Below are 103232 nucleotides of genomic sequence, written 5' to 3'. Positions count from 1 at the left end.
GGGGTATCTTAGTACGTGCAGCTGCTTGTGACCCACACACATTTATTGCCTACACTTCTGGAGCTCAGAAGTCCAAGATCAAGGTGCTGGCAGTCTCTGGTGAGGGCGCGTGGGGGAGGGGGAGGGTGCTTCCTGGAGTCCCATCCTGAGGGCTCCACCGCCATCACCTCCCTGAGGCCTTAGGCCACCATCACAGCGGGGGTCTAGTTTTTACATCCAGACCGCAGCAAGGGAGACGGGATCGAGGGAGGCGGCCCAGGAGCTCTGCTGCACCCGAGCGCCGACTTCCGAGCTCAGGGGTCCCACAGTGAGATGTCTCAGATGTGGCCCTCCCTGGGGGTGACCTGCCTGCCCCGGAGGTGGCCAAGCAGGCGCCTCTGGGGGTGCCGGGGGAAGGTTCCTTAGAAAACCTCCTCCCAAAATCCTACTAAATCCACAACGTGGGTCCTGGATTCAGTGCTACAACAGCATCCGGGGCCTGGAAACGCTGCTGGGTGCCCGTGGTCAGAAGACCCTCTCAGTATCAGGAAAGCACGGCTATTTTTACTTCCTCGGAATCCTCCGAGATAAACTGGGTGTTTCCTGGGTCCAATGTGACCGAAGGAATTACCAGTTATTGCTGAATAGGACCCAGTGGATGGGGAGGCAGGGAGACAGGTCGTGCACCACCACCTACAGGGTGCCCTGGGCCCCGGCGTCTTCAATGTGTCTCCAATGTTCTCAGTCTACCCTGAGTGGAACTGGTGATCCCAACAGACGTGGACCATCCCAGCCACAGGGGTTGGCTGATCCTCTTACTACTGAGAAGAGCTATTTGGGCCTGGTCTGTGCATGTCATCACTAAAAAGCCAGTGTAAGGGATCTGAGCAGACGCCATCTTTGAATACATTTTCTTTAAACAAAAAAAGTACAAGAATTCAAAAGCACCCCATCAAACCAAGAGCTGCCTCCCAGCTCAGAAGTCTGTGGCTGCGGCTGCCAGTGGGGGTAACGTGTCCAGGGGAGGGGCCCGGAGGGTCTCCCCCAACTCCAGTGTAGGTGCAAAGCTATGGGCTTCCCAGGGATCCCCACACTTTCTCTGCTTGCAGAAATCAGGCCAAACCAAAGCCCTAACTTCTTTGCATTAAGTCATTCGTTGCAAACAACAGAAGTATTTCTGTCCCATGTTGGAAGCTGTCATTATCACCTTTTGGGAAAAAAGCCCACATACATGGAGAGAACAGTTTCACTTTTCATCACAATGAATGGTTTACAAATGAGGCGAGCGTGCCTCCTGGGTACCGGCGGCGCAACACCCCCACGCGTGGTTCATGTAGACTTTCTCCTGTAACTCATTTTCCTTTTAATTTTGAAATCCATACATAGTCCTTTAAAAAAATGTTTTTGAGGCTGTGCTGCCTGGCATTCTCTGTGCAGGCCCTAAAGCTCCTTGTGACTGCCCAGAGAGCTGAAGGTCAGGAATGGGACTACCCTTTGGCCCGCTAAGAAGCACACGCGGGAGACCACAGCCGCCCCCGTGAGTGCACGTGTGTTCCTGATTCATCAGATGCCTCTCCTCACCAGTGTTTCTCAATGTCTGGCCCACAAACGCCTGCGTCCATCTCCTCCAGGGCTCGCACCTGCGGACTTCGGGACCCCACAGCTCCTGAACCAGGATCCGCAAGTGGGGCCGGTGCCTTCAGGGTCCGAAAACCAGGGCCTGTGGATTTCCTGCCCACTGTCACCCTGAAGGGCCGACCTCTTGCATTGCTTGTTTGTGATGAAGCATTGACGCCTTCGAGCGGGGCACTCTCACCCGCAGAGATGGGAGGCTTCTGAGAACACCCAGCCTGTAATTCTTCTGTTTTCCTCAGAGTGGCTAGCTGACAGCCTCGGGTGGCACTCCTCTCTTCCCTACAATGTGCCCCGTCCCTCTGGGAGCACCCCCACCCCCAGGGGCGGAATTCTGGGGAGCAGGTAGGGCTCAGGAAAAGGGAAGGAGCTGGGTACACTCTGCGGAGAGAGCTGGCATTTCCAGAAGGCAAAAGGAAACCGACTGTTACCACCGTGTTTCCTCACGCGCTCTTTGGTATCTGGTAAACAGCCCTGGAAGACGCCAGGTGTGCCAGGAGGAATGGAACCCGCGTGCAGCGCTGGCCACCAGGAACCTCCTGCCTCTTCTCCCCACCCCGGCTGTAGGCGATCCAGGCAAGGGGCAGAGACGCGGGGCAGGAATCTGGGAGCACGGGTGACACCGGAGACAGCTGTGTCCCCAGCGGCCTCTCCTGCTCTGTCACCTCAGACCTTGCTACTTTGGTAACCTTGGGGCCAGCACAGTGGCATAGAAGGTTAAGCTTCTGCCCGCAGTGTCGGCATCCTACATGGGCTGCTCACTTCCGATCCAGCTCTCTGCTATGGCCTGGGAAAGCAGCAGAAGATGGCCCAAGTCCTTGGGCCCCTGCACCCGCATAGGAGACCCAGAAGAAGCTCCTGGCTCCTGGCTTCAGATCTGCCCAGCCCCAGCCATTGTGGCCATTTGGGGAGTGAACCAGTGGATGGAAGACCTCTCTTTATCTCTGTCTCTGGCTCTTCTTCTTTGTAACTCTTTCAAATAAATAAGTAAATATTAAAAAAAGAAAAAGAAACTTGTAATTGTTGGCATTTTATAAAGGACCGTGAAGGTTACCAGTAGCTCACAGGGGAGTTCCTTAAAAAGGGGATCTTTATGGTTTCCTTGTATGTTAGGGCTGACAGTGCAGCCCAGGTAACCGCCGGCCTCCTCTGACCACTGCCCGAGAGCCGCCTGGCCTCCCCCTGCCCAGACGCCTTTCTGTCGTCCTGCAGTTAGGGTCACTGTTTAACTTCTAGTCTCTCACGGGGGATACAGGACAAAAGTCCCTATTCTAAAACCGAGAACTTCTACCCTTTCTGGAAACCTCTTGAACAAACGAACATTGTAAAGGAATGGATAAAGTTAAAAGCAGCAAACCAAGGGTGTGTGTGTGTTGCGGATGAGAACCACTGAACATCAGGTTTCAAAGACTAACGTCAAGGTCATGGGTCTTGTCCACGTACGTTCCCCATTCATGGAAGGTGGCAACTGAGGCATGCAGGAACAAGACGGACCAGTTGATGCCCACACTAGAAGGCAGCTGTCATCCTCCTTCTGAGAAATCTCTTTCTTCCGGTCACGGGGGCAGGCTCAAGCCCCAGAAAGGAGGAGAGAGAAAAGCAATGCCATGCTAAAGACTGCAGGAATTTTTTAATTCATTTGTTTTAATTACAATCCGTAATAATAATATCAGTCTATTTTACAAGTTAAGTGTATGAGAATGTATGAAATAGAAATGGTAGGAAAAAACTAGGCGTGGGTCAGGAATACGAAGTTTTCCAAAACCAAGGGCCCAAGGAAGAGGCAGGGAGGCAGCAGGTAGGCATCTGCTCGTGGTAGGTCCTCCCTCGTGTCTGCACGGGAAGTAGTCGAGGCACGGCCCCTGCCTCGGTCTGGGGTTGGGTGTTTAGTCTGGTCAGTGAGAAAAAAGCCATCTGGTTACCTACACTGAGCTGGTCCCCTGGTGGCCGCAGGTGGGTTCTGCCATAGAGGGAATCAGGGGTGAAGTGCCAAAAATCAAAGGTGTGGAGGAAAAAAGAGTAGTTTCCTCCTCCCTCCCATGACCCCCAAATCTTGAAATGCACACACATTCTTCTCTCAGACGTAGAAAAGTCTCACTCTGGATGTGCTTACAAGAAGATCGTCGTCAAAAAACTTTGTTTCTATGATAACGTTCCCACTGGAAGCAGGGGGAGAAAAAGGGTGAGAGAGTGAGCACGTTAGGCACGAGATTCCACTCCCACACACCAGTCTCTCTCTGGCTGCGCTGGACCCGTATTCACCCAGAGCCTCAGCCTGGGGACACTGAACTCCCAAATCCTGGCCTAGATGGGGTTGGAAGCCTCACGTGATGTCTAACTTACGTGATGGTGCTAGCCCCTCAAGCCAGTGCGTGTCCCGGGGGTACTCTGAAGGCCTTGCTGGCAGGCCCTGCACGCAGGGAGCGCGAGGATCTGACTGCCTGACTTTTGGACACCGGCTCCGCGGACAGTGCCGGCTGGATTACGCACGGAAGCCTGCAGACCCTGGCGTGGTGCCTCCCCCTACCATGCCTGCTACAGTGGACAGCTGGGGTTTGGCGTGTCTGCTTCTCTTCTCCTGACTTTGGGTAACAGCACTCTGCTCTCCATTTGGGGGACACTCCCCATTCCTCCAGTCCAGGTATCAGCTGAGTGGCTCCTCCCTTCCTTGCCCGAGGGGTGGGCCCAGGACCAATCTGGGCCAGTCAGACTCTCTCCTTGAGCAGGGTCCTTCCCACGCCCGCTCCTCCAGGAAAGCGCCATGGATTCCTGCCCTGCATCTTCCAAGCTGTCCCAGGTTGTCCCCTTCCTCCTTCAACTAATAGTCAGAGCCTGTTTCTGTGGCTTGCAACGAAAGGGGCCAAAACAATGCACCTGCACTGTGATTCGTTTTCCTTGGGGGTTTCTCAGTGACCTCACCAAACCACTCTTGAGCTGAGTTAAGGGCAGCTGTTTTGTGGGCTTCTACAAACTATCATGTTTTAGGGGCTCTGAAAAGTGAGACGTGACTTAAAGACATTATCAAGGCTGGTGCTGTGGCATAGCAGTTAAGTCACCACTTGTGACGCCCGCATCCCAAATGGGTGCCTGTTGGAGTCCCAGCTGCTCTATTTCTGATTCGGCTCCTTGCTAATGCACCTGGGAAAGCAGTAGAAGATGGTCCAAGTGCTTGGGCCCCTGCATCCGTGTGGGAGACCCAGAAGAAGCTCCTGGCTCCTGCTTCCATCTGGCCCAGCTCTGGCTGTTGTGGCCATTTTGGGGGTAAACCAGCAGATGGAAGATCTCTGTCTCTCCCTCTCTCTTTCTATAACTCTGCCTTCAAATAAAATAAATCATAAGAAAAAAAGAAAGAAAAAAAAAAATCTACCTCACAACACCACCACATTAGTTTCAGGGGAAAAATGTATTCAAACCATAGCATAGCATACACATAGGTAAATACGTAGTTATAAAGACATTAAAACAATGTTATCACAGACTTCCTGGTTTTATTTCCTGAAAGAAATCAGGCCTGACCAAGAAGAAGTCTAATGAAGATTAATAAAATATAAACACAAATAAAATGCCCTTTTATACTACTCGGTACTTTTCCAGAATAGTTAATAACTAGTAGGTACATTTCTGCTTGTAATTAATTGTTAAACGGGTAAATAAGGTAATCAACATCTGACTGGCTGACAGAATATAAAAATATATTCTGCTGTAATTAAATCTACTAGGGTACGCATTTAGCCTAGCAGTTAAGATGCTGGTTAAGACCCTCGGATTCCACGTGGGAGAGGCTGGGTTCAAGTCCCCACTCCGGTCCCAGTTCCAGCTTCCTACTAATGCATATCCTGGGAGGCGTCAGGTGACGGCTCAAGCAGTTGGATCTTTGCTACGCATAAGGAAGATCTGGGTTGAATTACCAGCTCCAGCTTTGGCTTCGCTTAAACCCTGGCCATTGTGAGCAGCTGGGGAGTGAGTCTGCCTGCCTGCCAGCCAATCTCTATCACTCGAACAAAAACAAAAACAAACAAACTATGACCGGCATTGTGGCACAGTAGGTAAAGCCACCACCTGTGACACTAGCATCCCATATGGCGCTGATTAGAGACCTGGCTGCTCCATTTCCAATCCAACTCCCTGGTAATGTGCCTGGGAAAGCAGTGGAAGATGGCCTAAGTGCTTGGGCCCTGCACCAACGTGGGAGACCCAGAAGAAGCTCCTGGCTTCAGTCTGGCACAGCCTTGGCCACTGTGGCAATTTGGGGGGTAAACCAGTAGAGGGAAGATCTCTCAGAGTTACAGAAAGGCAGAGAGAGAGAGAGATCTTACATCTGCTGGTTCACTCCCAGCCATAGCTAGGCTGATTCAAAGCCAGAAGCTTCCTCCGGGTCTCTTAAACAGGTGCAGGGGCCCAGGGACTTGGGCCATCTTCCACTGCTTTCCCAGGCCACAGAGAGAGCTGGATTGGAAGAGGAGCAGCCGGGACTCAAACCAGCGCCCGTATGAGATGCTGGTACTGCAGGCTGGGCTCTAACCCGCTGCTCCACAGCGCTGGCCTCCTGTGTAACTCTTTCAAATAAATAAATAAATCTCCAAAAAAATCCATTAGAGAAAAAGCTATTAAAAAAAACACCCTATTTACAAATTCTATGTGGCTTTCACAAAGAGCCTCCTGAAAGAGATGATCCGATAGTACAGTCATCTGTGGGCTCCCTGTCAGGCCCCACCACTGAAGCACTAGAGGAAGACTAACATCAATTCCTGAGAGATGGCACGTGGGCAGTTACTATGCTTTCAGACATTTCTTTGAGCAGAAAGCACTACTATTAGATTATAATTTATTTTCTGAGAAACTGTACCCAAACAGTATCCTCTAAGCCAGAATTGGGACTTTAGCAGATTCCAGAAAAGGAAACCCAAGTCCAGAGACACCAAAAGCATGACAATCAGGAAAGGGAAGAAATTAGAATGAATTTGGTATATATAAGCTTTATTTTTCGATTTGTTTGAAAGGCAGAGTGACACAGCAATCGATCTTCCATCTGCTGGTTCACTCCCCAAAAGCCCACCAACATCCAAGGCTGGGTCAGGCCAAAGCCAGGAGCCATGGGGCTGGCGCTGTGGTGCAGGAGTTAACCTTCAGGCCCTGGCCAGAAGCGCTGGCATCCCATATGGGCGCCGGTTCTAGTCCCAGCTGCTCCACTTCTGATCCAGCTCTCTGCTGTGGCCTGGGAAAGCAGTAGAAGATGGCCCAAGTCCTTGGGCCCCTGCACCCACGTGGGAGACCCGGAAGAAGCTCCTGGCTCCTGGCTTCAGATTGGTGCAGTTCCGGCCGTTGTGGCCAACTAGGGAGTGAACCATTGGATGGAAGACCTCTCTCTCCCTCTCTCTGTGTAACTCTTTCAAATAAATAAAAAAATCTTAAAAAAAAAAAAGAAAAAAAAAAAAAAAAGCCAGGAGCCAGAAACTCCATCCTGGTCTCTCACATGGGTGGCGAGAACCCACGCCATCACCTGCTGCCTTCCCAGGTGCTTCAGCAGGAAGCTGGATCGGCGTGTGAAGCAGCCAGGACTCAAACAGGCACTCTGATGTGGGAATGGGGTCCCAAGCAGTGGCTTAACCTGCTGTGCCACCCACCTGCCCCGGATCTGGTGTCTATTAAACACCAGCTTCCTTCCATACCACGTCATTTTATGTTCACCACACCTCTGTGGGAGAGAAGTATTCACGCCGTGTGTGGAGATGGAAGACGAAGGCTCACAGAAGTGCAGTACATCCTGCCCAAGATGACTTAGCTGGTCAGGGTGAACCAGGACTTTACAACTAGGTCTAATCCAAAGTTTTGGACTCTTTCTCTCTGTCATGCTGTCTTTTTCATAAGACAAAGGTCAGTAACCAGTAAACTAGGATACCCTGGATACTCTCTTCCCATCACAGCTCAACCCAGTTCCCTGCTCACTGAACAGAACCAGGAGTCCCACCTGCCTGGGATGTCTGCTTCTAGACACACTTCACCGTTTCCTGAGACCTGCGCACTCACGTTAGGACGCTTGCTGGCATCATCTGGGACTCGGGTGCTGCCTCTATCAGGGACTGCCAGGTATTTGTGGAGTTGGGAATCACAAAGCCAAATTCGAAGAACCATTCTGAAGGAAGGAAAAGCTGGGGTGAGCAGGTGCCTCCACGTAAAACTTAGGGATCTTTGTCTCCTTCCTGTAAGATGAGCCTTTCCTGCCCCGAGAACCACCAGAGGAAGCTACCAGAAACCTCCCAGATCAGAGGCATAAAAAGGGACAGTAAGTGTGGGTTCTGATGCGCTGGCGTCTGCAGCCCAGGGCCAGCCAGCAGGATGCGAGGCTGGGTGTGAACACCAGAAGTAGCCTTCTCCCTTGGGATTTTAGCTTGCAGGTGCCTGGGTGCCCTCGTCTACGCCACGGGGAGGACTCAGCACAGGGTGGCAGAGCCAGGTCCACCTTAGGAGACTGTGTGCAGAGCACTGCATGCAGCCCTGCTCATGGCCACGGCCGCCATGACCACACGGCAACACCAGAGCAGTGCCGAACCATGCGCCCACAGCCAGGCTCCGAGCGCCAGACCCTGAAGCCCCTGGTGGTGGCCTGGTTTGGCTTGGCTTGACTGGGGGTCCCCAGTCTTGCAGGGTGTTGAAGTCCTACTACAAACTGACGTGAGAGGAGAGGTATGGAAGCCCTGCCTTGCCCGCTGGCCCTGCCGCCCACCGCCCTGCGCTCAGACATGCAGGGCCATACGCATGTATGCAATACCTTCTAGGCACTGCCCTTTGAAGTAAACTTTCTGCTCCAGGCGGAATTTCTCCATTTGCTCTGCTGAAGAGAAGTTCAGCTCTCGGGACACTGCTTTGCACTTGAGGATTTTCTTGGGGACACGGGCTGATAAGAGAAAAAGAAAGGTTGAAGCCATTCTACATAAAATCCACATGCCTACGATGCTTCTAGTTTCCGGGCGTCCCTTACAGCTCATGCAGGGACATATTCCGCATGTGCCATTTCTGACAGTGCCTTGGGAACTGCACTGCGCTTCTCAGTGGAAGGCAGAGGCCTCTGACTGGAAGATCTGGGGGAGCCCAGCTTAGTCACCCCAGGCCTCACCGCTGCTGCCCTCGGGCCCAGGGACGCTGGGCTATCTTTGTATTCCACTCTGTTGGTTTCAACCTCTTAGTTTTTCTTTTACTTCATGGAGATAAAAATGCAAGGTTTGGGGAAGAAAATTGAGGTCTTAGTTTATATATGGAGGTATTTTCTAATGCTAAAATTTCAGTACAAAATGGGTTTTGGGAAATGGATAAAAGAAATGTAAAAAGGAACAAAAATGGCAACAAAACGTGAACCAGCAGCTGTGTCCTGGGAGCTCACCCCCTGTTAGGTGAGCGCTGGCTTAGCTCCCCGTTGCCCAGGCTCTGTCCTGGTGTTGGTCACAGCCCTACACACACAAAGTACCTTCATGTTCCACCCCAGGGACGGACAGGTCTTCAGTTCCTTGCCAGAGTATCTTCCCTGTCTCTGCATCCCGCAGGTTCATCCAGTTTCTGATCAAGCCTGATTAAGGAAAACAAGCTCTGAGAACGATCCTATGCAGTACTCTGGTGTCTCATGTCTGCCCTTCCTCTCTCTCCGCAAGTCGGCCAAACTGCTAAGCAGACAGAATGGAGGAGTCCAGAAGATGTCTAAAGGCAGAAGCAGAGACCAGATGTTCTATTTACAACACACAAGGAAGGTACTTCAATAAGTTTGTGGAAAAAAGGAATTAAAATGTAAGTTTATTTCGATATACAAATTTTGAAATACATGTGTAGTTTTTTTCATGTTACACATTTTCTTTTCTTTCTTTCAGATTTGTTTATTTGAAAGGCAGAGTTACAGACAGAGAAGAGAGAAGAGAGCAGAGAGAGAGAGAGAGAGAGAGAGAGAGAGATCTTCCATCTGCTGGTTCACTCCCTAGATGGCTGCAATGGTCAGGACTGGGCCAGGCAGCAGCCAGGAACCAGGAGCAAGGAGCCACACCGTGTCCGGCTTTAACCCACTTCCAAAGGGGAGTGGTTAATTAACCCGATTGGCTGGTGGGCACCCAGGTGTGGCCAGGTAGGGGAATGAGGTCACACAGGGGCATGGCAAAGGCATCAGGTAGGGGCATGAGGTCACACAGGGGCGTGGTGAAGGCGTGGTCTTCCAGTTCACAAATCTAATCAATTTTAACCTGTATGCCTGCTTACTTCATAAGTACTTGGGCCCCTGCACCCAGGTGGGAGACCCGAATTAAACTCTGGGCTCCTGGCTTCAGTGTGGAACAGTCCCAGCCCTGGTCACTGAGGCCATCTGGGGAGTGAGCCAGAGGATGGGAGAGTTGTCTCTTTCTCTGTAACTCTGCCTTTTAAATTAATTAATTAAAAAAAATTCCCCACATTCAAAGTGTCCAGCAAATGCCCAAGTCATATTGCAGTAATCTGCAAAGCATCAAGGATAAAGAGAAGCTTCCTTCTGGAGGAAAACAAGTTACTAGATAACAGTCAAAGTCAGAATGGATTAAAAAAAATCAGAATGAGACTTTTTTTTTTAAAGAGAAATTGATGGAACAAAGACATAAGCCTTAAGCCGTTCTGGCTCATTGCCCAAAAGTCAGATAAACACTGGAATGTATTCCTTGCCCTTAAATCTCAATTGGGTCTCACACCCTATTGCCTTCATACCCACCCCTCAGGGCCACTTCAAAGACCAGTTCCAGGACTTCACCTCCGCCTGCTGCCCCCTACCCCCCACCCCCAGCCCTCCTAAAATATAAAAAGGCCCGACCCCTGTGGTCAGGGCCTTCTGCCACGTGTTCCATCAGTGTGCACATGGGCAGTTGGTCACCCACCTCTGCGCATTTATTTTCTCTGAATAAATGCAGTCTGGCTGTAAATTCATATACTGCCTCCTTTCTATTCTGAACCTGTTTTCCTAACAGATTCCTGGAAGATAGAAAATCGAGTAGTGCCTTTAAAATTCCCAGAGAAATGATTCCTGAAACAAACTAAAAAAAATTTTATTGTCTCAATAAACTAAGGATGATACACACTCCATCAACATGACTGGGAGAACCAAGGAAGACAGTATGGGAACCTAATACAAGAAGCTGGGGAAGGGAGACCCCAAGTGACAGTGGAGGAAGGTCCAAGACAACAGGTCGTTGCCTACTGGCCCCGTGTCCAGACGGGAGCAGGGCAGAAGCACAGGGAGAGGTTTGTTTCTAAGCTGAAGTTCACGGAATAGCTAACATGTTTATGTGGAAGGGATATTTATTTCATTAGGAGAGATTTGGGGGTCAAATTAAGTACAAAGTACAGAAAACCTCAGCAAATGAATTGAAACACAATATAATTATTGATATTTGGGAAAAACCAAAGCTAGTACTGGAAGAAAAAAGTAGTCACGGTACACTGCATGGCCTTACTGCAAAGTGTTGACGTAGCCATAATGAGAGAAATGCAGGCTATAGTTCCAGAACAATAATCTGGGTGTGCCGTGCTGGAAAACCAAATACCACATCTCACAGTGGGAAGCTGAGGACAGGGCCATAGTGCTCTTTGGGAATATCAAGATAGGGATGGGGGCCATTGCTGTGGTGTAGAAGGTTAAGCCTCCACCTCCAGTGCTGTCATCCCAGATGGGCGCCTGTTCGAGTCCCGGCTGCTCCACTTCCAATCTAGCTCCCTGCTAACGCGCCTGGGGAAGCAGCATATCCTGCACCCATGTGGAAAGACCCGAAAGACGCTCCTGGCTCCTGGCTTTGGCCTGGCCCAGCTCTGGCTGTTGCGGTCATGTGAGGAGTAAACCAGTGCATGGAAGATTTCTCTCCTCTCTATTTCTGCCTTTCAAGTAAATACATAAATAAAGCTTCACATACACACACACAAAAATCAAGATAAATTCCAATTAAATTGGCTAAACATAATTGAAAATACAGAGTCTTCAAACAACGCCCTGAGGAGTAGGTGGGCATTTGGTGTGGCAGTTAAGACGACCGCACTCTACCCTGGAGTGCCTAGGTTTGAAAACTAGTTCTGCTTTTATTATTTTTTTAATACATCTTCTATCTGCTGGTTCATGCCCCAGATGGCTGCAGTGGCTGGAGCTGAGCCAATCGGAAGCCAGGAGACAGGATATTCTTCTGGGTCTCCCACGTGTGTGCAGGGGCCCAAGCACCTGGGCCATCTTCCACTGCTTTCCCAGGCCATAGCAGAGAGCTGGATTAGAAAAGGAGCAGCAGGGACTCGAACCGGTGCTCATATGGGATGCCGGGGCTTACCCACTACACCACAGGTGCCGGTAAAGGGCATGCTGCCCTTTCCCTAACCCCTCCACCCCCTGGTTCCTCCCTCTTGTTGAGACCCTTGGTGCCAAACCAGACCCTTCCGGACTCCTTGCAAAGCAACTGGCAAAACAGATAAACTGCACAGGGCAGCTTGTGAACCAGACAAGAGGAAAGTTCCCTGAGGCTTCAAATACCTAACCCCACCCCCACCCCCGCACTGGCAAATTCCCTCCTTAACCAGATAAAAACAGCTCTACCTGCACCCTGTGCACAGTGTCTTTGAAGACTATCCCCACCTTTTTGCTTCAATAAAGCAACCTGTCTCTGTTGAGGTCGGTCTCCTTCTTCCGTCTCTCCTTTCTGGGGGTGTGAAAGGCCAGAACTATTCCAAACCTAACAGCAGTCCCTAGCTCTTCTCTTAATTCCAGCTTCTTGCTGGTGCAGACTTGGGAGGCAGCAGCGGTATCTCAAGTGGTTGGTTCATGCCACCCCCACGGAAGACCTGGACTGAGTTCCCTAGCTCCTGGCTTCAGCCCAGCCCAGTCCTGCTTGTGTGGCATCTAGGAACAAAGCAGTAGATGGGAGCACTCTCTCTCTGCCTCTCATGTAACGCTCATGGAAAATACATATTATGAAAAATCTATGCATGCCTTTCAAAAAATTTTGCACCAAAGTAAACAGCTCCAGGTCTCCCACATAGGTGCAGGGGCCCAAGGACTTGGGCCATCTTCTGCTGCCTTTCCCAGACCATTAGCAGGGAGCTGGATCAAAAGTGGGGCAGCTGGGACTTGAGTCAGAGCCCATCTGTGATGCTGGCACTGCAGGCAAAGGCTTAACTTACTATGCCACAGCACTGGCCCCAATACAAACATTTTAAAAAGTAAAAAGGTAGATACTGAGCTCTAGAATTAATATAATTAACATGTTGGTTTTTTTTTTTTTTTTTTTTTTTTTTGGCTGTCTGGCAACCAAACTCTCTTCCCAATGGCACCCTGTAACCCTGTAGCCTCAAAGATGGCCCAAGCACTTGGGCCCTGGAACCCACATGGGAGCCCCAGAAGGAGCTCCAGGCTCCTGGTTTTGTTTTTTTATTTTTTTTAAATTTTTTGACAGTCAGAGTGGACAGTGAGAGAGAGAGACAGAGAGAAAGGTCTTCCTTTGCCGTTGGTTCACCCTCCAATGGCCACCGTGGCTGGCGCACTGCGCTGATCCAATGGCAGGAGCCAGGTGCTTCTCCTGGTCTCCCATGGGGTGCAGGACCCAAGCACTTGGGCCATCCTCCACTGCACTCCTTGGCCACAGCAGAGAGCTGGCCTGGAAGAGGGGCAACCGGGACTAGAACCTGGTGTGCCGGCGCCGCAAGGGGGAGGATTAGCCTAGTGAGCCGCGGCGCCCGCCTCCTGGTTTTGGTCTGCCCCACCCCCAGCTGTTATGGCCATTTGGAGAGGGTATCAGTAGACGGAAGATCTCTCCCTCTCTCAGTGTCACTCTGCCTTTCAAATAAAGAAAAAAAATAAATGTTAGGAAAAAAAAAAGAATGGGGGGGCCAGCGCTGTGGTGCAGCAGGTTAATGCCCTGGGCTGAAGCGCCGGCATCCTATATGGGCACCAGTTCTGGTCTCAGCTGTTCTACTTCCAGCGGATGGAAGACCCCCCCCGCCCCCCCGTGTAATTCTGACTTTCAAATGAATAAATAAATCTTAAAAAAAAAAAAAAAAAAAAAAAGAATGGGTATCCAGTAAGGGATGCTGGCGATGTGAGTGGTGGCTTAACCCACTGAGCGGGTCCCATGTGCTACTATTTTATTGCTACAAATATGCCTGCCATCTCTATTCGTGAACAGAAAGCTTCCCTGGCTGTAGAAGGAAACAACACATAGGACTGCTCCCTCAGCCTCCCCTGAACTCGTGTCTACCTAGAACAGTCTGGACCTCCAAGCTCAGGGCTTTACTGTCTTCTTCCGCTTGCTCTGCACGGGCTTTCCATTCTCTTTACCCAATATGGCAATGCAGGGCGTCATTCTCAAACTAAACAAAACAAAGCTAACGCTACGTGTGCAGTTCCAGGCTCACAGGCAGGTGAGGCATTCTTGTTAGTCAAATGGCGCTGCCTTACTTGTGGTGCCACCTAACCCCAGACACCATCTTAGGCCCTGGCCCCTGTCGCCAGTTGCAGGATAGGCCTTGGCCCTAAACCTCATGGTCCAACCACTGGTGTCAAGCTGCACCCTCACCCTAATGGGATTTGCTACTCCAACTTCCCTATGCCCCCCTGGAAAATGGATATCAGGACCCGTTTCCCGGACACGTGTCCTTTTTATCCTTCTTCGCCCTTTCCCTCGGGTCTGTCGGTTTCCCCCAATAAACCCTTTCCCTTACTCCGGGGTTTGGTGTTTTGTGGGCCTTACAATTCTAGCACAGGTACTGCAAGAAACAGGAGTCCCCCAACAAAGCCACAGCTGGATCAGAACTAGCAACCTGCAGAAAAAGCAGTACTGCCACAGGCCCAGGTGAGCAAAGACAAAGCATGGGACCAGGGCTTACTCTTCAATTAAGTGATAAAATCAAGAAAGCTTTAGAGTCTTCTGATGCCTAGTAGACAGTGATTTTAGGATTCTTCCATTTTAGAGCAGGGGAGAGAAGCAGCTAAACATGTGATCACCACTACACACCTGTCTCTTTTCATAAACCATCAGCTTAAGGACGCAGCAAAATACATTTTATACAAATATCGCTGGCCAGTTTAATTATTCACTTCTCTTGCATGTACTAATCTTGGAAATTACCTGTCAATATTTATATTATGTGCTTCATTTTAAATCCTAACAAGACTTGTAAGATGTTATCCTCAATAAATAACACAAAATTAGAGAAATACAAAGATTCCCATCCACCGATGTTGGCTCCTACGGCCCCTCCAAGCTCTAATTTTAGGGGTGAAAAGGAAGGCTCTTTGTACCCTGTGGAGAAGCAACACCATTTGGGGAAACATAAAAATCATAAATCATAAAAATGCAAACCCTTAATAGCCCATTTGAATAAAGAAATACAAATGACTGAGCTAAGTGTCTGAAAGCAACAAAGCTGTCCTCAGAAGAGGAAACATTCAGCTGGGAATAGTTGAAAGGAAAGGCAAACTTTGGTGTCTCAAGGCCCTCTGGCTGAAAACATTTTTGTTCCAATAGCTTTTGGCTAGCTAGATTTTTCAGACAAAAGAAGCCCAAGTTTTAAGACTCAAAGGTCAAGTCACTTCCAATCCTGAGAGAGGAGGATTAGGTGGACAAGCTTTAAAGGGGAAAGGGGGGGCTGGGTACTATTTATAAATACCACCCTCTGGGTCAGCTAGGTCTTTTCTCATTTAAAAGCTCCCTGGTGATTTAGACCCGGGATGAGCACAAAGGAACACTCCTAGACAACAGGAAGCCTCCTGCTCAGCACAGGCTGTCCCTTGTCCCCTCTAATTTAGAACTGGGCTCACCTAAAGAAGCACTCGCATATGTAAAAGTAAGACAGCTTAAAAATAAGCTTGGGGCACAGCCAATAGTATGCAAAGTATTAAGCCCTAGGAAAGGTGGAAAAAGGAAGTGAACATTCCCTAGACATTTGGCAGAATGGGGGATCCTTACTTCAGCGTGGAAGGCTACTTGAATTCTCTTATATTTTATTTTTTAAAAAAGATTTATTGTTTATTTGAGAGAGTTACAAAGAGAGGGAGAGACAGAGAGAGAGGACTTCCATCCGCTAGTTCATTCTCCAAATGGCCACAATGGCAGGAGCTGGGCTTGATCTGAAGCCAGGAGCTTCTTCTGGGTCTCCCACGTGGATGCAAGGACCCAAACACTGGGGCCATCTTCCACTGCTTTCCCAGGCCTCCAGCAGGGAACTGGATGGGAAGAGGAGCCGCTGGGACATGAACCAGCACCGCATGGGATGCTGGCACTGCAGGCAGAGGCTGAACCTACTATGCCACAGCGCCAGCCCCTATATCTTACTTTTAAAAAGATTTATTTATTTGAAAGGCAGAGAGGCCAGCACTGCGGCTCAATAGGCTAATCATCTGCCTGCGGCACACTGGGTTCTAGTCCCGGTTGGGGCACCGGATTCTGTCCTGGTTGCCCCTCTTCCAGGCCAGCTCTCTGCTGTGGCCCGGGAGTACAGTGGAGGATGGCCCAAGTGCTTGGGCCCTGCACCCACATGGGAGACCAGGATAAGTATCTGGCTCCCGGCTTCGGATCAGCGCAACGCGCCGGCCGCAGCAGCCATTGGAGGGTGAACCAATGGAAAAGGAAGACCTTTCTCTCTGTCTCTCATTGTCCACTCTGCCTGTCAAAAAAAAAAAAAAAAAAAAAAAAAAAAAAAAAAAAAAAAAAGAAAAGAAAAGAAAAGGCAGAGAGAGAGAGAGAGGAGAGAGATTGATCTTCCGTCCACTGGTTCACTCTCGAATGGTTACCAGGAACTCCATTCAGGTCACTCACATGGGTGGCAGGGCCAAGCACTTGGGCCCTCTTCTGTTGCTTTCTAAGGCACATCAGCAGAAACACTGGATTGTTAGAGGAGCAGCCGGGCTTGAACTGGTGCTCTGATATGGGATGCCAGTGTCACGAGCAGTGGTTTAACTGCTGTAGCACAACGCTGGCCTCTCTCCTGTATCTCAAAGAATAGGTACGCTCAAATGCAGCCAGGGCAGGAGCTGGGGACAGAGCTGAGGTTGAGGAGGCAGTGAGGGGCGGGAGGAGTGTGGGAAGGGAAGGCCTGGGGACCGGAGACACCAGGTAGAGGAATGGGGTACTCCTTAAGACACGCTGTTGAAAGGGCGGCGAAGGGAAAGAGAGAAAAGGAGACTGTAAGAGAGAGACAGAGAGGAGAGAGAAGAGAGACGAGAGGAGGAGAGGAGCCAAGAGAGAAGAACCAAGAGAGCATGTGTTCAGGAACAGGCCCTTTTAAAACTTCGCCCGAGGGCGGGCAGGGAAGCAGGAGCCCGAATCCCATTAGGATGCGGGTGGAGCTTGACCACAGGTTGGGCCATGTGGCCACCTGGCTAAAACTGTGCCAGTTTCCTCACACACACAAATGTAGGAAAGGGGGTACAAGGATTTAAAGTATTTTGTAACAAGCCTCTAGAATTTTTGGAATCAGTATACTAGTTCTGGGAGTCTTAGTTAGTTTTAAATGGAAACAGTCAACATCTTTTTTTTTTTTTTTTGCTTTGCACCCTGTCCCCACCCGACTGCCCAACTTTTCGATAATGAACAGACCCACTGCCCATGCTGAAATTGGACATGACCTCCTAAAATTTACACAAAAATGTGGCCCCTTAAAGTTCCCCAGAAGCACCATCTGGAGTGCCACATGTGCTACCAGAATTTGGGGTGCCATACGATTTCACCTTATGCTTATTAATAAATCCCCAATGTTAATAAGCCCGAGAGGGTTCTTGCCTAATATTTAGAGAAGAATTCTAAATACCAGCACAGATAAACAAGGCAGCATGGTACAGTCTAAGCCTTTATTTAGTGAGAAAGGTGCATAGGAGAGTGAGGGCTTTATCTGAGAGAGAGGTAAATATGGGTTCATACCAAGCACCAGGAACCAGCCACGCGGAGGAGCATCTAGGCCAAGAAGCCTAGGGCAGATGGCCCAAAGGCCATGCGCCCTGGAGGCGCAGGGCTATAGCAAGCCCCCTCCTGGCAAGAGGCCAGGGCGGAAGCAAAGGGGCCGGACACACCGTGTCCCAGGCTTTTAACCCACTTCCAAAGGGGAGTGGTTAATTAACCTGATTGGCTAGTGGGCACCCAGATGTGGCTAGAAAGGGGGATGAAGTCACACAGGGGCGTGGTGAAGGTGTGGTCTTCCAGCTCACAAACCTAATTGATTTAACCTGTATGCCTGCCCACTTCAGGTGCCACTTACCAGGTGCTATTGAACATGACTACCTCCGTGAAATTAGGGTTAAATTTCTACCTCTTAAGTCTTCACAGGTGAATACGAAAGACATGCCTGACTGTTCCAATAAGCCAATCAGAAACCTTCAGTACTTCAAAGCAAAAAGGATAAGTAAAACTTTTGCCTTTGTCTTCTTAAGGCAAACATGCTGTACCTGCCTTTCTTGATTATCCCTGGGAACTGTTATTGATAATAAAGCTACCTAATGACTTCTTCTATTATAATTCTCTATACTCAAGCCAAATGGGTTTCTAATCTACATAAGGGTAGCCTATCACTACCCACTATCTGGGAATCTGTAAGATATGCTGTTTTCATCTAAAGGGGCACCCCACCTACAATTGGTTTTGCTCCAGTTTTGCCTTTGCTAATTAATTTATGTTTCAGAACCTGACTTCTGGGAGCAACTGACCATGCAGGGGACACAGACGTTGGCAGTGACTGAGACTGCTCCAGCTCACAGAGCAAATTTTTTGGAAAGGATAGGCAGAGACTTCCAGACCCTGGACAGGCAGGGCCTGCACTACACCCCTCATAAGCTGGAAGCAGTTACAGAAGAGATGATTCGACGTCCATCAACTCCCCTTAGGATTAAGGGGATGGAGTCTCTGAGGGGGGAATGAAGTGGGCAGGCATACAGGTTAAATCAATTAGGTTTGTGAGCTGGAAGACCACACCTTCACCACGCCCCTGTGTGACTTCATCCCCCTTCCTAGCCACATCTGGGTGCCCACTAGCCAATCAGGTTAATTAACCACTCCCCTTTGGAAGTGGGTTAAAAGCCTGGGACACGGTGTGTCCGGCCCCTTTGCTTCCGCCCTGGCCTCTTGCCAGGAGGGGGCTTGCTATAGCCCTGCGCCTCCAGGGCGCATGGCCTTTGGGCCATCTGCCCTAGGCTTCTTGGCCTAGATGCTCCTCCGCGTGGCTGGTTCCTGGTGCTTGGTATGAACCCATATTTACCTCTCTCTCAGATAAAGCCCTCACTCTCCTATGCACCTTTCTCACTAAATAAAGGCTTAGACTGTACCATGCTGCCTTGTTTATCTGTGCTGGTATTTAGAATTCTTCTCTAAATATTAGGCAAGAACCCTCTCGGGCTTATTAACATTGGGGATTTATTAATAAGCATAAGGTGAAATCGTATGGCACCCCAAATTCTGGTAGCACATGTGGCACTCCAGATGGTGCTTCTGGGGAACTTTAAGGGGCCACATTTTTGTATGAATTTTAGGGGGTCATGTCTGATTTCAATGCCAGCCCCTCACTGGCCAGCTGAAATTATGATAAAGGAAGAGAGTGGAGTGAGAGGGAATGGGGAAGGCAAAGAGAAGAGACAAACACGGGACAGGGACACACAGAGAGGGAGGAAAAGACACAGGCAGGGAGTGAAGCAAGGAAAAGACAACGAAAAAAAAAATACTCAGCTCCGGCTGTTGCAGCCATCTGGGGAGTGAACCAGAGGATGGAAGATCTCTCTCTCTGCCTCTGCCTCACTGTAACTCTGCCTTTTAAATAAATAAATAAATAAATAAATCTTTTTAAAAAAGAGATATAAATAGAAATGCTCCACCGGTGCTGCGGCTCACCAGGCTAATCCTCTGCCTGCAGCGCTGGCACTAGTCCTGGTTGAGGCGCCGGCTTCTGTCCCGGTTGCCCCTCTTCCAGGCCAGCTCTCTGCTGTGGCCCGGGAGTGCAGTGGAGGATGGCCCAAGTGCTTGGGCCCTGCACCCCATGGGAGACCAGGATAAGTACCTGGCTCCTGGCTTCAGATCGGCGTTGCGCACTGGCCATAGTGGCCATTTGGGGGGTGAACCAACAGAAGGACAACCTTTCTCTCTATCTAACTCTGCCTGTCAAAAAAAAAAAAAAAAAAAAAAAGGAAATGCTCACATACAACTCCACCAGGAGACAGGGCCAGGACAGGACGGAACAAAAGGGGCTCAGGAGATTTGGGGATGAGAGCCCACAGTCTTCTCTTTAATATTGACGGCTGCATTTGGTTGTGGCATTCATAGAATGGTATGAAACTGATGGGCAGAAGAGAAAGATGAAGGAGACTGAGCACTCCAACTATTAAGCTTCTTCCCTTTTCTTATTCACTCATCTACATGAGTCCAGTTAGTTTTATTATCAAATACCGATACCTGTGGGGAGCAACTGAGACTAAATTACTGGAATTAAGACTTATTCTATGCATCTGCTCTCCCACAATATGGCGCTGAGAGAGAGACCAAACAACCTCTACGCAGCTGCCTCTCGCCAGTTTGACTGATAAGCTGCAGGAGCTGATCCTGCTCCTGATTGGAGGAGAGCAGCGTGCTCGGCGTGTGGGTAGCAGAGTTGGGATTGGTGGAAGAGGACTATAAAGGAGGAGAGAGACAACATGCACCAGGAACATCTGAAGGAACATCTGAGCAGCCCCCGAGAGAGCCGGCGGTGTGCCGCTCCTCCGCAGAAGCGGGGAAAGTGGCAGGGGGAGCCGCCCCTCCATGGAGGTGGAGAGGTCGGCAGCCAACCCGGGAAGGACCAGCAGCAAACCAGGAAGGGTCGAGTGTGGGGAGCAGCTCGGACTAGACTAAGTTACTGGAATTAAGACTTATTCTATGCATCTGCTCTCCTCTGTGGGGAGCAGCTCAGACTAGACTAAGTTACTGGAATTAAGACTTATTCTATGCATCTGCTCTCCCACAATATGGCGCTGGGAGAGAAGTAAACAGCTTCCGCACAGCTGCCTCCAGTTCAACCAATTAACTGTAGGACTTGCTCCTGATTGGAGAGCAGCGTACTCGGCGTGTGGGCAGCCGAGTTGGGATTGGCGGAGGAGGACTATAAAGGAGGAGAGAAACGGCATGCACGGGGAACATCTATGGGGAACATCTAAGGGAACCTGTGCAGCCCCCCGAGAAAGCCGGCCGGCGGTGTGCCGCTCCCCTGCGGAAGTGGGGAATGCGGCCAGGGGGAACTGCCCTTCCACGGAGGTGGAAGGGATAGTAGCCAACCCGGGAAGAACCAGCAGCAAACCCGGGGAGGGCCGAGCAGACGAAAGAACAGCGCAGGGTCCTGTGTCGTTCCTCCACGAAGAGGGGGAGCGACATAATGGTGCCGTGACTCGGATATGAAGCCTAGGCAGGGTTTAGTGTCGTTCCTCCACGAAGAGGGGGAGCGACAGTCGAGCAGACAAAAGAACAGCACAGGGTCCAGTGTCGTTCCTCCGCGAATGGGGGAGCGACAGATACCCAAGTTTTTATCTCCAACATGAAAATATTTCAACACTAAGCAATAGCTTAAAAATACTTATTTGGTGAGTGAAGCTGAGAAAAAAATTTACTTGGGGGGCCCACATTGTGGTGCAGCAGGTTAAGCTGCCACCTGCAGGGCAGGCATCTGATATGAGCAGCTGGCTACTCCACTTCTGATCCAGCTCTCCGCTAAATATGTCTGGGAAAACTGGATGGCCCACGTCCTTGGGCCTCTACACTTGTGTGGGAGACCTGGATAGTTTCAGGCTCCTGGCTCTAGCCTGGACCAGCACTAGCATTGCAGTCATTTGGACACGACTCAGCAGATGGAAGATCTCTGTCTCTCTGTAACTCTGCCTTTCAAATAAATAAACCTTTTACAATTTTTTCTTGGGACCGCTACATAGGAGTCCTAGGAATTAATTTGGTTTGGGTGGGGCTGGGAGAGGAGACCAGAGGGCATGTTGATGCAAGGCAAAGCTGGGAGGGGCAAATACAATTGGCTTAGGGCAGAACAGACCTGCCGTGTAGTCCATGTTCTACTACCTGGCAGCTATGTATTGAGATAAAGTCATTTAACTTGCCTGGGTTCTGGTTCATAAATAACAAATAATATATGATTGTTATATGAAAAGCCCACAAATGATATCTCCTGAACTATTTCAAATTCTTTAATAAAAGCACATATCATCTTATTGTCTTTTTACGTAATCTTCAATAAGGGAAAAGTGACTGAAAATGAAGTTGTAATAATTAATGTTCGACTTTGGTTTTATTCATCTGAAACCAGTAATTCCCAGAAAATCTACTGCAGTTTTTGTGCTACTCATATAAGAGTACTTCACAATGCTCATGGGGGCCGGTATTGTGGCGTAGTGGTTAAATGGCTACCAATATGGGCACCAGTTTGTGTCTCAGCTGCTCCACTTCTGATCCAGCTCTCTGCTAACGTGCCTGGGAAAGCACCAGAAGACGGCCAAAGTGCTTGGGCCCCTGCCACCCAGGTGGATTAAGATCCTGGCTCCTGGTTTTGGTCTGGCCCAGCCCTAGCCATTGAGGCCATTTTGGGAGTGAACCAGTGGATGGGAGATCTCTCTCTCTCTCTGTAATTTTGCCTTTCAAATAAATAAACAAACCTTAAAAAAAAAAAAAAAAACAGTTCATGGAAAAGGAATTAAAAGATGAGCTTATTTTGGTGTAAAACACAATTGTGCCATAATACTGGCCCCAAGACCTCTACTTTTTTTTTTTTTAAAGATTTATTTTATTTATTTGAAAGACAGAGTTACAGAGAGAGGTAGAGCCAGAGAGAGAGAGGTCTTCCATCTGCTGGTTCATTCCTCAAATGACCGCAACAGCCAGAGCTGAGCTGATCCGAAGCCAGGAGCTTATTCTGGGATTCCCATGCAGGTACAGGGGCCCAAAGATTTGGGCCATCTTCTACTGCTTTCCTAGGGCGTAGCAGAGAGCTGGATGGGAAGTGGAGCAGCTGACTTGAATGGATGCTGGCACTGCAGGCCAGGGCTTTAACTCGCTGTGCCACAGTGCTGGCCCCAAGACCTCTACTTTTTTTTTTTTTTAAAGATTTATTTATTTGAAAGTCAGAATTACACAGAGAAGAGAGGGAGGGAGGGAGGGAGAGAGGGGGGGGAGAGAGAGAGAGAGAGAGAGAGAGAGAGAGAGAGGTCTTTCATCCACTGGTTCACTCTCCAGATGGCTGCAATGGCTGGAGCTGTGCTGATCCTAAGCAATGAGCCAGGAGCTTCCTCTGGATCTTCCATGTGGGTACAGGGGCCCAAGAACTGGGGCCATCTTCCACTGTTTTTCCAGGCCATAGCAGAGAGCTGGATCGGACGTGGAACAGCTGGGACTTGAACCAGCGCCCACATGGGATGCCAGCACTAAAGGCAGCGGCTTTACCCACTGCACCACAGTGCCGGCCCCAAGACCTCTACTTTGAAAAAAAAAAAATTTCTCTGATCTCTTCATACAATTAATTTTTTTTTCATTTTTTCCCTGTAAAGCCAAAGAATTTGTAATGCATCATGGTTGTTATCAAGGGCACTTCACAACAAACATAAATGTTCAATATTACCTCAAGCAAGGGTTAAGACCAAACTAACTGCATCTGAAACAACACAGCAGTACTAACTCCATACAACCAAGAGAGCATGAAATTCTATAACGGTAGCAAGAGTTGGCAGAGGTGGCTCTGTCAATTTGTTCCTGTCGACATTATTTCCCATGGTTTCAGTCAGCAGCCACAGGGGAGGGCCACAGGGTGTGTTCTGACTGGTAACAACAGCAGAGGCCATGGAGTCCCTCCCCGGCCTAACCTGGCTCTGTTCCTTCCCTGGAAACAGGGTAAAACTGGGGACACGCCAGACCAAACGGAACGAGTAATTAGCAGTGTCTTGACACTTTTGGTTGGCTACTTGGGGAGCATGGAACTGTCCATCACAAGAAGGAATAAAATGAAATTCTTTAGAGCTGCTGCTGGCAGGGAAGTCCACTAAGTGTCCCTGTTTTCTTTGCTTGGTTTCTCACTTTATTCTTTTTCTGCCTAAAGCTGGGCCTGGCTGGAGGTAAAAGCTAAATAGCAGCAGGCTCCTTGACACTCAGAATAATCATAGAGCATTTTATCCAGGTAAAACAGTGGCTAATGGTGCTGTGCCAATGTGGATCCCCTAGTTTTGATATTATACCATGGCTATGTAAGATGTTATCTATCATCATGGAACTCTGGACCAAGGTACATGCAGATTCACTCTGCTATTGTTGCAGCTTCTTATGTGTCTAAAATTATTTAAAAAATAAGTTTAAAAAGTTTCAGGGCTGGCACTGTGGCGCAGAGGGTTATGCTGCTGCTTGGGACACCTATATCCCATATCAGAGCTCCGGTTCAAGTCCCGCTTGCTGTGGACAACAGACCAAGTACTTGAGTTCTTGTCACTCATGTGGAAGACCTGGAAGGGGTTCTGGGCTCCAGACTTCAGCCTGGCCCAGCCTTGGCTGTTGAGGCCATTAGGAGAGTGAATCTGTAGATTTATTTGCCTTTCAAGCAAATAAATGGATATTTAAAAAAAAAATTAAAAAGTAGGGTGAGCATCGTGGCACAATGGGTTAAGCGGCAGCTTGGAGACACCTGCATCCTGCACTGGAGTGCCTGGGATGGAGCCCTGCTTCTCCTTCAGGTCCATCTTCCTACCAGTGTGCACCCTGGGAGGCAGCAGGTGATGGCCCACATACTTGAGTTCCTGCCTTGCATGTGGGAGACCTGGATGGAGTTCCTGGCTCCTGGCTTCTACCTGGCCCAGCCCTGGCTAATGCAGGCATTTGGGGAGTGAACCAGTGGAAGGAATCTCTCTCTCTCTGTCTCACTCTCTCTCTCTGTTGCTCTTTAAAATGAATAAATAAATAAATAAATCTTAAAAAAAAAAAAAAAGGCAGCCAAAGACACCCATAAGTACATCCATACCAGAGGGCCACTTGCTTTTCTTAAGGTTTATTAATTTATTTGAAAGTCAGAGAGAGGAGAGGCAGAGAGAGAGAGAGAAAGAGAGAGAGAGAGTGTCTCCCATCCGCTGGTTCACTCCCCCCCAGTTGGCCACAATGGCCGGAGCTGTGCCGATCTGAAACCAGGAGCCAGGAGCTTCTTCCAGGTCTCCCACGTGGATGCAGGGGCCCAAGGACCTGGGCCATCTTCTACTGCTTTCCCAGGCCATAGCAGAGAGCTGGACTGGAAGTGGAGCAGCCGGGTCTCGAACTGGCACCCACATAGGATGCCGGTGCTTCAGGGCAGAGTGTGAACCCACTTCGCCACAGCACCGGCCCCTGGCCACTCGCTTCTAAGACAACATTTCAAGACTCAGAGGATGCATTTTTCTTTATGGCCTTCACTTGTGCTTAAAACACAGTAGGTTAGGCTTTCACTTATGGTGCCGGCATCCCATGTGGGCGCCAGTTCGAGTCCCAGCTGCTCCACTTCCAATCCAGCTCTCTGCTAATGGCTTAGGAAAGCAATGGAAGATGGCCCAAGTTCTTGGGCCCCTACACCCACATGGGAGACCAGAAGAAACTCCTGGCTCCTGGCTTCGCATCAGCCCAGCTTTGGCCGTTGTGACTATTTGGGGAGTGAACCAGTGGATGGAAGACCTCTCTTTCCCTCTCTCTGTATAACTCTGCCTCTCAAATAAATAAATCTTAAAAAAAAAAAAAAAGCATTATCACTCAACTTTTTTCATTAATAATATCAGAAAAGTGACCAGTGCTGTGGCACAAGTGGGTTAAGCTGCTGCCTGCAGCACTAACAGCCCATATGAGCTCCAGTTCCAGTCCTGGCTATTCGACTTCCAATCCAGCTCCCTGCTAACGTGCCTGGGAAAGCAGTAGAAGATGGCTCAAGTCCCTGGATCCTTGCAATTCACCTGGGAGATCCAGAAGTTCTTGGTTCCTGGCTTCAGAGAAAATGATATTTCAGTACAAGGGTATTTCAAAAAGTTCATGAAAAAATACAATTAAAAGATAAATTTAGTCTTATCTTTTAAAAAAAGATTTATTTTGGCCGGCACCACAGCTCACTAGGCTAATCCTCTGCCTGTGGCGCCGGCACACCGGGTTCTGGTCCTGGTCGGGGCGCCAGATTCTGTCCCGGTTGCCCCTCTTCCAGGCCAGCTCTCTGCTGTGGCCCGGGAGTGCAGTGGAGGATGGCCCAAGTACTTGGGCCTTGCACCCCATGGGAGACCAGGAGAAGCACCTGGCTCCTGCCTTCGGATCAGCGCGGTGTGCTGGCCGTGGTGGCCATTGGAGGGTGAACCAACGGTAAAAGAAGACCTTTCTCTCTCTGTCTACTCTGCCTGTCAAAAAAAAAAAAAAAAAAAAAAAAGATTTATTTTATTTATTTGAAAGACAGTTACAGAGAGAGGTAGAGACAGAGAGAGAAATGTCTTCCATCTACTGGTTTATCCCCACTATGCCACAGCGCCAGCTCCTATTATCTTTTTAAAGATAAAATGAAATAAAATAAAAAAAGAAAAAGATAGGTTTATTTTTATCTTTTCAAAACATTGAAATTATATATACAGGGTCTTCAAAAAGTTCATGGAAAGTACATATTATGGGGGCCGGTGCTGTGGCATAGCGGGTTAAGCCATGGCCTGCAGTGTCAGCGTCCCATATAGACACCAGTCGAGTCCTGGCTGCTCCACTTCAGATCCAGCTCCCTGCTGGTGCTCTTGGGAAGGCAGTGGAGGATGGCCCGAGTGCTTGGGTCCCTGCACCCACATGGGAGACCTGGAGGAAGCTCCTGGTTCCTGGCTTTGGCTAGGCTCAGTCCCAGTTGTTGTGGCCATTTTGGGGGGGTGTGTGTGTGTGAAATAGTGGATGAAAGATCACTGTCTTTCCTCTCTCTACGACTCCACCTTTCAAATAAATAAATCTTTAAGAAAAATAACAAAAAAGTACGTATTATGAAAAACAAGACACATTTCAAAAGTTTTTGCACCCAAATAAAATTACTATCCAATTTTCCATGAATTTTTTGAAGTATCCTTGTAACATCATATTAAAGATTTCCATAAACAAGTGGAATTAAAGAGAAACTGCAGGAAGGGCCAGGAGAAGGAGTTTTTGGACTTCTTATTTCTTGTTCTCTGTTGTCAAGGGGATTATTCTCATCCTGAGAAATAAAAGTTTTGAGGTGGAGAAAAGTGCTGGGGGCTGGTGCTGTGGCACAGCAGGTTAAGCCTCTGCCTGCGGCGCTGGCATCCCACATGGGTACCGGTTCTAGTCCTGGACATTCCTCTTCTGACCCAGTTCCCTGCTAATGGCCTGGGAAAGCAGCAGGAGATGGCCTAAAATCTTGGGCCCCTGTACCCATGTGAGAGACCAGGAAGAATCTCCTGGCTCCTGGCTTTGGGTCAGCTCAGCTCCTACCATTGCAGCCATTTGGGGAGTGAATCAGCGATGGAAGACCACCTCTGTTTCTCCCTCTCTCTGTAATTCTACCTCTCAAATAAGTAAGTCTTAAAAAGTGCTGATGGTGGTGATTTTGAATCCAGGTAACTAGACAAGCAAAGGGATAAGGTCTCTAATATGTAAGGCGCTTCTAAGATGAGGACGAATGGATAAAGACCTCCAAAGAACAGCAGCTGAAGGAAACATGAGGGCAATGTAACTCTTCACCTGTCAAGCTGGCCCGAGCCTGGCCCTTAGACAAGGACAGCTATTCCCTAGGGGGTTCCTGGGCAGCTGCCTCCAAGGGGGAGTCAGGTTTCCCAGGGTGCAGGAGGCTCTGTGACAGCTCCCGGGCATACAGGTTTTTGTTAACAATGAAAAAGGGCTTTCTGCCAGGGCAGTGGAGGTGTTGGAGAGACCTGCCTGGGTGGAGGTCAAGGCAAGGACATGAGAGCCCAGAAAGGACTGACCCTCGAAGGACTCTGTTTTGGGAGGTGCACAACGTTTATGGGAAGAAGAGGCACGGAGTCAGAGGCAAGCCTTAAGGTTTCCAGCTGTTGAACAAAGCTATTCTGGCGCCGACACTGCCTGAGGAGGTTTTGGCTCTCTGGACGCTGCCTTTCCCGAGCTCTTTCCAGACAGCCCCCAGGTCCTAACGTTCTTCCACTCCGGGCACTGTGGGCACTGTCGGGTTCCCACTCCGGGCACTGTGGGCACTGTCGGGTTCCCACTCCGGGCACTGTGGGCACTGTCGGGTTCCCACTCCCGGCACTGTGGGCACTGTGGGGTTCCCACTCCGGGCACTGTGGGCACTGTTGGGTTCCCACTCCTGGCACTGTGGGCACTGTCGGGTTCCCACTCCGGGCACTGTGGGCACTGTCGGGTTCCCACTCCCGGCACTGTGGGCACTGTCGGGTTCCCACTCCCGGCACTGTGGGCACTGTCGGGTTCCCACTCCGGGCACTGTGGGCACTGTCGGGTTCCCACTCCGGGCACTGTGGGCACTGTCGGGTTCCCACTCCGGGCACTGTGGGCACTGTCGGGTTCCCACTCCCGGCACTGTGGGCACTGTCGGGTTCCCACTCCGGGCACTGTGGGCACTGTCGGGTTCCCACTCCCGGCACTGTGGGCACTGTCGGGTTCCCACTCCCGGGCACTGTGGGCACTGTGGGGTTCCCACTCCCGGCACTGTGGGCACTGTCGGGTTCCCACTCCCGGCACTGTGGGCACTGTCGGGTTCCCACATTGCCGGACTTCTGCAAGAACTTCCTGACTCCTTTGTCTCCCTTCCTACTTCCATGTCAGAGAAATCTTGCTTTTCTTTTTTCAAGATTTATTTATTTACTTGAAAGTCAGAGTTTTCCTTAAGTTGCACGTGGCTCACGTCACCTCCCTGAGCAGCACTTTTCAATGCTCTCCCTCGCCCTGGATCAGTTCCAAATCTCTTAACTCTGAGGTGGTCACTCCCCTCAGAAAGCATCTGCTCCAGCCACAGCAGGTCAGCGGCTGGCCTGTCCTGCTGGTGACAAACCCTCTCTATGCGCTTCTCAACCCTGACTTCCCACCTGAACATCTTTTCCCTTTCTCTTTCTTCCCCATTTCCCAGCATTCTTTCACGGTCTGTCTGTTCCATTCTCTCTCCTCCTATCAATCCACGATGTGGTTAGACTACAGGCATGGACTCTCCCAACCCTGGACATATCACGGCTCTGCCATTTAGCAGTTCTGTGACTTTGGGCTGAGTTTCTTAGGCTTAGTATGCCTCAACTCCAAAGTCTAATAAATATTTCCATGATTTTTGTGAAGATTCAGTGAGATTCAATGTATGTAAAACTAATAGAGCGCCTGGGACACAGCAAAGTCCTCACTAGCTTAGTATTTGTGTTATTGTTCACTGGCATCTCAGAGCATAAAGCCTTTCTCACTAGCCTGTGTGCACTGTTGTTTTCCCTTAAACTTTTTACATTTAGCTCTTGTTTCCTCACACATTATGTATTTCACATCTTAACAGGTGTGGGGGTTGGCACTATGGTGTAGTGGGTTAAGCCGTTGCCTGCATCTGGGCGCCGGTTCGAGTCCTGGCTGATCCACTTCTGATCCAGCTCTCTGCAAATGCTCTAGGGAAAGCAGCAGAAGATGGCCCAAGTGCTTGGGCCCCAAATCCATGTGGGAGACCCAGAGGAAGCTCCTGGCTTCAGCCTGGCCCAGCCCCAAATGTTTCAGTCATCTGGGGAGTGAACCAGCCGATGGAAGACCTCTCTCTAACTCTGCCTTTCAAATAAATAAACCATAAAGAAAGAAAGAATTTGATACATAAAAAAAAAAGTAGGTGTGCCAAGTCCTGTATTAGATGCTTTATATACACAGACCCTGCAGTGTTAGGTCTTCTGTCTCCATTACTTCACTATCTGGACGGGAAAACCCAGTTTTGGACATATTAAAAACTTGATCTAAAATTAAGCAGCTAGTGAATAGGGGGATGAAGATACAGGTGCTATTTATTTTTTATTTTTTTTATTTTTTGACAGGCAGAGTGGACAGTGAGAGAGAGAGACAGAGAGAAAGGTCTTCCTTTGCCGTTGGTTCACCCTCCAATGGCCGCCGCGGCCGGCGTGCTGCGGCCGGCGCACCGCGCTGATCCGATGGCAGGAGCCAGGAGCCAGGTGCTTTTCCTGGTCTCCCATGGGGTGCAGGGCCCAAGCACTTGGGCCATCCTCCACTGCACTCCCGGGCCACAGCAGAGAGCTGGCCTGGAAGAGGGGCAACCGGGACAGAATCCGGCGCCCCAACCGGGACTAGAACCCGGTGTGCCAGCGCCGCTAGGCGGAGGATTAGCCTAGTGAGCAGCGGCACCGGCCTACAGGTGCTATTTTTGATTGAGTGCTTTTAAATCTTAAACATCCCTCGGATTTCCTTGAGTTATCACTGGGCAGTACTAAGGAGTTCTATGGCTCCTCCCTCACCAGATGTCCCCCAGAACGGAGCTGGCGCTAGATCGGGTGTCAACATCTCTCCCCAGACGGCCAGAGCCTGTGCTCCCCACCAAGGATTGTCATTACTCTTTGGCTTTCAGAAAGAAGCTTCATGCTTTGTTGTAAGAAGAGAAAGATCCTTTCCAAAGTCAGAAATCATGCCATCAGGCATCAAGAATAAAACAAATTTCCACCACCAAAAAGCACCCTTTATCTTCTTGTAGTTTTCTGAGAGAAAAAAAGGGATAGGCTCTTAACAGAGAGCCAACCCTCCTGAGTACAGAAAAGGCCAACTTTTCCCAAAGGTAACACTTAAAAGAGTGTGATGTTAGGAGTCAGAAAGATAAAATCTTTTTGGGGCATGAGAGGACAAACCCCATTCTTATTTATTCTTTTGTCTGATCTATTAAATGATAATGCCATTGGACACAACTGAACTTTTTAAGTTGAGGGAATACATAAATAAACTGATATCATAATTATGTTTACAAGCTGATTTTCAGTTGAATCAACATAGTTTGGGCCTTTTTAGGAGCCTGTAGCTTCCAAACTGTGAAAATGCATGGCCTCTGAGCTAACATGGATTTACTAACTCTCAAACTGCTTTGGCTGACATAGTTTAAAGAATCCCTCCAAAACAGCCTAGCAAGGGAAGCCAACAACCATAAAAGAAAACAACAAAAAGTACAGGCTTAAAGGATATAAAAAACAACAGTTCTGCTACCTGCGAAATAAAGAAACACACTTTCCCTGTTATACTCTCTCTAACCATCTGGTATATTTCAGCAGTCAGAGAGTGGAATATACACCCCCAACAGTGGGGATGTCGGTCTTTGGAACACTCTGTGTGTGGATGCTCTGGTTAGTGTTTCTAACTCCCAGGGTTAGGAGACTGGGAGCGATGGCTATCAGGGGTATTGGGGTATCCCCATTTGTTCCTTCACTTATCATTTCCCTCAGAGGCTGTTTGTGGGGGAAGGGCAAATAACTTTACAATACCTCTCATTATTCTCTCCTGTAGGTTAAAAAAGATTTGCACCGTTGTGGTGCAGGGAGTTAGACTGCTGCTTGCCATGCTGTCATCCCATATCGGAAAGCAGGTTTGAGTCTTGGTTGCTTTGCTTGCAATCCAGCTTCCTGTTAATGTGCCTGGGAAGGCAGCAGAAGATGGGCCAAGTACTTGGGCCCTTGCCATTCACATGGGAGACCTGGGTGGAGTTTTTGGCTCCTGGCTTCATTCTGGCCTAACTCTGGTTGTTGCGGCCATTTGGAGAGTGAACCAGCAGATGGACGATCTCTCTGTGTCTCTCCCTCTGCCTTTCACATAAATAAATCTTAAAATCCTACCTGATTTCTTTGCAGAAATTGACAAACAGATCCTAAAATTTACATGAAAATCAAGGGACTCACAGATGCTAAACAATCTTGAAAAGGAGAACAAAGTTGAATGATTCACTCTTCTGGATTTCAAAACTTATTACAAAGCTACAGTAATCAAGATAGGGTGGTAGAGGTAAATGGGCGTATACATGCAGATCAATGGAATAGAATTGAGAGTCCATAAATCAATCTCACACTTCCACTCTATTGATTTTTGACAAAAGTGACAGCCAAGACAATTCAATCTGAGAAAGGATAGTCTTTTCAACAAATGATGCTGGGTCAATGGGACTGTTACATGAAATAATAAAGTTGGGCCCCTACTCTCACATCCTATATAAAGATTAACTTAAAATGGCTCATAGACTTCAATGTAAGAACTACAGTTATAAAACTCTTAGCTGAAGCTAAAGGAGTAAGTTTTTGTGACCCTGAACTAGGTAAAATTGTCTTAGATAGGAAAACAAACACAGGCCACAAAAGAGAAAAAGTTGGGGGCAGGCATGGTGGCGTAGTGGGTAAAGCCACTACCTGTAGTGCTGGCATCCCATATGGGTGTCAGTTCGAGACTGGGCTGCTCCACTTCCAATCCAGCTCTCTGCTATGCCCTGGGGAAGCAGAAGATGGCTCAACTCCTTGGGCCCCTGCACCCGCATGGGAGACCCGGAGCAGGCTCCTAGCTCCTGGCTTTGGATCAGCGCAGCTCCAGCCGTGCCAGCCATTTGGGGAATAAACCAGTGGATGGAAGATCTGTCTTTCTCTGCCTCTGCCTCTGCAACTCTAACTTTCAAATAAATAAATAAATCTTGAAAAAATAAAGTTGGACTTCATCAAAATTAAAATTCTTATGCTTCAAAGGATACTATCAAGAAAGTGAAAAGACAAGACAGAAAATGGGAGAAAATATTTGCAAATCATGTATCTGATACAAGGATCTATCCAAATTATACAAAGAGTTCTTAGAACTCAATAATAAAAAGGTAAATAATTAAAAATAAGCCAAGATTAGGGCCAGCACTGTGGCGCAGTGGATTAAAGCCCTGGCCTGAGGTGCTAGCATCCCATGTGGGCGCTGCTTCTGGTCCTAGCTGCTCCTCTTCCAGTCCAGCTCTCTGCTGTGGCCTGGGATAGCAGTGGAGGATGGCCCAGGTTCTTGGGCCCCGCACCCACGTGGGAGACCTGAAGGAGGCTCCTGGCTTTCGATTGGTGCAGCTCCGGCCGTTGCGGCCATCTTGCGGGGGCTGAACCAGCGGATGGAAGAACTCTCTCTCTCTCTACCTCTCTCTGTAACTCTTTCAAATAGATAAAAAATAAATCTTAAAAAAAAATAAGCCAAGGATCTGAATGAACATTACACACACACACACACATATAAATGCACACAAAATCTGATAAACACATGGACACATGCTCAACATCACTAACCAACAGGGAAACACAAATCAAGACCATAATGAGAGGGGCTGGCAATGCAGGTGGTGGCTTTACCAGCTATGTAACAATGCCAGCATCCCTTACGGGCACTGGTTCAAGACCTGGCTGCTCCACTTCCGAGCTAGCTCCCTGCTAATGTGCCTGGAAGAGCAGTGGAGGATGGCCCAAGTGCTTGGACCCCTGAACCCACAAGGGAGACCCAAAGGAAGCTCCAGGCTCCTGGCTTCAGCCTGGCCCAGTCCTGGACATTGTGGCCATTTGGGGAGTGAACCAGTGGATGGAAGATCTCTCTATCTCTCTGTTATTCTGCCTTGCAAATAAATAATAAATAAATCTTTAAAAAAAAACACAATGAGATATCCCTTTATATCTACTAGGATGGCTATTATCAAAAAGAAATAATAACAAGTGTTGATAAGGATGTAGGGATATTGGAACTTTCAAAATTGCTGGTGGCAATGTAAAGTAATACACCACTTTGAAAGACAATGCGTCAGTTCCTCAAGCGGTTAAACATAAACTTACCATTTGGCCTAGCAATCCCACTCTTAGGTATTTATATATCCATGAGAAATAAAAACATGTCCACGTAAAAATGTGCCCATGGGTGTACATACATAGCAGCCTTATTCATAATAGCCAAAAAGTGCAAACAACTCAAATATTCATCAGCTTATAAGAGGGTAAAATGAGGTATATCTACAAAACGGGCTTTTCAATCATAGAAAGGAATTAAGCACTGATACATGCTACAACAAAGATAAACCTTGAAAACATGCCAAGTGATTCTATGATTCCATTTATATATAATGTCCACACCAGGTAAATCTACAGATAGAAGACAGACAAATGATTTCTTTGGACAGATATGGGAACATAGGGAAGGTGGGAACTGATTGCTAATGGGTACATCTTCAGGGTGATGAAAATGCTCTAAAGTAACTGAGTGAATGGTTGGACAACATTGGGAATATATTGAAAAAAATCAATGAACTGGATACTCCAAATGGGTGAACTGTATAGAACATGGATTATATCGCAATAAAGCCTTTATATATTTTTTATTTAAAATTTTTTTAATTTGAGAGGCAAAGAGACAGTCAGAGCTCCCATCTGTGGTTCACTCCCTAAATGCCTGCAATGCTCTGGGTTGGGCCAGTTGCTGAAGCTGGGTACCCAACCTAGGTCTCCCACGTGGGTAGCAGGAACCCAATCACCTGAGCTGTCATTGCTGTCTCCCAGGGTCTGCATTAGCAGGAAGCTGGAGTCAGGAGCTGGGTACTGGATATCAAACCCAGCTGACACAACCACAAAGCATTTTTGACTAATGACTAAGAAGTATGTTTTAAGGCAGTAACTTTGCCAGGCATTCAAAACTCAAAAATGTGTTTCACTCATCCACCTAATATTTTACTATCAGTGGTCAGAGAAATCTTTCCTTAATTTGTATTTTCATATTTTATTTAAGATTCAACTCACTATGATGACAGAATTACAGGGTATACACAACCCCCAAAGCATAGTATCCATTTTGATCATAAATACATTTGGTCTAAAAATCTAATCCTGTGGCTGGTGCTGTGGTGCAGTGGGTTAATGCCCTGGCCTGAAGCGCTGGCATCCCATCTGGGCGCTGATTCAAGACCCGGCTGCTCCACTTCTGATCCAGCTCTCTGCTATGGCCTGGGAAAGCAGTACAAGATGGCCCAAGTCCTTGGGTTCCTGCACCCATGTGGGAGACCTGGAAGAAGTTCCTGGCTCCTGGCTTCAGATCAGCCCAGTTCTGGCCGATGCAGCCAATTGGGGAGTGAACCATCGGATGGAAGACTCTCTCTGCCTCTCCTCTCTCTGTGTAACTCTTTCAAATAAATAAATAAATCTTTAAAAAATCTAATCCCCAAATTTTGATATAATTTTAGATTAAAGTTTCACAATTACTTTCCTTTCCCTCCAGAATATGCATGACAGTTACCTATTTTACAGTTGTTATTATATATTAACTAATATTAACTTATTATATATGATCAACTTATAATAAAAACACAAACTAATCCAGATTTGAATATGACCAAAGGGTTTTGGTTCCCAAGACTAAACTGGACATTTCACATGTCCAACATTTTCTGAACACTTAGGAGTGTTAGGCTCATGGCTAGGATATACAAGAATTAAAAAAATATGGCCCCTGTACATGGTCTTTGGAGTTCTCCTCCAGGTAGGGAAAATCACCAAGTAAAAAAATAATTACAATGCAATATGAGAAGGACTATCTATAATGGAGGGTTTGTACGAAGTACCATCTCCAGCTTGCCTGTGATAAGGTCTTGGGAGATAAGATAAGCATCAGTGTCTAAAGCATGTCTCTGAAATTGAATATCCACTCACTAAATTGTATCATCTTTCAGCACTAGGCTATACTCAGGTGTCTCCTCTCTTTCTCATTTGCATACCCAGACAAGATTGCCAAGATGGATAGGGCTCCAGGCTCAGGTTAAGGTATAAGCTCAAACACTACTCAAAGAAACACACACGCTGTCACAACCTTATTCAACAGGGACAGCTCCTGAAATCTTTAGGCAGCATCTTGTAATCTTTGTCTTTGGAGGAAATGCTAAGTTTATAAGCTCTGTGGCAACTTCAACTCTGTGAAAAAAAAAAATCTACCTTATTCCTCTGAAACTAAAAACCACATACTTCTGAACCTTTTATACCTAGATTCTGATGCAGAAAAGGTAAAAAGGGATAAAATTATGACAGAAAACCATTTCTCCTGCAAGCCATTGTGCATCTGGAGAATGTATCTTAGCCTGCAGTGCCGCAGGGTAGGCCCCAATGCCTCCCGTTAAACATCTCCTCTGCTGTGGATAGAGCTTCCAAACACTAACTTCCTAGAGTTAGCAGGTCTCTTAAAGATCTCACATCAATACGTAAATGTATTTTTTAAGGTAAAAATCCAGTCATCTTGGATAAAGAGTATATACACATACATATATATATATGTAAATTATATTTAATGGATGAGAAAATGCTTATAATGATATGTGAAATGACAGGATAAACTTTTATAAATTAAGAAAGTTTATAAAACATGTATAATGTGATAGCGTTTATTTTATTTATTTGAAAGACAGAGTTACAGAGAGAGAGGTCTTCCATCTGCTGGCTACAATGGCTAGAGCTGAGCTGATCTGAAGCCAGAAGCCAGGAGCTTCTTCCAAGTCTCCCACATGGGTGCAGGTGCCCAAGGACTTGGGCCATCTTTTGCTGCTTTCCCGGGCCATTAGCAGAGAGCTGGATCGGAAGTGGAACAACTGGGACATGAACCAGTGTATATACGGGATGCCAGCACTGCAGGCTGGAACTTTAACCCGCTGTACCACAGCACTGGCCCCATGATTGCATTTATTAAAAAGTATGTATGGACGGTTGTTTGGCACAGCAAGTAGGCTGCTGCTTGGGACACCACATCCCATATCAGAGTACATGGTTGCAGTGCTGACTCCACTTCAGATGCAGCTTCCTGCTAACGGTGTCTTGGGAGGCAGCAGGTGACGGCTTAGGCAGTTAGGTCCCTGCCACCCATAAAGGAGACCTGGATTGAGTTCTGGGATCCTGGTTTTGGCCTGGCCCAGCCCTGGCTGTTGCATGTATGTGGGCAATGAACCTGCCACTGTGCATTTCAAATAAAATTAAAATTTAAAAAGTTCATTCTTATAATTCCTAACAGGCTTAAAAAGAAATAAATATACACATATAAGAATTCTTTACCAAATACCATGAGCTACTAGAGAAAGTTTGGAAATTAGAAGCAAAAATATATAAAATAGCTATAATCCTATAACACTGATTACAATCTAGTATTTTGATATATATTTCTATTCTGTATGCATATATACTTCCTCCCCTAGATATAACTGTAAAAATGTTTTTAAGTCATTAGCTTTGTATCAATTAATCTATATGACAGTGTAAGAAACCAAGGCAAATTATGAGATTCATGTACAACAGTGCTTCTTAACTCGTGTGCAAGCTAGAATCACTTAGAAAATTCAAAAAATTTTATTTATTTAAGAGGTAAACAGGGCCGGCGCCGCGGCTCACTAGGCTAATCCTCCGCCTAGCGGCGCCGGCACACCGGGTTCTAGTCCCGGTCGGGGCGCCGGATTCTGTCCCGGTTGCCCCTCTTCCAGGCCAGCCCTCTGCTGTGGCCAGGGAGTGCAGTGGAGGATGGCCCAGGTGCTTGGGCCCTGCACCCCATGGGAGACCAGGAAAAGCACCTGGCTCCTGGCTCCTGCCATCGGATCAGCGCGGTGCGCCGGCCGCAGCGCGCCGGCCGCGGCGGCCATTGGAGGGTGAACCAACGGCAAACGAAGACCTTTCTCTCTGTCTCTCTCTCTCACTGTCCACTCTGCCTGTCAAAAAAAAAAAAAAAAAAAAAAAAAAAAAGAGGTAAACAGGGAGAAAGAGAGAAACTATATATATATAGAGAGAGAGAGAGAGAGAGAGAGCGCGCGCGCGAGCTCCCATCCACTGGTTCACTTTCAAAATGCCTGCAAAAGCCAGGACTGGGCCAGGCAGAAGTCAGGAGCCAGGAACTCAATTCTGGCCTCACACTTGGGTGGCAGAGACACGACTACTGGAGCCATGAACGCTGCCTCCTAGGGTGCACACTAGCAGAAACCCGTAATCAGGAACCAGAGGTGGGTATCAAACGCAAGCACTCCAACTGCATATTAACTGCTTAGCCAAATGGCCACCTCATAGGGAACTTTCTTCTATAAATGTTTATTTATTTGAAAAGGAAAGAGACTGAGATTTCATCTGCTGGTTCATTCCCCAAATGCCTGCAACAGCTGGGGCTGGGTCAGACTAAAGCCAGGAGCCCGGAATTCCACCCAGCATGCATGTCTGCAAGTGTCTGCAATTGGGAGTGGAGCTGGGACTCAAACCCTGCACTCTGACACCGCGTGGCATCACAACCAATGCGTAAACACCAACCCCTCCCACTGCATGTATACCTGACCCTGCAGCCCAATCAAATCAGAGTCTCTGGAGATGGATCCCAAGCACCGATATTTTTCAAAGTTCCCTGGGTGATTCCACTGAAGCCAGGGGTAGAGAACACCCACTGACAGTTTCCCTGACCTTGAACAAAAGACGCTGTACAGCAGTGCATTCTTGAACTTCCGTGTTCCTATGAAGCACCTGGGGATCCTGGCTCGGTAGGTCGGGGGCAGGACCTGCGGTACCTGAGATACTGACGTTGCAGCTCACAAGCAATTCAGTGCTGCTGGTCTAGGGACCGCACTGAGTAGCTTTAGGGTTCTGGGAAAGAAAACTCTTAGAGAACAGAAAGAAAAAATTATCGCCACTGAAGCCCACACTCTCCATCACTGGGCAGAGTGGGTGTAGTCTATAGCAGATTCAAGAGGCAAGGTTGGGAATCAAATCAGGCATTTCTAAGAAATAACATTCTAGCACTGGAAAGGTTTGAAACAACAACTCACTTTTGTAGGGAAAAAAGTTATTTGCGCTTATGAATTTGCGTGCACAAAGACGGGCAGGCGGGCATGGGGAAGAAGAGTGGTGGGCAGTGAGAGAAAATGATCGTGTCTAAAAACACCACAGTGGACAAATGAAACCTGTGGCTACAGAGCTGGAAAGGGACACAGAAGCACTACAAAGGGACCTGCAGAATATATTTCTCTGCCAAAAACATGTTTGGGAGGCAGTACAGCTAATAAACTGAAGCTGGTGTAGATTAATAACTACCTTCCATCAACTCCCTCCTGGGGAAAGAAGAGGCCCAGGAGTACAATTCTCCCCTGGCAGTGCTCTGGGAACCAACAACAAACAGTGAGCTGTTTGCCCAAGCGCTGCTCTCCAAGCACAGAAGAACGTCAAGCTCAAACATGGGGTCCCACTGCAGCTGCCTGGCAATGCCTGTCTGAATTTCTAAACTCCAGACTTCACCAGAGCTAGAACCAAAAAACAGGGGCAGGAGGGTGTTTTTTTTTTTCCCTCAAAGACTTTTCCATGGAAATTGGAAATTACAGTACGTTGTTTAGAATGACAAAGTAAATATTTAATATAGAAATACTAATAAGTCACCACAAGACCTTTTTTCCTCCAAAATAATTTCTATAAACAATATAATAGGAAAGCTTTCATGTACAATTATCTGAGGCAATTATATAAATTGGCTGGTATACTTTATCAGGCAATCCTTACCAAATGGGGCATATCTAACGACGTGAATAGGAACTAAATGAACAGAAGAAACTAAAAAAGACTCTACCAAGAAACAAACAAACAAAATCTCTTGTCAGAAGATTCATGGTACATATCTCTTGGATGCAGGCATCTTTGGCAGAAAAGCACCAACCTCTACATCCAGCACTTACACACTGTATGGTAACAATGGCTAACAAGTACTCACACGCAGATACTACACCATGTGCTTTTTCTACATCTAAATCTGAATTCGTTCTCACAGTTCTATGGAAGGGACATTATTACTGAAGTCCTTAAATGGACAAGGAATCCATGGTTTGAAGATGGTAAGCACATCGCTCAAAGACTGCAAAGTGGTAAAGTTGGTAAAGTAAGTGGTAAAGTTGGTTTTTGCCTGATTTCAGTGGCTATGTTTTTACATTTACATACCACCAGCCATCCTGCATGCTCAGTTTGTCCCAGGGAGAGACAATGTTCAAGACTGCAGGACCAAGAGAAATAAGTCATGATCCCTAAGTTTATGACACAAAACAAGCAGTCCCTCCAGGACGTGAGGGTAGAAAGACACTTCTAAACACTGCAGAGGGGCTGGCGCTGTGGCGAAGTAGGTTAATCCTCTGCCTGCAGCGCCAGCATCTCATATGGGCGCCGGTTCTAGTCCCGGCTGCTCCTCTTCTGATCCAGCTCTCTGCTATGGCCTGGGAAAGCAGTAGAAGATGGCCCAAGTCCTTGGGCCCCTGCACCTGTGTGGGAGACCCAGAAGATCCTGGCTCCTGGCTTTCGATCAGCCCAGCTCTGGCTGTTGTGGCCATTTGGGGAGTGAACCAGCAGATGGAAGACCTTTCTCTCTGTCTCTCCCTCTCACTATCTATAACACTACCTCTAAAATAAATAAATAAAATCATCAAAAACAAACAACATTGTAGAGGTCTTTTGGTGCCATGGAAAGACAGCTCGGACTACATTGCTAGTGTATTCCACAGGTCAGAACTCATTTACTTTTAGGGTTCCTGATTCTTGATCTTTTCTATTATCCTTGATAGACAAAAAACAAATTTAAAACGAGGACATGCTCCATGTCTAGAGACACTATGTTCTAGATGGGGCAACCTTTCCAGAAATTACTGAACCACATCAAACTATCTAAAATTGATAAAGCATAAGAATGTCCAGATAACAGAGCTAGTAGCAGCTGAGGGGTTAGTCTCTTCCACATGCAAATGACAGAGCGCTGCCTGACAACCTCATCCTTGAATACACCTGTACTGAGAGCACAGAAACCAACCTGGGACTGAAGTTCTCATCTCCAAGTTTCCATTAAACCTCCAAAGGTTAAGGGAAATCCCATCGGTAATAAAGATTTACTTATTTATTTGAAAGTCAGAGTTATCGAGAGGGAGGGAGGGAAGGGAGGAGGGAGGGGGAGGGGGAGGGAGATAGATAGAGATAGAGAGATAGAGATAGAGACAGAGACAGAGACAGAGAGAGAGAGATCTTCCATCCACTGCTTCACTTCCCAGATGGCCAAAGCCAGGAGCCAGGAGCTTCTTCTGGGTCTCCCACGTGGGTGCAGGGGCCCAAGCATTCAGCCCTCTTTTGTTGCTTTTCACAGGCCATTAGCAGGAAGCTGGATTGGAAGTTGAGTAGCTGGGATTCGAACTGGTGCCCATATGAGATGCTGGCATCGCAGGCAGCAGCTTTATCTGCTATGCCATAACACTGGCCAAAGGTCAATAACTCTTAATCTATGTTTCATTATCAATGAAGACCGTCTTTTTTTTTGCACAACAGAGGGTTAGCTTCCTAATAATCTTGCTTAATAATTTAGAGTTATAAGGTCAAGGGAGAGATGGACAATAATTCCAGCCTTTTCAGGCTTCTATCTATATGTAGGCCTTACCAGTAAACCTCAAACAAAGAGGAAACAGAGTAGAAAAGCTAATATTTGAGTACCAGTGTTCACTAGATATGCCAAGTGCCGTGTTGACAGCTTCCTTATTTCTGTTTTTCAATCTTATTTCATACGCATCCCCAAATGAAGTAGTGGTGCTCCCTGGGAAATAACATAGCTAGCACTCACACAGAGGTCTGGCTACACGGCATGCCCTTGGGAAGTGCTGCAGGCAGTTGCAGTGTCTTGGGAACTTTTAGAAGGACGTGTGTAAAGAGCTGGAAACTGCCGAGGGAGCTGATGAGAGGATGAGGAGGAACAGTTAGTGGACTCCCAAACACACCATGGAAATGGTCCTTTGAAGGCTCCTATGAGTATTCTCTTGTGATATACTTAGTAGACAATGAGATGATATATTGAGTTACTGAAGCTGTGCTTATCCACGTGGATAACAAAATCCTATTTTGAATTTTTTTTTTTAAGATTTATTTTATTTGAAAGAGCTACAGAGAGGTAGAGAGGGAGAGAGAGAGGTCTTCCATCCGATGGTTCACTCCCCAGGTGGCCACAACGGCTGGAGCCGCGCTGATCCAAAGCCAGGAGCCAGGAGCCTCCTCCGGGACTCCCATGTGGGTGCAGGGGCCCAAGGACCTGTGCCATCTTCTAATGCTTTCCCAGGCCATAGCAGAGAGCTGGATTGGAAGCGACAACCGGGACTAGAACTGGCACCCATATGGGATGCCGGCACTTCAGGCCAGGGCTTTAACCCACTGCGCCACAGCGCTGGCCCATATTACTTGAGTTTAAATAATTCAAAATAATGATCTCCTTTGAGTATAGCTGTATGTTTGACAATTAAAACATAGATTCTTTTTCTATCCACTGAATGACACCATGAATTATTTTATTTGAAGGAGATTCAAAAACTTACAATTTGGTTTTAAGAACTTAAGATTTTGGGCCAGCACTATGGTGTAGCAGATAAAGTTGTCACCTGCAGTGCTGGCATCCCATATAGGCACCGGTTCAAGTCCTGGCTGTGCCACTTCCCATGCAGCTGTCTGCTACTGCACCTAGGAAAGCAGTGGAAGATGGCCCAAGTGCCTGGGCCCCTGCACACACATGGAAGACCCGGAAGAAGTTCCTGGCTCCTGGCTTTGGATCAATCCAGCTCTGGCTGTTGAGGCCATTTGGGGAGTGAACCAGCAAATAGAAGTGCTCTCTCTCGCTTTCTCTCTCTCTGTGTGTAATTCTGCCTTTCAAATAAAATACATCTTAAAAAATTAATATTTAAAAAGTATTATAAAACAATCTGAAATTATCTTAGTTGACATAGAAGACTTGTTACAAAGGTTTTGGTAAAAAGACTTCTTAACCTATTCAACTAAGTTTTTTTTCAAAGATTTTTTTTATTTGAAAGTCAGAGTTACAGAGAGGGAGAGGCAGAGATCTTTTATCTGCTGGTTCACTCCCCAGATAGTCACAAAAGCCAGCAATGGGCCAGACTGAAGCCAGAGCTTCATCTGGGTCTCCCACAGGGGCAGCAGGGGCTCAAACACTTTGGCCATCTTCCACTGTTTTTCCCAGGCCATTACAAGGAGCTGGATTGGAAGTAGAGCAGCCAGTGCATGAATCAACGCCCATAAGAGAACAGCAACACAGGCAGCGGCTTTATCCTTAAGCCACAATCCTGGCCCCTCAGCTAATCTTCTGAGAAGACACAGAGAAAACAAGAAAATCTCAGGCAGGGAAAGAATGTGACAGTAGGGTCCACATCACACTGATCTGAAGCCAGTCTCAGTCAATCTCGATCTGCCTGGGACAAGAAGTTCAGATAAGCCAGCTGACAGCTTTCTGTAGTCATTTACAGTAAGTTTTATATGCAGCAAGATCAAAACCTGATTTCTAAGAAATTCATGCAGGGAGTTTATTAGTATGTATCTACCTCTCAGAGTCAGAGGAAAGATGTTTGGAGTTAGCAATGAGAAAAAGTTGTATTCAGAGGGTAATGTTATCATAATACTTTACTTTTTCAATCATTTCCCTGAAGGTCTCCAAAGAGAGCATCTGTCCTTTTTCTTTTGCCTACTACTATAATCACGTTCAAGCACAAGTTGTATGGGGATTCCACAGCTGGGCTACTCCAAATGTGACCCACACACTGGTATTGGTCTGTGAATCCCTTTTGTGACTAATCTGAACGAGAGTTGAGAGAGAAAGAAAGAGGTCTTCCATCTGCTGGTTCACTCCCCTAATGGCTGCAAGAACTTCTTCCAGGTCTCCCACATGGGTGCAGAGGCCCAAATACTTGGGCCATCCTCCTCTGCATTTTCCCAGGTGCATTAGCAAGGAGCTGGATCGGAAATGGAGCAGCTGGGACTTGAACGGGCACCCATGCAGGCACTGAGACAGCAGCTTAACCTGCTATGCCACAATGCCAGCCCCTTGATTCTAATAAAAAAAATTTTTTTTTAAGATTTATTTATCTGGGGCCAGCGCCGTGGCTCAGAAGTTAATCCTCTGCCTGCGGTGCCAGCATCACATATGGGCTCTAGTTTGAGTCCCGGCTGCTCCTCTTCCAATCTAACTCTCTGCTATGGCCTGGGAAAGCAGTAGAAGATGGCCCAAGTCCTTGGACCCCTGTACCTATATGGGAGATCGGGAGGAAGCACCTGGCTCCTGGCTTCGGATCGGTACAGCTCCGGCCGTTGCGGACATTTGAGGAGTGAACAAGCGGATGGAAGACATTTCTCTCTGTTTCTTCCTCTCGCTGTCTGTAACTCTACCTCTCAAATAAATAAATAAAATCTTATAAAAAAAGATTTATTTATCTATTTGAAATGAAAAGTTACAGAGGCAAAGGCAGAGAGGTCCTCCATTGGCTGGCTCACCCCCAACATGGCCACAACAGCTGCGGTTGGGCTGACCTGAAGCCAGGAGCTAGGAGCTTCCGCTGGGTCTCCCATGCAAGTGCAGGTACTCAAGCAGGGAGTTGGACTGGAAGTGGAATGGCTGGGACCCTAACCGGTGCCCATACGGGATGCTAGCACTGCAGGTGGTGGCCTTACCCACTACGCCACAGTGCTGACCCCAATCCTAATAACTTTAAAAACTTATTTCCTATGTCATTTTTCCAATAATTATTTTTACTGTATTTCACAAAAATATTAGTCTGTGAAGGATTAGAAGAAAAAACCTGGCTGTTCACCAGCTCTACTCTAGGGGACAGGAAGAATAAGACACGACTTCTACTCTTTTTTTTTTTTTTTTTTTTGACAGGCAGAGTGGACAAGTGAGAGAGAGAGACAGAGAGAAAGGTCTTCCTTTTCCGTTGGTTCACCCTCCAGTGTGGCACACCACACTGATCTGAAAGCAGGAGCCAGGTGCTTCTCCTGGTCTCCCATGGGGTGCAGGGCCCAAGCACTTGGGCCATCCTCCACTGCACTCCCTGGCCACAGCAGAGAGCTGGCCTGGAAGAGGGGCAACCGGCAAAGAATCCGGCACCCTGACCGGGACTAGAACCCGGTGTGCTGGCGCCGCTAGGCGGAGGATTAGCCTAGTGAGCCGCGGCGCCGGCCACGACTCCTACTCTTGATAAGGCCTGTCTAGCCTTGTATGTCCCCAGAAAAGGTCCTTCCACGGTGGTATTTTGGCACAAGGGTTAAGCTGTCCCTCAGACACCCACACCTCATATCAGAGTGCTGATCTGATTCCTAGCTTCTTTCCTGATTCCAGCTTCCTCCTAATGCACACCCTTGGAGACACCAGGTAATGGCTCTAATAGCTGGGTCCCTACCATCCATGTGGGAAACCTGGATTGAGTTCTAGGTCCTGGCTTTGGTCTGGCTCAGTCTTGGTTGTTGCGGGCATTTGGGGACTGAATCCGTGGTTGGGAGATTTCTCTCTGCCTTCAAAGAAGGAAAGAAAGAAAGAAAGTCAGGGCTCAGGCTGTTCTTTTTGGTGCAGTGGGTTAAGCCATTACTTGAGACACCCACATCCCATATTGGAGTGCCTGGTTTGAGTCCTGGCTACCGCATGCTTCTCATCCAGCTTCCTGCTAATGTGCATGGGAGGCAGAGGATGATGCCCAAGTATATGGGCCACCTGTGTGAGACCTGGGTGGAGTTTCCAGCTCCTGGCTTTGCCCTGACACAATAAAACATTTGGGGAGGGGCTAGCACTGTGGTATAGTAGGTTAAGCCTCCTCCTGTGGCACTGGCATTCCATTTGGGCACCAGTTCAAATCCTAGCTGCTCCACTTCCCATCCAGCTCCCTGCTAATGGTTTGGGAAAGTAGCAGCAGATGGCCCAAGTGCTTGGGCCCCTGCCACCCACACAGGAGACCCAGAAGCTTCTGGCTTTGGACTGGCCCAACTCCAGCTGTTGCGGCCATTTGGAGAGTGAACCAGCAGATGGAAGATCTTTATCTGTCTCTCCCTCTCTTTCTCTGTAACTCTGCCTCTCAAATAAATAAAATAAATCTTAAAAAACACTTGGGGAGTAGATTAGTGAATGGAAGATCTGTGTCTCTGCCTCTGTGTTATGTTTTTCAAATAAATATATGAATAAATCATTTTTCTAAAATATTTAATTTTCTTTTTTTTATTTTTATTTTTTTTTTGAAAGGCAGAGTGGACAGTGAGAGAGAGAGACAGAGAGAAAGGTCTTCCTTTGCCGTTGGTTGACCCTCCAGTGGCCGCCGCGGCCGGCGCGCTGCGGCCGGCGCACCGCACTGATCCGATGGCAGGAGCCAGGAGCCAGGTGCTTCTCCTGGTCTCCCATGGAGTGCAGGGCCCAAGCACCTGGGTCATCCTCCACTGCACTCCCTGGCCACAGCAGAGAGCTGGCCTGGAAGAGGGGCAACCGGGACAGAATCCGGCGCCCCAACCGGGGCTAGAACCCGGTGTGCTGGCGCCGCTAGGCGGAGGATTAGCCTAGTGAGCCGCGGTGCCGGCCTAAAATATTTAATTTTCAATCCAAGCACATTTTATTTTTCTTTATTTATTTGAAAGGCAGAGTTACCAAGAGGCAGAGGCAGAAGCAGAGAGATATTTTATATCTACAGGTTAACCCCAAAATGGCTGCAATGGTGACAGCTGGGCCAAGTTGAAGCCAGGAACTTCATTTGGGTCTCCCACACATGTGTAGGGGCCCAAGGACTTGGGCCATCTTCTGTTGTTTTCCCAGGTACATTAGCAGGGAGCTGGATTTTAAGTGGAGCAGCTGGGACTTGAACTGGCACCCATGTGGGATGCCGACATTGCAGGCTGCAGATTTACCTGCTGTGCCACAGCGCTGGTTCCTGAACAAATAAATCTTAAAAAAAAAAAAAAAAGTCCTTCCATCCTCAGATATACTTTTCTGAGGAACATATAAGGCCTAGGATTTATAACCAGGTTTGGCGAGTACTGATTTTTAAGAAATGAGTTGCAAACAGTTTAAGAAAATGAGAAAGAAGGGTAGGACAGGGAGGTAGTGACAGTAGGAAGGACTGTTTGATAAAGAACAGGAAATCAACAGGCAACCAGGAGGCCATTAGATTACCAAACTGCTATAAACTTGGCACAAGAAAGTCAAGATAGCAAAGCAAGGCTTAGAGCAGGGGGAAAGTCTCTGCCATCTATTCCGTTTTCCAGAACGGAGAACTGTCTCTGTCTGTCCCAGCAACACCTCCCACCATGGCCGCTTGTCTGTATCTGCACCGTGTATATACGTGTTTGCAGGTCAAAGTCCAGTGATACAGTATTACTTTTCTCTTCCTAGTGCCCTGTACATAACTGACACTCAAGTGTGTATTGAAACTGAACACTGAACATCAGAGAGCATGTCAGATGGTTGGTCAGAATTCCTTCAGTCTGAGCAGCCAGAAAGTAAGGTTTATTAAAGAGTGTACATGTGCTAACCCAGCACAGCTGCTCATTCAAGATCCAGCAGGCTCTGGAACGAGCACCTTAGAGATGGAGATTAGCTAAACACACACACACACACCACCCTCTCCAAGGAAAACAGCCAAGTCAGACAGCTGAACTGTAGGCAAAACCAACATATTAGAATTTAAAAGTCCACTCTGCATTAAGTTTAGATCTCTGACTTTGCAGGGCATTTGTAAATTATATATGGGTATGAGGCTCTAAGTAATTTTAAGGTAAGTAGATTTTCCAGGCAAAATGACTGACTCAGCATATAATGATATATGCTAATGTCTACCCCAGCAGACCAGAAAATATGAGGTAGAGCTTTAATACCGAGGTCACAGGCATAAAGAAAAACCTCTCTTCTCATTCCTTTGGGGGTAGAAACAGCTGCTCCGACTAGCATCAAACAATGGCGTTTCTATTTTGTGGTATCCTGAACATTTTCATCAGAGGAATGCCTTTCCTGGCTCTGCTTCCTTGATTTTGGTTGTGGCTTTTTCTTCTTGTTCTTTTTGCCTTTTTACACTGTGCTTTCATGACCCCTCCCCTCTCAAACTCTCTCTTCCTTGTTCACTTTCTGAACTCACTTCCTTCTCTTACTTCCACCTTCACTAATTCTTAAATACTTCTGCAAAAGCCCTTCCGCTACACTTTTTCTGCCCTGGTGTTGAATTATACAAAGCATCTGGTCCTTTAGTACATTTATTTATTTTTATTTTTTTTTTGACAGGCAGAGTGAGCAGTGAGAGAGACAGAGAGAAAGGTCTTCCTTTTCCTTTGGTTTACCCCCCAATGGCCGCTGCTGCCGGCGTGCTGTGGCCAGTGCACCGCGCTGATCCGAAGCCAGGAGCCAGGTGCTTCTCCTGGTCTCCCATGGGGTGCAGGGCCCAAGCACTTGGGCCATCCTCCACTGCACTCCCTGGCCACAGCAGAGAGCTGGACAGGAAGGGGGCAACCGGGTCAGAATCCGGCACCCCGACCGGGACTAGAACCCGGTGTGCTGGTGCCACAGGCGGAAGATTAGCCTAGTGAGCCGCAGCGCCAGCCTTATTACATTCTTAAGAACCAATTCTGGCCCATGGGAGACCAGGAGAAGCACCTGGCTCCTGCTTTCGGATCAGCGCAGTGCCGGCTGTGGCAGCCATTGGAGGGTGAACCAACAGCAAAGGAAGACCTTTCTCTCTGTCTCTCTCTCACTGTCCACTCTGCCTGTCAAAAAAAAAAAAAAAAAAAAGAACCAATTCTAACTCACAGATATTTAAACATAGTCATTTCCCAGTGATCTTCCCATTTATTGGGAACAAGGTGAGAAAATACAAATGGATCCCCGAGCAGGCAGGTTTCGGTATCCTTGACATACAAGAACTGTAATCACTGGTGATCTCCCTGTGAAACAGTACTCTGGCCTGGAGTCACTGTGCTTGGACAGTGTACAATCAGAATCCAAACTGGCCTGGGCAACGGCGGAGGCAAGTCATTTAGTAAAGAGAAAAGGTCACTTACGACACACAGTCTTCTTCAACAAAGTCGGACAATGGAACAAACCTTTCTTTTTCTAGCAGCTCCATTATTCTTATATGTGCAGTTACACACCCGAAACTGGTCAGAAACAAGTTAGAAGAGACTTCTCCAAAGAGACTCGTAGAGACTCCCTTTGCATTCTTTTTCTTCCCAGCATCTCCTGATGGAAAAGATAACACAAGGCCCTTTCCCCAGTGTTTCCAAAAGGGCTACAGTTTCCTTTCACATTTGGAGGTACAGGGGTGTTGCCTTGAATCCTATCAAAATCTACATTCAGATTTCTGAATTTCACTCAGTTTTAAAAAAATATTGAGAGGGAAATCACCTTCTTCAAATTATAACTCTTAAAAAAAAAAAAAAAAAAGCAAAGCCAACGTTGATTTTGGTTTTCAAACAGAAACTAAGTGTCATCTAGGGGCTTCCTCTGTCACTCCCACAGCCACAGAGTTAACTTCCAAAACCGTGAAAAAGGGCTTTCAGATATCTGAACAGCAATAAGAAGAATCACTAAGACTTTTTAAAAAAATATTTATTTATTTCTTCATTTGAAAGGCAAGGAGGCCGGCGCCGCGGCTCACTAGGCTAATCCTCCGCCTAGCGGCGCCGGCACACCGGGTTCTAGTCCCGGTCGGGGCGCCGGATTCTGTCCCGGTTGCCCCTCTTCCAGGCCAGCCCTCTGCTGTGGCCAGGGAGTGCAGTGGAGGATGGCCCAGGTGCTTGGGCCCTGCACCCCATGGGAGACCAGGAAAAGCACCTGGCTCCTGGCTCCTGCCATCGGATCAGCGCGGTGCGCCGGCCGCAGCGCGCCGGCCGCGGCGGCCATTGGAGGGTGAACCAACGGCAAAAGGAAGACCTTTCTCTCTGTCTCTCTCTCTCTCACTGTCCACTCTGCCTGTCAAAAAATAAAATAAAAAAAAAAAAAAAAAAAAAGAAAGGCAAGGAGTTACAGACAGAGAGAAGAAGGGGGAGAGGGAGGTGGGAAGAGAGAGAGATCCTCCATCTACTGGTTCACTCTCTAAATGGCCACAATGGCCAGGCCAAAGCCAGGAGCTTTATCCAGGGCTCCCATGAGGGTGGCAGGGGCCCAAGCACTTGGGCCATCTTCCTATGCACTTCCGGTTGCATCAGCAGAGCGGGATCGGAAGTGGAGCAGCCAGGTCTGGAACTGGCACCTATTTGGGATGCAGCACTGCAGGCAGCAGTTTAACCCACTGTGCCACAGCACTAGCCCTGACTGGCTTTTCTGCCATCCTGAAACATTAAAACTACAAATTTGCAAAATACAAAGCAATCCTGAACCTCAAAGCAAAGATAAATAAATGTAATAATGCAACAGCAAGCATAATACATTAGAAAAAGCTATAGTTTTTGAAGTGAGTTGGCATGTAATATTTCATACAAATTGCACATCTATGTAAATCAGACAGAACATCAACCTTGTTTTACAGATAAACAACCTGCACAAAGTTGGATGGTTTAAATAAGTAATTTCCATTATTAAAAAAAAAATCTTGGGGCCGGTGCCATGGCTCACTTGGCCGGCATGCCATATGGGCTCCAGGTTCTAGTCCCAGTTGCTCCTCTTCCAGTCCAGCTCTCTGCTGTGGCCCAGGAAGGCAGTAGAGGATGGCCCAGGTCCTTGGCCCCTGCATCCGCATGGGAGACCAGGGGGAGGCACCTGGCTCTTGGCTTCAGATCGGTGGGGTGTGCCGAAGGTGGCGGCCATTTAGGGGGTGAACCAAGGGAAGGAAGACCTTTCTCTCTCTCTCACTGTGTAACTCTGCCTGTCAAATAAAAAAACAAAACAAAACCTCTGTATTCACTCAAGCTATTTCCCTAATCTCTTCTTTCCTAGGTTACCATTCTTTTTTTTTTTTTTTTTTAAAGAAAAACCTATACTCATTGACTTAATTTCACCACCTATCATCCATTTTCTTTTTCTTAAGATTTATTTATTGGGGCCGGCATCGTGGCATAGCAGATAAAGCTGCCACCTGAGACAACGGCATCCCATATGGGTGCTGGTCCAAGTCTTGGCTGCTGTACTTCCCATCCAGCTCCCTGCTAATGGCCTACGAAGGCAGAAGATGATGGCCCAACTCCTTGGCCCTCTGCATCATATGGGAGACCCAGAAGAAACTCCTGGCTCCTGGTTTCAGATCAGCCCAGCCCTAGTCATTGCAGCCATTTGGGGAATGAAGCAGTGGATAAAGATCTCTCTCTCTCTGTGTCTTTCAAATAAATTAAAAAAATTTTTAAATTTTAAAATATTTTTTAAAAAGATTTTTTAAATAAGACACCATTTAAAAAAAAAAGATTTATTTATTTATTTTGAAAGGCAGAGTTAAGAGAGTGGCAGAGGCAGAGAGGTAGTCCATATGCTGTCACTCCCCAGTTGGCCACAACAGCTGGAGCTGGGCAGATCTGAAGCCAGGAGGCTGGAGCTTCTTCCGGGACTCCCACATGGGTACAGGGGACCAAGGACTGTGTCAGGCTGAAGCCAGGATTCAGGTGCCTGGAACTCCATCTATATCTCACAGGTGGATTGTGGGGACTTAAGTCCTTGGGCCATCTTCTGCTGCTTTCCCAGGCACATTAGCAGGGAGCTGGATTGGAAGTGGAACAGCTGGCACTGAAACTGGCATCATATGGGATGTTGGGGTCATGGGTTTTTGTTTAATCCACTGCGCCACAAGGTATGCTCCTATTACCTACTTTCTAATCTTAGCAGATTATAATTAATTAGTTTCTTAAAATACTTGTATCTATTATCCTTAAAAAGATTGCCAATGACCTAGAAGGAAGGTATCGGGGGACTCTCAGTTGATTTTCAAATGTTTGTGGGATGAACGAACCTTTCTGCACTTTCAGGACTTGTTTCTGAGACTCACTCTTCCTCATTCTTGAGTAAGACTCACTCCTGGGGCCGGCGCCATGGCTCGCTTCGCTAATCCTCCACCTGTAGCGCCAGAATCCCATATGGGCCCTGGGTTCTAGTCCTGGTTGCTCCTCTTCCAGTCCAGCTCTCTGCTGTGGCCTGGGAAGGCAGTGGAGGATGGCCCAGGTACTTGGGTGCCTGCGCCCTTGTGAGAAACCAGGAAGAGGCACCTGTCTCCTGGCTTTGGATCGGCGTAGCTCCGGCCATAGCGGCCATTTGGGGGGTGAACCAACGGAAGGAAGACCTTTCTCTCTGTCTTTCCCTCTCACTGTCTGTAACTCTACCTGTCAAATAAATAAATAAAAAATCTTAAAAAAAAAAAAAAAAGAAAGAAAGAAAAGAAAAGACTCACTCCTGAAACTCTCCGCTTCCTCATTTTGTAAGAGTCACTTTTCTTCTCTGTTATCTCCTGGTATTAAAAAAAAAAAAAAAGTTTAAGTTGAAAGCTGGAGTTATAGTGAGGGAGAAACCAAGAGTGAGAGGTCTTCCAACTGCCAGTTCACTCCCAAAATGGCTATAAAGAACAAGGCTGAGCCAGGCTGGAGCCAGGAACCTGGAGCTGCTGCTTCCAGGTCTCCCACATGGGCACAGGGGCCCAAGGACTTGGACCATCACAGCTGCTTTCAAAGGCGCATTAGCAGGGAGCTGGACGGGACATGGAGCAGCCAGGACTCGAACTGGCACCCATATGAGATGCTGGCGCACAGGCTGGGGGTTTTAATCCACTGCATCACAGTGCTGGCCCCTGCCCATCCGCATTTTTAAAAATTACCTTTAATTTACTTGACAGGCAGAGAGAAAGAGAGAGAGAGACTGACCGACAGAGAGCTCCCATCTACTGGTTCACTCCCTAAATACCCCCAACAGCTAGGGCAGGGCTGGGGCAAAACTAGGAGCCAAGAACCCAGCTCAGCTTTCCACATGAGTGGCAGTGACCCAACCACATGAGCCAATACCTGACGCTTCCCAGGGTATACATTAGCAGGAATCTGGAATTGAGTGGAGTGGGACTTGAATCCAGGCATTCTGATATGGGTTGCAGACATCTTAACCACCAGGTCAAACACATGAACATTCATCCATATTTTTTTATCAAAGAATTACAGAGAAGGATATAGTCTGTTAGATTCTAAATGCATATATACCTATCGAAACCTTTCAAATTAACCCTGCGGTGTGATGGGTAAAGCCACCATATGGGTGCCAATTTGTGTCCTGGCTTCTCTACCTCGGATCAAGCTCTCTACTAATGGCCTGGGAAAAGCGGCAGAAAATGGTCCAAGTGTTTGGGCCCCTGCGACCCATGTGGGAGTCCTGGATGAAGCTCCTGGCTTTGGTCTGGTCCAGCTCTGGTCATTGCAGCCACCTGGGGAATGAGTCAGAAGATGGACAATCTCTCTCTCTCTCTCTCTCTCTCTCTCTCTCTGTCTCCCCCTCTCTCTGTGTAACTCTGATTTTCAAATAAATAAATAAATCTTAAAAACAAACGAAAAGCTAACTCTAAAAACAGTAAAAAAAAATACAAAAACAAAAGAAGGAAAAAAAATCAAAAAACCGAAAACAAAAACAAAAAAATCAACACCTAACCCTAAATGTGTAACATTCTATAACAGAAACCCTAAAGCTGGTTCCAAAATTTACCCACAACATACTTTCCATACAAATTTAAGGAAAGATTCCAGAACAAAGCTGAAATAACTTAAGCTACAGGGTAGCTCTGTCTGGTCTGACAAAAGCCAGGAGATACCTGCTTATCTGTGCTAACATCCAAATGGGTCTTGTGAGATTCTCTCACCTTTTCCTATTAATGAGATGATCAGAATTTCTCATCTGAAGACCATGTCCTTAGGGATAAATTTTGTGAGTAGCTTTCCTAGATAAAACTATATGGATACCACCTTGTGTTCATCAAACTTTGGGCAACAAACTCCTACATTAGATCACAGTGATAGTTGTTAATCAGATTCCTGTGAATAGCTACTTCTTGACAACAAAGGATTATGTTTAAGATGGGAAAGATATTCAAGCAGAATATATTCACCTGCTGCTTAAATACTTTCTGGAAAATGTGTTTGTTCTCAGGCAACTCTAAAATAAACTCTGCCCCACTCTTGTGAAAGTAAAGAAAAAACAAAGACCAATATAGGGTATCTGAGCTCAATGGAAGAGAAAAATTTTCAAGTGAAAAATAAATCTGACTGTGAATTAAACATTAAGGAAAATTTTAAAACTCAAACTCAATAATATAGAGACAATTGTATAGCAATAAAAACAAACTCTCCAGAGATGCATCATAGTACATCATAGAAAATGTAGGCTTTGTAGGGAGACAAATCAAGTTTAAATGAAGATTTTGGGGCCCAGCAGTATGGTGCAATGGGTAAAGCTGCTGCCTGCAGTACTGGCATCCCATATGGAGGCCAATTCAAGTCCCAGCTGCTACACTTCTGATCCAGCTCTCTGCTATGGCCTGGGAAAACAGTGCCCCTGCACCCACATGGGAGTCCCAGAAGAATCTCCTGGCTCCTGGCTTCTGATTGGCACAGTTTCAGCCATTGAGGCCATCTGGGGAGTTAACCATTGAATGGAAAACCCCTTGCCAGCACTGTGGCGCAGCAGGTTAATGCCCTGGCCTGAAGTGCCGGCATCCCTTATGGGCGCTGGTTTGAGACCTGGCTGCTCCACTTCTGATCCAGCTCTCTGCTATGGCCTGCGAAGACAGTAGAAGACGGCCTAAGTCCTTGGACCCCTGCACCCGCATGGGAGACCTGGAGAAGCTCCTGGCTCCTGGCTTCAGATCGGTGCAGCTCTGGCAGTTGCGGCCAATTGAGGAGTGAACCATCAAATGGAAGACCTCTCTCTTTCTCTCTGCCTCTCCTCTCTCTGTGTAACTCTGACTTTCAAATAAATAAATAAATCTTAAAAAAAAAAAGTAAAACCCTTCTCTGTGTGTCTCTCTCTGCCTCTACATTTCAAATAAATAAATAAATCTTTAAAAAAAGTAAAAATAAATAAGATTTTGCTTTTATCCCAGAAACAACCTTGATAATTGTCAATTTTCTCATTTATAAAATAGCGATAATAGTACACAATGTTGTTGAAATAATGCCATAAAAATATATCAAAGTACTTTGAAAAACTTAAACACACTATAGGAATATCAGATATTATTAGGCCACCTCTTTTCTTCTTGTGGTTGTATTTGTAGTATTATTTACTTTCTATTTATGTCAAGTTCTCTAGACTTTATATTCAGGGCAATAATTTCTCTAACTCTGAATCAGTGTAATCACAACACACTCAACAACAAAAACTTCATCAATACTGAAATCTGAGAAAACAGTTGTCTTCAAAACAGAGGCAATGATATGTTTTAATTACATCAAATCACAAAAAAATACTTCGCCTATTTTAGGAGTAGAACCTCTCTCAGTAGAAATACCTGCTGGAAAGAGTCCTTGTCGGTTGAGGGAGGTTATCACTACATCAAAGAATTGCAGTGCTGGAGAGGAATTTCAGTCTTTCTGGAGATCACTGACTTGAAAACACACAAATTTGATGCAAATGCAATTTCCTTCTGCAACACTCTTGATGGACAGCCATTTATCTGCTGTATTTTACGTCCTGGAATTTTTTTGTTTTTTAGGTAGCTCTGTTAAAAACTAGGCTAAGTTCTGTCTCCTATAATTTCTACCCTTGTGTCTTGTACTCTGAGAGCCACACAGCTCACATTTTTCCTTTTTAGAATAGTTTTTTAAACTGTACATGAGAACACACACATCCCTTGCCCTAAACTCTTTCCATCTTTAAGTTCAATGCCCCCAGTTCCCTAATTACTGAATATATTGCAGGCTCCTTTTAAATGCTCCTTATCTGGGTCGGATCCACATGGCTAAGCCCTGTTCACTGAAGACTAAAAGGCTCCCAATTATGGGGCAGCACTGTAGCATAGTGGGTAAAGCAGCCACCTGCAGTGCTGGCATCCCATATGGACGCTGGTTCAAAACCCAGCTGCTCCACTTCCGATCCAGCTCTCTGCTATGGCCTGGGAAAGCAGTAGAAGATGGCCCAGGTCCTTGGGCCCCTGCACCCACATGGGAGACCCAGAAGGAGTTCCAGGCTCCTGGCTTCAGATTGGCCCAGCTCCAGCCATTGTGGCCACAGGGGAGTGAACCAGCAGATCGAAGACTTCTCTCTGCCTCTGCCACTCTCTAACTCTGCCTTTCAAACAAATAAACTTAAAAAAAAGGGGGGGGGGGCTCCCAAGTATGCTCATTTAGTAGACCATCACTTTCACCAAAAATGTGCTTCTTTAACCCAACCCACTGAGATCTGCATGGATATTGGAGAATAATATATTTGCTTTTCCTCTCAGCTTCAAAATTATCAGCAGGTTAAAAGCAAAAAGAGAATGCTGCTCTTGAAATCTTGACAATTTGAGTTGTGTGTTTTTTTTTTTTTTTTTGGACAGGCAGAGTGGACAGTGAGAGAGAGAGAGAGAGAAAGGTCTTCCTTTTGCCGTTGGTTCACCCTCCAATGGCCGCCGCGCTGATCCGATGGCAGGAGCCAGGTACTTATCCTGGTCTCCCATGGGGTGCAGGGCCCAAGGACTTGGGCCATCCCCCACTGCACTCCCTGGCCACAGCAGAGAGCTGGTCTGGAAGAGGGGCAACCAGACCAGGACTAGGACCCGGTGTGCTGGTGCCGCAAGGCGGAGGATTAGCCTAGTGAGCCGTGGCGCCGGCCGATAATTTGAGTTTTAAGCATTCACACAGTGGTTAGAATAGTCGAGCTGCTGGACAAGATGATCTTTAAAATCCCTTCCTGGGGCCGGCGCTGTGGCGCAGTGGGTAAAATCCCTTCCTATGATGCTAAAGCTCAGGAATAGAGAGTTCTATACATTCAGAAGTCTTGTCCTCCCCTACCATGGAGATTTCAGATTGAGAACGCTGACAAGTGAGGTCTTCAAGCCCAATAATAAGCTAGAGGGCTGATGTTATGGCACAGTGGGTTAAGCTGACTCTCGCATCAGAGTGCCAATTCGAGTCATAGCTACACTGCTTCAGATCTAGCTTCCTGCTAATATGCCTAGGAAGGCAGTAGAAAATGGACCAAGTACTTGAGACCTTGCCATCTACACCAGAGACCTGGATAAAGTTCTTGGCTCCTAGCTTCAGCAGCCAGGAGGTAGTGAAGGAGTGGATGGAAGATTTCTGTGTCACTCAGCCTTTCAAATCAATCTTTTTTTTTGACAGGTAGAGTTGTAGACAGTGAGAGAGAGAGAGACAGAGAGAAAGGTCTTCCTTTCGTTGGTTCACTCCTCTAATGGCTGGCGCTGTGCCGATTCAAAGCTAGGAGCCGGGTGCTTCCTCCTGGTCTCCCATACAAGTGCAGGGACCCAAGCACCTGGGCCATCCTCAGCTGCCCCCCGCCCCCCCAGGCCACAGCAGAGAGCTGGACTGGAAGAGGAGCAACCGGGACTAGTACCCGGCGCCCCAACCAGGACTAGAACCCGGGGTGCCGGCGCCGCAGGCAGATTAGCCATGTGAGCCACAGCACCTGCCTATCAATCAATCTTAAAATAAAAACAGAACTGCCAAGGCTCAGCACCAAATTCTATCAAATATAGTGATGGTACAAGTGCAATTCTGCATGAGTCTTCCTATAATTTTTGCAGAAGCTATTATAATGTTTCACTTATAAACACAATCCTGGAAAGAAACTAAGAAGGTCTGATCTGAAGAAGACTATAAATATCCAAGCAGGCATTTGGTGCAGCAATTAAGATACCATTTAGGATGCCCACACTCCATATCAGAATGCCAAGGACTGAGTCCCACCTGCATCCGCCTAATTAGCACCCGGGAAGCAGCGGTGATGGTTCCAGTATTGCATCCCTGCCATACACACGCTCCCAACTTCAATCTCGCCTAGCTATGGCATTGCAGGCATTTGGGGAGTAGATGGAAGATCTGTGTCTTAGTCTTATCTGTACCTTTCAAATAAAATGGAGAAAAAACAACGAAACCTACTCCAAATTCCTCTTTAAAACACAAAAACAGGTTGACACTGTGCCACAGTGGGTTAAGCAGCTGTCTGAAAGTTCATATCCCATATGGGTGCTGGTTCAAGTCCCAGCTGCTCCATTTCCAGTCCAGCTCCCTGCTTACATGCCTTGGAAAGCAGTGGAAGATAGCTCAAGTGCTTGGGAGTCCGTATGCACGTCTGAAACTGGGTGAAGCTCCTGGTTTCAGCCTGGCCAGCCCTGGCGGTTGTGGCCATTTGGGGAGTGAGCCAGCAGACGGAAGAGCTCTCTGTCTCTCTCTCTTTCTGTAACTCTTTCAAATAATAACTAAATTTTTTTATTTTTAAAAAATTTTAAAGATTTACTTATTTATTTGAAAGTCAGAGTTACACAGAGAGAGGAGAGGCAGAGAGAGAGAGAGAGAGAGAGAGAGAGAGAGAAGTCTTCCATTCGCTGGTTCACTCCCCAATTGGCTGCAATGGCTGTGCCAATCCGAAGCCAGGAGCCAGAGGCTTCTTCTGGGTCTCCCACACCGGTGCCGTGGCGCCAGCGTAAATTCATCTTTTTTTTTTTTTTTTTTTGACAGGCAGAGTGGACAGTGAGAGAGAGAGTCAGAGAGAAAGGTCTTCCTTTGCCGTTGGTTCACCCTCCAATGGCCGCCGCAGCCGGCGCGCTGCGGCCGGCACACCGCGCTGATCCGATGGCAGGAGCCAGGAGCCAGGTGCTTTTCCTGGTCTCCCATGGGGTGCAGGGCCCAAGCACCTGGGCCATCCTTCACTGCACTCCCTGGCCACAGCAGAGAGCTGGCCTGGAAGAGGGGCAACCGGGACAGAATCCGGCGCCCCAACCGGGACTAGAACCCGGTGTGCCGGCGCCACTAGGCAGAGGATTAGCCTAGTGAGCCGCGGCGCCGGCCCGTAAATTCATCTTAAAACACACACCACACACACCCAAAGCAGGAATGTCTGTGTAAAAATCTTAAGCCAGGGCCGGCGCTGTGGCTCACTAGGCTAATCCTTTGCCTTGCGGCGCCGGCACACCGGGTTCTAGTCCCGGTCGGGGCGCCGGATTCTGTCCCGGTTGCCCCTCTTCCAGGCCAGCTCTCTGCTGTGGCCCGGGAGTGCAGTAGAGGATGGCCCAGTGCTTGGGCCCTGCACCTCATGGGAGACCAGGATAAGTATCTGGCTCCTGCCATCAGATTAGCGCGGTGCGCTGGCCGCAGCGTGCCAGCCGCGGCGGCCATTGGAGGGTGAACCAACGGCAAAGGAAGACCTTTTTCTCTCTCTCTCTCTCATTGTTCACTCTGTCAAAAAAAAAAAAAAAAAATAAATAAATAAAAGAAAGAAAGAAAAAATCTTAAGCCAGGGAGTGCAGTGGAGGATGGCCCAAGTGCTTGGGCCCTATACCCCATGGGAGACCAGAAGAAGCACCTGGCTCCTGCCTTCAGATTAGCGCGGTGCGCCAGCCGCTGCGGCCATTGGAGGGTGAACCAGTGGCAAAGGAAGACCTTTCTCTCTGTCTCTCTCTCTCACTGTCTACTTTGTCAAAAAAAAAAAAAAAAAAATTTAAAATCCTAAGTAACATAATAAATGGTACATTATACTCACTTAATCCACTCAGAATAACCATAACAATTTCTCTAAGTCCATGCACGAGGAAAATACGCTACCAATCACAATATACATGGCATCCATGACTAGACAGTCTGTGATCAGTGTTCATGAGCTGTATGGATTGTATGTTTTGGTTGCTGTCCAAGAACTTTGGTTGATAGACAAAAGCAATATTTTTTTGAGAAAATTATATTTTATTGGCATTTAAGTCTAGCAGAGTTCAATTCAAATAAAGTGGAACAAAAACAAAACAAAAGCAATATTTGAGGAACCAAAGAACTCAAATCCATTTCTTAACACTAGGTCAAGGGATTGTATTGTGTAAAACTGACATTCAAGAGAAGTTGAATAGTCGACTACTTTCAATAAGGAAACTTAAGAGAATAGAAGATGTAAAGCCAACAGTTGTTGACTGGAGAGTCAAAGTGCTATGAGGAGGATATGGGGGGCTGGCGCTGTGGCACAGCAGGTTAATGCCCTGGCCTGAGGCGCCGGCATCCCAAATGGGCGCTGGTTTGAGACCCGCTGCTCCACTTCCAATCCAGCTCTCTGCTATGGCCTGGGAAAGCAGTAGAAGATGGCCCAAGTCCTTGGGCCCCTGCACCCCCGTGGGAGACCTGGAAGAAGCTCCTGGCTCCTGGCTTCAGATCGGCACAGCTCCGGCCATTGCGACCATCTGGGGATTGAACCAGTGGGTGGAAGACCTCTCTGTCTCTACCTCTCTCTGTAACTCTGTCTTTCAATTGGCGCAGCTCTGGCCGTTGTGGCCAGTTGGGAAGTGAACCATCGGATGAAAGACCTCTCTCTCTCTGCCTCTCCTCTGTCTGTGTAACTCTTTCAAATAAATAAATAAATCTTAAAAAAAAAAAAAAAAGGCTATAGGGAACCAAACTGTAGGACAGGAAACGCAAGAATACAAGAGATGTTGCTTTCAGAAACCTTCTAATCCAAACAGGTTCTTTTTTTTGTGTGTGAACTTGCATTGAGTTGGAATGAGATTTGTTCCTAGACAACAAGATAAACCCTAGGCATACATCAATGCTCATTAATTACATCACTTACTCAGAGACACAACAGAAATATTATAATTTCTTAGTAAGAAAATAATAGGAACAGGGGCTGTGTGTAGGATGTTAAGCTTCTGCCTGTGGTGACGGCATCTCATATGGATGCCGATTCAAGATCCAGATGCTCCACCCAATCCAGCTCCCTGCTAATGGCCTGGGAGAGCAGTGGAAGATGGCCAGAGTATTTGGGCCCCTGCACCCACATGGTAGAGCCACAAGAAGCTCCTGGCTCCTGGCTTTGGATGATCCCAGCTCTGGCCGTTGCAGCCATTTGGGGAGTGAACCAGTGGACGGAAGATCTCTCTTTCTGTCTTTCCCTCTGTCTGTAACTCTGCCTTTCAAATAAATAAATAATTTTTAAAAATAAATCTTTCTTTAAAAAAAAGGGAAAACATGGGGCTGGTTCTCTGATGTAGTGGGCAAAGCTGCTACCTGTGGTGCCAGCATCCCATATGGGCGCCAGTTCCTGTTCTGGCTGCTCCACTTCCGATCTAGCTTTCTGTTGTGCCCTGGGAAAACAGTGGAAAATAGCCCAATCCTTTGGGCCCCTGCACCCATGTGGGAGACCCGGAGGAAGCTCCTGGCTCCTGGCCTCAGATCAGCCCAGCTCCGGCCGTTGTGGCCACTTGGGGAGTGAGACAAAAGATGGAGGACCTCTCTCTCTCTCTCTCTGCCTCTCTGTAACTCTGCCTTTCAAATAAATAAATAAATACATCTTATTAAAAAATATATAATAGCATGACGGCATGTTATATCTCAGAAAAGTGACTGTATGGTCATATTGACATCATTATTACTAATATTAATAATAAATGACAGCAGTTAACATTTATTATTTACTGTGGGCCACGCACCGTGCCAAGCATTTTGTATGCAGTCTCCCTGAATTCTCTAACAACGCTCTGAAGATGTAAGCTGAGGCCCAACGTGCTTGAGGCTCTGCAGAGTTATACCTGGTCTGAACTTAAGGTCCATGCTGCTCACTAGTGTGCCCTATGCTCTGCTGCCCTGAAGTGTAAACTTTGGACAGATGCCAACTACTTGCCATAGAGCCTACACACATAATCAAAAATACACACACAGCAAATGAGAGTAGCTCCCTTAAAAGTTGCCAATACTGAGTATTGTCAATCTTTTAAATTCTTATTAATTGGGAATAAATATTTAGACTATTTTTTAATTATTTATTTGAAAGAGTTACACAGAGAGAAGAGAAGAGAAGAGAAGAGAAGAGAAGAGAAGAGAAGAGAAGAGAAGAGAAGAGAAGAGAAGAGAAGAGAAGAGAAGAGAGAGATATCCTCCATCTGCCATTCACTCCCCAATTGGCCACAGTGGCCAGGGCCGCACCGATCTGAAGCCAGGAGCCTCCTCCAGGTCCCCCTCACAGGTGCAGGGACCCAAGCTCCGGTGCCTTTCCACTGCTTTCACAGGCCACAGGAGAGAGCTAGATGGGAAGTGCAGCAGCTGGGACTCGAATCAGCACCCATATGGGATGCTGGCACTGCAGGCAGTGGCCCCACCAGCTACACCACAGCGCTGACACCTGGACTATTATTTTAATAAAGGTATCTCTTCATTTACTCATTTTTCATTCATTTTTATTCTTCTGGGGACCTTTCATATCATTTGATCTTAAGTTAAATATATATTTTATTGATCTGTATTCTCATTTATATTGAGGATATTATATTAATATCTGGAGCACAAGTAAATGAAGACAATTAGCCAACCATTAAAAAAAGTTGAGAGGCTGGTGTTGTGGTGCAGTGGGTTAGCCACAGCCTGCAACATCAGCATCCCATATTGGTGCCAGGTTGAGTCCTCACTGTTCCACTTCCAATCCAGCTTCCTAATGAACCTGAAAAAGCAGCGGCAGATGGTCCAAGTGCTTGTGGCCCTGCACCCACATGGGAGACTGTGATGGAGTTCCAGGCACCTGGTTTTGGCCTGGGCCAGCCCTGACTGTTGCAGCCATTTGAGGAGTAGACTAGTGGATGGATGGTCTTTGTCTCTCTGTACTTTGTCTTTCAAATAAAAAAAAATCTTTAAAAAAGTTAAAAAAATGTTAAAGCACTACTTCATCTTTTATCAAAGCAAATTCCAGATAGATTACAAAGTATAATCCACCATTATGGCAGACTGCTGCCTTTTTTTTTTAAAGATTTATTTATTCATTTGAAAAATTTACACACAGAAAAAAGGAGAGGCAGAGAGAGACAGAGAGAGAGAATCTTCCATCCACTGCTTCACTCTCCAATTGGCCACAACAGTCAGAGCTGCGCCAATCTGAAGCCTGGAGCCAGGAGCTTCTTCCGGGTCTCCCACACAGGTGCAGGGGCCCAAGCACTTGGGCCATCTTCTACTGCTTTCCCAGGCCACAGCAGAGAGCTGGATTGCAACTGGAGCCCATATGGGATGCCAGCACTGCAGGCGGCGGCTTTACCCACTACACCACAGCGCTGGCCCCAAGTCTGCTTCTTTATATTAACTTGATAAAGCTAAATATTTATGTTGATGAAAAAGTAACTTGAAAAGGTAAAACGGTGCATTACAGATCATACAAGAAAGCTAGTGTAAGAGCAATATGGATACCAGCACTGTGGCATAGTAGGTTACGCCTCCACCTGCAGTGCTGGCATCACAGCACTGGTTTGAGTCCCAGCTGCTCCACTTCTGATGCAGCTCCCTGCTAATGGCCTGGGAAAGCAGTAAAAGATGGTCCAAGTGCTTGGGTCTCTGCATTCACATGGGAGATTCGGAAGAAGCTCTTAGTTCCTGGCTTCAGATCGGCTCAGCTCCGGCCATTTGGGGAGTGAACTAGAGGATGGAAGACCAATCTTGCTGTCTCTCCCTCTCTGTCTGTAACTCTGCCTCTCAAATAAATAAAATCTGGGGCCGGTGCTGTGGTGCAGTGGGTTAACGCACTGGGCTGAAGCGCCGGCATCCCATATGGGTGCCGGTTCTAGTCCCGGCTGCTCCTCTTCCAATCCAGCTCTGTGCTATGGCCTGGGAAAGCAGTAGAAGATGGCCCAAGACCTTGGGCCTCTGCACCCGTGTAGGAGACCTGGAAGAAGCTCCTGGCTCCTGATCGGCACAGCTCCGACCCTTGTGGCCATCTGGGGAGTGAACCACCGGACAGAAGACCTCTCTCTCTACCTCTCCTCTCTCTGTGTAACTCTGACTTTCAAATAAATAAATAAATCTAAAAAAATTAAAATAAATAAAGAAAATCTTTTTAAAAAAGAGTAATATGACAGGGGCTGGCACTGTGACACAGCAGGTAAAGCTGCCGCCTATGATGCTGGCATCTCATATGGGCACCAGCTCGTGTCCCCGCTGCTCCACTTCCAGTTCAGCTCCCTGCTAATGGCCTGAGAAAAACAGCAGAGGATGGCCCAAGTGCTTGGGCCCCTGCCACCCACATGGGAGACCCAGATGAAGCTCTTGGCTCCCGACTTCAGTGTAGCTCAGTCCCAGATATTGCAGCCATCTGGGGCATGAACCAGTGGATAGATCTCTCTCTCTCTCCCTCTTTGTAACTCTTTTACATGAATGAATGAATAAATAAATAAATGAATTTAAAAAGGAGTAATATGGCACATCTATGTCACTGAAAACAATTGGAGGGGCTGGCACTGTGGTGTAGTGAGCTGGGCTTCCACCTGTGACGCTGGCACTCCATATGGACACTAGGTCATATTTTGGGTGCTCCTCTTCCATTCCAGCTATCTATCTGCTTATGGCCTAGGAAAGCAGTGGAGGATGGCCCAAGTGATTGGGCCCCTGCCTGATGTAGGAGACCCAGAAGAAGCTCCTGGCTCCTAGCTTCGGGCTGGCCCAGCTCCGGCTATCTGGGGAGAGAACTAGTGGATGGAAGGCTTTTCTCTCTTTCTCTCCCTCTATGTGTCTATAACTCTGTCAAATAAATAATAATAAATTGGAAATAACTATCTCAGAAATTATGAACATGGTAATTTATTACATTAAAAAGTATGTTACAAAATAATACTCATAATCCCATTTTAATAAAAGCTTTAAACATTAGCCATATTAGGCTATATTAAAATGTTAAGAAAGGTCATTTTCTAGGTAGTTTATAATAGAAAAATTAAAAACTATTTTCCAAAATACACTGCTTTTTAAGGTATCTCCTCTAACCAGACATAAAAATAGTCTGCATAAAAATGAAAAAATAGTCTGCATAAAAATGAAATGAATTCATTTTTGTATTCTTCAAATACACAGTACTCTCTTCTTAACAGACACCTTTGTTGAGTGAATGATACGGAGAATGTGGGATTACAAATAACAACTGAAGCTGCTTAAAATAACCAAACCCAAAACCTTTGTAGGAGAATTACATTTGTCCCCCAAGTCATATTTCACTCATGGTTTTAATTTACAGCTAGGAAATGTTGTACTTTTAACAAACAGAAAAGAAACACAGATAATGAGTGTCAGTTAAAAAATGGTGGGGTGTAGATGACATGGAAATCTTACAAATATTTTATTTTTGAAATAACAAGGCAAATAAAAAAGCTTACACTAAATTTTCTCTGACCATATCTGATTTATGTAATTTGTAATTCACATTTATTTGGTTTCTACTTGTATAATGGACAGATGGGCAATGTTCTGTGTGAATAAAAGGAACACAAATATTTATGGGGCCTTTACAATGACTTTAAACACATGTACTCTGTTCATGAAATGCCAATCCTTCTGCGGACTATACTAAGTCATACTATAAAACTATAGTAATTAAACTAAATGTGCACAGATGGATCAATGAAATAGAAATATTCTAAAAAGAAAATCCATTTCTTATAGAAACTTTCTATAAGACAAAGATGGCATTTCAAAACAGTGAGGAAAGGACAGAGCAGCTATTTAGTGAATAGTCCTGGGACGACTATGGAAGCAATGATTAGATCTCCACCACACACATGTAAACACCCTGCAGTTAGGCTGAGGAGCTAAATATTGAAAAGAGAAGAAAACAGGCTATTTGATTAATCTTGGGATAAAGAAGTTCTCTTTAAACGATATGCCACATGCAGAAGAAGGAAATACTAATAAATCTGGAATGATAATTTAAAAATCCTGTTCAACAAAAGAAGGGGACAAGCAATACATTGAGAAAAAAATACTTGCAACATACTTCATAGGCAAAGGATCAATACTAAAATGCAAGAGAAATGATCTGGAATTTCTCTCGCAACAATAGCTAGCACACGATGCTTACACCAGGTGCTTTTCTGAATACTTTGGAGATCAATTCATTTCATCTCACAACCAGGTATTATTATTCTTATTTTTACATGAGAAAACTGAGGTAGAGGTTACAGAAGTTGTGCAGGGATATGGGGTCAGGAATGTAAAGCTAGAATTCCAAGGCAGCAAATCCTATGGTTCTTGCTTTCCTTTTCTCTCTTAATCCTCAGATGCCAGTAAAGGACACGGAGGACCAGCACTCTCACTTCACTGCTTCCCAACTTTATGCGGCTGCTCTCCTGTCTCAGGGCTTACTTAGCTCCACTCAAACTTTCCCTGAAAGCCTGTTTGTCGACGCAGCAACATCACGGCTGAACTGGTTAATTCCCCATTCCTGCCAGTGGGCTGACACCTCCTGCTCTCTACTCTTTCATATTTGTCCTCCGCTTCTTTCTCAACAAGTTCAAGAGCCAAGACTGAACGAATGGTGAGAAGCTCAAGCATTCCTTTTCTGCCTTGCTCAAAAGCCACCTTCCGGGTTTTCAGAAATACATTAATTGCAATCCAAAATCTCAAATTCTCTGGTTTACTGTCTGCAACACATATGTTAAGTATAAAGTATGCAAGAGAAAAAATAAAATCCATGTCATAGCTCTCCGAACACTTGAGCTATGCCTATCCCTGTCGAGGCTCCATTATGAAGAGAAACCCAGAAGGGAACATGGAGCTTTGAGAGGTTGTTCCTAAACTCCACCACATGAAAGTACTGAAAGCTGAGCACGGATGAAGTCTGCAAGGCTAACACAGCCTTGGGTTTTTAAACAAGCCTAACAGGATTCCACTGGAGATTTTCATCTGTACATCCCAAACCTCCTGACCCTCTTCTCGCACTGTGTTCTACTACCAACTTGGTTTCTGGCTATGACAAAATAATTCAAATGTGTAGGGGTGAAATGGGCACTGTGACAACCCGACAGGTGGGGGTCAGAGAACAGTGCTTTGCTAAGCACCCAGGGGAGGGGCCCCAAAGCGATGCCGGTATTTTCACCCAAAGCGATATTTAAGAATGTTCCTCACTGAACGGATAGGGTGCTAAGAAGAGATTAAGGTCAGTAGGAGAATGTAAAATTGGAATATGCAAGATCACATTGGCCAGACTAACCCTCCACGAAAACACAAAGCTCTCTAACTACCGGCTCCACCCAGGCCCGAGGCAGGGACTTCACACCTGACCGGGTCCCCAGCGCAAGCCAACCCTTGCTGGACAGCTCCGCCACGACCCGGCGGCAGGCACCCCTAAGGCACCCCGGCCAAGGCACCTGGAGGCATCCCACCACCCGCGAGCTCCGCGTCCTCGCCGGGCTGCAGGGAAGACCCGAGGGGCCGAGAGGCGAGCGGCGCCCGCCCCCCCACCGCCCTCTGCTACTCCAGCCCTGGAAGCCACAAGTGAGCAGAAGAAGTTGTGGCAACCAGACGGGGTGAGGCGGGGTGAGGCGTGGAGGGGGGGGGGCGAGAGTATTTAATGCCAGGCATCGGCGCTGGTCCCACGCAAGGTCGTTCACTCCCAGTCACTTCTCTGCTCCCCCGGGCGGGCTTCCCGCCAAAGACGCCGCCGGGCTTCGAGGCCAGCCCGCCGCGCCCCCTCAGCCCTCCCCGGCGGGCCGCGGCCCCTCCCGGCCGCAGCTCCGAGCCCAGCCCGCTTCCCGACACCCCTCGCCGGCGCCCGGCGCCCCTCGCAGCCCAGGCCCCGGGGCTCCTTCGCCCCCGTGCCCGCGGCTCCCGCCAACGTCCCCCTCCGCCCTCAGGACGCCCCCGTGCCCGCCTCCCGCGCCCCGTGGCGCCGGGGCCTGGGACCTCGGCCCCTTCCTGTCCCCCCTCGCTGCCCCTCTCCTCGGGGGCCCACCTGGCGCCCCAGTCCCCGGCCGGTCTCCTCAGGGAGCGACCGCCTCCCAAGTCCTCCCGGCCCCTCCCCGCTCCCGGGCGGATACAGTTTGAAGCCTCTCAGGATCTCCCTGGCCCGCTCGTCCTTGGCTGACATGTTGCGGCGGCCGCCGCCCGCGGCTCTCTCACGCTGCCCTGCGGAGCCTCGCGGACCGTGCCCAGGAAGCGAGCACAGAGCCGCAGCCCGGCCTGGAGACCTCGGGCAAGCAGAGGCAGCGGCCAGACCCGGACCGGCCTCTCCCTCCCCTCAGCTCCCGCTCCTGATCCTTCTCCTTCCCTCTGGTCTCGGAGCGCCCGCCCCTAAGCCAATGGAAAGCCCGCCTCGGCGATTGGCATTCTCACCAGCCAATAGCAACGCTCAGCGGCTTCGCAGGGGGACGAAGAGCATCCATGGGAAGCGCCCTCCCCGAGAAGTCCCATAGGACAAAATTTTCACTGGGTGTTGTTGCCTAGAGTTAGCCCCAGTGGGGGCTTGGCTTGACATCTGCAGAGGCTCTAGGGGCCTGCTCCTGCTGCTGGGCTCACTAGTCTCCTGAGACGACCGCAGGTTGCATTGTGCGAAGGGGCAGAGGACTACATTTCCCAGAATTCCAGTAGAGCGCCAGGGGACCACAGATCCCAGCACGCAGCAGAGAGGCCCAGGGACTACAAATCCCAGCATTCGTCGCGTCCCGAGGCTCTGTAACTTAGGCTCCAGTGTGCCGCGCAGTGTGCGCAAATTCGTAAACCTGCCGGCAAGGTCGGTGGTTTCTGCATCCCGAGACTGAAAACCAGGCGGGAAGACCCTGTGGCCCGGTGAAAGACGATGACAGCCCACAGAGAATTAACTTCTGTTTACATGGAACTCAGAAATCGCCTGCAAATCATGGTAAGGTTGCAAACAACAAAAACACTGATTAAACCACGAAAGAATGTAACAAAACGACTTCTTCAAACCGTGCTTGTTTGTTGGACGGGGGCGCCGTTTGCGTGTTTTGCGGGGACCTCTGGTGTGTTCCTGCCTCGGACCAGGAGAGCTATCGATTGTGTGCTCTGTCAATACGGGAAGGTGCTTGAAAGAATTTGCTAATCCTGCCCCTGCTGTTTTTACGTGCGAGGGAATTGAGGCCCAGAGAGGCGAGAGACCGGCCTCAGGTCACTGCAAGTTGGGGCAGAGTTAGGATTCGGCCCCGAGTCTGTCGCCCGCAGCCTGGGAGGTGATATTTTTAGCAGTATGGCAGTGCGATTACTGCCCGCCTTGTTGAGTAGTTTGCCCATCCAAGGTTGGAACACCCAGAGGTTGGGTAAAGCATTTATTCGGTGGATTTCTGGCAGATGAGGAAGTGTGTGATATTTGTTTTGGTAGGACTTGGTCTTTTGATTTGTTCTTTCTTTGTCACTCAAGGTGACATTTGATGTGATTTCAGGAAGTGGGTAAAATCGCAGGGTGAGCCCGGGCTTGCTGGGAGATGCTCTGTGTGTTTTCCTAGGACTTTCTTCCTCTCGTCCCCCTCTGCACCCAGCTTTTCACCAGCTTGTCACCCTCTGCACTCAGCTTTTCCTTCTGGGTAATTCAACAAACGTGCTTTCTGCTTCTGTGATTTGTCGGGCACTTAGTGGGTAGAAGACATGGTCCCCGCCTCCACAAAGATGACCGTCTATTTGAGTTAGGGAGACTCCACTGAGAATCAGGATGGAGCGTGACAAAGGGCATCAAGGTGACAGCAGTATGCCACGGGGGGCTCTGGTGGAGAGATTGATTATAGCTGGCCAAAGTTGATGGAGGAGGTGGCCTTTGAGCTTGAGGGATGGGTAGGATTTTCTGTTAAAAATTTTATCTAAAAATATTTTGTTAATGAGATAGAATATTACATATGGTAAGGGAACACTTTTCACGTATGTGAAAACCCCTGTTGTCATCCTCCAAATCAAAACATGGAAGATTTCCAGCCATGCCTTCTGCCAGTTTGCAATCAGTATTGCATCCTGCCATCCGGAGAAAAGCAATGCTTCTGGCTTTATTTCTGTAGATCAGTTTCATCGGCTCTTGAGTTCCACTTTAAATATAATCATACAGTATGGACAATATGTGTCTGGTTTGTTTTGTTCATCAGTATTTTTGTGAGATTCATCCTTGTTGTGTCCTTTTTTTTGAGTAGTATTCCATTGAATACACACACACACACACACTGTATACCACAGTTTATTCTACTGTTGGAGGGCATTTGGGTTCTCATCCTTTTTGTGGCTATTTTAAAGCTGCAGTGAGCATTCTGGCTTCTCTTTGTGGATGTTTGTCTGCTTTCCTGGAAGAGCTGCTGGCCTGCAGGCTACGTGCGTCCCCACTGATAGCAGATACTGCCAGTTTTCCAAAGCGGTTGTAACAGTTTTGTGCCTGCACCAGCAACGTGGGAGGGTTATGGTTGCCTCTGATCCCTGTCAACCCAGAGTGTTTGCTGTCACTCTTGTTGGCATTAGTCACACCTTTCCTGAGATTAAGCACCTTTTCATTTGCTTATTGCTACCTGAATGTCTTCTCTTGTGAAGTGCCTGCTTTTCACAGATTGGGCTGTTTGTCTTCCTATTAATTTGTGGTTCTTTACATAGTCTGGGTAAGAACCCAGTTGTCTACACGCTTCCAGTCTTTGTATCTTTCCCAAGACTGTGCCTCGTCTTTTCACTCTCTTTTCAAACAGAAATTCATGGCTTTAATGTAGTGCAAAACTCAGTGCTTTTTGCATGAATTTAAGAAGTTGTTGTCTGTGGAGTTGGTAGGATTTTTACACCCAAATATAAGAGAAAAGCATTGCAAAGAACAGAGAACGAGCCCGAGCACAGGCTGGTGTGGTCAGGGGAGGTAAAGGCCTGGAGCTTGGGCTGGGAGGAGGGTGGCGCAAGGAACAGCTGGGAGGGGTAGGAGGGAGGACCCCAGGAAGGGCTTTGCCTGGAGCCTCGGAGCCTGGACATCACTCTGGAGGAAGCAGAGGCTTCGCTGGGACATTTGAGAGCTCACACTGGACTCAGTTGCCTTCTTCCCACCCCCAAGTGTTGCCCCTTCTCCACCACGTACTTTGTTCACTTAGCACCTCCAGGTAGCCCTGGCCGCCCAGGCCAGAATCCTGGGGCACATCCTCCTTCCTTCTCCCTGAGTTCAACTGATCACCAAGTCTTACAGTTTGTGTGGCTTAACGTCTCCAACAATGCTCCTTCTTTTCCATTCCCGGCTGCCACTGTCTTTGCTTGAGATCATACGATATATATATATATATATATATATATTTTTTTTTTTTTTTTTGACAGGCAGAGTGGACAGTGAGAGAGAGAGACAGAGAGAAAGGTCTTCCTTTGCCGTTGGTTCACCCTCCAATGGCCGCCGCGGCCTGCGCGCTATGGCAGGCGCACCGCGCTGATCCAAAGGCAGGAGCCAGGTGCTTATCCTGGTCTCCCATGGAGTGCAGGGCCCAAGCACTTGGGCCATCCTCCACTGCCTTCCCGGGCCACAGCAGAGAGCTGGCCTGGAAGAGGGGCAACCGGGACAGAATCTGGCGCCCCGACCGGGACTAGAACCCTGTGTGCTGGCGCCGCAAGGCGGAGGATTAGCCTAGTGAGCCGCGGCGCTGGCCAATCATATGATATTTTATCCTGAATCACTCAGTCACCTCCGTGGTTGGTTTCCTTGGTTTCCTCTCTCTCCAGTCCCTTCTTACAGCACCTAGTGTGATCATTCCCAGATGAAAAAAGCCTAAATAGTTCCGCAGTGCCCTGATAGAGTGAAAACCTCATGCATCTGGCTTATGCCCTTTGCAGTTGCATTCTTTCCCCAGATTCGGTGTAAGCCCCAGTCTTCAGAAGCCTGCCCTGAATCATCTTTCCCCGGGGTGCAGTCAGGAGAGCTTCATCTGGACCCCCAGGGTGGTTGTGGCAAGCCTGTCCTGGCCAGGCAGCTCTGTCTCCCCCCGGGGTGCTAAGCTCCTCAAGGTGGGAACTTGGTAGCATTTAGGTTTTTCCTGGCATGGGGACTCCAGCTCTGTGCCCCTCATCGCTCACTCCTGAACCCTGGGTTCCAGCTTTGCTGGGTTTCTTTCCCCCATCAGTGTATCCTGTACAGTGCAAGCGTCTGGGACTATGGGCACCCCTCCCCTTTCTCCCACTTTATGTCTGAAAAATGGTCCTTGTTTTCTTCCTTAATCTCTTCTCTTCGAGTGCTTCCAAAGTGTTTCTCTCCATAGCGCTCAAGCACATGGGAGCTTTCTGAGCACAAGAATCTTATGTTATCTTCACGTAATCTGAACATGATAGGCACCAAGCACATCAATGAAGGGGTTGGCCCCAGGCTGCCTAGCATCAGCCCTGTCTGATCTCTGTCAGGCACAACAGGCAAATAGGGCTCTTTCCTTCATGTTCAAGATGGGAAAGTCTGGTGTATATTTATTTAGCTGACCGGTTTCCCTGGGGAATTGGTAAGCACCAATGCAAAGCCATGTATGTCATTTTGCTCACAGACCCATTGCTGGCTCAACCCACCCCTTGCTTATTTTAAGATCTTTTCTGAATAGCGCTCAAGAGCTATTTGACTTAATATAGCCTGGGTTCCAGTGCCGGCTTTGCTACTTACTGATTTTTGGATTCTTAGGCGCAGGCATCTCTCTTGAAAAATGGGACTACTATTTCAGGCCAATAGAGTTAACGAGAATTCAGTGAGCTAATACATGTGCAGTACTTGGCACATGGAAAAAGCACTCAACACACGACGGTGGTTGTTGGGCTTAATATTCCGTAGCAAGGGGTGGGTAGACCAGTTGCCTTAGAAAACTCCCGGGGTGGACTTTGGGCCCACGATGGTGGGCCCCAGTACTAGCTAGACCGCATTCCTCTGCTCGGGCCCCTCGCCAACCCCGGCTCAGTCCAGTTCCCCCGCCGGCCGGGACCCTCTTCCCAGGCCCTTGGCCCCACTGGCGGCCGAAGGCTGCGAACGCGGCGGGGGAACCTTCTGTGGGCGGAACTCGAGTGCAGCGGTGGGAGGCTTCCGGGGGAGCCGCACGGGCGACGGGTCGGCGGAGGCAGAAAAGCGCCGGACGCCGGGCCGATCATGGACGCTTGACAACCTGCGGGCAGCGCCGGGAGGCCGAGCCAGAGACGAAGAGGACCGAGAGGCGGCGCGGACAGGTAGGGGCCGGCGTGCCAGTCTCGGCCGAACAGGGCGGCTTCGCGCCCGCCGCCCAGCCCCCGGCCCGGGGAGCGCGCCGCGCGGCTCCTCGCCCCACGCCCGCGGCCCTGCCCGGAGCATGCCGCCCGCACTGAAGTCCACCCCAGCTTCCGACCCCTTGGCTTTCGCGCGGTGCCTGCTCTCGCTGCCCCGCCCCCCCAAATCTACCCCTGCGCCAGCGCCAGTCCGGCAAGTAGCGCCCTCCCGGACGGGCATTCGTCTCCGCCGGGTCCCCAGCCTACTCCTCTGGTCCTCCAGGTCCAGAAGCCCCCGGGCGTCGCTCCTCAGGCCGAGCTCTTTGGAGGGGACTGAAGTGTCCCCATTTCCCTGCCCCCCTCTCCGCTCCCAGCTCCCTTCCGTTCAGTCCCGTGGCCGGGATCCCCATTCGCCCAGCACCCTTCGGAGAGGCGTTTGCGCGCCTCCTCCCCTAACTGGTATCACCTGCCGCCCTCCCCTCGCCCCTTCCCCCTGCCCTCAGAACCCTTTGTTCCCTAGCACGCCGCTGTCTGTGTTTCTTGGGTAACCCCAAGCCAGGCGACCAGTGTGTTTCTCCAGTACTGCGTGCGCGCACGGGAAGACGCGGGTTCTCTTGCATCAACTGCCTTCCCGGATTGTCCTCTGCTTCATTGTGCTGTACATGCCTGCCAGCCTGCATTGTGTTGGTCCGCCCCATAGGGATCATTCTGCGGGGCGGGAGAAACCTTTCCTCCGTGGGACCCCTGTGGTCTGCGTCTGCGTGCACTCGGTGGTCGTTAGATTGCGCAGGTCGGGGAGCCTCATGACTTCGGTGTTTCCCCAAGTCCGTTTATTGTTGGCTCGAGGTCCTGTACAAGTTCGTTTTAAAGATGATGCTTCCCGTTTTGTATACCTAACCGAGTTCTTCGAATACACCAGGCGTCTTGTCTGCTTTTTACGTCTCAGCTGTGTTGGACGTAGATGGGGTTCTGAGGACGGGCTGGATGTCGCAGCCGACTCCTTGTGCTTACATCTGCTGCCTCTGTGTGTGGGCAGCGGCTCCTGGTTCTTAACCAGAGTCTGTGGGTGAGGTGGACATAAACAGCTGTTGAGAAACTTCTTTGTTTCTTTTGTACTTGCTATTTTTTTAAAAAAGATTTATTTGAAAGTGACAAGAAAGTGATCAGTCTTGCATCTGCAGGTTCGTGCCCCAAATGCCTGCCGACCAGGTGAAGCCAGAAGCCAGGTTCTCCACCTGGGTATCTCACGTGGGCGGGAATCCAAGTACCTGGGCCCTGGTCTGCGGCCTCCCAGGTGCATTAGCAGGGGGTTGGATCGGAAGTGGAGATGGGACTCAGCCCCAGACGCTCCAGCGTGGGATGTAGGCATCCTGAGCAGCAGCTTAACCACTGTGCCACAGTACCCGCCCCTGTGCCACAGTACCCACCACTGTGCCACAGTACCCGCCCCTGTGCCACAGTACCCGCCCCTGTGCCACAGTACCCGCCCCTGTGCCACTGTACCCACCCCTGTGCCACTGTACCCGCCACTGTGCCACAGTACCCACCACTGTGCCACATTACCCGCCCCTGTGCCACAGTACCCACCACTGTGCCACAGTACCCGCCACTGTGCCACAGTACCCGCCCCTGTGTCACAGTACCCACCACTGTGCCACAGTACCCGCCCCTGTGCCACTGTACCCGCCCCTGTGCCACAGTACCCGCCCCTGTGCCACTGTACCCACCCCTGTGCCACTGTACCCGCCCCTGTGCCACAGTACCCGCCCTTGTGCCACTGTACCCGCCACTGTGCCACAGTACCCGCCCCTGTGCCACAGTACCCGCCCCTGTGCCACTGTACCCACCCCTGTGCCACTGTACCCGCCACTGTGCCACAGTACCCACCACTGTGCCACATTACCCGCCCCTGTGCCACAGTACCCACCACTGTGCCACAGTACCCGCCACTGTGCCACAGTACCCGCCCCTGTGTCACAGTACCCACCCCTGTGCCACAGTACCTGCCCCGTCCCTGTCATTTTTAAGGACTCAGAAGGTGGTGTCCCCAGGAGTGGGACAGATGGGGAAGAAGTGGCTTTTACAGCACGCTTCACAGCTCGGCACTGAGGCCGAGTTCCAGGTTGGACCCTGCCCGTCAGCAAGGTGGTTGTTGCCTCTGCTCAGGAGCTGCTTCGTCTGTAGACGCTGTAAAACTGAAGTGTTCCGGGGTCCGAGCCCGCGTTCAATACAGACAGACTCCGCAAGGAGAAGGAAGAATGACTGACTCGCCTTTTCTTTTGGACAGACCTCAGCGCCAGAGAATGGCGGGAGAACAGAAACCTTCAAGTAACCTCCTGGAACAGTTTATCTTACTAGCCAAAGGTACCAGTGGCTCAGCCCTCACTGCTCTCATAAGCCAGGTGTTGGAGGCTCCTGGAGTGTACGTCTTCGGGGAGCTGCTGGAGCTGGCCAATGTGCAAGAGGTAGGAGTGGTTTCCAAGCAGTTTCTCTCCTCTTCTTCATCGCAAGCCTTTCTGTACTCCTGGTTTCCAAGGACCTCGGTGCTGAAGTCCTGTGGACCTGTGAGCTGCTCGGTCGAGGGACGGATTGGACTTGGTGAGGCAGGGAGGAGATGAGGATGATGACTTAGGCACCTTTCATTCAGTATTTGCATCTGAACTTGGGGAGGATTAGATTGGCTTGCTAGGAATATGAAAGATAGTGAGAAGACTGAATTATCCTGATAAATTAGAAAAAGTTGTGCTTTAGGCATGGGCTGCTGTTGAATAGGAGTAGTTTCAGGGATTCTTCAGACCAAAACTGCACCTCTAGTGCAATACAGATAAGGAAGATTGGTCAGGGACCTACAGAGCGGAGAGGCATTGCTGTTGCATAGGAGATGGGCGCGGATAGGACTGCGTTGTTGTGCTGAAACAGATGTGTAAAGATGGATGTGAAGAGCTGGGAAGTAGTCTAGTTTTCTTTGCTTGTTTATTGTTAGGACCTTGAGTTTCCAGTTCTGGTCATCGTGTCTCAAAAATGAAAAGATTCCCTGAAGAATGACCAGATAGAACAGAGATGTAAAGCAATGTGCAGTGCACTTTCCAACCTCTAGCTCTCACCTGGGACACCTGTGTTTTTATTTGCTTTTGAGGGAAGTCTGCAGACACCTCTGTTGCTTGGGGGTGGTACTCAGGCGCTCTTGGTGTGGTGGTGGGCGGGTCTGCCTCTGCAGTACCACAGGCTCTGCGGGCCGTCACAGGCGCAGACCTGGCTGGTTGTGCCTTTAGATCGTGTGCTGGATGCTGCTGAGAGTGGGTCTGGCATCCTGTTGAGCGTGTCTGCATACGCGTGGTGGCTGACTTGGCTGGGCCGTTCATCGCCTTCATGAGCACCGTGATGCCTTTGCAGCTGGCTTCCGGTGTGATGCCCGCAGTCAGTTCTCCATGACCACCTATTGCACAGGCCCATGCATGGCTCCTCTCCCGATGATGGCCAGAGATGGAAAGAGGCACTGTAATTTTTTTTCTTTTTTCCTTTCTTAAATATTTATTTGAAAGTCACAGTCACACAGAGAGAGGAGAGGCAGAGAGAGAGGTCTTCTATCCACTGGTTCACTCCCCAGTTGGCCACAGTGGCTGGAGCTGTGCTGTCCAAAGCCAGGAGCTTCTTCCCAATCTCCCATGTGGGTGCAGGGGCCCAAGGACCTGGGTCGTCTTCTGCTTTCCCAGGCCGCAGCAGAGAGCTGGATCAGAAGTGGAGCAGCTAGGACTCGAACTGGCACCCATATGGGATGCCTGCACCACAGGAGGCGGCTTCACCCGCTATGCCACAGCGCCGGGCCCTGCCCTGTAATTCTAAATTGTTTTATTATTATTATTAATTACTCACAAGTTTCATGTTTTATTTAGCTTTCTGACTTTGTGCTTTGCCTTCAACACTTTCACAACAGTTTTCTGCTCCTCGATAAAGAAAGCACGCTTGATCCTGTCTCAGACGCATTTAGCACACACGGAGCCACCATAGGCCCTGCTGACATGTTTTTTCGTTTTAGACAATCTCATCAGGACTTTAGGTCTCACAACACAAACTCTGCCTGGGCACACGCCACATGCAGAGTTTGGTGCCTTCCCAACCTTCTTAGTAGAAAGGTAAACAGTCTGTTCCCAGGAGTTGGGACAGTCTGGTTTTGTTGGAGGCCGTATTGCAGGAGAGCCTCCGGTGGCGTGTCGAATGCTGGACCGTCGTGGCCGCCTCTGAGCACCGTCCCGGAAGAGGAAGTTTATTATTTTTTAGAAAAGATTTTATTTATTTGTTTGAAAGGCAGAGAGAGAGAAAGAGAGAGTTACCTTGCATCCACTGGTTTATTCTCCAAATGGCTACAACAGCTGAGGCTAGGCCAAGCAGAAGCCAGGAACCAGAAACGCCATCTGGGCTTCCATGGGCAGCAGGGTCCCAAGTATGGGCCATCCTCTGCTGCCTTCGCTGCCACATGAGCAGGGAGCTGGATCAGAAGTGGAGTAGCTGGGACTTGAAGCAGCACCCCAGGACGGGATGCCAGTGTTACAGGTGGCATCTTACTCCCCTGCTTCACAAAGCTGGCCTGGGGAATCGTTAGCCTCGGTGTGCCTTGCTTGCAGTGAGTGAGCTCTGTGGAGATCTGCTCTGCTGTGGTCACCATTTCCTTAGGGCTGAATACATGAGCTGACATGCAGTAGGCTTTCAGTGCAAACTGCTTGCCAGAGATGGAAATCAATCCTGTAAGGAAGAGTTAAGGAAACTGGGTTCGTCTTCAGCAGAAATGGCAGAAGGGGTAATATGTTCGTTCAGATTCATAAAAAGCCTGAACAAATATGTACAGGTTTTTAACTGGAAGATTGGCTAAGAGGAGATGGATGAAAATTAAAACTGGAAAGATCTTATTGACTTAGACCAGCGGGAGAAGTTTTAGAATATCTGCTCTAGAGAAAATGGTCTGCTCCGGCTGGCTTCGTAATGTTTGCCTGAAAGATGGTAACTAGATTTGATGCTCTTTGCCAGGCCAGCTCTCTTCTACTTTTTTTTTTTTTTTTAGATTTTATTTATTTATTTGAGAGAGTTACAGACAGTGAGAGGGAGAGACAGAGAAAAAGGTCTTCCTTCTGCTGGTTCACTCCCCAAATGGCCGTGATGGCTGGAGCTGTGCTGATCTGAAACTAGGAGCCAGGAGCTTCCTCTGGGTTTTTCACCCCGGGTGCAGGTGCCCAAGCACTTGAGCCATCTTATACTGCTTTCCCAGGCCATGGCAGAGAGCTGGATTGGAAGAGCAGCAGCCAGGACTAGAATTAGCGCCCATATGGGATGCTGGCACTGCAGGCAGAGGATCAACCTACTGCGCCACACCGCCGGCCCTCTCTTCTACTTTTAATTCAGGGACCTCACGAAATTTGTGGTAACCTGGGAAGGTAGACTGAGGTATTAGGATGCCACACTCTTACTGGGATGCTTAGCAAATCACCTTTCTCTCTCCATGCTGTGTTTTTCCATATGTGAACCAGGAGTGTAGCTACCAGTTGCTTTTTAGTGGTCTGAAATTATGAATGCAGTTCTTGGAACTTCTTTTAGAAAGTGGCTACAGTAGAATAGTCCTGCTGTTGGTAGCTGTAGAACCCTACTTGTCATCCTGTCTAAACTGTAGAGTTTGCCAGGTTAGAAGAGGACAGGAGTGTTTTTCTGAGTGAAGGAGACATTCAGTTAGGGCAGTTGAGAGCGGAGCCGTTCCAGGCAGTACAGTGGCTCCTTGCCGTCAGCACCAGTGAAGAGTAAGTCATTTTAGTGAAAATTCTTACTGAGAGCAGCCTGATGTGTTGGTTGCCTGTCCCAGCCTGGCTTTTCTTCACATCGTATGCTGTGCTAATCTCTCCCAGGGTTCACAGTCCACATGCAGTCCTGACACGTGGAATCAGCCATAACCCTTGTTCAGTTTAGGTTGATAGGGACTCATGCTGCACCTCCTGAGCTGATGTGAGGACAGGGCTGTTTCAGTCTGTGTTCTAATGCAAAGGGGATCCTGAGAAAGTGTAAACTGTTTGCAGTGCTTAATGCTCTGCGTGTGTGAGTGACACACACAGAGGCGGCTATTGGGCATGCCATGTGGCGTGTAAGAAATCTTCCTAAGTGGGAAATTTTAAGTTTAGGGCTTTAATAATCTGATTTTTAAAAAAATATTTAATTATTTATTTGAAAGAATTACACACAGAGGTGGAGAGGTGGAGAGGTGGAGGGAGGGAGAGAGAGAGAGAGAGAGAGAAAGAGAGAAAGAAAGACAGACAGACAGACAGACAGGTAGGTCTTCCATCCTCTGGTTCACTCCCCAATTGGCCACAATGGCTGGAGCTGCACCGATCCAAAGCCAGTAGCCAGGAGCTTCTTTTGGGTCTCCCAAGTGGGTGCAGGGGCCCAAGCACTTGGGCCATCCTCCACTGCTTTCCCAGGACACAGCAGAGAGCTGGACTGGAAGAGGAGCAGCTGGGACCTGAACCGGTACCCATATGGGATGCCAGCACTGCAGGTGGCGGCTTCACCGGCTACGCCACAGCACTGGCCCCCGATTTGTTTTTCTTCCCAAGAATCAGAGAGCTGGAAGGGACTCCACCTAATGGAACAGTATGGAACAAACGGCCAGGGCATCTTGGCAAGGGGGTCCCCCATCTTCGGCTTAATCACTGCAGTGACTGGAGACGGCTTGATCTGTGCTGAACACTCTCTTCTTCTCTTCAGCTTGCGGAAGGAGCCAATGCTGCGTATTTGCAGTTGCTGAAGCTGTTTGCCTACGGAACGTACCCTGATTACCTAGGTGAGTTGGTTAGGGTCCTTCTAAGATCTGTGTGCTGCATGTCGCTGTGTGGAGGCTCGCTGAGGTTCCAGGGTGAAGGGCAGGGGAATAGTTTCCGTTCTGCCGAGCTCTGTGGGCGGCTCCGGGAGGAGTGTCCCTTCTCACCTTGTGTTTTACCCAGTGGGGACTGTCTGTAAGCTCGCCTGTGATTAGTGCCCCTGTTTACTTTCCAGGTGAGATTCTTGAGGACTGGTGTTTGTAGGGTGCTAGCAGTGCTGCGAAGTGTCGGAATACCCGCTTGTAAACTCCTTCAGCATGTTATCAATTCAGTGTGTTATCAAAACAGTCGCTGTGTTTAAGGACACTTGGAAAACAAATTAAGCAGTGACTCACAGCTGAGCCCCCATTAAGCTGCCATTAGCACTGCAGCTCTGGGCTTGTTCCCCTTTGGCTCATGTGTTCTGTTATGTGAGTGCCGTCAGGTTGTGTGGACAGTTCCTGTCTTGTTCTCCCACTTAGAGGCGTCTAAGTCCTTGGAATCATTTTTGATGTACTGTAATCTTTCCTGGCCTGTTCTCATACAGAGCATGGGAGTCATTATACATTAGAATCTTGCTATCAGGAAAGTCCAGATCCTAGCTTACCTTCCGCCCTCACATTTTTGCTAGATGTTTCTGGTGCTGTGACAGCCCTGAAGCTGAAGGCCTTCCCTGCCACATCCCTGATGTTCTCTTCCTTCACTGTACTCACCTCTGCTTGCTGCATGCTGCTGTTGGCCTGGAGTTTGCTGCTTTTGGGATACCAGTTTCTCCTGGCCCCCACTTTGTTCCATGAGTGGGTCCTCCGTTTCTCCCCGTCACTGAAGAGGCAGCATTGCAAAGCTTTGGAACCAGACTGCCTGCATTGTGTTCTAGCTCCAGTTCTGCTAGTTGTGTGTCCTTTAACACTTAGTCTTTTCACTTCAGAGGCAGAGAGAGCAAGATAGAGCTCTCCCATCTGCTGATTCACTCCCCCAAATGCTTGTAACACTCCCTCAGGCAGGGACCAGAGCTAGGTGTCCCTCGTGGGTGGCAGGAACCCAATCAGTTGGGTCATCAAGTTTGTCTCCCATGATCTTCTTTAGCAGGAAGCTGGATTCAGGGGCCAGAGCAAGGAATCAAACCCAGCCACTCTGATGTGGAATGCAGGTGTCTTAGCTGCTGGGCCAAATACTTCCCCTTCATAATCTTGTGTACTTCAGTTTCCTTACCTGTAAAATGGCAGTAGTAACACAAGTCTGTAATTCTTTGTGCTCCTGGAGATTAAGTGATTGAGAATTTAGAGTTGGGAGACTCTAAAAAGGTAATATATATATGCCTTTTTATGTAACATTCCTGGAGGAATGCAGGCAGCATCTGTTACCAAACACTTTTGTAATTTTGCTGCAAATCAAGTGAATATTCCCAGCACATTGGGTGAAAAGCCTGCCTGAGTACAGGTCAGGAGTTGCCACCAGATGAAGTTCAGCACCATGCTTTTTATTTTTCATCAGTCAGGATTCAGCTTTTTTGGAATCCAAATTTATGGCTAAGGGATTGAGGCTACCTGGGCTCTGTCTTGTGGGGGGGTTGTGAGGATTAGCTGGGGGTGTGTCCACGTGGACCGGTGTGTGATCCACACGCCGTGAAGTCAGTGCTATGTGTTAGCACAGCTGTTAGTGTGACTGTCGGTGCTGACATGTTGCCCGTCCTGCGAGTCTCAGACCAGTCTCTGCCATGGAGCTTTTCATTCTTGCAGCTCCTGCGCTTCCAGATGAGGCTGTGCCCACTCCCTCTTGCTCGCTCTCTCCTTTTCTCCTTCCCAGATGAGGCTGTGCCCACTCCCTCTTGCTAGCTCTCTCCCTTTCTCCTTCCCCTCTCCTCCACCCCCAGCTCACCCTCCTTTTTCCCTCTTCCTTCCTTTCCCCCTCCAGCTTCCCTCTCTCTGGTAGTTTATTCAGCCTTGCGTTTGCAGCTATTGAAACATCTGATTGAAAGGCTGAGGACAGCTCCAGGGCCACTGAGTTGCTCCTGCTGGTGGTTGTGCAGTGTAGCGGCCCTGACAAAGCCCGTCTTATTCATCCTGATTCCCTGAAGACGGTGCATTGCACAGAGCACCTGCTCACTGAAGATGTGTTGGACTGAACTGGACTTCACAAGGGGCTCAACCGGTAGTCCGTTCAGATAATTGTCGTATCATTGTGTTTGCATGCTGACTTTTCAGGAGACTAGGGGTACGAGACTTAAGTCTTGTCTTCCAGAGGACGAGAGTTGCTCATAGAGTGTTTGCCCAGTGAAAAAAGGCAATGTCACGGCAGTGATTTACTAGCAGATTTGGCTTGGGGTGTTGGTGAGCTGATTCCATAAAATAAATGCTAATTTTATTTTGTGTCTTGATTTTTGTGGTGGGTGGGACTGAGCAGCCAACAAGGAGAGCCTGCCAGAACTGAGCACAGCTCAGCAGAACAAGCTGAAACATCTGACCATCGTGAGCCTGGCCTCGAGAATGAAGGTACAGTCCTGACCCCTTTCCCGTCTTCCTCCTCACCCCGAGTCAGGGCTCTGTGGGTGTCATTGAGGGAGCTCCCAGCCACATACAGGAGAGTCGCATCGTCAGTGCACAAGAATTACTTGGCAAAGGAAAAGATAAGATTAAGATGGTGTACACAGTTCCTCCACACCCCATCCAGGAAGAGCATGCATGGCAGTGGTTGTGGTCAGTGTGTGCTGTGGTGCCTGTGAGCTTCTTGCTGTGCTTATATGAGGCTGCTGTTTAAAGATTCCCTCTTTTCAAACAACAAAGTATCTCAGCAAGTTCACAGCTTCATCTGCTGCTTGGTGCACAGTGAATTGTGCCCTACTGGAGGAAAAACTTGCTGTGTTGGATTCATTTTTAATATACTGCCTTTTTCTGAGATTCCCCAGGTTTGTTGCACTGTTTGGAGAACGCCTTCTTCGTTGGCTTGAGGGCTAACTTGAGGGTATCACGGTTCACTTTAGACCCTCTCCTTCCAGGAGATGCCACGCCCCTACCCCTGCGCACGCTCTGTCCCGGTTGGTTTAGAAGAAGCTTGCGGCTAGCTACTCACAGCTGTTAATAAGAGGGTCCGCATTCTGTTGATTAACGTTTGGTTTTGGCTCTCTGCCTGACCTCAGCCTAGCTGTGTAAGATTTCCTGGGGCTATGTGGAGAAGGTTTTCTGTTTGCATTTCCCCTCAGTGATTGAGCTTGAGCATTGTGTATTTGTTCGTGGGGTTGCCATTTCCATTGTACCTGGTCTAGTCACAGATTTCTGACTCTGGCTGGCATTTCAGGTGGGAGGCCTGCTTTCTTGTCCTGACTGTGGGCTCACAAGTAGAAGTAGGAGTGACTTTCCCTCATTGCCGCAATCCGTCGTTGTAAGCCCCTCTGCCGGCCCTGGTTATCACACCTTTAGCCTTAGAAAACCCTTATGGGTTTGTTTACTGTTAACGACTTCTCTTTGTACATCTTTCTTCTGTTTCTACAGATTTGATCACTGTGTTAATTTCAAAACTAGTTGTGATGTGTTGGAGGATTTTTCAGACAACTTGCTGTGTAGATCTGTTTTCTGGGAGTCATGCAGAGTGTTAGTACAGTCTCTCTCTCTCTCTCTCTCTTTGCATTTTCCTATATTTATTGTTATTTTAAATTTTAGTTTCCTTAGGACTATTTTATAGTTTGTTTAATCATTGTCTTTTTTTTTTTTTTTAATTTGACAGGTAGAGTTATAGACACAGAGAGAGAGAGAGAGAAAGAGAAAGGTCTTCCTTCTGTTGGTTCACCCCCCAAATGGCCGCTATGGCCGGCGTGCTGTGCCGATCCGAAGCCAGGAGCCAGGTGCTTTCTCCTGGTCTCCCATGCAGGTGCAGAGCCCAAGGACTTGGGCCATCCTCCACTGCCCTCCTGGGCCTCAGCAGAGAGCTGGATTGGAAGAGGAGCAACCGGGACAGAACTGGCGCCCCAACCGGGACTAGAACCTGGGGTGCCGGTGCCGCAGGCGGAGGATTAGCCAAGTGAGCTGCGGCGCCAGCCTCAATCATTGTCTTAATCATTGTCTTTTTTTTTTTTTTGACAGGCAGAGTAGACAGTGAAAGAGGCAGAGAGAAAGGTCTTCCTTTTGCTGTTGGTTCACTCTCCAGTGGCCGCCATGGCTGGCGCGCTGTAGCCGGCACACCGTGCTGATCCGAAGGCAGGAGCCAGGTGCTTCTCCTGGTCTCCCATGGGGTGCAGGGCCCAAGCACTTGGGCCATCCTCCGCTGCCTTCCCGGGCCATAGCAGAGAGCTGGCCTGGAAGAGGGGCAACCGGGACAGAATCTGGCGCCCCGACCGGGACTAGAACCCGGTGTGCCGGTGCCGCTAGGTGGAGGATTAGCCTATTGAGCCGCGGCACCGGCCTCATTGTCTTTTTAAAAAATTTTAAGTTATACAAGTTTCATATATTTCATGTATTCAGATTTAGGACATAGTGACTTAGTGGGAGTCCCTATCCCCATGGATGTTCCAACCCTTCCTCCCCCTCCCTCTCAGATTCCCGTTATTAATTTTTACAGTGATCTGTTTTCAGTAAACTTAGTGCTCGAATAGTTATCCCTACTCCAGGAGTTCAACGAATAGTATGAAGAGAAAGAAGTACAGCCTCTTAAAGGACGCGGGTGGGGAAAGAAAACAGGGTGGGCTCTGAGCTGGCAGTGCCTGCTGGTCACCTGTAGGTGGCGGTGCTGGCCTGCAAGTTTAGCTTGTGCTGTGCTGGGCGAGCCCCACTTCTCTCCACTGTGGGGTCTCTGGAGCTTTGTGACGATCTGTGTTTTGTGCAAAATCTGCAAGTTTTCAGAAGGTGGCGGAGAAGCCTACATTCTCTGCTTTGGAAGGAGTCTGGAATCTCCAGTTATGCTCTCGAGTCTGAAAGAGGAAGGCCAGGTGGAGTCCAGCAGGCAGAGGACCAGGGGGGTGCCTTCTTAGATGGCTTGAGGTCTTGTTTGAGTCTCTTCGGCCTCACAGTTCACTTTTCTCTGTGCCCTGGATAGTAATCATTACCACTCACCTGCATTGCCCACGTCCGGAGGCAGCTGTTGGGTATGTGAGTAATGCCTGCATTTTGCTTAATGCTTACCAGATGATTTTTATAACTGTCACATGGCCTTATCTACAGTGTATTCCCTACTCCGTGCTGCTGAAAGACCTGGAGATGCGGAATCTCCGGGAACTGGAAGACCTCATCATTGAGGCTGTCTACACTGACATCATCCAGGGCAAGCTGGACCAGCGAAACCAGCTGCTAGAAGTGGATTTCTGCATTGGCCGTGACATCCGAAAGAAGGATATCAATAACATTGTTAAGACCTTGCACGAATGGTGAGGCTGAAAGAGGGTCCTTTGAACCTGTGCTTGCAAAAATGTGACCTGTCGGTGTCAGCTGAGGGTTGGCCTGGGGGCTGGAGCCTAGGGACCGTGAGCCACAGAGTGTGACCACGGTGTGACAACAGCCATGCAGTCCCAGGAATCATTTCAGGCCATGCATGGAATATTGGAGAACTATGGTGTGGGGCAGTGGTTCCCCTTTTCAGTGGGGATACGTTTCAGGACTCTGGTGGATGCCTGAAGCTGCAGATAGTGCCGAACCCTGTGCGTGCAAGTGTGTGTGTGTGTGTGTGCATATATATACATACATACATACTTACTGTGCTTTGTTGTCTATACGTGCCTGTGATAAGGTTTAATTTATAGATTAGGCACAAAAGAGATTATCAACAACAACTGATAAAATAGTTACAACAGTGTACTGTAATAAAGGTCATGTGACTGGTTTCTCTGCTTCTCTCTCTCAAAAGGTCTTGCTGTTTGTACTCACCCTTGTGTTTCCCCTGATAGTGTGAGATAATCCAGAGCTGGTGTGAACGAGGTGAATGACCTAGGCATGAGACATAGCGTTAGGCTCGCACGCCAGGGTTCCTTGCACACAGCACTGCGATGCTGCAAGCGCTGCTCAGGAGACAGGTGGCTGCTCAGTGGCTAACAGGCAGGGAGTATATGCAGTGTGGAGGCCGGAGCGGCCAGACAAACGGCGATTCACTTCCCTGGTGGGCAGTAGCTGCGTGGCGTGAGGTTTCATCAGGCTGTTCACAATGGCACAGAGTTTAAAACTTACAAATTGTTTATCTGGAATTTTTCATTTAATGTTTTCAGACCATGGTTTACGGCAGAATGCAAAAAGAATGGGGGGCTGGGCATTGGCCTATAGGATAAGACGCTGGTTAGGATGCTTGTGTCATACATTGGAGTACCTGGGTTTGACCCCTGACTTCAACTCCTGACACAGCTTTCTGCTCATATGGAGCACAGGGGGGCAACGGGATGACTCGTGTAGTTGGGTTCTGCCGCCTACATGGGAGACCTGGCTTGAGTTCCCAGCTCCTTGCTTTGGCCCCAGCCAGCCTCAGCCCTTACACGCATTTGGGAAATAAATCTGTGATGGGAGATATTATCTCTCTCTCTTTCCCTCCCTCTCTCCCCCTACCTTCCCCACTATTCCCTCCCCTCCCTCTCAGCCTTTCAAGTAAAATCAAAAAGGAAAAAAATTTTTTTAAATACTTGAAACATTTGCATTTAGTCTGTTTTAACAGAATTTCATGGGCTGGTGTTGTGGGGCAATGGGTTAAGCTACCACCTGTGATGCTGGCATCCCATTTGAGTGCTGGTTTAAGTCCCACCTGGCCAGGTCCTTGTTAGAGCACCTGTGAAGGCAGTGGAAGATGGCCCACATTCTTGGGCCCCTGTCACCCACTTGGGAGGCCTGGATAAAGCTCTTGGCTTCAGCCTGGCCCAGCCCCAGGTGTTGCAGTCACTTGGGGAGTAAACCAGTAGATGGAAGATTTTTCTCTTTCTTTCACTCTTTCTCTCTATAACTTTGTCTTTCAAATACATAAATAAATAAATAAATATATAAAAACAGAAAACACTGGATTTGGTATTTGCATGAGCTGTCACACATTTCATGGGGATTTGTTGTTGGGACTTAGAGAGGTTTTTGAATTGAGGGGCTATCTTCCCAGGCAGGCATGTAGCAGATGGAGGTTATAAAACAAGAGGCCAGCCAGCTTTATCCAGAGGGATGGGGACACTGTTCTGCTGTTGTTGTCTTTTTTTTTTTTTTTTTTTTTTTTTTTGACAAGCAGAATGGACACAGAGAGAGGCAGAGAAAGGTCTTCATTTGCCATTGGTTCACCCTCCAATGGCCGCTGCAGCTGGCGCGCTGCAGCCGGCGCACCGCGTCTATCCGAAGGCAGGAGCCAGGTGCTTCTCCTGGACTCCCATGGGGTGCAGGGCCCAAGCACTTGGGCCATCCTCCACTGCACTCCCGGGCCACAGCAGAGAGCTGGCCTGGAAGAGGGGCAACCGGGACAGAATCTGGCGCCCTGACTGGGACTAGAACCCGGTGTGCTGGCGCCGCTAGGTGGAGGATTAGCCTAGTGAGCCGCGGCGCCAGCCTGTTGTTGTCTTTTAAAGATTTATTTATTTTACTTGAAAGTCACAGTTACACAGAGAGAAGGAGAGGCAGAGAGAGTCTTCCATCCACTGGTTCACTCCCCAATTGGCCACAACAGCTGGAGCTACGCTGATCCGGATCCAGGAGCTTCTTCTGGGTCTCCCATGCAGGTGCAGGGATTCATACACTTGGGCCAATCTCTGCTGCTTTCCCAGGCCATAGCAGAGAGCTAGATCGGAAGTGGAACAGCCAGGACTCGAACTGGCATCCGTATATGGGATGCTGGTACTGTGGCGGTGCCTTTACCCGCTATGCCACAGCGCTGGCCCCCATTTTTAAACAAACAGCATCTCTGGCTTATTCTGAAAAGAGTATATCCAGGGATGAGCAGCCTAGCTTTGTCTCCCTAGGGTCTGTGTGCCTGAGTTTGCCTCACTTAACTACTGTTAGAGACTTCCCCCGACCCCTCAACCCATATTCTGTCCCAAGTGTGGCCCTTTATAACATGTGACACAAGCCGGAGCTTTCAAAAGATTATAAAACAATAAATCAGAATAAATAGGAGCTAAATATAGAAAAAAGCCATGTAATATAAAAATGCTGACATACTGGGGCCAGCGCTGTGGCGCAGCAGGTTAAAGCCCTGGTCTGAAGCACTGGCATCTCATATGGGTGCTAGTTCAACTCCTGGCTGCTCCTCTTCCAATCCAGCTCTCTGCTATGGCCTAGGAAAGCAGTAGAAGATGGCCCAAGTCCTTGGGCCCCCGATCCGCGTGGGAGACCCGGAAGAAGCTCCTGGCTCCTGGCTTTGGATCAGTGCAGTTCTGGCCATTGCGGCCATCTGGAAAGTGAACCAGAAGATGGAAGACCTCTCTCTCTGTCTCTACCTCTCTCTGTAACTCAGTCTTTCAAATAAATAAAATAAATCTAAAAAAAAAAAAAAAAAAAGCTGACATACCAAATCTATCCTGACCACTTTCTATCCTGACCCTATCCTGGCACTGTCCTTTCTATCCTGGCACTGTCCTGACCCCTTTCTATCCTGACCCTATCCTGATCCTGGCACTGTCCTTTCTATCCTGACCCTATCCTGATCCTGGCACTGTCCTTTCTATCCTGACCCTATCCTGATCCTGGCACTATCCTGACCCCTTTCCGGCATAGTCACTGGTAGGCATTCTTTTATGTATTGTATTTGAAAGGCAGAAACAGGGAGAGAGAATGGGAGAGATAAGAGACCTTCTTTCCACTGGCTCCTTCTACCACAACAGCTAGGACTGGACCAGGCCAAGGCCAGTGGCTTGCAGCTCAGTCATCTATGTGGCAAGGACCCAGGCCTTTGCATCCCAGGTGTGCGTTAGCAGGAGGTTGGAATCAGAAGCAGAGCCAGGGCGGAGCCCAAGGGATATAGGATGTAGGTGTCCCAAGAGGCATATCTGCCCCTAGGAGAGATTTATAAAACTCCTATTTAGGGGATTGGAATTAGATAGGAAACAAAATTGCTTTATAGAGAGATCCAACAAGTATGATACAACTTTGATAACTTTCGAATCTTGAGTCATTTTGAATTTTAAATCATTGTTCTATCAACTTTCTTTTCTTTTTTTTTTTAAGCTTGATTGATTTTATTTGAAAGCCAGATTACAGACAGGCAGAGGCAGACAGAGAGAGAGAGAGAGGTCTTCCATCTGCTTGTTTACTCCTCAGATGGCTGCAGCAGCTAGAGCTGTGCTGACCTGATGCCAGGAGCTTCTTCCGGGTCTCCCACGTGGGTGCAAGGTCCCAAGTACTTGGGCCATCTTCTACTGCTTTCCCAGGCCATAACAGAGAGCTGGATCAGAAGTGGAGCAGCCAGGACTCGAACCAGTGCCCATGTAGGATGCCAGCACTGTAGGTGGCGGCTTTACCCACTACACTGCAGTGCTGGCCCCAGCTTTCTTGTTTCATTTATTTGAAAGGCAGAGTTACAACAAGAGGGAGAGACAGATTTTCCATGTGCTTGTTCACATGGCTGCAATGGCCAGGAGCTGGAACTCCGTCTGAGTCTGCCACGTGGGTGGCAGGGGTCCAGTTACTTGGACTGTCTTCCACTGCTCTCCCAGGCACGTTACTTGGGAGCTGGATTAAAAACGGAGCAGGTGGGTTTTATATGGGATAGAGCATCCGGAACCCATATGGGGTGCTGGCCACAACCCCAGCCCCTCAGTTTTTATTTCTGTTTTAAATTTTTCAAAATAAAAGTTGGGAGAATAACAAGCAGAGACATGACCATTAGAAAGTAACTTAAGCTTCTGAGGAAAGGGGCACTGCAGAACGGATGGGGACTTCAAAAACTTCACTGGAAAATGGAATTGAAAGATAATTTTTTTGGTGTAAAAAAATCTGAAATCCATGCATATGAGAAATCGTCAGAAATTCATGGAAATTCATGTTAGAAAAACACTACTCATGGATCAGAAATTTTTTTGCACTAAAATAATATCTTTTAATTTCATTTTCCATGAACTTTTTGAAGTACATGCAAAGGATGCTTTTAGAAAGTTTTTTTTTTTTTTCTGTTGAGGAAAGTAACTCATCAGTGCCACCTGTGAAGTATCTCCTCCTTCCTTCCTTTACATCCTGTAAACCATTTCGTGTGGGTGCAGAGGTTGAAAATCAAACCGATGTTCTAGGAAGCTCCCTCCAGATCGCTGTCTGTCTCCTTACGTCCTCCGCAGTGTGTTTAGATATGCTTGTCTTTAGAAGGGACTGCAGGAGGGCTGAGAGCCTTGGCTCAGGGCGTGTTGGAAGAAGTCCCTACAGGGTGCTGGGAGGCCACTGGGAGGGAGGTCTCTGGGCCCTCCGCAGCTAAGGCTGGCGTTCTGCTCGGCAGGTGTGACGGCTGTGAAGCGGTTCTGCTCGGCATCGAGCAGCAGGTCCTGAGAGCCAACCAGTACAAAGAGAACCACAACCGGACTCAGCAGCAGGTGGAAGCAGAGGTAAGGGGGCGGAGTGTTTGAGCCTCTCTCCAGGAGTACCTGGCTTCCTTTTTTTTTTGGTGTTTTTGTTTTTTATGTGAGTGTTGGTGTAGGTTAAAGAAGCAGTTAACCAACAAGCAGGCACTGGGCCTGGTGCTGGGACACAGGGATGAGTGGGATATAGTTCCCGCCCTGAGCACTGTCAGCCTCCCTTCTGATTCCTGATTGGCAGAGGATGAGCAGGCCGGCCGAGCAGAGGAGGTTGGAGTTTCACAGAATACCTGCACTTTGCAACTGTAGCACCAAAAAAAAAAAAAAAAACAAAAAACGAGTCTGGGGGATGGATCTTAAAAATGGACAAAAGAGGGGCTGTGGTTGTGGTATAGTGAGTAAAAGCCACCGCCTGTGGCACTGGCATCCCATGTGGGCACTAGTTCAAGTCCCGGCTGTTCCACTTCTGATCTGGAGGACTTATTTATTTTCATTTGAAAGTTACCCAGAAAGAGGAAGAGACAGAGGGAGAGAGATCTTCTATCCGCTGGTTCACTCCCTAAATGGCCACAATGGCTGAGGTTGGGCCAGGCCAAAGCCAGGGGTCAGGAGCTTCCTCTAGAAATCCCAGGTGGGTGCAGCAGCCCAAGCAGTCCGGCCATCCTCTGCTGCTTTCCTAGGCACAATAGCAGGGAGCTGGATTGAAAGTGGAGTGGCCGGCTCTCGAATCTGCACCCATATGGGATGCCAGCTTTGCAGGTGGTGGCTTTACCCACTACACCACAATGTCGGCCCCTCAAATAAATAAGTAAATTTTTAAAAAATGGACAAAAGGAAGGTTGGCATTTGGTGAAGTGGTTGCTGGGACACCTGCATCTCATCAATGAGTGCTTGAGTTTGAGTCCTGGCTCAGCTTCTGACTCGGGCTTCCTGGGAAGCAGTGAGTGATGGCTCAAATACTTGCTTCGTGCTACCCGTGTGAGTGGTATGGATTGAGTTCCTGGCCGCTGGCTTCAGCCTGACTCAGCCCCACCTGGTGCAGGCATTTGGGGAACAAACTGTGGAATGGAAAATCTCTCTGTCTCTCTGCCTTTCAAATAAATAAAAACAAAAACAAATATATTTTTTAAGATAGGAAGATGGTGGGTACCAGGTACAGTGGAGGGAGGGGTGCAGGTAAGCAGGGGTATGTGGGCTTCAAGGCCTTGGTAGGGTTCTGATTTTTTTTTTTTTTTTTAAGATTTATTTATTTATTTGAAAGGCAGAGTTAGAGAGGGAGAGACAGAGAGATATCCATCTGCTGGTTCACTCCCTATGTGACTGGGCCAGTCCACAGCTAGGAACCAGGAGCTTCTTCCAGGTCTCCCACTTGGGCCATCCTCCACTGCTTTCCCAGGTGCATTAGGAGGGAGTTGGATGGCAAGTGGAGCAACTGAGGACACAAGCCAGCACCCACATGGGATGCCAGTGTTGCAGTTGCTGGCTTCACCTGCTACACCACAATGCTGGCCCCAGGGTCCTGATTCTTAAGTGGTGAGGCAAGTGTATAGCCTTCTCTCTGCCCTAAAGAAGGAGAGTTTGTAATGTATGGGTATGTATTATGAACTTTAAAAAATCATGAATAAAAGCAAAAACATTGGGTAGTTGAGACTCAGTGAAGGTACGCAGGTGGGAATGGTTTTAGTGACATCTGGGTGTTCAGGACATTTTTTTAGCCTCTTGGATGTGTGCAGACTTCAGCCTTTATGTACTGGGTGCTTGTTTGTGCGCCTGTAGCCTGACAAGTGCAGTGCCCTCAGAATTTGTTTGGAACCCTTACCATCAGAAGCTTTGATCATTATCAGTAGTGGAAATCCTTTTCTAATGTGGATGGGCTGTACGTGTTAATGGTGTTTCATGAGCTTTTACAAATCAGTTGTCCGAGAGTGTGGCAAAGAGAGGCCTAGAATTGCAGCTAAGGAGCATAAGAAGTGAGTGTGAGACTTGGAGAGTTCCCCTGCCCCTTGGAAATGCAACCTGTGTCTTACTTGTCTTTGTAAATCCAGCTCCTTGTCCCACGCCTCAGCCATGCGCAGTACGCACTCAGATGCTGCACTGAATATTCCCGGTACACCAAAGAGGGTGTCAGCGGCCTGCCGGACTGGGTTCTTCATGGACTCAAGCGCATTTATTTTGAATCCACCCCCCCCCCCCATATATATGCTCTGTGGGTGTTTGGTCTATAGTGCATTTTTGTTTTTTTAAGATTTTATTTATTTGTTTGAGAGGTAAAATTACAGATATTGAGAGGGAGAGACAGAGAGAAAGGTATTCTATCCATGGTTCACTCCCCAATTGGCCATGACAGCTGGAGCTGCACTGATCCAAAGCCAGGAGCCAGGGGCTTCTTCCAGGTCTCCCACACGGGTGCAGGGGCCCAAAGACTTGGGCCATCTTCCACTGCTTTCCCAGGCCATAACAGAGAGTGGATGGGAAGAAGAGCAGCCAGGACTAGAACTGGGGCTCATATGGGATGCTGGCGCTGCAAGGTGGAGTATTAGCCTATTGAGCCGCGGCGCCGGCCCCATAATCCATTTTTAATCCTCCTACTTCTGGCCAAAGTGTGTGAACTACATTTAACAGTAGCCAAAACAAGCCTGTCGCCTCTCTAGTGAGCTGAGTGCAGTCACCCTCTCATCGAAGGTGACTTCCTCTCTGGCCTGGGACGGAGGTTCAGAGCAAGGGAGCAAGAGTTGACCACTGTCTGTTTATTCTTCCCTGCAAGTCAAAGCCTGGAAGAAGAGATGAACCACAGCCTGCCTTTCCTTGGAGTAGGCCTGAGGCAGACCAGCGGTCCTTATCCTGGCTGGAGGCACTGGGCGGGGCTGCTCCCTGCAGCTGGTTTCTGCTGCTTGTCCCCCAGGCTTGCCGATTGTGTTAGGCTATTAGCAGAGAGGAACGTTACTAGTTGTAGAATTTTTAACCGTTCAAGTTTATTTCTGTAATAAATGGCATATTGGACAAAAGAAAGGCAAATATGAACAGAACTAGTACAGAACTTGGCGCATGCTCGAGGCACACCTTACACTTCACAGCAGTGCAGATCCCTCAGCTCATGGTGATTGAGGAGGGTGCACGGCAGCACGCCCGTTTGTGTGTGTGGAAAACTCAGCTACCCTGTTGGCAGAGCTGATGCTGCCAGCAGGTGGCAGTAAAGATTCAAGTCTGAGGGAAAGCTGAGGCAAAAGCCAAGGCTGCCTCCACCACCAATGCAAACCATCTGCCGGCTTAGTAGTCTTGTAGCAGATTGCGGACAGTTCAGTGTGGAAAAAGTGAGAACATGGTGAGAGCTCAGAGCCTGGTCAGTTCTTCCATTCGGTGACGAATGACCTGGTTCCTAAGTACAGAGTGTTGATGCTGGAGCCACACAGGAGCTGTCCCCAACCATTCCTTGTCGTGAACAGGGCCAGTCTGCAGAGAGCAAAGGGAGCTGTGTCACGTTCTGCTTGTGCTCATGCCTCTGTTACCCTGGGCCGAACTCCTTAAGCCATTTCTCAACTTGGTTGGTGGTCTTTAGCATGTTCTCGGGGGGACGACTTGATGTCCCTCCTCCCCCAGATCTTAGAATCACAGCTTCCGTCTGGCGAGCTGCAGCTTCCAGTGCCCTTCCTGGCAGCTGGCAGTGCAGCCTGCCCGACCCGAAGCTGCCTGAGAGTTGGTTCCTTGTAGTGTTTCACACAAGTGGCGCAAGCCGCTTACTCACAGCTGCAGCATAGCTGAGGGAGAGAGCGCAGGCACAGCACGTGCCAGCTCGTTGTCTCTGAGCAGGCGCTCTGGAGGGGAAGCTGTGGGAGTCGCAGCATCACAAAGCACCTCACTTACCCTGGATTTTGGAACATTTGTGTCTCTGAGTGTGTCCTTGTCTGATGTTCTGTGACGTTTGTCCACAGCTGTTGCTGCGTTTACAAAGTAGAATATCTCACTCAGGTAGGCAGGTCAGGATAACCGTCGAGGAAGCGCTGTTTTCCATTAGGTAGATAGTGCCCCGGAGGGCCAGCTGGTGGCAGGTCTTGAGGCTTGCTGGCGTTACCACGTGCTGACAGCGTGCCTCCTGGGGCCTCCTGGACAGGGCTCTCTCCACCTCTCAGCTTTCCTTTTCCTGTGGGGCTTTTCCAACTGCAGGCTCTCTGGCTGTTCCCCTTTGCTTTGCCCCACAACTGAAGGAAGTCTCCTTGCTCTAGGGAGCTCCTCTCTTGTTTTAATGCATCTTTAAGTCTCTGATGGAGCGAGGCTGCATTTTTGCTGGTGGGAGCAATCCCATTTGAAAATCCCTGAGGTTCATGTTTCGAAGAGTGACAAAGGCTAGACCATCTGGGAGTGAGTGGCATGGGGAAGGCCTGCAGCCAGGCCACGCAGAAGAAAATCCGAAGGGACGAGGTCAAATTCAGGCCAGAAGACGACGAGTGTGGGGGTGGTGTTTGTCAGTTGAAGGCCGGCGCTGCGGAGGAGGAATTGGACTTCTCAAGCAAGTCTGCGAGGCTAACACGGTGTAACCGTCGGGCTGACCTAAGCAGCTGATCTGGCATTCGGAGGAGCCGTCCCCGTGTGGACCTGCCCAGCGGCTGCAGAAGCTGCTGGACTCTGAGATCCTCTTCAGCTTCGAGCATCGTCAGTGGTGCGCCAGCCCCCTTGTGCACTCTGCGTGCTGAGTGTGGTGGCAGCGATAAAGCCGACGTGAGCAGGGCACCCCTGCATGGAACCCAGCGTGACGGCACAGCCTTCTCCCACTGGGGCTGAGTCTTTGCCAAGAATAGAGGGCTTCATTTCTTAGGCTCAGGAGACACTTTGCCAAGAAGGCGTTTTTCCCCCATGCGGTGTTGTGCCTCCAGGTGATGAGGACTGTAGCCAACTTGGGTTCCTGGGGTCTTCCCGGAGGAGCACAGAGACAGGGTGGTGTATGAGTGACCGCGAGTGAGAGACTGAGGGGAGCAGGTCCGTGTGGTGGAGCACTCTGCTCTCCGGGCTGGGTCCCAGGGGCTAAAGAGCAGTGCTGCCTGGGCTGGAGTAGGTTCATGGCAGGCGGAAAGGCAGAGGGGAAATGGCTGCTTCCAGGTCTGGTCCAGGACCAGTGTGGCTTGACCCAGGATAAGGAGAGAGCAGTGTGGATGGAAGTTGCCCGATCTTGAGAGGTTCTTTCACACTGGAGAAGGAACCCGGTTCTTCCCTGAGCCAGCTCTCCTTTGTCTTTTCTTCCACACCAAGGCCACTCAGCACCCAGAGTAGCTCATCAGGAGGGTAGTTGCTCTAAAAGGACACTGCTTGAGGAAGTAAATGAACCTCTGAATGGGCATCCATGCTCTGTCTTACTTTGCTCAAAGCTTTGGTCAGGATCTTGGATCAAGGCCTTTTAACAGAATTGAGTCACTCGCTATGAGATAGGGCGACTCTGCCTCTGGGGTGGTGGGAAAGATGACAGTCCAGCAGAGCACGGGGAACTGGAGAAGAGCACTCGTGGGCTCCCGCAGGACCTGGAGTGAGAGGGAACCTGTGAGTACAGCTAGCTGCCTGTGAGGGGGGGGGAACCTGTGAGTACAGCTCACTGCCTGTGAGGAGGGGGGGAACCTGTGAGTACAGCTCACTGCCTGTGAGGAGGGGGGAACCTGTGAGTACAGCTCACTGCCTGTGAGGAGGGGAACCTGTGAGTACAGCTCACTGCCTGTGAGGAGGGGGGAACCTGTGAGTACAGCTCACTGCCTGTGAGGAGGGGGGGGAACCTGTGAGTACAGCTCACTGCCTGTGAGGAGGGGGGAACCTGTGAGTACAGCTCACTGCCTGTGAGGAGAGGGAGAACCTGTGAGTATAGCTCACTGCCTGTGAGGAGAGGGAACCTGTGAGTACAGCTCACTGCCTGTGCGGGGGGGAACCTGTGAGTACAGCTCACTGCCTGTGAGGAGGGGGGGAACCTGTGAGTACAGCTCACTGCCTGTGAGGAGGGGGGAACCTGTGAGTACAGCTCACTGCCTGTGAGGAGAGGGAGAACCTGTGAGTATAGCTCACTGCCTGTGAGGGGGGGAACCTGTGAGTACAGCTCACTGCCTGTGAGGAGAGGGAACCTGTGAGTACAGCTCACTGCCTGTGAGGAGAGGGAGAACCTGTGAGTATAGCTCACTGCCTGTGCGGGGGGGAACCTGTGAGTACAGCTCACTGCCTGTGAGGCGGGGGGGAACCTGTGAGTACAGCTCACTGCCTGTGCGGGGGGGGGGAACCTGTGAGTACAGCTCACTGCCTGTGAGGAGGGGGGGAACCTGTGAGTACAGCTCACTGCCTGTGAGGAGGGGGGAACCTGTGAGTACAGCTCACTGCCTGTGAGGAGGGGGGGAACCTGTGAGTACAGCTCACTGCCTGTGCGGGGGGGGGAACCTGTGAGTACAGCTCACTGCCTGTGAGGAGGGGGGGAACCTGTGAGTACAGCTCACTGCCTGTGAGGAGAGGGAGAACCTGTGAGTACAGCTCACTGCCTGTGAGGAGGGGGGAACCTGTGAGTACAGCTCACTGCCTGTGAGGAGGGGGGGAACCTGTGAGTACAGCTCACTGCCTGTGAGGCGGGGGGGAACCTGTGAGTACAGCTCACTGCCTGTGAGGGGGGAACCTGTGAGTACAGCTCACTGCCTGTGCGGGGGGGGGAACCTGTGAGTACAGCTCACTGCCTGTGAGGAGGGGGGGAACCTGTGAGTACAGCTCACTGCCTGTGAGGAGGGGGGAACCTGTGAGTACAGCTCACTGCCTGTGAGGAGGGGGGGAACCTGTGAGTACAGCTCACTGCCTGTGCGGGGGGGGGAACCTGTGAGTACAGCTCACTGCCTGTGAGGAGGGGGGGAACCTGTGAGTACAGCTCACTGCCTGTGAGGAGGGGGGGGAACCTGTGAGTACAGCTCACTGCCTGTGAGGGGGAGAACCTGTGAGTACAGCTCACTGCCTGTGAGGAGGGGGGAACCTGTGAGTACAGCTCACTGCCTGTGAGGAGGGGGGAACCTGTGAGTACAGCTCACTGCCTGTGAGGAGGGGGGGAACCTGTGAGTACAGCTCACTGCCTGTGAGGCGGGGGGGAACCTGTGAGTACAGCTCACTGCCTGTGAGGGGGGAACCTGTGAGTACAGCTCACTGCCTGTGAGGGGGGAACCTGTGAGTACAGCTCACTGCCTGTGAGGGGGGAACCTGTGAGTACAGCTCACTGCCTGTGAGGAGGGGGGGAACCTGTGAGTACAGCTCACTGCCTGTGAAGGGGGGGGGACCTGTGAGTACAGCTCACTGCCTGTGAGGGGGAGAACCTGTGAGTACAGCTCACTGCCTGTGAGGAGGGGGGAACCTGTGAGTACAGCTCACTGCCTGTGAGGAGGGGGGGAACCTGTGAGTACAGCTCACTGCCTGTGAGGAGGGGGGGAACCTGTGAGTACAGCTCACTGCCTGTGAGGCGGGGGGGAACCTGTGAGTACAGCTCACTGCCTGTGAGGGGGGAACCTGTGAGTACAGCTCACTGCCTGTGAGGGGGGAACCTGTGAGTACAGCTCACTGCCTGTGAGGAGGGGGGGAACCTGTGAGTACAGCTCACTGCCTGTGAAGAGGGGGGGGAACCTGTGAGTACAGCTCACTGCCTGTGAGGAGAGGGAGAACCTGTGAGTATAGCTCACTGCCTGTGCGGGGGGGAACCTGTGAGTACAGCTCACTGCCTGTGAGGCGGGGGGGGAACCTGTGAGTATAGCTCACTGCCTGTGAGGGGGGGAACCTGTGAGTATAGCTCACTGCCTGTGAGGGGGGGAACCTGTGAGTATAGCTCACTGCCTGTGAGGGGGGGAACCTGTGAGTATAGCTCACTGCCTGTGCGGGGGGGAACCTGTGAGTACAGCTCACTGCCTGTGAGGAGAGGGAGAACCTGTGAGTACAGCTCACTGCCTGTGCGGGGGGGGGAACCTGTGAGTACAGCTCACTGCCTGTGAGGAGGGGGGAACCTGTGAGTACAGCTCACTGCCTGTGAGGAGGGGGGAACCTGTGAGTACAGCTCACTGCCTGTGAGGAGGCGGGGACCTGTGAGTATAGCTCACTGCCTGTGAGGAGGGGGGAACCTGTGAGTACAGCTCACTGCCTGTGAGGAGGGGTATCGCATTGGAAGGAAAAAGCATATCCACCAAGAAAGTCTGCAAAGCAAGCAGCGGGAGTCGGCCTGAGCCCCAGTGAGAGAACGTGGCCTTGGTGGATGAGCCACAGGCAGAGTCTGCTTCCTAGGGCAGGCCTGGCACTGACCCCTCAGCTGAGCTGCACTAGAGCCATTGTGAAAGAAATGCTGATTATTCATGTCTTACCGGCTTGTGATGACTTTATATTCCAGAAACACAGGGACATGGGATTGAATATAGAACTGTATGGGGCTGGTGCTGTGGCATAGCACGTAAACCCGCTGCCTGCAGTGCCAGCATCCCACATGAGCACTGGTTCTAGTCCTGGCTGCTCCTCTTCAGATCCAGCTCTTTGCTATGGCCTGGGAAAGCAGTAGAAGATGGCGCAAGTCCTTGGGCCACTGCACCTACGTGGAAGACCTGGAGGAAGCTCCAGGTTCCTTGCTTTGGATTGGCCCAGCTCTGACCATTGTGGCCAATTGGCGAGTGAACCAATGGATGGAAGACCTCTTTCTCTCTCTCTCTCTCTCTCTGCCTCTCTGTAACTCTGCTTTCCAAATAAATAAGTAAGTCTTTAAAAAGAAAGAAAGAAAGAAAGAGAGAGAGAGAGAGAGAGAGAGAGAGAGAGAGAGAGAGAGAGAGAGAGAAAATAGAACTGTAGGGCCAGCCTTGTGACATAGAGGGTAAAGCAGCCGCTGTGATGCCAGCATCCCATGTGGAGGCTGGTTTCGGACCCAGCTGCTCCACTCCTGATTCAGCTTCGTGCTAATGGCCTGGGAAAGCAGCAGCAGATGGCCTAAGTCCTTCGGCCACTGCCACCCACATGGGAGACCCAGATGAAGTTCCTGGCTCCTGGCTCCAGCCTGGTCCCGTAGGCCATGTGGCAGTCTGGGGGAGTGAACTAGCAGATAGAAGAGCTCTCTCTCTTTCAGTAGAGTTAAAATAGAGTGAATGAGTCAGTACAGAAAACTGTGTAGGGTAAGCTGATTGTTTCATAAAAATTATTATAAAACTTGAGAAAGTAAGTTTTTGGTGTTATTAGCCGTGGTGAAATTAAGAAAGCTATTTTGGGGGGTTCTATTTTTTAATTTTTAGTGAAGGTACTTTGCTAACTGGGAAGGTAAGAATTAGCTCGACAAGAAGCCACTTTTGGAATCAGAGGCCTCGAAAAGAAAATCTGTTAGTTTTCTAATGTCTTTGATTAAAATCTTGTCAGCTTTGGGGAAATGCTCCCTCAGCTCATGTTAGGTTGGCAAATCTTCCAGTGCTTTAGAAATCAGAGGTGAGTGACATGCAAAGACAGAAACTTGAGTCATGCTGTTCCCACTAAGTTTTTTTTTTTTTTTTTTTTTTTTTTTTGGTAGGCAGAGTGGATAGTGAGAGAGAGAGAGAGACAGAGAGAAAGGTCTTCCTTTGCCGTTGGTTCACCCTCCAGTGGCCGGCGCACCGCGCTGATCCGAAGGCAGGAGCCAGGTGCTTCTCCTGGTCTCCCATGGAGTGCAGGGCCCAAGCACCTGGGCCATCCTCCACTGCACTCCCTGGCCACAGCAGAGAGCTGGCCTGGAAGAGGGGCAACCGGGACAGAATCCGGCGCCCTGACCGGGACTAGAACCCGGTGTGCCGGCGCCGCAAGGCGGAGGATTAGCCTAGTGAGCCGTGGCGCCAGCCTTTTTTTTTTTTTTTTTTTTTGAGAGGCAGAGTGGACAGAGAGAGAGACAGAGAGAAGGGTCTTCCTTTTGCCGTTGGTTCACCCTCCAATGGCCGGTGCGCTGTGGCCGGCGCGGCGCGCTGATCCGATGGCAGGAGCCAGGTGGTTCTCCTGGTCTCCCATGGGGTGCAGGGCCCAAGGACTTGGGCCATCCTCCACTGCACTCCCTGGCCACAGCAGAGAGCTGGCCTGGAAGAGGGGCAACCGGGACAGAATCCGGTGCCCCGACCGGGACTAGAACCCGGTGTGCTGGCGCCGCAAGGTGGAGGATTAGCCTAGTGAGCCGCGGCGCCGGCCCCCACTAAGGTTTTAATCAGTCTCCCTCCTAATACTTGCAAAACATTTCAGAGAAGCCTTGACTGTTATTTATGTGGCAGTTATACCTGAGAAATCACATTTCTTTATTTCTTTTTTTTTAAATATTTATTTATCTGAAAGGCAGTGTTAGAGAAATGGAGGGATGGAGGGAGGGGGAGAGAGAGAGAGATCGATCTTCCATCTGCCTCCATCTGATGGAGTCAGGAACTTTATCCGGGCCTCCCACGTGAGTGCAGGGGCTAAGGACTTGGGTCATCTTCTACGGCTTTCCTAGGAGCGTTAGCAGGGAGCTGGATTGGAAGTGGAGTAGCTGAGACTGGAACCAGCGCTCACCTAGGAGGCCAGCATTGCAGGCGGCTGCTTAACCCGTGATCCCCAATGCCAGCCTCAATCACGTTTCTTGGTCTCTCCTTCAAGGCCATCAAAATATGACTCGAAGTAAGAGAAAATAACCAATAACAAATGTCCTTCTTAGAGAAGGGGGATAGAGAAGCCATCCACTTGCTGCACAGTCTTCCCTGTCCCACACACCACCTGACTGCTGGATCAGAGACACCGCGCAGCAGTGAGTGCCAGAGCACGCTCTGCCTGGCACCGGGTGCCTGCCCTTGATGTTGACTGCCCAGCCCTCGGCCCTCTGTGACTCTCCTTGCAGAAATATGAGTGTGCCAAGTGAGCTTGCAGTGGTTTGGGGGCGTGGCTGTTTCCTGCATCTCAAAATGACAACAACGACAAACAACTGCCTGCAGGCTCATCGAGGTTGACTCTGCAGATGCTGGCTCTCTCCAGGAACCAAAAACTTGTCTCACTCGAAAGCACTGTTTGCTCTGCGTTTGGACCCTCTTACTTGGGTTCCGACTTTCTGACCTGTTCAGAACTTGTGGCCCTGCCCACTTCCTTCCTGTTCTGTAGAAATCCAAGCCTCTTGCCTGTCAGAGAACACGGAAGCACGTTTCCTTCCCACCAACAGACGCGCACCTCGCTCTGCACCAGCCTTCTCTAATGATTTTAAAACCCAGGCTAGCATTTGGTTGGCCCTCTCCCCCACCACCTTGCTTCTCTCCCTGCTTTCCTTCCCTGTGAGCTGAAGAGCAGAGGTGTAAAAGACCCATTAGACCAGCGTCAGGAATGTGTGTGCCACAGGCCACGGGGGAGGTACGCATCAGGGCAGTTATGCCTGAGAGGGCGATATGGCAACACGGACTCAGCTATGAGGAGTGCATCCCCTCTCCCAGAAGTGTTTTTGGAGCTGCATTCCCAGAAGTTTTGTGAAAAACAGCTGAGTACAAAATTCTTGGGTCCCCCTTTCTGTTTCCTAGGACATGGAACCATTAGTTTCTTTCACCTCCTTGCTGTATCTCTGCCGGATGGTCCGCTGCACTTGCTTCCTCTAAGACAGCACTGGTTTCACGTGTTTGCGTGGTTCATTTCCATATGTCTCCCATGAGTAGCTCCTGCTCATTGCTCCACATCTGTATTTCTTTTCTTTTGCTCTGTTTTGGTTCTTTGAAAGGCAGAGAGATAGAGACGGAGATCTTCCATCTGCTGGTTCACTGTGCAGATGTCCAAAGCCAGGAGCCCAGAACTCATTCCAGGTCTCCTGTTTGAGTGGTGGGAACCCAAGCACTTGAGCCTTCATTTGCTGCTCTCCAGAGTACACATTAGTGAGAAGGTGGGATCTAAGCAGAGGTGGGACTCGAACCCAGGCACTCCAGTATGGGGTGTGGGCGTCACGGCAGTTGAGATGAATTTCTGTAGATAATTCCCTGTTTCTTTGCAGAGCATTTTGGCTGCTCCTCTGTGTGGCCATCCTCATACTGAGATCAGGTTGACTCCAGTTCTGTGTCTTTCTCCAGGTTACCAACATCAAGAAGACGCTCAAAGCGACCGCGTCCTCCTCGGCCCAGGAAATGGAGCAGCAGCTGGCCGAGCGGGAGTGTCCCCCTCATGCTGAGCAGAGGCAGCCCACCAAGAAGATGTCCAAAGTGAAAGGTCTGGTCTCCAGCCGCCACTAGGGCTGGCTGGGGCAGCTGGTACTCACCAGGCCTGGTCAGGCGGGGAGGGGACACCAAGGGCCCATTCCTCCCCCTCTCTACCTGCAGTGAGTTCAGAGCTGCCCGTTTCCTCACCAGCGCCTCCCCACCCTGTTGGTACTGTTCCAGAAAAACCGTGACTCCTTCTCCTGCCCCTCCCTCCCTCCCAGTTGCTCCCTTCAGACTCAGGGGCTCCGCGGATGCCATCCTTGTTAACGGGTAGACACTGCCCGGCTTCCCTCCAGGAGGTTCTGGTCTCTGTAAGGGCTTGGCTCCCTCCAGTTTTTCTTTTGCTCATGCCATTTGGTCAGGCTGTTCACGAGCCGGAGTCAGCTGTAACCGGCCCACAGGGATGGCTGCGGGGTAGGCCCCGCTCTGAGCGAGGGAGGCGCTCTTTGTGCAGCCTGTGCACCCAGGGTTCCCACCATGGTGCAGGTGATCTCTAGCCAGGTGTCCATGCCCCTCTTCCCTCTCCTGCCTTGCCCTGTTGGCAGCTCCAGTTCAGGCGATGGAGGGATGTGACACTGGGCTGCATTTACTGAATCTGCAGGTTTTCAGCCTCATAAAGCCAGCTCTGGTCTCCACTATCTGGGAGTGCTGGACTGACTCAGCATACGTGGAGGGGCCGCGGGGCTGCAGGCAGAGGGGATCTCCCGGCCCGGTTGTCCTCTACTGGCCGCTCCTCCGGCTGCTCAGCTGCCCACGGGGGCTGTCTGCCACCACATGCTCTCCAGGCCCTTTCATGCCTCCCGGCTGCCCTGCAGTGGGGTTGGTGGGGCCAAGGCCCTGTGGGGAAGGACTGTGGCTGCTTCAGTCTCTTCCTCTCCACCCCTTCCTGGCCGGTGACCCAGAGCCCCTGATGATGGCATCCTCCTGGCAAGAGAAAAGGACTTGACTAGACTTTCTGAACTTGAACAGTTTCAGGTTATATTTTAATTTTTTTTTGTACAGGTTCTGATTCTAATACATTTCAACATGCTTTTTCCCCCTTGTGTCAATATTTGTTAGGACTGATCGCCGGGGGTTTCACCTGGTTGGAGGGTGGCATGTGTGTCTCTGTGTGCGTTTCGTTCTGTTTTGTTTCTTAAGGGGAGGTGGAGGTCCTGGACTGATACTAAAGTTCATTGAGGAAAAAGCACATTTTAGAACAAAAAAATAAAAGTGTAGATTTGCTGTATGTGGCTGTGAAGTGTGCAGTTGCATAGCAGGTGAACCTTGGGGGGGAATGAGGGTGGTTCAGAGGCATGGAACGCTGCTTCAGGACCGTGATGAGAGTGGATTTCTCCTTTTCCTGACGTGTCCAGCACTGCCTGCTTCTAGCTGTTCCACCTGCCCACACAACACGTCTACCTGGAGAGTAAACTCCCAAAGTGTGTTTCTTGAATCCCTTTTTC

General features: G+C 49.0%; 2 protein-coding genes across 6 annotated transcripts; one reads left to right on the top strand and one right to left on the bottom strand.

Annotated features, from left to right (window-relative positions):
* Nucleotides 1-3222: 3222 nt before the first annotated feature.
* PDE6D (phosphodiesterase 6D) lies at nt 3223-67491 on the bottom strand. Of its 3 annotated transcripts, none has more exons than XR_001793659.4 (5): nt 67252-67491; nt 9074-9162; nt 8381-8506; nt 7580-7744; nt 3223-3770 (listed from the first exon to the last, which is right to left on the bottom strand). XR_001793659.4 is itself a non-coding variant. In XM_002712452.6 (5 exons), the coding sequence occupies exons 1-5, from the start codon at nt 67299-67301 to the stop codon at nt 3689-3691; spliced, it is 453 nt and encodes a 150-aa protein (XP_002712498.2). In that variant the 5' UTR covers nt 67302-67491; the 3' UTR covers nt 3223-3688. The 3 variants fall into 3 exon arrangements, 2 of the variants coding, with proteins under 2 accessions (XP_002712498.2, XP_008257530.1); XM_002712452.6 differs by having other exon boundaries at nt 7639-7744; XM_008259308.5 differs by lacking the exon at nt 3223-3770 and adding an exon at nt 6572-6826 and having other exon boundaries at nt 7639-7744.
* Nucleotides 67492-67867: 376 nt separating this feature from the next.
* Nucleotides 67868-103015, top strand: COPS7B (COP9 signalosome subunit 7B). 3 transcript variants are annotated; one of them, XM_070070064.2, is made up of 8 exons: nt 67893-68072; nt 72123-72349; nt 74652-74829; nt 79106-79181; nt 81601-81689; nt 84348-84550; nt 89554-89659; nt 101662-103015. In XM_070070064.2, exons 3-8 carry the CDS (start codon nt 74668-74670, stop codon nt 101818-101820), a joined length of 795 nt encoding a protein of 264 aa, XP_069926165.1. In that variant the 5' UTR covers nt 67893-68072; nt 72123-72349; nt 74652-74667; the 3' UTR covers nt 101821-103015. The 3 variants fall into 3 exon arrangements, with proteins under 3 accessions (XP_051704059.2, XP_069926165.1, XP_089185864.1); XM_051848099.2 differs by lacking the exon at nt 72123-72349 and having other exon boundaries at nt 67868-68072; XM_089329738.1 differs by lacking the exons at nt 67893-68072; nt 72123-72349 and having other exon boundaries at nt 74612-74829; nt 101662-103009.
* The last annotated feature ends 217 nt before the right edge of the window (nt 103016-103232 follow it).

This window comes from Oryctolagus cuniculus, chromosome 3, assembly GCF_051225735.1.
Source record: "Oryctolagus cuniculus isolate XC-2025 breed Fujian yellow rabbit chromosome 3, ASM5122573v1, whole genome shotgun sequence".
Taxonomy (NCBI): domain Eukaryota; kingdom Metazoa; phylum Chordata; class Mammalia; order Lagomorpha; family Leporidae; genus Oryctolagus; species Oryctolagus cuniculus.
Note: the sequence above shows the minus strand (reverse complement) of the source record. Positions and strands in the feature narration are given on the sequence as shown.

What these genes read in the sequence shown, in the direction of transcription:
- COPS7B (XM_089329738.1), top strand. Translation starts at nt 74,623, where the DNA reads ATGACTGACTCGCCTTTTCTTTTGGACAGACCTCAGCGCCAGAGAATG. An exon ending in AACGTACCCTGATTACCTAG is followed by an intron (nt 79,182 to 81,600) that starts GTGAGTTGGTTA and finishes GGGACTGAGCAG; the next exon opens with CCAACAAGGAGAGCCTGCCA. An exon ending in GCCTGGCCTCGAGAATGAAG is followed by an intron (nt 81,690 to 84,347) that starts GTACAGTCCTGA and finishes CCTTATCTACAG; the next exon opens with TGTATTCCCTACTCCGTGCT.
- PDE6D (XM_008259308.5), bottom strand. Translation starts at nt 67,301, where the DNA reads ATGTCAGCCAAGGACGAGCGGGCCAGGGAGATCCTGAGAGGCTTCAAA. An exon ending in ATCCTGAGAGGCTTCAAACT is followed by an intron (nt 9,163 to 67,251) that starts GTATCCGCCCGG and finishes AGGCTTGATCAG; the next exon opens with AAACTGGATGAACCTGCGGG. An exon ending in ATGCCAGCAAGCGTCCTAAC is followed by an intron (nt 6,827 to 7,638) that starts GTGAGTGCGCAG and finishes CTGCTTTCCCAG; the next exon opens with GCCACAGCAGAGAGCTGGAT.